At 35.7% G+C, this 144,179-nt stretch overlaps 1 protein-coding gene across 1 annotated transcript; it reads right to left on the bottom strand.

The window, feature by feature from the left end:
- Positions 1 to 60,935: 60,935 nt before the first annotated feature.
- Positions 60,936 to 129,259, bottom strand: LOC131067004 (uncharacterized). The gene is made up of 5 exons (XM_058001916.2): positions 129,087 to 129,259; positions 128,832 to 128,903; positions 128,046 to 128,340; positions 126,645 to 127,953; positions 60,936 to 61,361 (listed from the first exon to the last, which is right to left on the bottom strand). The coding sequence occupies exons 3-4, from the start codon at positions 128,219 to 128,221 to the stop codon at positions 126,687 to 126,689; spliced, it is 1,443 nt and encodes a 480-aa protein (XP_057857899.2). The 5' UTR covers positions 128,222 to 128,340; positions 128,832 to 128,903; positions 129,087 to 129,259; the 3' UTR covers positions 60,936 to 61,361; positions 126,645 to 126,686.
- Between the last annotated feature and the right edge of the window lie 14,920 nt (positions 129,260 to 144,179).

Genomic DNA, 144,179 nt, shown 5'->3' with positions numbered 1-144,179 from the left:
ATTTTAACCGGCACCCACTTTCATTTTCTACCATCTTCCTGGAAATCTTGAATCTCTCAATTGCTTGTGACTTATCATGTAGGAAGGTTACCCAAGTAATTCTTGAGTAATCATCTATGAGCAACATGAAATACCTTTCACCGGCTAATGCTCTTATCCTTGTTGGCCCACATAAGTCTATATGTATCAACTCCAAAGGTCTTGAGGTGTTATATTCCTTTGTTTTAAAGATGGCCTTTGCTTGCTTACCTCTAACACATTCATCACAAAATGTGCTTGCCGGTTTTATGATTTGAGGTATGTTTCTCACACAGCGGTTCTTGCTTATCTTAACCAGATTATCAAAGTTCACATGGCGTAATCTTCGGTGCCACAACTAGCTTTCATAAACTTGTCCCATCATGCATTGGGACACATAGCATTCCTTCAGATTGTAGACATTACCATATGTTCTCTTTCCCTCTGCTACAACCTGACCGATACTCTGCTTGCTTATCTGACAACTGGTAGAGTCGGATATGAACATATATCCTTTGTCACACATCTAACTTACACTTAGAAGATTATTATTTAGTCCTTCCACATAGTACACATCATGACCCTTAAGCTTTCCATCAATACTCAATGTACCATGACCCTTAATCTTGATAGAGGAGTTGTCACCAAACCAGACTGAACCACCATTCCAATCACCAAGATTGATGAAATTTTTCTTGTCTCTGGTCATGTGATTTGAGAAACCACTATCAACTACCCACAGATTCCTCCTTTCAACATGTAGAGCAGTCTGCACAATCAGACTGGACTCTATCTTGTTTTTCTCTTTCTCTACCCAAACTTGTTTCTCTTCTTTCTTAACCTCTTCTGTCACTTTGTGTTCCGGTTTTTTTTCTAACTTCTCATTCGGTATTATTTTCTTCTTCTTGTCAGTTCTCATCTTACAATACATTTCTATGTGACCAAAATTTAGACACTTATAACATTTCACATTAGCACTGTAAGATGTAGTCAAGGCATCCTTGTAGGACATTTGCATATTACTCCTACATTCATAACTCTTGTGACCAAACTCATTGCAATTATAACATGTGACATTTGTACTTTGTAATTCAACAAATGCATTTCTACTCTCAAAACTAGGGTTTAGATTCATCTTCCTATAATCTTCCATTTTATGACCAAATTTATTACATCGGTGACAATAACCATGGAAATTTGGAACATACCGGTTATGTTGTCTTGATCCTGAAAATGACTACCTCACTGGGGGTCTTTCTTTCATGCTGCTAAGTCTGGTGAATCCCTCATGATCAACTCTTACATTTCTCCTTGGATATGTATGTTGGTGCATTGAGGATAACCTCTGGTTCATTGATTGTGTATATCGGTTTGTGTGGCGATTCTTAATAGCATCTGCATATGTCTTCTTACTGGTAGCCTTCCTTATCGTGAATGTCTTCTTCTCTTAACCTTCATTTGAAGAGGTGAATTGTTTTTCCTTCTCGGATGGGACTTTTCTATTTGAACTATGTCCTTCTTGAAAACCTAAGCCACTGGTATCTTTAAATTGCTTCTGTTTGCTCAGCATCTTGTCTAGGGCTTTAGTGCTACCTTCATATTTGCTTCTCAACTTTATTTCTTCCTGACTTTTCTCTAATTCCTTCTAGAGATTCACTATTTTTGCTTCTACATTCTGATGCTCCTCCTTTTCACTCAGACCGGTGCTTGTGGATTCACAAATCCTTTTGGCCTCTTCAAGTTGGAGTTTTATATTTGCGATAGTTTTCTTGGACTCTTCAAGAGATTGCTCCAACAACTCTTGTTCTTCAGTGGCAACCCTTTTTACCTTCTTCAAATCTCTTCTTGTTTTCTTTAGCTCATCCAAGGCACTAATGAGCTCTGCTTCAAGATCTACTTCTCCTTCTTGCTCTTCTTCTTCTCCTTCTTCAAGTATCAGAACCTCTTGAGCCATGAAAAGGCTTGCTCTGACTTCATATTCACTGCAATAGTCATCTGAGGCACTTTCCTCATCTGTGGTATCATTTTCATGTGTGTAGAGACTGCTCTGCTTCCGGTAGCCTCTTCTACTATGCCGGTAGACATTCTTCTTCCTGTCCTTATCGTATGATCTGCTACCACTTGATTGATCATCTTCATTCTTATCACCATAGGGACATTTAATAGCTTCTTTCTTCATGGCCTCAATACCAGCAATTCTCATCTCATAAGCAATTAGGGAACCATACAACTCATCTATTATAAAGACTTTCAGGTCTTTTGCTTCTTCTATTGTTGATACCTTTGCATCATACTTAGATGTAAGATATCTAAGTACTTTCTTCACTACCACCTCATCTTTTATTTCTTCTCCAAGCCCTCTAATGGTGTTTGTTATTTCATCAATCCTTTGGAGATAGTCAGAAATCTTCTCTTCATCTCTCATCTTCAAACCCTCAAGCTATGCTCTCAAATTCTGTAACTTGGCTTCCTTGACTTTAGCATCTCCTTCAAATATCTTTTGCAACTTATCACAAGTTTCTTTGTCTGACGAGAAGTGCATGACTTTAACAAACTCATTATTAGATAACCCATTGAGAATGACATTTTTAGCTTCACCATTATTCTCATATTCCTTCTTAACATCTACGTCAGTAGGTGGATTATTAGGGACTGTATACCCATTCACCACCGACATCCATACATCACAACCTAGAGAGAAAAAATAGGTTTCCATTATTCTACTCCAAAAGGCATAGTTGACACCATCAAACATAGAGGCTTTTGAGGAGATGGATTCATTTCTTTCCATTGTGAACACTTGATAGGATCTATCCAAGCAAGAGAACACTTTTGACAAAACAGGGTACATAGTCTCTAATACCAATTGTTGGACACAATGGATCACTAAGAGGGGGGTGAATCAGTGATATAAACAATTTTTCTTCAATAGAGATATACTGGTAATATATAAAACAAACTGAGTACTAACCGATAGCTCAAGTTAGTATTAACCGATGACTGAGAGGGGGGTGAATCAGTCAAAATAGTTTATACACAATTCAAACATTCAATCTGACCGGTCTGCAACTATCCTTCCAAATCTACTTAAACATTGCATAAATCATGAAAGCAGAAAACATTAAATAAAAGATATTTGCATGCACAAATAAGCGTCACATAACACTAGAAATTATATGTCGAAACCCTCGGTTAGAGGGAGAAAACCATGGTGGGGATAACCCACAATCTCTTTTACTCCAATGAAAAAGAGATCCCTGTTACGAGCTTACAACCAATTCTTTCTGAGAAAATCACCCTATTAGAAGTGACTGATATTCGGTTAAGAATACCTTAGAACCTGTTAAAGTTCACCTTGCTAGAGGGTTTTACAACGTCATATCTGAAGTGACTCGGTTAAGAGATTTTACATAAAGAACCGGTTAAGGTTTACGCTGTTAAGGGATTTACAATGTTGCAATTGTTAGAAGGCAACAAAGATGATTGATCTGTCTGATGACACTACCTCTGTCTCATAGATCCACTTTGCATTCTTTGTTCTTCTAATCAGTGTCGGCTTCACCATTTCATACCCCTATCTACTACACTCTATTCTACTCCCCTTGTTTTCATTCACACAGATCTCTTTCACATTTTACAACAACAACTATCAGAATGAATGATGTGAATATATTAACCTTTTGTTCTGGTGCCAACTTTCCCTCAAAAAATCAGATTCAAATTTTGTTATCACACCTCAAAGTACTCTCCAAAAATCATTGAAGGAATATCGGTCAAGACAGTCATTCATGTCGATAACCCCACCCGTTGAAAAGAGAAGACTGTCGATTCAACTAGATGTTATCTAGGTCTATCGGTTGAGACTCCTGTATTGTTGGTTTTCGCCTATGTACCGGTCCAATTCTTCTTAACCGGTTACCTCCTATATACCTTTCTACTCACTGTTTAGCCGGTTACCTTCTGTATACCAATCTACTCACTGCTTAGCCGGTTAACCTTTGTATACCGGTCTAGTCACTACTTAGCCGGTTAACCCGTGTATACCGGTCTACTCACTGTCAATAGGAATAAGGACTCTTGTTCTTCACCGGTTACCCTTTACTCCTTTACCGACGGATTGTGGAGACCTAGAAGATGATGTTGCCAACAGTGACAACCATTTCACCGGTCATACAAAATGCATCATAATGCCAACAAACTCCCCCTTTGGCATTAGTGGAAAACACTGCAAAGTAGTCATGTATGTGCTGGTTCTAAACCCTATTTCATCTATCTCATGTACATATACAAACTCCCCCTTTTGACATCAATGGCAAAGAATATACAAAATGATTCATGAAAGTAAAGCAAAAATGTCTTTCAAATTTTCTTTAGCAGATTGCAAAGAGGATTGCCATGAAGACTTCACCTATTTCATGGTGTTGAAGTGTCCATGTAAAATTGTAACAAAGTCCTCTATTTCATCTACTGACTTACAATCAGGTGCACTTATCAGGCATTTTGCTTCTTTGACATTCCTTTGCATGAAATAAATGATCGGTGCAAGGTAGCACTGTATCTCTAGTAGACTAAGAGCTCATTTATCCTCTTCCTCTTTTAACTCTTTGATTTCATGACTTAGTTGTTTGACCTTTCAACTAAAGGTTGTTGCAGAGCTTGTTAGAGGATCAAAAGAACCTATCAGATCTTGGATTTCCCTTTGAGTCTGAGCTCTTGTATCTTCAAGATCTTTGATTAAATCAGTGAAGCTTGATGACTTGACCAATAACTGGCCAACATCCTTTAGAATGGATTTGACCTCTTCAGTGCTAGTGGAGAGAGCAACTTTGCCAACTGATATGTGTTTCATTAATTTTTCACCTCTCTTTGTTTCATACTGTCTAACTGCAACCTTCTCCAGATTGGTTACCTCTGAGCCGATTGCCTTGACAAGAGTTCCCAATTGATCAATGATGGGTGCATTGTCTTCAAAAACAATGTTAGGAATGAGATTAGACAAAATGGTTTTTGCAGTATTAAGAATTTTGGTCTTCTTTTTCTTTGCTCTAAGTTTTTCCTTTTCAGCTTGAAGTTTCAATTTTCCAGAAACTTTCATTAATTGTTTTGGGGTCATCTACTTTATGTCGATTACAGAGTCTTCCTCTTCTTCCTCCCATGTTTATTCATCCTTTTCTTCATCCTTAACCTTAGATTTGGCTAGGGTGATGAATTTAACTTTCTTCTTTTCACTCTCCTTTTCTAAATCTAACTTCCACTTTACCGGAGGAGTGTCCACCACTGTTTTCTTAGTCTCCTATGTTTTTGTCATCTCTTCTTGCTTCTTTTCTACTTTCTTCTATTTTTCTTCCTTCTCCTTTGTTTCCTTTTTCTCTGATAAAAAGGGTTCATTGTAAGAAGGATTTATTTTTACTCAAGTTCTGTGAGGTGTATCTTCATAAGGTATATCTTCAACTATAACTCCATCTACACCAGGATGCTTGGTTTGAGTCATTCCCTTTACTAGTGAAACACCAATATCAATAGCTTCAATGGTTGATTTTTGTTCAACCGGATGCTCTACATCCTTAGTCAAATTAGGAATATCTGACACAACATTACCGATGATATCATCAACTGAGAAAACATCAAAACCTTTAGTAGAGTCTTTGTCTTTACCTTTCCCTTTGTCAAGGATAGCTACACCTTGGTCCTCTTTTGTCCCCTTTGCTATTTCTTCTTCAACTTCCTTTTGTTGGCTCGAGATTGTTTTCCATAAGGCAACACCCTCATCATGAACACCTTCAAAATATCCTATGGCCACTCTCCCTGTCCTGTTCCTTATTTTAAATTGTTGAATACATGCTTCTACTAGTATAGATGCTTAATTATAATCAAGCTCACGTTGCACTTGATAGTTCTGATACTAAATGATTAGTACAGATGTCAAGCTAATAAGATGAGAGGGGGGGGTGAATCATATAAACTTAATCTTCATAAAATCAATAGATTCAACCTCGGTAACCTTATCAGAAAAGCTATAAAGCATGCAAACTCATAAACAGATAAGATCGCAAAACATATAACACCAGATTTAACGTGGAAACCCAAATAGGGAAAAACCACTGTGGGATTTTGGACCCACTAAGAAATATACTTTTCTAGAGTATGCTCGGTTAAAAGAAAATCCTATTAAAGATTACAAACACATTGCTAGATGTGACCCGGTTAAGGGATTTCCCTCAAATCGGTTAGGATCTTCACCTTGTTAGAAGTGACCTTGTTAAAGGATTTCAAACACTCAATCAGAATGTCACCTTGCTAGAGGGTTTTACAAATAAGATTGTTAAGTCCACTCAGTTAAGAGATTTTCTGTCACTTTACAAAATAACAGTAATAAAAATCTATCTGCAACTTCACATCTAAAATGCTAAAACAGATTCTTATTTGCTCAATACAATCTATTCATAGGACTTATCTTGTCCATCTGCTGGGCTCTATACTCTGTTATTTAAACAGGTCTTCAAGCTTCTATGCTCGGTAATCACTATGTAGCATCCATGTGCTTACACTTTCCCGCATACATTGTTTATCAACAGTTCCTTATTTATAAATAATTTGTCAACCGCTTAATCTCCTTGATCACATATCCCATAATCAATTATAGCCATCAGATCTTCAAACTTGGCCAGGTTCAATGTATCCTTCAATCTGAAAACATTTTACCCTGCCTTGGAACTTGCATACATTTCTTGGAACTTGTGCTAGGGTATTGCGGTTCAATCTAAGTTGTAGATCTTCCTACCGATCTTTCATTGCCATAGATCCTTAACAACCTTTATACATGTTGTAACAATCATTTAATCATAACCAGCTCATCAGCTTCCTTCATTAAATAATGCTTTTATTCATTCAATGCATTATGTTATTACTCGGTTGCAACTCGGTACATACTAAACTTCACTCAGTAGACATTCTGCCTTCATTAACCGATAGCGATAACCTTAGGGTTTACTGACTAGGTTCTTTGCTCGGTAACATAGTATAGTATTAACCTTACAATCAACAACATATGTAGGATATCAAAACAGTCTAAACATCATGATCTCATCATTGGCTAACTCAGTAATAGTTGCCCATTGAATAACTTATTCCTCCCCTTATTCATCATTCTGTGTCTTTTACCGACATCTTTATACTCACCAAATCATACTTCTTAAGATATGGCAACATCATACTGAATTAGAAAATCAATTTCTTGACATCGATGACAAAATAATAATATTAAGACAGTAAACATCCTTAATCAATTATATCCATAATCATCAACAACCTTCTCAATATCCTAATTGAAATGCCAACAATCTCTCATTCTAATTGGAATGCCAACAATCTCCCTTTGTCTATTATAATGCCAACAATCTCCCCCTTTGGCATTGATGGCAAAACCAATTGATTTGACCTAAATGATTCGGATTGCTATGAGATTCTACAATGCTCCCCCCTGTCATCAGACTTCTGCCCCATACATTAGTCTTCTCCCCCTTTGACAACAATGCCAAAAAGAAAACTAATACATAATTACTTCTGCTGAGAAGTGAATTCCTTGCTGTTATGTGTCAACTTAGTCTCAGTCAAAGCAATATGTCATCAATTCCTCCTCCCTATTATTGTTTCCTGCACACCTTTAGAAAACCTCCTAAAGTGTGTAAATCAGCATCAACTCCTAAAAGATATTCTATAGAGTCATCGAATTGATGCTTTCACCGAACTCGGTCAGTGAATGGAAGATAGGGGTAGGACCCCTAACTAACTTCTGAGATACTCAAAAGTGTCCCTTGGCAGTGGCTTGGTGAAGATATCTGCTATTTGTTCCTTTGTGCTAACATACTCCAACACCACTTTCTTCTCTTGAACTTCTTCTCTAAGATAATGATACTTGATAGAGATGTGCTTTGTCTTAGAGTGCATAACAGGATTCTTTGAAATGTTTATGGCACTAGTATTGTCACAGAATATAGTTACTGGCTTGGTAACTTGCCCATTTATGCCTTCCAATAGTTGTTTGATCCATGTTATATTGGTACAATTCAATGCTGCAGTAACATATTCAGCTTCTACTATTGACTGTGAAACACATCCTTGTTTCTTGCTAAGCCAACTTACTAGTCTTTCTCCTAAAAAGAAAGCTCCTCCACTTGTGCTTTTCCTGTCATCAATGTTGCTTGCCCAATCAGCATCAGTATAAACTTTTAAATCAAAAACATTTCCTTTCTGATATACTAATCCATAATCTTTAGTGCCTTTTAGGTATCTAAAAATTCTCTTGATTGATGTCATGTGTGTTTCCTTGGGATCTACAAAGAATCTTGCAACTATATCTACTGCATGTGCAATATCTGGCCTACTGTGAACAACATATTGCAGCTTTCCAATCACGGATCGGTAAAGTGTCTCATCAACAAATGTAGATTCATCATTCTTTGATAGTTTATAGTTGGTAGTCATAGGAGTACTCACTGGTTTTGAATCCTCCATTCCAAATTTCTTCAAGATTTCCTTTATGTACTTGGATTGAGTAATGAAAATCTCATCTTTCATTTGCAGAATCTGTAAACCTATAAAATACTTTATCTCGCCGATTAATGACATCTCAAATTCTTTGCTCATTTCATTTCCAAAGTTCTTGCATAGAGAGTCATTTCCACAAAAGATAATATCATCAACAAATATGGTTGAGATCAGTATTTCATTTTCATCGTTCTTCATGTACATGTTACTGTTTTCACTAGTTCTTATACTTGATTAAATAAGAGTGCAATCTTTCATACCATGCTCTAGGTGCTTGTTTCAAGCCATATAAAGCTTTTTTCAATTTGCATACCTGATCATTATTCTTTCCTTCAACAAATCCTTCAGGTTGTTCAATAAAAACTTCTTCTAATATACCATTCAGAAATGCAGATTTGACATCCATTTGATATACCTGGAAATTCTTGTAAGTAGCATATGCCAACAATGTTCTCACTCCTTCAAATCTTTCCACAGGTGCAAAAGTCTCACCATAATCAATTCCTTCTTCTTGGGCATAACCTTTGCAAACTATTCTTGCTTTATTTCTAATGACCTCACCTTTTTCATTCATCTTGTTTCTGAAAATCCACTTTCTACCGATTACATTTTTGTCCTTTGGTCTTGGGACCAGTGTCCATGTGTCATTCTTCTTGATTTGATCAATCTCTTCTGTCATAGAATTTATCCAATCTTCACTGTTAAATTCCTCTTTCACTATCCTCGGTTCAAATTCAGATATCAGACATGTGTTCTGTCTCAGTTTGTTCCTTGTCATCACTGGATCATTCTTATCTCCTATAATCTGACTTGATGCATGATTCCTTCTGACATACTTGGCTAATACAGGCTTGGTAGGCTCTGTATGATCTTCTTCATCACTCCGTAACTGGATATTCTCTTCATTTCCTTCAACAGTTCTCTCGGTAAGACTTGTCAGTTGAACATAGACAAATTCATCATAATCTTCTGGTTCCTTGGAATTTCCTTCATCATTTCTTTCTACAAATTCATCAGTTTTCACATTTGCACTTTCTACTATTTTGTTAGATGATTTGATTAGACATTTAAATGCTTTGCTTCTAGAAGAATAACCTAGAAATGTTCCTTCTTCACTTTTTTGATCAAACTTACCATTGCTGTCATCTTTGTGAACATAGCATCTCCTTCCAAAGATTTTAAAATAGCTTACATTAGGTTTCTTGTCATACCAGATTGCATATGGTGTCTTCAAATTTCCTTTCTTTAGTTGTACTTGGTTCAGGGTGTAAACTGTTGTGCTTATTGCTTCTCTCCAAAATGTTTGTGACACTTTCTTTTCAATCATCAAGGTTCTAGCACAATCCACAATAGATCTGTTTCTTCTCTTGGCAATTCCATTTTGTTGTGGAGTTCTTGGTGCAGAGACTTGTCTTTTTATACCATGATCATTGTAGAATAAGTTGAACTCATCAAATGTGAACTCTCCTCCTCTGTCTAATCTAAGACATTTCAGTTGTCTTCCTGTTTCATTTTCAACTCTTGCCTTGTACCATTTAAACATTTGAAAAGCTTCTGATTTTATCACCATAATAACTCTGAACTTTCATAGGACCACAAAGATCAGTATGCACAAGATCTAAAATTCCCTTAGAAGTGTAGGACTTACTTGTAAAGCTTGATCTTGTCATCCTACCCATCTAGCATTCTCAGCACATATCATTCTCAGGTTTTTCAAGACTCGGTAGACCTCTTACTCGGTGCTTCTTGCTTATTTTGATCAGATTATCAAAATTTACATGACAAAACCTTTTATGCCATTACTAGGTATCATCTATCTTTGCATATAGACACTTATTCTGAGTTGAGTCAAGGTGAAATGTGTTACCTTTTTTTTATGTCCCGGTAGCATCTAACTTTCCATGCTTGTCATGAACTTTGACAATTCCTTTCTGAAATTCTATTTGGTAACTTGTGTTGTCTAGTTGTGCTACACTCAACAAATTGTATTTCAAACCTTCAACCCAATAAACATCATTGCATTTTGCATTGTCAAGAAGTGTTATAGGTCCTTTACCTCTTACTGGACATGGTGCATCATTACCAAATCTTACATAGCCTCCATCATAATCTTCTAATATAACAAACTTGTGTTTATCACTAGTCATGTGATGTGAGCATCCACTATCTATGATCCACAAATCATTAGTATTTATGTGAGATATTAGGGATTTTTCTTCATACCTTTCTTCATCTGATCCATCTTTGATAGCCACATAAACTACTTCCTCTGTATCAACTTCATCTGATTTATCATCATTGGATTCCTCAACGGCTATTAAGCATGACTTTCTATCTCTTCTTCTGAAGTCTCGGTGTCCTTTGTATTGATTATTTTTTTGTATGTCATCTCGGTAATCTCTCTTTTCAGTAGAATCTTTGTCAGGACAGTTAGAAGCCATATGTCCTATCTTATCACAATTGAAACATTTCAAAGGTAGTTTTCCTTTATACTTGCCTTTGCCTCTCAGTAACCTTTTGGTTAATAGTTCTTCAAACTCTTCTTGCTTTCTGATTTCCTCATACAGTTTGTGTACTTCTTCCATGTTCTTATGAAATCTTTCACTTGCTCCACTGTGATTCCCTTCAAAATACTTATACTTTTTATCATTGTAATCATCAAATTCATCAAGATGAAAAGAACTAAATGCAGATTCAACTTTATTTACCAAAGACCCACTATTATCAAAATTACTTAATTCAAATGCATGTAGCTTACCAATAGTAGCATCCAAAGAAACTGGCATATTGGGTATAGACCTCAATTCATTGATTACAGAGACTCGGATTGCATAAGCTGGTAGAAGGGTTCTTAACAACTTACTTGTTATATCCTTTTCTTCAATAGTTCCACCTGCTCCTTTGATTCGATTGACAATATCCTTTAATCTTGTATTGTACTGGGTTATGTTCTCACCTTCATTCATCCTCATAGATTCAAGTTGTCATCTTAGACTATCCACTTTTGCTCTTTGAACATGTTCATCACCGCCATACACAAATATGAGCTTGTCCCACATTGCCTTTGCATCATTGCAGCCTTCTAGATCATTAAACTCTGAGTCGATCAATGCAGATGTTATTTTAATCATTACTTGGATATGTTCTTGCTTTGCCTTTATCGCTTCCATTGTCAATGGATAGGTGCTAGGTGTAATGAAATCATTCTCCAGATAATATACAACATATTCTCCAACTCCTGATAGGTGCAGCTTCATCCTTTTCTGTCATGTAGAGAAACTTGACTTGTTCAGCTTTGGTGCATCCCTCTTGAACATCTTTGGGTCTTTGCCTCAAGTACCTTTAAACTTTTTCTTCCAGAGTCCAAAGCTTTGATACCAATTCATAGTTCTGATACTAAATGTTTAGTATAGATGTCAAGCTAATAAGATGAGAGGGGGGGGGGAGGGGGTGAATCATATAAACTTAATCTTCATAAAATCAATAGATTCAACCTCGGTAACCTTATCAGAAAAATTGTAAAGCATGCAAACTCATAAACAAATAAGATCACAAAACATATAACACCAGATTTAACGTGGAAACCCAAATAGGGAAAAACTACTGTGGGATTTCGGACCCACTAAGAAATATACTCTTCTAGAGTATGCTCGGTTAAAAGCAAATCCTGTTAAAGATTACAAACACATAGTTAGATGTGACCCGGTTAAAAGATTTCCCTCAGATCTGTTAGGATCTTCACCTTGTTAGAAGTGACCTTGTTAAAGGATTTCAAACACCCAATCAAAATGTCACCTTTCTAGAGGGTTTTACAAATAAGATTGTTAAGTCCACTCGGTTAAGAGATTTTCTGTCACTTTACAAAATAACATTAATAAAAATCTATCTGCAACTTCACATCTAAAATGATAAAGCAGATTCTTATTCGCTCAATACAATCTAGTCATAGGACTTATCATGTCCATCTGTTGGGCTCTATACTCTGTTATTCAAATAGGTCTTCAAGCTTATGTGCTCGGTAATCAATATGTAGCATCCCTGTGCTTACACTTGCCCGCATACATTGTTTATCAACAGTTCCTTATTTATAAATAATTTGCCAACCGCTTAATCTCCTTGATCACATATCCCGTGATCAATCATAGCCATCAGATCTTCAAACTTGACCAAGTTCAATGTATCCTTCGATCTGAAAATGTTTTACCCCACCTTGGAACTTGCATACATTTCTTGGAACTTGTGCTAGGGTATTGCGATTCAATCTGAACTGTAGATCTTCCTGTCGATCTTTCATTGTCATAGATCCTTAACAACCTTTATACACGTTGTAATAATCATTTAATCATAACCAGCTCATCTGCTTCCTTCATTAAATAATGCTTTTATTCATTCAATGCATTCTGTTATTACTTGGTTGCAACTTAGTAAATACTAAACTTCACTCGATAGACATTCTGCCTTCATTAACCGATAGCAATAACCTTAGGGTTTACCGACTAGGTTCTTTGCTCAGTAACATAGTATAGTATTAACCTTACAATCAACAACATATGTAGGATATCAAAACAATCTAAACATCATGATCTCATCATTGTCTAACTCAGTAATAGTTACCCATTGAATAACTTATTCCTCTCATTATTCATCATTCTGTGTCTTTTACTAACATCTTTATACTCACCAAATCATACTTCTTAAGATATGGCAACATCATACTGAATTAGAAAATCAATGTCTTGACATCAATGACAAAATAATAATATTAAGATAGTAAACATTCTTAATCAGTTATATCCATAATCATCAACAACCTTCTCAATATCCTAATTGAAATGCCAACAATCTCTCATTCTAATTGGAATGCCAACAATCTCCCTTTGTCTGTTATAATGCCAATAGGACTTCCATGAGTGCTTTTATCCTATGCTCTTTCTCAATAGCTAAAGTTGTTTTCCATCTCCCTTCAATTTGTTTTTGCAAGTCTGATGGAACTATTCCATATAGTTCACTTGGAGTTCTACAAAACTTATGCATGTTCCACATAAGTGCGTCTTCAATTTTTCTTTTGTCCTCCTTGTTGTAGAGGGGATATTTTCTCCCAACACCAGATACACCTCCAAACTATTTGATCCCATAGACCAATTCATCAACAGTTGGAAGTAAATTTCTACCACTTCTTTTGACTTCTTTTAGTTCCACATCAGATTGGGTATTAGTGTTATCACCCTCCTTTTCATCTTTCTTTGGCTTCTTATTAGCCTTTGTGTCAACTGTCCCTTCATGATTTTTCTTCCTTGCATATGTTACTCCTACCGGTCTATCTATACTTGGTGAAGATGCAAGATTATATGTTTCCTTTTCTTTTGTGTATGATGTCGGCTTCCTGGTTGCAATACCCTTGGGTTTTGCCCTTGACATTTTCTTATTTTCCCTTGTTTGTTCTTTAACTTTGGTTGATTTGGCCCTTGTTTATTCACTAGTACCGGTGGAAGAAGTGGCACCGGATGCTTCATCTCCATACTTTTTTTCTAGTGTATCAATCATTTTCCTTACCTTCCTTTGTATGATTGGCCATTTGAGTTCTTGTTTTATTTTGGAGCTTACCTCCTCATAAGTTCCAAATTTCTTTGCTTTTCTGTCAATCGGTTTAGACAGTAACATGTTTGCATACACCTTAGTAATGTCTCCTCCAACCTCATAACACATAGCAGGTATCCAAACGGTTCTAGGTTGAACCGCTTGAATGATGCAACAATCAATGTCAACCAGAAAACAAATGTTGTCCTTATACTTTTGAACTATACCAGTTGGGATTCTCTCTCTTTTGTGCGTTCTGGTTTGCAATCCTTTAAAATATCCCCACATTGTTTCCCCAAACTTATCACCTAAATCCCTAATCATTTCACCTATCCGAACCATGATGGATTTATCCTCACAACACACAACATTGCCCTTACTGGGAAAGAAATTTTGCACATAGAAAAATATACATACTAGTAATGAGCCATACTTGAATGATTGCTTCTTAATCTTCTTAATTCGCTCTATGTTTACTAGAAATTGGCTCCTAATCATCTCACAAATATCATATGTTGCATCCTCCTTGATGATTCGAAAGGTTGCATGTATAGCACCACTCGGCACACTGTTCATGTGGCTTGGTTGATAGACCCTATAACCTAGCACTACGGAAGTAAACCTCACTTCTACATCCTCAATATGAGGGATTGTCATTGCTCTCCTGTCACATCAAGATTGAGTCAACCGAGTAACTTCAGTAGATGATATTGTTCTTAGGGTTAGTGCTCCATTGGTTATGCTAAACCATGTTACTCTCTGAATTACATCCTTTGTAATCTTAATTGGTGCTTTAGCTTCCAGCCATAGAAATTGATCATGCACTCTACTTAATACATACCTAACCCAATCGGCATGAAATTGATCGAGAAAATCAATAGCATTTGACAAACTATTGGTCTTCAGATGCAAATATTCTACCTTCAATAGATCATGATTACAGAACCCTTTAAATTCACTTCGAATAAATTTGTCTCCAAGTTCTTCAAGCTTTCAATGGATGAAGGAGTGAATATGTTCAACCAGTAACAAACCAAAGGGCACAGATGATAGGGCATTGGTCATGTCGATCTCTCCAACCTTCATAGGATATAGTTTGAACTTGGGTTGTGGTTCTTTAAGTGCTTCAACAAATACAGGAGTCGATACAAAAGCTGCCATGATGAACTTCAAACAAATTATTCAAAACAGGGTTTGAATACCTAGAATACCTTATCTTCTAGGGTTGCCAGACACCACTATAATGCTGCTTGATCACTTCGCACGAATAACACTCGCAACATTTTGATCACCTTAGGTCATATGAGAGCTCAAGAATGTTCACAAGAAAGCAAGGTAAATGAAATGTACTGACATTTCTTTATTTATTCATTAAGATTTATTGGTGCTTCAATGCAATGCCTAGTTAGTGTAATTTTGGCCATTTACAACTTAAGGTACACCGATTTACTTTTTACCGGTTGCTTGTTGTTGGCATTTTTTTATGATGATGTTGTGATTGTCATCGATGGACACACACTTGCTTTGAGATCACTTTTTGTATGTATGAGTTATGCTCAACCGGTATTATGTATTATAGTCTTTAGACTATCGGTGTTTTGCAGAAAGTGTTTACCGATCTCAAGCGGTATGAAGACTCTATTGGCATATGTGCAAAGTATGTTCACATGATGATATTGTGTTGTCATTGATGTCAATATGCTGAAGAGAAAACTGGTAATATGTTGAAGAGTGAACCGGTTTATTGAACTTAAGCAACTAGCAAAGTGAACCGGTATAATGTTGTGAACTGGTATATGTGCAAAAGGTGAAGCGGTAAGTTTGTCCAAGTGAACCGGTATATGGAATGTTTTCTATCAATGTTTAATATGGTATGACTACTAGTTGGTATTCCTAGCCTTAGGGTTTCCGGTTGAAGTGTTTCGAGCCTATGTGATTCAACTGATGGCATTGTGTAATGAGTTAGCATTGTAATGGAGATCAGATCGTGTTGCCACATCAGCCTCGTGCACGTGAAGGATCTTGCATGAAGGGGATTGATCCTATCTACCTCGGGAATGTGTGAAGTCCCTACAAATGGTGAAGAACGTGTGATGGGTTATCACCTCCAAGAAGCGATGAAGAACAAACGATGGAGAATGTCTTGAGATCTGTTCAAGACCGTTGTATTCAAATGCAAGTGTTCAATGGTTAGGATTGAACCAATTGAATTGCTCAACCTAAATGTTTAGGGATTAGGGTTTATGCTACCGACCTATTTGTTTCCTATAAGGTTGATGTTGTGTTTCTTGTTGAAGTTGTTGGAAAATGTTGTGTGTGTATCTAAGTGCAAAGATACGTGATTCTTGCCAGACCAGATATGAGAATAGATACCTACAGATTGTGAGTGCAAAAGAAAGGAACTGAAGCGGATCTACATTCGCATTGAGTGTTGTTACCAAATCATTGTAATACCTGTTGATCTCTAATCACTTCAACAGTTGGAAAATCCCTGAACAATGTAGCTTTAACCAGCTTGTTGTAAATCCTTTAATAGGGTGACTCAAAACCATTGAGTTCATAAAATCCTCTAACAAGGTAACCTTTAACAGGGTTTAACCCTTAATCGGGTATTCTAGCCATCCCTTAACCAGGTGATCCCTAACAAGATCGGTTCCTAATAGAACCTGTTGTAACAGTATTTAACCGGACTAGGCTTCTAACAGAACGAACTTCTAAAGAGTTCAAAAACAGCTTGTGGGTATTCATCCCCACCATGGTTTTTCTCAGTTGGGTTTCTACATGAAAAATATGTGTCATGTGTGATGCCTCTTTCATGTGATGTTTTGTTATTTCTTGTTTAGTGGTGAATCATGTTGTTCTAGTAAATTATTGTATCTCTAATGATAGATTATCTGTTTATGCATAAGGATGAAGTAGATTGTATGGAAAGCTAAGTGTTGCAGGTTTATGTCTTTCACAGTCTCATTATGTTTAACTAGTAGTAATCTGGTTTAGACCAATATTAGTGTTTGTCTGTCAAGTGCACTATTTGCAGTCAAACCAGTTCAGGAAAAGTTTTTGTCTCTACTAATTCACCCCCCCTCTCACTACCGGTTTGGTACTCACTATTCATCATTGAGTTATCAATTGGTATTAGAGCGTCCTCCAAGTCCTCTGTGTTGTAAGCTTAACCGCTTGAGAGAAAGATCCTATTGTAATGATGAAGAGGGAAGGTCCAAAGTTCAACAAAGATAACTTTAAAATATGGAAGGACAGAATGAAGATATACATCAGAAGCATGGGTGCTCAACATTGGAGCTATGTTGAGAATGTTTATGTTATCCCTACTGGTACTCTCACTGATGACCAAAAGAGAGAGATTCAAAAGAATGGGCAAGTCATGGAAGCCCTAATTAGTAGTTTATTTGACATTGAGTTTATTGATGTTCAAGATAAAGAGAATACCAAAGAAGTATGGGATGCCCTTGAGTATATCTATGGCAGTGATGAGCATGTGAAACAAGCTAAGGAAGAAATCCTTAGGGGAAAGTTTGAAGACATGTGGATGGTTGAAGGAGAGACCATTAAACAATATGGAATAAGAATCAAAACTATTGTTGGAGATATCAACAGTGCAAGTGGTAAAATGGAAGATTCCACTGTTGTTAGCAAAGTTTTGAGATCCTTATTACCGGTCTCTGCAATAAGTGTTGCAACTATTCAGGAGTTGAGGTCTGTAGACAAGACAAAGGCATCCCTGGACTCCATCATTGCAAAGCTAACAGCTTATGAGCTAAATAATTATGATGTTAGTATTCAAAAGATTGAATCATCCTTCAGAGCATCTGTTGCACCATCCAGAAAAGGCAAAGAAGCTAGTACTAGTGGTGAACCAAGACAGAACAGAGAAATGGATGATGAGGAGATCCTGATGGAATTCTAAGCTCTTCTTGCCATGAGACTTCCTAAGGGAGCCGGTAAATACAGAGGTAAGCTCCCTTTGAAATGTTTTTCTTCTAACTGGATAGGACACATTGCTATAAACTATCCTAATGGTGATAGCAAGGACAAACCGGAAAATTTCAACAAGAAGTTCAAAGGAGGAAACCGGAGAAACTATTTTGTAGCAATTGATGAAGATGTCACTGATGAGGAATCAAAAGATGAAGAAAATGAAGATATTGTGTTTGTAGTAGTCAAGGAAGATGTGTCAGACAAGAAGGCTCTTGTCTCCCGCTTTCATAATTCTAATGAGTGGATTATTGACAGTGGATGTTCTCACCATATGACTAGTGACCGAAGTAAGTTTCTATCTCTGGAAGAGTATGATGGTGGTGTGGTTCATTTTGGTAATGATGCACCATGTATGGTAAAAGGCAGAGGGTCCATCTCTCTGAATGGAAGAAGCAGTGCTGACAATGTGTATTGGGTAGAAGGTCTAAGGCACAACCTTTTGAGTGTTGCTCAACTGAATAATAATGGACTCACTCTGGAATTCAAAAATGGAGTGTGCAAAATCAAAGGAAAGAGTAGTGAACTGATGGCTACCGGTATGTAGACCAAAGGTAACCTATTTTAGCTAAATGCTAATGTCAGTACATGTCTTATGGCTAAGTTTGAGGACAGTTGGATATGGTACAGGAGACTTTGCCATGTAAACTTTGACAATATTGTGAAGGCTAGTAAGATCAAGGTAGTTAGAGGATTGCCTATGTTGAGCAAACCGGAAAATCTTTTGTGCAAAGAGTGTCAACTAGGGAAAATGTCTTCCTCAACCTTCAAAGGTAAACCTTTCACTGCTGACAATTTACATGATCTTGCGCATACTGATTTGTGTGGTCCTATGAAAACTAGGAGTGTGCAGGGAGATAGGTATTTTATGATTCTTACTGATGATTGCTCAAGAATGATGTGGGTCACATTCTTGAAGGACAAATCTAAATCTTTTGGAAAGTTCAAAGCCTTCAGAGCACTTGTAGAAAAAGAAAGCGGTAAGAGGATTAAGTGCTTAAGAACTGATCAAGGAGGAGAATTCACTTCCAGTGAATTCAACAAATACTGTGAAGAGAATGGCATCAAGAGGCAACTGTCAATCCCTCCGACTCCACAGCAAAATGGCCTATCAGAAAGAAACAACCGAATTGTGGTTGAAGCGGCTAGAACTATGTTGATCCAAGGAAAGGTTGCTCACACCTTTTGGAGAGAAGCAGTGAGCACTCTAGTCTACATGATGAACCGGGTACTCATCAAAAAGGGTAAGGACAAAACACCTTATGAGTATTGGACTGGTAAGACACCAGTGGTAAGCTACTTCAGAGTGTTTGGTATTAGATGTTATATCAATAGGAGTGAACATCAAAGCAAGTTTTATGCTAAATGTGATGAGAGAATATTCCTAGGGTATTCCACAAAGAGCAAAGCTCTCGAATGTTTCAACAATAGGACTCAAAGAATTGTTGAAAGAATCAATGTTAAAGTTGATGAAACCTCTGAGAAATTTGAGGAAGCTAGTAGTGAGCAAGTAAGAGATAAACTGGTAGTAACCTTCTGGGAACCGGTTGCAAATCATCCCAGCACCAGTAATAGTGCTCCTACACTGGTGGATGCTGATGCTTGATGAAGATAAGGATGAAGAAGAAAAGAAAGAAGAAACAACTAAGATCATTCCTAGGTATGTAAAGCTGAATCATAATCCAAAGTAGATCATAGGAGACAAGGATGCAGGAATTCTTACAAGAAGAAAGATCAGAGAAAACTCTTGCATGATCTTTGAATTTGAGCCTAAAACATTCAGAGAGGCACATAAAGATGAAGACTCGATCAAGGAAATGGAAGAGGAACTTGATCAGATAGAAAAGAATGGTACATGGTCTTTGGTACCCAGACTGGAGCATAAAAATGTCATTGGAACCAAATGGGTCTTTAGAAATAAACTGAATGAGGATGGCACAGTGGTAAGGAATAAAGCTAGACTAGTATGTAAAGGATATGCCCAAGAAGAAGGAGAAGACTATGGAGAAACCTTTGCTCCAGTTGCAAGATTGGAAGGATTTTGTATGCTTCTTGCATATGCAGCTTTTAAAGGATTCAAGGTATACCAAATGGATGTAAAATCTGCATTTCTAAATGGAATACTTGAAGAGGAGGTGTATATAGAGCATGCACCTAGAGCATCGTATGAATGCTTGCATTCCCATCTTGTGAAGATTGGATTTGAAAGAACAAGTGAAGATAGCAATATCTACTTGAAATCAGAAGGGGATCAGATTTTGATATGTGAAGTATTTGTTGATGACATAATCTTTGGTGGAGATGACAAGATGAGTCATGACTTTGTAGATGAGATGAAGAAGGAATTTGAGATGTCACTCATAGGGGAGATTAAGTTCTTCATTGGACTGCAGATTCAGCAAATGAAAGATGGAATCTTTATTACTCAGTCCAAGTATGTCAAAGAGGTGTTGAAGACCTTTGGCATGGAAGACAGCAAACCGGTTGGTACACCAATGATGACCGGTTGTAAACTATCAAAAGAGGATGACTCAACATTGGTAAATGAGAAGGAATATCGATCAATGATTGGTAAGTTGCATTATGTAGTGCATAGTAGACTGGACATTGCACATGCAGTGGGAATTACCGCTCAGTTTTAGAAAAGCCCAAGAGAATCCCACTTGGTAGCAGTCAAGCGGATTCTTAGATATCTGAAGGGAACTATTGACTATGGATTATGGTATCCATACAATGATGATTTCAACCTGAAAGTGTTCATAGATGCTGATTGGGATGGTAATGTGGATGACTGGAAGAGCACAAATGGTGGTGCATTCTTTCTCGGTGGTAGATTGGTCTCATGGATGAGTAAAAAGCAGAGTTGTATCTCTTAATCTATAGCAAAAGTGGAGTATGTTGCAGCTTTTATGAACTGTGCCCAGACTATTTGGATGAAGCATGTATTGAATGGCTTCAAAGTTCCTGTATCTAAACCGGTAAGTATATTTTGTGACAATAAAAGTGAAATTAACATCTCCAAGAATCTGGTTGTACATGCTAGAACCAAGCACTTTGAACTCAAGTATCATTTCTTGAGGGAAAAGGTTCAAAACAAAGAGGTGGTATTGGAACATGTTTCCAGTAAGGAGTAGTTAGCAGACATATTCACCAAGCCTCTACCGAAGGCTACTTTTACCTATCTAAGAGGTGAATTAGGGGTGCTACCCCTTCAAGAGGTAAACTAAAGGATTATGCTCCACATCAGTCAGATCTTACTTTGCTATATCTTTTCAGGATTGATCTGTTGAAGGATGCTACTCCTCAAGGGGAGAAACACAGTGGAACAGGGAAGCTCGTGCCTCCACTTTGGCATTGTTGTCAAAGGGGGAGAAGATGTGAAGCAGAGAAGATATCTGCAATATTAAGGAGAAAATGTGATGTAGAAAGAGAGATATCTTTGTATATTGCCATCAATACCAAAGGGGGAGAATGTTGGCATATGTGCAGAGTATGTTGACATGATGATATTGTGTTGTCATTGATGTCAATATGCTGAAGAGAGAACCAGTAATATGTTGAAGAGTGAACTGGTTTATTGAAGTTAAGCAACTAGCAAAGTGAATCGATATAATGTTGTGAACCGGTATATGTGCAAAAGGTGAAGTGGTACGTTTGTCCAAGTGAACCAGTATATGGAATGTTTTATATCAAGGTTTAATATTGTATGACTACTGGTTAGTAGTCCCAGCCTCAGGGTTTCCAGTTGAAGTGTTTCGAGCCTGTGTGATTCAACCGATGGAATTGTGTGATGAGTTAGCATTATAATGGAGATCAGATCATGTTGCCACGTCAGCCTCATGCGCATGAAGGATCTTGCATGAAGGGGATTGATCCTATCTACCTCAAGAATGTGCGAAGTCCCTGCAAATGGTGAAGAATGCCTGATGGGTTATCGCCTCCAAGAAGTGGTGATGAACGAACGATGGAGAATGTCTTGAGATCTGTTCAAGACCATTGTATTCAAATGCAAAGTGTTCAATGGTCAAGATTGAACTGACTAAATTTCTCAACCTAAATGTTTAGGGTTTAGGGTTTATGCTACCGACCTATCTATTTCCTATAAGGTCGATGTTGTGTTTCTTGTTGAAGTTGTTGGCAAATGTTGTGTGTGTATCTAAGTGCAAAGATACATGATTCTTGCCAGACCAGATATGAGAATAGATACCTGCAAATTGTGAGTGCAGAAGGAAGGAACTGAAGTGGATCTACATTCGCATTGAGTGTTGTTACCAGATCATTGTAATACCTGTTGATCTCTATTCACTTCAACAGTTGGAAAATCCCTTAACAAGGTAGCTTTAACCAGCTTGTTTTAAATCCTTTAACAGGGTGACTCAAAGCCATTGAGTTCATAAAATCCTCTAACAAGGTAACCTTTAACAGGGTTTAACACTTAACCGAGTATTCTAGCCATCCCTTAATCGGGTGATCCCTAACAGGATCGGTTCTTAACAGAACCTGTTGTAACAGTCTTTAACTGGACTAGGCTCCTAACAGAGCGAACTTCTAAAGAGTTCAAAAATAGCTTGTGGGTATTCATCCCCACCGTGGTTTTTCCTAGTTGGGTTTCCATATGAAAAATATGTGTGTCATGTGTGATGCCTCTTTCATGTGATGTTTTGTTATTTCCTATTTAGTGGTGAATCATGTTGTTCTAGTAAATTATTGTATTTCTGACGATAGATTATCTATTTATGCATAAGGAAGAAGTGGAAATGAGGGAGTAGATTGTATGGAAAGCTAAGTGTTGTAGGTTTATGTCTTTCACAGTCTCATTATGTTTAACCGGTAGTAATCTGGATTAGACCGGTATTAGTGTTTGTCTGTCAAGTGCACTGTTTGCAGTCAAACTGGTTCAGGAAAAGTTTTTGTGTCTATACTGATTCACCCCCCCTCTCAGTACTGGCTTGGTACTCACTGTTCATCATTAAGTTATTAGACTCAAGCGGTTCGAAGATCCCAAAGTGGTACAAAGGAACAAAGCAGTTGTTATCATTTTTCCCAATCTTCATTTTGACAAACTGGTAATTGGTAAAATATGTGAACCGGTAATCGGTAAATGTATGAACCGGTATTACTCTGTGATGAGTTACCAACCGATATTTTTGTGATGAGTTATCATCCAATGACACTTTGGCAGTGATTCTATGTCGTGTTACCAAATGTGTCCAGGTGCACTGAACCTAGGAACTTGCAATGTAATCCTATTGGACCGACATGAAATCAGATTCCTTTATAAGGACATCATGTCTAGGGTTTTAGTTGTTGTTAGGGTTTTAGGTGGTTGATGAGGTTTTTGTATGTGCGATCACAAAAGAAAATTAGGTCTGTGTGAAGAAACAAGGTGTGGAGATTTTCAAGACTGAAGTAATGCTAAAATGCATTAACAATGAGCTATCAAGGATCTAACCAAGCATATTGTGCTAGTATTTAGATCACTACTTGTTGATTGCTAGTATTTAGATCACTCACTTGTTGATTACTCACATCTTTGACAAGTTTGAAACCCTTAACCGGGTAGGCCTAGAAAAGCATTTGTAAATCCTCTAACAAGGTGGTTCACAACTGTGGATCTGAAATCCTCTCACAAGGTAGTCTTTAATTGGACTTATCTCCTAACAGGATTTGTTCTGGTGAAGAACATTGTATGACCTTAACCAATCTGGCTAATATTCTACAGATAGTTACTTGTGAGTTTCATCTCACCATGGTTTTTCCCATTTGGGTTTCCACATCAAAATCTCGTGTTATGGTGATTGTGCTCCTATGGGTGAATGCCTTATTTGCTGTTTGGTTTGCATTTGTCTTAACCAGTTTGTTAGTAAAACTATTATATCGGTTTACTGCTAAACTGTTTAAGTGTTTGAGTTCAATATTTTTGTATACTAATTCACCCCCCCCCCCTCTTAGTATTCAGCAATTGGTATCAGTCCAACCTTTCTATAAGTTTAACCACTTGGAAGGAGATATGGGGGAATACATTGTGAGGGATCTTACTCATCGTCTCACTCAGACAGAGAAAGCCTTTAATGAACTCAAAGTCAAATATAAAGCCTCTCTAGCAAAGAGAAGAGAGCATGCTGAGAAACTAATGGAGCTTACTAAAAATAGTTCTTCTGATGAAGTAGACATGGAAGCCCTAGTTGAAGAAGTTGAAAAACTGAATGAATCTAATGCTAACCTAAGAAGGGAACTGGAAGGACTGACTATCAGAATGTGTCAAGAGCTTGAGAACCGGAGGAAAGCTGAAGATCTGGTAAAAGACAAAGATCATGAGATCTCCAAGCTGAAGCAAGAAATCAGTGTACTTACCACTCATCTCCAAGAGAGTAAAGTGGAAAAAGAAGAAATGCAAGGTGAACTAAACAGGATATTTCTGAGAATGCAACCTTGAAGGAATCCAATGTTGCTATTTCCAAAGAGCTCATTGAGTCAAAGGAAATACTTGCCAAATTCAATAAGAGTACTATTAAGCTAGAACAAAAGCTTGAATCAACAAAACCAATAAAGAATACCACTGGACTTGGTTTTTCAGGTTATGAGGAAGGTGAGACCTCTGGAACAAAAGATGGAGCATCAAAGAAGCAACCGACACTAAAGGATAAAGGTAAGTAAAAGTTCAAACCTATTTGCTTTAATTACCTCAAGGAAGGACACACTGCCAATGTATGTAGAAGTAAGTCTTACAATAATTTTCCCTACTTTCTAAACAATAAGCCTAGATCCAATAGATTCAATGGTAAATCTTATGCATGCAACAAGTTTGGGTTTAAAGCATTTGAATGCAAGTCTGTTATACACAACACTGGAAGATATACTCAAAGGAGTCAAGAAGTTTTTCCTGAATCCTCTGTGAACTGGAATCCAAACCGGTATAGTGCAAGTTTGGGCATAGAGCATTTGAATGCAGGTCTGTTATACACAACACTGGAAGATATACTCAAAGGAGTCAAGGAGTTTTTCCTGAATCCTCTATGAACCGAAATCCAAACCGGTATAGTGCCTATGACCATTAGTCAGGTGCTGGTGGCTATCAAGCGGCAACCAGTTGGAGAGCAACCTGTTTGATTTGCCATGGTAGCAGTCACACTACTGCAACATGCAGGAGGATGAATGGTAGAATGAGAAATGGACCATGGAGAACACTTGGAGTGGTATGCTATTATTGCAACAAACCGGGACACCCTGCCAGAACCTACAGAATGAGAAAAAACATATCAGATGATATATCGGTCACTCTGGAAGGAAAGATTGATGTTGAAACTGTTCAAGCAGATATGAAGACAACATGGAAGAAGAAACCTGAAGAAGTGTCACAAGAAGAACCGGTTTCTGCACCTAGTGTGGAAGTCGCTGAACTGGTAAACTAAGCTTCAGAAAAGCTTAGGGGGAACAAATCGGTGAAATGTTTCTAACCCCTGGTTTATATCAGTAAAAAACCTTAACCGGTATGTGATACCTGTCAATTGGCAGAAGACCGAAAATGGTAAAAGGAAAATTAGGGTTTATGCCCTAATGGTGGAGCATTTATTATGGTAGGTGAAGAGTTTGTTTAAATGGGATTTTCAAGTCATTTTCACTTAACAGTTTGTAAGCAAAGAAATTTTCAAGTGCAGAGCGACAAAAGGTGATTTGTCTAGCTATTTAGAGAGATTTCAAAACTTTGAAGAAGAATCCAGAGATAATATCAATCAGTCAAGTGAAGAACACAAAGCAGTAATCCAACAACCGAAGTAGTGTGTGGTGAAGCTGAAGTTGCAAACCCTAAATTGCGGATTTTTGAAGGTATTTATCGAAATTATTGTTTATCCCTTTATCATGGCTTCTGCATCGCACTCTAGTTCTAGTGCACCTATTGATTCAGTAGATTTTATCCAACGGAAGGAGAAATACAATGCCCTATCCCAGATACTAGCTGGTGTTATAGTTGAGGAAGGTATTTTAGATTATATTGATTGCAAAATAGAAGACCTAGGATCTCTAGTGATCCATTCTCAGGTAAGTTTATTCTGCGGGAATGACAAGAAGATAAAACTGGAATACAACATCCTGGAAAGAAAGAAACTTCACAATGCGGTCTATTTTATTGAAGAATTTACAGAAGCTCGCATCCGCATCATTCTAAGTAGATTGCATAGTGACAAAATGTATCTTGAGCAGACAAATGACATCACACCAGAAGTGATTCATGTCATCACCGATTTCTGTAACATTGGAGAAGTGCCAGCCCTAAGGAAAGTCATTAAGACAGAAATGACCAAGCTCACCAGTTCTGTGAGCAACTAACGGGGAATGATCATCAACACCATCAAGGATGATCTAGTCAAGTATGCTTGTATGGTGATAGGTTACCGAACGTTCTATGCTAGCAGAATTAACTATGTCTCTACTGCAGCAGTAAATGCCGCCTACAGGATGATCATGGAAGATGCCTCGTTTGATTTATGCACTTGTATGCAAAGGCAACTTCTAGTGAACCTGAAGTCTATTAAACAAGACAATGCCTTAAGATTTAAATTTGGACAACTATTAGTAGGTTTGTTTTTCTATTTTCAAGGCTATTTTCTCGAAGTCGGTGATATACAATGGACTACTGACCAACCGGTTACCAAGCAAATCAGAGAAAGTCTTCAAGTGGTAGGAACCCGTTATCCTGAAGTCTTGAACAAATACTTTGATGAATTCTAACGCAAGATGAGCCAAAGGATGAGAATATCTGGCGATATTGTCAAGAAGTATGAAGAGAACATCTGCTTTATCATCAAAGTAGATGAGTGCATAATGGAGGCAGTTGAGCCCAAAAAGGAAGAAGTGGAGCCCATGGGATATGAGGTGATGTATGACATGCTAGATGGGTATGCCTCTACCCTACTTGCCTCGCCTCTTGATCCAAAGAAGAAGAGAATCGACACCTACTTGGAGAGGGTAACACCGGTTGAAGAACCTTCAGTGAAGAAAGGAAAGGCAGTGCCATCGGTATCGGCACCGGTTACTTCAGCAAGTCCTAAAGTGACCAAGCAGTCACCGGCCAAGAAGAAATCGGAAGTTGCACCTGCCAAGGTCTTTGAAAGAAAGAGGAAAACTAAGAACACCTCACCAGATTATGAGGATACAGAACCTGAGGTACAACCTAAAAAGACTAGGAAAATGAGGAAGAAGACAAAGACAACCAATAACGAACCGGCATCATCAGCACCAGTAAATATAGACATTTCCTCTTACAAACCATTGACACATTGTCAAAGAACTATCAAGAATATTAGGAGAAAAGTGCTAAGTGATTTAATAGATCATTTTGATGATTTTAATTACAATGAAAAGGAGGAAGTTATTCAATATTTATGTATTAATGACCGGTCGCCATCAGAAATTAGATCTGTGACACCGAATTATTTATATAATTCTTTAGATAACAAATGGCACATTGCCATAGAAAAGGAACAAGAAATAAGAGAAGAAATTTTTGCACAATATTTTCCTAATGTGTCAAATTCAGAGCTATATGAAGTTATGGATAAATACAAAGGCCTCTTCTTCATGAGAAGAAGAAGACTCCTGTTACTGGAAAGGAAAGTTCCTAAAGTGGTAAAAGATACACACTCACATGCCAAAGCCACTCTGAGGTTGCACCAAGTGTCTGAAGCCAACAAGAAGGTTGAGCAAGAATTGGAAACTAGAAAACCAGATGAGGTGTATGATACTGAAGGAGAATTGGTCACTGAACAGATGGAGACAATTGATGTTGATGCTTTGGATGGTGAAAATGTCACTCCGAATGCAGAAAAGGAAAAGGCTGATAAAGAGAGAGTGGACAAAGAAAAGGTTGATAAAGTACAAGTGGAGAAAGAGAAAAAGAATCAAGAGGAAGAGAAGAGGAAACAAGCAGAAGAGGAGAAAAAGAAACAGGAAGAGGAGAAGAAGAAAAAGGAAGAGGAATAGGAGAAAAAGAAATAGGAAGAGGAGGAGAAGAGAAAAGAAGAGAAAAAGAAACAGGAAGAGGAGAAGAAGAAAAAGGAAGAGGAGAAGAAGAAAAAAGCAGAGGAGAAAAAGAAACAGGAAGAGGAGGAGAAGAGAAAAGAAGAAGAGAAAAGGAAATAGGAAGAGGAGAAGAGGAAATAGGAAGAGGAGAAGAAGAAAAAGGAAGAGGAGAAGAGGAAACAGGAAGAGGAGAAGAAGAAAGAAGAAGAGAAGCAGAAGGAAGAAGAAAGGAAGAAGGATGAAGAGAAGAAAAAGAAAGAAGCAGAGGAACAAAAGAATGTAGAAGAGGAAAAGCAAAAAGTCGAAGCAAAGAAGGAAGCAGAAAAGAGCACACATGTAGAGACACCAAAGGCAACTGATAGTCAAGCCAAACCGACTGACATTACCAGTCCCATTGACCTCCAATCTGCAAATGAAATGGAGCTGCTCCAAAGCATTAAGCTTGCACAAGAGCGACTGGAAGCTTTAAGGAGGAAAAAGGAGCAAGACATTATTCAAACTACGGTGGATACACTTACTAGTTTGATTCCCGATACCAACCTCCCTAGTACCGATTCCTCTTTGGCCCAGCTAAAACTTCTATGCACAGTTGTGGAGGACTAGGTACAAAGCCTGGAAGAGGTTGTTGAAGCTAATGCATAGAAGAAGAATCAAAAGGCACTAAACACTGCCTTAGTGAAGAAATTAAACGAGCTCCAATCTGAACTTCAGAAAGCACAGAAGGACATAAGAGATGCTCTGGATGAGGGGAAACTACTGCTCAGTAAGATATGCCAACCCCATCTATTTTGTGATGATGTGCTTGCACAGAAGGAAAACCTGCAATCTGACTTGAAGGCATATATAAGCTCCTTCAAGATGCCCTATGATTCCTTCACCACATATGGGAAACCATTCATCGGTTTCAACTCCAAACTGCCAGAATAGAGTTGAAGATCAGCAACTGGACCCGAGATTTGCAGGAACTTCAATTGGTTTTACTACCTCGACTGCAAATACTTCAGAAGTGCTATCTCAATCTGGATGCCTTAACGGTCACTCAAGAGATGAGTACCTTGGACGCCATGGAGGAACAGGTATCCCAGATGCAAATGGAAAGTGAGGTTGCTACCTCATTGCTTGAGTCATGGTCTCTATCCATGAAGACCTTTATGCAGGATTTTAAATCAGTGTTTGATAAGTTTCACTCATTATTGTCATAAACATTTATTATATTATTGATAATGAGAAACAGGGGTTATTCTACAATACTTTGTCATTGTTGGCAAAGGGGGAGTAGTATTTTTGTATTTACAATTTTAGTGAATGCTATGTATACTTTCATGTTATCTCTTTAAGGGAGTAGTATACATTGTATTTTCTACAGAAGGGATAGTGTATATGCTTAGGGGGAGTAATTTTGATTATGGCATATTTTTTTTGTAAAACACTTAGATGTCAAAAAGTTTCCTAAGTGTTGCCATCAATGCCAAAGGGGGAGATTGTTGGCATTTTTTATGATGATGTTGTGTTTGTCATTGATGGACACACACTTGCTTTGAGATTACTTTTTGTAGGTATGAGTTATGCTCAACTGGTATTTGTTCTAACCGGTATTATGTATTATAGTCTTTAGACTATCGGTGTTTTGTAGAAAGTGTTTACCAATCTCAAGCGCTATGAAGACTCAAGCGGTTTGAGGATCCCAAAGTGGTACGAAGGAACAAAGTGGTTGTTATCATTTTTCCCAGTCTTCATTTTGACAAACCAGTGATTGGTAAAATGTGTGAACTGGTAATTGGTAAATGTATGAACAGGTATTACTCTGTGATGAGTTACCAATCGATATTTTTGTGATGAGTTATCATCCACCGACATTTTGGCGGTGATTCTGTGTCGTGTTACCAAATGTGTCTAGATGTACTGAACCTAGGAACTTGCAATGTAATCCTATTGGACCGACATGAAATCAGATTCCTTTATAAGGACATCATGTCTAGGTTTTTAGTTGTTGTTAGGGTTCTAGGTGGTTGATGAGGTTTTTGTATGTGCGATCACAGAAGAAGATTAGGTCTGTGTGAAGAAATAGAGTGTGGAGATTTTGAAGACTGAACTAATGCTGAAATGCATTAACAATGAGCTATCAAGGATCTAACCAAGCATACTATGCTAGTATTTAGATCACTCGCTTGTTGATTACTCACATCTTCGACAAGTCTGAAACCCTTAACCGGGTAGGCCTGGAAAAGCATTTGTAAATCCTCTAATAAGGTGGTTCAAAACTGTGGATCTGAAATCCTCTCACAAGGTAGTCTTTAATCAGACTTATCGCCTAACAGAGATTGAGATTCCTAACAGAATCTGTTCTGGTGAAGAACATTGTATGACCTTAACCGGTCTGGTTACTATTCTGCAGATAGTTACTTCTGAGTTTCATCTCATCGTGGTTTTTCCCATTTGGTTTTCCACGTCAAAATCTCTTGTGTTATGGTGATTGTGCTCCTGTGGGTGAATGCCTTATTTGTTGTTTGGTTTGCATTTGTCTTAACCAGTTTGTTAGTAAAACTATTATACCATTTTACTACTAAACTGTTTAAGTATTTGAGTTCAATATTTTTTTGTATACTAATTCACCCCCCCTCTTAGTATTCATCACTTGTTATTGATACCAGTACACAAACAACATTTACACTAACCCTCAAAACATTTACCAAATAAGAGATTTAAACAAACTTTTATGCATCTAAACTATGCAGATAGACATAACCACATATCGATCAAGGGGATTCAATAATGATCTTACCATATTTTCTCCCCCTAAGCATCAGTATGCTTAGTTTGTAGAGGAAATATCATCACCGATGGATGATGACTTAGTTTCAGAATGACATTCTCCTTCTTTTCTTTCTTCCTTCTTTATCCATGTCTTTTTCATTTCATTCCTCACTTCTTCAATTGTCTTCTTTCCTTTCAGGTCATTTTGCCCTTTCTTATTGCCAAATTGGTTCCTGTCTTCAATCCAGTTATAAGATTGGTTCCTACATTCTCTGGCTAAGTCACCAATCTTATGGCAATTGAAACATGCCATACCAATTGTCCTTCATGGTCCTGCATTATTTTGCTGACCCATTCTCATTCTGCAATTTTTTGCACCATGACCAAAATTACCACAAGTGGAACAGGTGGCATTGAACTGATTACTCCTTTTACTAGGGCTAACTAGTTTGAATGATGATCTTGATACATTTGACTTGAACATGCACTCTTCAAATTTGTGTCCATATTTATTGCATGTAAAGGAATATCCATTAAAGCTTCTTCTATTCGACATGCTGCTAGATCAAGGTCTACACTCATAAGAAGTGTGACCATACTTGTGATAATTATGGCAATAACCATCAAAGGTGAAAGACTTATTTTGACTAACCGGTTGATTTCGACAGACATCATACTTATGACCCCGTTTACCACAATGATTGCAAGAAAATTTAGAAAACTTCATACCTTTTATTCCTGAATTGTTCCTTTTATCATCCTTCATCCTTTTGGATTTAGATGATTCTCCAGTTTCCATAGGACTTGTCCTAAAGTAACCAAGATCAATTGTCTCCTTTGTTCTCCTCTAAGTTGTTAATTGTTCATCTATCTTCTCAGAGCTTTCTTGAAATTTCCTCAGCTTTTCATTTCTCTCATTTGCAGCTTTCAACTCATTTTTGAGTTGTTCAATCTCTTTCATCATCTTTTCCTTTTCCTATGTGTTGTCATGCAGATGCTCATGTATGTATTCATTCTCCTAAGTGAGAATTCAGATTTCTTCATCTTTTTCAATGATGACTGCATCATTTTCTCTTAGGACTTCTTCAGCAAGCCTTTTGGCTTTTTCAGCTTTTGACAAAGCTTCTTCTGCATCTCTTTTTCTTTCATCTACATTTATGTTGGCTTCTAGTATTTCAATCATTCTCAGGGCCTGACTTTCATGTTCTCTTTTTAGATATGTTATTTCTTTAGTCAACTTCTTGTTCTTTTCTATGCTTAAAGAGTTGATCTATGATATCCTGAATCTCATTTAGTTGTAGAGCTAGTTCCTTTCTTTTAGCAAGAGATTTTCTCAGTCTCTCTTTTAGCTAGCAATAATTTCATTAGCTTCATCAATCTGCTTCTGATACCGGTATTTCTCCATGATCTTTACCTCAAGCTGTCAAGCTTTTCTTCAGAGGACAAAACCTCTGATACCAATTGTTAGTATTAACCGGTGACTAAGAGGGGAGGTGAATCAATCAAAATAGATTATACACAATTCAAACATTCAAACTGACCGGTCTGCAACTATCCTTCCAAATCTACTTAAACATTGCATAAATCATGAAAGCAGAAAACATCAAATAAAAGATATTTGCATGCACAAATAAGCATCATATAACAATAGAAATTATACGTGGAAACCCTTGGTTAGAGGGAGAAAACCATGGTGGTGATAACCCACAATCTCTTTTACTCTAGTGAAAAAGAGATCCCTATTAAGAGCTTACAACCAAATCTTTTTGATAACATCACCCTATTAGAAGTGACTGATATCTGGTTAAGAATACCTTAGAACCTGTTAAAGTTCACCTTGCTAGAGGGTTTTAAAACTTCATATCTGAAGTGACTCGGTTAAGAGATTTTACATAAAGAACCGGTTAAGGTTCACCCTATTTAGGGATTTACAATGCTGCAATTGTTAGAAGGCAACAAAGATGATTGATCTATCTGATGACACTACCTTTGTCTCATAGATCCACTTTGCATTCTTTGTTCTTCTAATCAGTGTCGGCTTCACCGATTCATACCTCTATCTACTACACTCTATTGTGTTGCCCCTGTTTTCATTCACACAAATCTCTTTCACATTTTACAACAACAACTATCAGAATGAATGATGTGAATATATTAGCCTTTTGTTCTGGTGCCAACTTTCCCTCAAAAAATTAGATTCAAATTTTGTTATCACACCTCAAAGTACTCTCCAAAAATCATTCTAGGAATATCGGTCAAGACAGTCATTCATGCCAATAAGCCCGCCTGTTGAAAAGAGAAGACTGTCGATTCAACTAGATGTTATCTAGGTCTGTCGGTTGAGACTCCTGTATTGTTGGTTTTCGCCTATGTACCGGTCCAATTCTTCTTAAATAGTTACCTCTTGTATACCAGTCTACTCACTGTTTAGCTGGTTACCTTATGTATACCGATCTACTCACTGCTTAGCCAGTTAACCTTTGTATACTGGTCTAGTCACTACTTAGCCGATTAACCCCTGTATACTGGTCTATTCACTGGTGATAGGAATAAGGACCCTTGTTCTTCACCGGTTACCCTTTACTCCTTTACCGATGGATTGTGGAGACTTAGAAGATGATGTTGCCAACAATGACAACCATTTCACCGGTCATACAAAATGCATCATAATGCCAATAACTCAAACAGTGAAAACTAAGTGTGTGAAAATATTTTATATAATATCAACACAACTCATATACAAGAATGTATCACACAACACCAGATATATGAGGAAAACCCAATGTGTGAAAAACCTCGGTGAGAATAGCTGTTGGAGATTTCTGCTCCAATCCAACCTCGCAATGTAAAAGATCTAATTACAATTTTAGGGAACCAACCCAAGGAGCACCAATCTCTGATTTATGAGCACCAACTCAAAGGAGCACCAACCCCTACACAATTTATAGGCTACAACTTAAAGGAGATACAACCCCTGCACAAAGCACCAACTCAATGAAAACAATATTAAATTCAGTTATACAAATGAGATCCTTGTTGCAAATGAAGTTTTGCAACCCTTCAAATTGCACTATTGGTTTCTAACTCACCGGTTTGTATCAGCTCAATACACACTACAACTTAGCCTTTTTGTTGATTCTAACTCTTCTAAATCTTCTCTCCCTCTGTTCTACTGAAAATCCAATCACACTCGATTACTCTCTATCAGATGTTGTTTCCATCAGATTTTCACCTCTGCATTTTATGCTCACTCTATCTGTTTGTTCCTTACACCAGTTTACCCTGCTTCTCCTTACCGGTACAATCTTCACTCATAAACACTTCAAGTGTTTATCTCTTCGGCTCTCAAAACACAATTTTACACTCTATTGGAATTTGCATGAAGATTGCCATTAATGATATGTTATGTTGTCGTTGATATCAATTGAACCGGTAATAATATTGTTGATATTGTTATTGTTGTTGATATTGTCTTGTAACGAATAGGAAGAGCTTTTTAAAGGTTATTGTAAACCGGTATGTAAGTTTGTGAGTTGAACCGGTAATCAGAGTAAAAGGTTAAACCCTTTCTATGTTATGTAGCCGGTAAACCCTACCAGCTATTTTTGCTAAAACCTAACCGATTAAGGTTGTTGAATTGGTTATGTTGGTTTATGATCTGATGGTGATATGTAAGGTCATTGTATGAAGACAAGTTCAAATTGTTTTGGCACGATTGTTTATCTAGGGAAGGAGCAAAGTGTATTGCATCTAATTCTAAGTGCATGATGAGTTACTAAGCTCGATGAAGCGGTAACCAAGGAGCGGTTGAGGTTTTCTTGATGGATGTGATGAGATTGCTATGAAATCCAATGGTCATGCTTGTACCGACTTGTTTGTAATCTCGATGATGAGAGGATTATATTTTGTTCTGTTACTGACCTAATTGATTTGTATTTAAGGTCAATGAAGTTGTTTTGTTTGGTGTTGGCAAGAGTTGGCAGAAACAGTTGAGTGTGTGGTTTCCTAACTAGAGAATGAGTTTATAGTTTGAGTAAAGTTAGATAGAATCTTAAATGGATCTGATCAAGCAAATGTAGTTCTATTCAGACAGATCAAGAAACTCCTGTTGTTTTCTGACAATTACAGCAGAATTGAAATCCACTAACTGGGTAAGCTCTAACAAGCTTGGTTACTTATTAAATCCTCTAACAAGGTTGTCCATTGGATTGGACTCTCAAATCCTCTACCGAGGTTACTCCTTACAGGTTATTTTCTTCTAACAAGGCATTTGTAGTCAATCCCTTAACTGGGTGATTCCTAAAAAGATCAGTTCTTAACAGGACTTTTGTAAAAGCTTTAACAGATTAGGCTCCTAATAGAGCGAAATTCAGAAGAGTTCAAATATTTTCTTGTGAGTCCCATCTCACCATGGTTTTTACCTATTTGGGTTTTCCACGTATAAATACTTGTGTTGTGTGGTGATTTTTTTTGTGGTTATGATCTTATTGTTGATTTGATTAACTACTTAACTATTTCTGATAAGGCATGATAACTGGAAGCATTGATAAATGAAGCATTTGAATGTTTACAAGTTGAATGTTGTTTACTATTAAGTTGCTATAATAGTCAACTGGTATTCTTACGAGTATTGATCTTGACAGTGGTATTTCTTTGATAAGTTTACTTTGTGTGATTGAGTTTGAGTTTTGGAAAGTTTGTATTAGTTTTTCTATTTACAGATTCACCCCCCCCCTCTCAGTATTATACTGGATACTTATTCTATCATCATACCATCACACTTTCCTTCACTCTTCAGCAATAACTCTATCTATCTTAAGTCGCTATATTTAAAAACAGACTTTCTCGCCAAAAGTCAATTCAAATTTAGGCGGTTAGGGTTTCTTCCACCAATCAAATCTTCATCAGATCCGATCCAATCTACCTTGGATCGATCACCTGCATTGGATGAATGCATTTGTACATGTTTTCCATCATCCAATGCATATTTTCTAAAGATAGCAATCCCGACCATGATTTTTGGCCTTGAAATTTGTCGACTCATTTATGACCCAATTGTTTCCTTCTCCAGGTCCTCTTGCAATCTAATTGCTTTTCTTCGATCGAGGCGCCAACAACTCCCTGATCTTTCTCTATCATTCATTCTTTCTCGAGTCACATCAATTTGTTATTGAACCGTGATTTGTGGTTGTTTTTATTAATGTCGACTAACTACTCCAACAACCACGTCAATGGAAACTTCACTGACCTTTGCAAGCTTGCCACCTCAGCTCCACATGGCATCACATAGGAATACACCCATCTCACCAACACAAGGTCGGTTTAAACTTTGAACATTCAACAAACTCATACTAGCACAAGCCCTTACCGGTGAGACCTTCTCCTACTGCTAACCGGTAGTGCACACTACACTGGTAGCACATCTTCACCTCCAGTGGTTTGTGATCTCTTTGTCACTCTGCCTCTTTATCACAAACATTATCACAAGAAAAACAACCAACCTTTCTACTGGATACAACTTGTCATGCCAGAACACAACTTCATATCACCTCTTACTGGTGATTTTACTGATAGTATCAATACCTACGTGTCTTCCACCATACCGGTTGACAAGCCTTCATGTTAATCTTCCTTATGTTGGTTCAATCTTCTTCATGCTAGGTGACATACCTCTACCGATAGCCTACAATACCGATTGACATCAATAAAAACTCAATGCCAACAACCAGTATGCCTTGCTCCTTGTAGAATAACCTAGGAATATGCCTTCATCTACTCTGCTGTCAAATTTTCCAAGATTGTCTTCATCTCTTTGAATATAACATTTACTTCCAAATACCTTAAAATATTTCACTGTCGAAGGTCTACCATGCCATAGTTCATATGATGTCTTTCCATGTTTCTTCCAATACAGAATTTTGTTAAGAGTGTAGACTATTTTGTGAATTATTTCTCTCTAGTAGACTTCTGAGAGTTTTTCCCCTTTGATCATTGTTCTAGCTGCCTCTTGTATAGTTCAATTCATCCTTTCCACTAAAGCATTTTGTTGTGGTGCTCTCGAGGTAGATAACTATCCTGTAATACCATGTTTCTCACAAAAATTGCTAAACTCATCCGAACTAAATTATCCCTCTCTGTCAAACCTCAAATACTTAATCCTTTTATCAACTTCATTTTCAACTCTAGCCTTGAATATCTTCAATTTTTCTAATACTTATAACTTCTCTATTAAAAATGCAACCCATGAAATTATATAATAATTATCAATCAACAACATAAAATACTTCTCACCTTGAATTCTTCTTGTTCTGGTAGGACTGCATAAGTTTGTGTTCACTAAATCAAATAATCTGATGGATGATTTCTCCTTTCCTATGTATGTTTCTTTTGTCTACTTTCCAACTTAACATTATTTGCAAATATTGTTATCCGGTTTAGTCAATCTTGGTAAGTCTCAAACTAAACTTAATAAACTAATTTTTACCAAATTATCAAAGTTGATATGGCACATCCTTCGGTGCAAAAGCTAGCTATCATTGATTTATGATAACAAACAATGTTTTATAGCTCCTTCTAGCAAATAGATGTTTCTACTAATCCTTTTCCTTTTCGCAATAACAATTCTGGATCCCTTCCAGATCTCACAACCATCATCCTTAAAAACAACATTGTATAACTGTTTTTGCTAGTTTTCCCAACACTCGAGAGATTATGATGCAAACCCTTCACATAGTAAACATTGTCAGTATTTTGTTTTCCATCAAAATAAATAGAGCCAAAAAAATTTATATTTGATCATCTCTAAACCTAACAGATCCACCATCATACTTTTCAAGTTTTACAAATTTACTTTTATCACCAATATTATAATTTGAGCATTCACTATCAATCAATCATTCATTTCTATCTCTCCTAGCATGTAAGGTAGTAGCAACAGTCTTGGGAATATCAATCTTAGGTACATCTTTTTCTACCAAAAAAAAATAGTCACCATCTTCATAATTTGATTCATCATCTAAAATACCAACATCATCTTTAACATCGTAAGCTCTCTTATTAAACTTCCCTTTACCTTCTCTCACGAGGTCTTCACTGGCTAGGCAATATTATATCATGTCCATTCATATTGGTGGGTTTAGTATCCCAAACAATGAGCTCAATATATTGCCTATCTGGTGAAAATAGATGTTTTTTTAATTCGGGCTATGAAAAAAAACAATATTTGGTGAAAATAGGGCAGTTTTTAATTCAGGATGTGTATTTGGAGGGGGTGACAAAAAAGGAGTTTAGGACAATAGTATGCCATGAGCACACATGATATAACCCAGGTTCACTAATTGAAGGCCTCGTGCCTTCACTAAAATTTTGTCTTGGTCCTTTTTTCGGACATCTAGTAGCTATGTGACCAATCTTTTCACATCTAAAGAATTTAAGGGGTAACATATCTTTATATTTGCCAGTTCCTTTCTTTAGTTTCCTTACAAAGTTTTCTTCCAACTCATCTGATCTTTCATTATTCCAAATCTTCCTTAGAGGCTTTAAAGGAAAACTCAAATTTAGCTTTATCTTTTCCAAACTTTCTTATCTCAAATGCAGACAAATTGCCATACAGTTGTTCCCTAGTAAACTTATTTAGATCATAATTCCCTTCAATAGTAGAGATCTTAGCATTGTATCTTTTTGATACATCAGAATCTTCTCAATTATGTCTTCATCTATCAATGTGTCACTGAGTTCTCTGATTTCATATACTGCAATGTCAACCTTCTAGAAATATCTGGTTAGATCTTCTCCTTCTTCCATTTTCAAGTTCTCATATCTGTGCTTAGCTATTAGCTTCTTTGATAATTTAACTCTATTATTTCCTTCATATATATCTCTCAACTTTTCCCAAACCTCATAAGCAGTATTCAATGAAATAACCTTCATGAATTCAATCTTTGATAGAACACTAAAGATAGTATACCTCTCCTTTTCATTCTCTTTATAAGATTGAATATCATCTGGAGTGGTAAGACCATTTTTCAGTTGTACATACTTATTTTCCACAACTTTCCAAGTATTGTAGCCCAAGGAGATCAGGTAACCTCTTGGTGCAGGAGCACCCTAGGAGCTCATGTATGGTCAACTTGGCTAAACTTGAGTTTTTTTATTTTTTTGTGTTCTTTTATGTAAATAAGTCCATTTGGGTCCATTGAGATGTATTTGGACCTAATTGTGCAAGTTTGAGGTGCATTGGGCAAAAATTGCAAAAGTTGTCATTATTGTCATATTGAGGATTTGGGAATGACTGATATTAAGAGCATGTACATGAATGAGATAATGGGAGATTTTGGAAAGATTAAGCCTGAATACCAACATATTGTAGATTTAGGGTTTACCGACACTCTGGATATTCCAGAATTTGAAGTGAGATTGTTAGGTATGTTTTAAGCAGAGTGCATGGAGAGTTTATCTGGTTGGATAGACCGTATAAGATTACAAAGGAGGCCATCAAGGTAATCACCAGTTTACCGTAGGTTGGACAACGTCCAGAGAAGAAATTTTCAAATGATCAGGTCAACAAGATTACCGGTGCAACATCAAACAAGCGATCAATGAGGATTAGTACTATCACCGACACAGATATCAGATTCGGAAGCATGGTCATCGGTTACAAGGTAACACAATCAAACCAACCAAATTCTATTTCTAGCTCCTGCATTTATGCAGCTCATAAAATGATAAGGGAGAATGAGAAGTTAGATCTATGTGGTTGGATGTTGGATGATTGTTGATTAACCTAGGAAAGATTAAAGGAGAAAAGAAGGAACATTTTGATATGGTAACCTAATTGTCTGTTTAATGTTATTTTTCATCAAAGAGACTCTCAATTTTGGAAAGAGAAAATGGGCATTCGATATCCCGATAGGGAGGCAACTCAAACAGTCAATTGCTACATTGGGTAGTCAGAGAGATGACAAAGTGTGGGGTTACTTTAAAGCATTTCAAAAGGATATGAATTCTAGGATGAGGGTTCCCAAGAACATTGTTGAGAAGTACTCAGCTAAGATATGATTCATGGTTAAGAAAGATGAAACTTTGATGGAAGTTGTAAGACCCTGAAATATTTGGATTGAGGAAATGGGTTATGAAGTTGATGCATAGATTATTGATGCTTATGCACAAATGCTAATTGATGCACTGGTAGATGAAACTGTAAAAACCTTTGGCACTGCTAAGCAGAAGAAGCAAGACGTTGAAATTGAGTTGAACCAGAAGAAGAGAGAGAAGGAGGAAGGCAAGGCAAGTAAATTTGTTGAAAATATTTCACAGGACATCAAAGCATTGATTGATGTTGTCCTAGAGAAAGAAAAGAGGAGGAAAGAGCCACAAATATTCATTGAGCCTATTGCAATTGATTCTAGATCCGAAGATGACACACCCTTGGCATTCAAAAGGGTATTCAGGAAGAAAACTGAAGAGACCAAGGTAGAAGCTAAGAAGCAACCGGTTAGGAAAGCTACTATCAGGGTACCAACACAGAGAAGAGCATTAAAAGAAACACCTTAAGCCCCATCTAGTACTAGAAGGAGAAAGAAGAAGGATGACATTGATATTGAATCTGGTAATGTAACTATCATTCCACCAAACAATTATGCAGAGTTAGTTGATGAAATTACTAAAGATGGTATGTTAAAGAATGTACAGTTTTATTATGAACATTTAGATAATGATGAACAAAGAGAAGTAGAGGAATCAATTTTGTTGTATTTGGATATATATAAGAAATCCTTGTTAGAAATTGAAGACCAAATACCGGCACAATTGTATGACATGTTAGATGCTAGAAGACTATCAGCAATGCAAGAGGACAAGCATATAAAGATTCAAGAGTTGTTATATGTTTGTTGTTCTATTGCTCCAGGGCAGATGGACAAGACACTTGAGGTTGCAGATAGGAAAATCTTTAACATCAAGCATATAATAATCAGTCTTATGTTAAGTAGGGTCAATGAGATAATCAAGGAGACATGCAAGGCATGGGTTAATTTCTTTGAAGAGAACCGTGGTTTTTATACTTCACTAGAACCAAAGACATATACTGCAGATATCTCGATTGAAGGGAAAGGTAAAGGTATTATGGGTACTTCACCCTCAATTTTGAAAAACATTAAGATAGTAGATATTGAGCCCCGATAGATACAAATGTACAGGAAAATATTGAGATACCGATAGATACAAAGAGTGTAAAGGTTGATAATGTACAGGTTACTAATGTTGAGGATAACAGTCCACCAGATACAAATGTACAGGATGAGGTTATAGTTCCTAGGGAGGAACCGACAGTTACTGAGACTACACCAAGTGGTGAAGCCACTGGTGCAAGTGAGGAAGCTATAAAGGTTAAAAAATCAAAGGAGAAGAAAGGGGAATCGGGCAGGGAACCAGTAGGAAGTCCATCATTGTTGTCAATTGAAACCTTCCAAGTTGAAAAGAAAAGCATAACCGAGATGATTTCTACTGAACTCATGATGATGGTAGCACTGAAAATGTTGAAGGAGGGATCTATAGATAAAGGGGTTATTGACCAGTCTATCACTATTTTGCATAGACTTGTCTCGGAGTGCAAGTCTGACAGAGAAGGGAGCCCATTCGAAAAGCTTAAGACAATCACAGAGAACAGTTCAAAGCATTTTCAATCCTTGTTGTAGATATCAAACTAAAAAGCACTGAAGAGGTTCACATAGGAAAAGAGAGATACATTTGATCAAGTGATTGAGTCTGAGAGGAAGGAGATTAATGAAAAGTTTAAATTGATAGATAATGCATTGAGGTAGTGTATTAATATCTATAGAGTATTCTGCAATACAGGTTTACTCACAGCTGAGAAAGATAAAAAGATTAAGGATATTCAGGAGGAGGTTGCAGGTATAGCCAATTCTTTTGATGGATTGAATTCTCTTAACTACATTTATAGATGGTCAGATTTTGGTTTTGGAAGCCCCAGGTTTTTTCTATTGAGAAAGAAAAAGATAAAATCATAAGGAAAGCCAGAAGTCTTAGAGGATTGGTGAGTCCCCTATTGGATTCATTAAGTGTACATAAGAAAGAGTGTATAGATCTGGTTGGTAAGCCCACACCAGAAGAGCTTAATGAGAAAGAGTCATTTACCTATATGCTAAATGGACTTGTATCTATTTTTGGCACTTTCAAATCTGGTTGGGATACCTATCTAGAGCTTTTGGAGAAGGCCTATCTGGATATTTTCAAATACATCCAGCTTCGGTAAGGTATTTTGGGACATATTCAATGTACAGTCTTTCATTCTTTGTCTCAGTTTTTGGTACTTTTTGGTATTTTTGATGGCATTGATGTCAAAGGGGGAGTGATATTGATGTGAAAAAGAAAAAGGAAGTTGTATACATTTGGGGGAGTATAGGTGAAAAATATGGAGCTATGGAGTATTTTGTATTGATAGATATTCAGCTCAAGGGGAGCAGGTTTAGGATGAAACCGACAGATGGAAACCATGATCATTTTTCACATGAGTGCTGCCATCAATTCCAAAGGGGGTGATTGTTGGCAATTGACACTCAATTGGCTGGTTTCAATATGTTGTCATTGATGGCAACATAGAAACATGTTCCAGCTTCATATTTTGGTTTAGTTGTGTACCGATAGGCACTTCACAGACACTTCACCGACACCGGCACTGGCACCGGCACCGACACCAGCAGGTTCGAAGGATTTCTTTGGTTACCAATAATGCAGGCCGACATGGTTTAGAATCAGGTTATTGATACTGGAGGTTGATATCTTTTGGATCCGACATCGGCAATTTATTTTGATATTCATGTATTTATGTTATTGAGCCGACATGTCTATTCATATTGTAATTATCTTTGTAAGCCGACATAAGGCATGTTGAATTGTAAAGGGTATATAGATCAGTTGGTTAGATCATTTTGAAAAATGCATTGATAGTAGAATATGATAATGTTATGTAATGCGAAATATATGAGAGAGATCATGTATGTGAGGATATTTATGTAAGGGTTATTTCGGTAAAGGGTTTAGGGTTTCAGATCAGAATAGACATAGCTTAAATCAGAATTGTATTCAGGCATAGAAGATGCTATCTTTTTAGTTCAATCATTTCTTCGAATTGTAGTCTGGATTTGTATGTAGTCAGTGAAGCTCCTTTTGTGATTGAGCAGTGTGCTCTAGGTTGTAAGTCTTCCTGCAAGTGCAAGCCCCTATATTTTGTAATATCTCTTCATATGGCCAGAGGATTGATATGTGGGTGACAAATCCTACCATGGTTTTTCCTCTTTAAGGTTTTCCACGTATAATTCTATGTGTTATGGTATTCATTTATGTGATTGGCTTATTGGTTACTTTACTTCTTTCAATTCTATATGTACCGGTATATCGGTCGGTGTATGCATATTTTAATAAGGTTAAAATTGATCATTCTGGTAGAACACTGATTCACCCCCCCCCCCCTTCTCAGTGTTCTTGGATTCCAACAATTTCATCAAAATCCATTGAGATTTGACTAACATACAATCATTTTTATTAAAATTCTCATAAACCCTGGTTAGGGTATCTAGTCACAAAAACAAATGTATAACTCTTCTTCCCATAGGTGAAGAATTACCCCAGTAGGTGAGAAAGTGTATTGTAATGTTCTCTTTCATCCTTCCATGGCTTCAGGCCTCCAAAATCAAATGGCATACACAAATGAGAACTGAATGGTTTGATTTTTTGAGCATATCAAACCTAGTAAGATAGTGAGGTTGAAGAGTTTGTTGGAAAGACCAAGTGAGTGGTTATTTAAAGTGTTTGATATCAAAGAAGGGTGTATGGACCCTATGCATCCTTGGAAGGAGGTTTGAAGTCACAATAAAAAGAAATACTTCATGTGGAGAGGACTTTCCTAATGCTTTGACTATCACAGTCATAAGATCATCAATGCTAGTGTTCTTCAAATAAGGTGTTGATTGGAATCCCAAGATAGAAATAGACAATAATGGTATGACAGACCTTGAAGGAAGTCTCACACATTAGATAACATAGAGGTTGGGTTCCCAAGTAATGTTGGTGTGGCCTATGGCGAATGGAATTGACTGTCATCATTTCGACGGTGTCTTAGTCCCAATTTACCAGTCATCCATATGCTGCAAAAGAAACACAAATGGAGTCTTTCACTATTGTCAATCCCATGTGGGATGCTTAATTGTTGTGTAGAGTGCACTTAAATAGGTTGTTAGGATTACCAATAGAAGATACTTGGGTTGGACCTTGTAGGTTACCTATATGACAACCCTAATTGTTAAGGTATACATTGTGACAATAGAGGTGAGTATGGAGATGTCTCAAACCCTAAAGTTGCATTTTTTGTAATGGTTCAAGTCCCAAGAATAGTATGCATACACTATCTTTTGTGTTGAACAATGTCCTCATGAAAGTGCAAGCCTATGTGTAGAGGCTTAAGTCTTGTAGAGACTAATGTTGAGGCACAATCAAAGAAAATCTTCAACATCCTGAAATCCATCTAGAAGCCGCACCAACACCACTTATGCATCCTGTCAAGATTTCTCAGTGAAAGCTCTGTTGGTTAAACCTTAAACCCATGTCGGTACGGGTTTACAAGAGTGTATGATAGCATCTGATTAGCAAGTCAATACCAATTGACCAAAACATGCTCCAGAATCATGTAACACATAAAATAAAACATACTTCATTGATCCAAACATGTCGGAAGTGTCCAACAGATAGTCTCTTCTGCCAGTAACACTAGATCTTCTACTGGTAACCAAAACCTGTCTGTCGGTAACCAAAATGTGTCTTCCGGTAACCAAAACATTTTTGTCAGTAACCAAAACTTGTCTGTTGGTAACCAACCATAATAGATAGTGTTGACATCAATGGTAAAACATCAATGCAACACATAATCAATTCATCCATAATGCCAACAAACTCCCCCTTTGGCATTGATGGCAACACTAGATGTGAAAAACATCTAAGTACCAAGAAATGCCAAACAAGTCTCCCCCTATGGAAGACAACCAATAATCTCCTGAATATCAATAACTCTCCCCCTGTGAATGATATCTCTAAATTTATTTTTCACATCACTATTTCTCCCCCTTTGACATCAATGCCAGAAATCTGACAAAAATATCAAAACAAGAATGTAAACCTCTGAATCTCAAAGCTGACTACTCCCCTTGAGTAGTAGCACCACTCATCAATGCCGGAATGAATGATATATTTGATAATGCATGTCAGACTGACGAAATACCGCATCAATCAAGTCTTTGTCGGAGGGGCAGAAACCCCTAACGTGTCTCTCAAATACTCAAATGATTCCTTAGACAATGGTTTAGTGAATATATCTGCAATCTGCTCTTTAGTGTTCACATAAACCAATTTGACTTCCTTTCCTTCTATCTTGTCCTTCAGAAAGTTATATTTTATTGATATATGCTTAGTCTTAGAGTGAAATAACGGATTCTTAGACATGTCAATAGCTGCAGAGTTATCATAGTAGATAACTACCGGTTCACTATAATTTACCTTCATATCCTTCAACATTTGCTTCATCCACAAGACTTGAGTGCAATTAGTTGTTGCTGAAACATACTCAGCCTCTGTAGTAGATAAAGAAATACATGACTATTTTTTGTTGATCCATGAAACCTGTTTCTTTCCAAGAAAGAAAGCACAACCAGAAGTGTTCTTCCTGTCATCAGTATCTCCTGCCCAATCTGAATGTGTATATGCACATAAAGTGAAATCATCATCTCTAGAATACCATAAGTCATATTCCATTGTTCCTTGCAAATACCGGAATATCCTCTTTATTGCACATTCATGATTTTCTTTAGGACTACTTCGATATCTTGAAACAATACTTACTCCATTCATAATATCGGGTCTAGTCTGAGTTAGATATAACTAGCCACCAATCATAGACTCATACCTTATCGAATTTACCAATGCAAATGTATCCTTGATAGATAATTTCTCACTTGTCACCATAGGAGTACTTACTGGTTTGGAATTATCCATACCAAACTTCTTCAACCCTTAGATACTTAATTTGATAGATAAAAATGTCTTTGTCAGTTTGAGTAATCTGCAAACCTAAGAAAAATCTCATCTCACCAACCATGGACATTTCAAATTCATCCTTCATATTATTAGAAAATTCCATGCACAATTTATCTTCTCCTCCAAAAATGATATCATCGACAAATACTTTAATAATCAAAATATCATCATCAGTGATCTTATAATATAAATTACTATTAGCACTACCTTTAGTAAAACCAAGCTTCAAAAGATATTTATCCAACCTTGCATACCAAGCTCTAGGAGCTTGTTTCAATCCATATAAAGCTTTCTTTAATTTGCAAACCATATCTTTATCATCTGTCACTGAAAATCCATCAGGCTTCTCAATGTATACTTCTTCCTCAAGTTCGCCATTCAAAAATGCACATTTAACATCCATTTGATAAACCTTATAGTTCTTATAAGCTGCATAGGCAAGAAATAGTCTTTAGAACAACTTCAATTATTGCTACAAGTGCAAATGTCTCACCATAATCAATTCCTTCCATTTGAGAATATCCTTTACAAACCAATCTAGCCTTGTTTCTTACAACTTGACCATCCTCATTCAATTTATTCCTGAAAACCCATTTAGTTCCAATATCATTCTTATTTTTAGGTCGGGGAACTAAAGTCCAAGCCTTATTCTTCTCTATCTGATCTAATTCATCTTCCATAGCCTTTAACAAAAGTTTATCTTTACAAGCTTCAATAACAGATGTTGGTTCAATTTGAGAGATAAGACATACCTCCTCATTTGCCAGTCTTCTTCTCATCATAACTCCCTTGTTCCTATCTCCAATGATTTGATCTTCAGAATGATTTAATCTTACATGCCTTGGTGTCTTCTGAGCTTCAGGTTCACTGCTCTGATTATCAGTCACATTTGAATTTTATGATTGTACTGGTATAACTGTCTCAGTTTCCTGTACCGGTTGAGGCATTAGCGCTCTCCACAATTTTCTGCAATCTTTTGTTATAACATCTATATGATTTGCTTTGAATTGAATAACCAAGAAATATCTCTTCATCACATCTAGGATCAAACTTCCCAATTGAATCATCCCTTTTGATATAACATTTACTTCCAGAAATTCTGAAATATTTAACAATAGGTGTATGTCCATACCATAATTCATAAGGGGCCTTACTAGTTTCACCTTTGATGTGAACTATGTTGAATGTGTACACTGTTGTACTCACTACTTCTCTCCAGTAGATGTGAGGCAATTTGGCTTCCATCATTAGAGATCTTCTTGCATCCAAGATGGTTTTGTTCTTTCTTTCCATGACTCCATTCTGATGAGGAGTCCTAGGTGCAGATAATTGTCTCCTAATTCCATTTGTCTCACAATAACTGTTAAATTCATGAGAAGTGAACTCATCGCCTTGATCTGATCTTAGACATTTGATTTTTAATCCAATTTCTTTTTCAACCTTTGCTTTAAAGATCTTCAATTTCTCAAAGGCTTCAAACTTCTCCCTAAGAAAAGTCACCCACATCATTCTAGAATAATCATCAATAATCAACATGAAATGCCTATCACCTTGAAAGCTTCTAGTCCTTGTTGGACCACATAAGTCAGTGTGAATCAAATCAAGCACATCATTAGATTTATCATGTATTCTCTTAAAAGAATTTCTAACTTCCTTTCCCAATTGACATTCCTTACATACCGGATTATGAGCCTTTATAATCTTAGGTATATCTCTAACTGTCTTTATTGAACTAATCTTAACAATACAATCAAAATTAACATGACACAACCTCTTGTGCCATAACCAACTCTCATCAATATGAGAAATCAAACGTGTCTTATTACCAGTGTTCAAGTGAAAGATATTACCTCCAGTCTGAGTACCGGTTGCAATCTCCAAACCAGTTCTGTTAATGATTTTGCATTTTCTATCTTTGAACTGAAGTTGGAATCCCTTATCCACCAATTGACTAAAACTTAAAAGATTATGCTTTAAACCTTCTACATAATAGATATTAGTAGTATTATGCTTGCCATCCAGAGAAATAATACCTCTACCTTTGATCATACATGCTTTGTCATCCCCAAATCTGACTTCAACGCCGTTATATTCTTCCAAGGACGGAAATTTTCTTTTATCTCCAATCATATGATGTGAGCATCCACTATCAATTACCCATTCATCCTTATCTTCAACTTTTTCTACCAAGGCATTTTCTTCATTCTTGATATCCGGTTCCGATTCATCTTCCTTTAAAGCATAGAACACCCATTCTTTTCCATTACCGGATCCACTAGCAGAGTCTCCTGTCGGTTCATCCTCTGAGTCATCACTTACTCCTTCCTCATCTGCTATGTAGCATAGCTTTTTTTTCTTGAATCTATATTTTTTCTAATTAGGCTTAAATAATTTCTTAACTCTTTCTTCAAATCTTGCATTCCTTTCAGGACATCTAGATGCAAAATGACCAATCTTATTACATGCAAATCATTTAAAAGGTGCTTTTCCTTCATGCTTACTTCCTACCAGTCCTTTAGGTACTCTTTTAGCAAATAAGGCTTCAAGTTGCTCAAATTCTTCATCCTCTTTCCTCATATCTTCCAATTCTTTTGCATATAGGACTTTCCAATCACTTTTGCCAGTAGATGATGATGCATGAAAAGCAGGTTTAGACTTTGCAGCTCTACAAGGTCCAAATTCTTCAAGCTCAAAAGCAAATAATTTCCATGAATGTAGCAATTCTTTCATTATCTTCCATCTTCAAGTTCTCATATCTTACCTGATAACCATCAAGTTTAGCAATTTTGATAGTAGGGTCACCTTCATTTAGAGTTTGCAATTTATCCCACATAACCTTTGTAGATGATTTATCAGTCAATCCCATGATTTGCTGATCAATGAGTGCACACAAGAGGGCTTCTCTTGCTTTGCAATCATTTTCAATATTTTTATCCAAGTTTGTAGGAGCAGGATTGCCTGATGCCAGATCATAAGGTGTATATCCTTTCTCATTAATCTCCCAAATATCCTTTCTCATTGATCTCCCAAATATCCACAAATCTGTACCGGACAGAAAAGAACATCAAACATGCGAAATTTCAGGAAACTTCAAATATATTGTATTGCTCCAAACTCCAAAACATTACCAGTTTCTACAACTTCAACACCAACACTAACAACATCCCTAGAATCAATCCAAGTGGGCATAATATAGCCTCCCTAATGGTTTCCAACCACTTTTTAAACTTTGGAACCGTTGGAGGATTAGTTACCCCTTTTTACAATATTTTGCAATGACAACAAAAGTTGTCAACTTGCACTTTTCAAATTTGGCGACTCCAAGGTGTATTCGGCCTATTCCAAGGATTGGTCTAATGTTTCTAAGACCAATATTTATTTTCCTGACTCATGCCTATACTCCTACTGACCCACATGGTCATTTGTCCATGGTGGCTTATAAAATACAACCATGACAATGCCTTACATCAATTGAGTCTTATTGACTCAAAAACCTATCAACCTACTACATATGATCATTTTCACCTCATGGGTAATATTAGACTCTTTTAGGCTTCATTTGTGTCTTTGAGTGCTCCTGCACCATACTCCCTGGGTGGTTGAATCTCAAGTCCACTTGAGATGAGTTCTTGCAATGTAGTCTCATGTTTCTTCATCTGGTCTTCATCAATTCACACTGCATCTGCCTCATGGAGTTCTTGCCACTTGACAAGGTAATGTTTGTAGACCTTATTCATAGTTTTCTTCACAATCTTGGTGTCCAATATCCTTTCAAGTTTGGGTGGCCCTTGACTAGGAAAGTCCTTCAATATGTCTGCAGCATCTTCCATCGGGAATGTACCATCTTCCTGCACTATACCTTTGAATGGTGTCCGATCTGCAACATTAAATATTGGGGATTGTAGTTTCATTAAATTGTGAACCATGCAATTTTAACCATATTTTGGGTCCTCACCTTGGCGACAACATCTCCTTCCCTTACCGAGACCTATTTCTACATTTCCAACCCTTCACTTTTTCTCCTTCATGTCTTGTATCTTCTTTAGACCCTCTCTGGGCCCCAAATAGGGAAGGATAGGGGCGTGGTGCCCCTATTCTCACCCATAAGGGTGGCCCTATGTTCAGTCTGCCTGATCTCCTATTCATTTCTTGTCTTTGGGGTTTGTAATTCCTCTATGTCGACCTTCGGTAGTTGAAAATTAATCCTTGAGGCATGTATAAAAAGGAATTCAATACCCTCATTCAAGGACGAATGAACACATGATAGGAGATAATAAGCATAAGGAGAACATACAATATTTATGTTAGAATAACCAGTGGAAAACTGAGAGGGGGGGTGAATCAGTTGTCAATAGATTATATTAATCAAACCACTTTATAACCTTTAACCAAAGCATATAAATATTGAATACTGGAATAGCAGAAATAGATATCAGTAAGCAATAAAACTTAAGAATGAAACAGAAAATTAACACAATGAAACCATACCACATAACACCATCATTTGTACGTGAAAAACCCGATAAAGGGAAAAACCACGATGGCAAGCCTACCCACAGTCAGGTGATACTTCTGTAGAAAGTAAGTGATACAATAAGGGGCCTGCACATGCAGGAATGCACACTACCTCGAGTGTACTGCTCATTACAAAGGAGTCTCACTGACTACAGAGAGGTTATAACCACCTCAATATAATTGGACAACAATCCAGAAGAATGAACTACCAGTGATAGCATCTACCATGCCTGATTACAGTCCCGGTTAGGCTCAATACCAGAGGCCTTTGACCTCTTACATAAACTTAATTCGATCACCTATGATCGACCAAATCTCTTTCGCATATGATATTTCATTTCACGACCATGACCATGATCTACAATGAGATCTTACATCAATTTATACATACCCTAAGGCCTAAACCAATTAGGTCGGCCACCTAAAAGATATTACAATAAGATCATTACATACATCCATATTACAATGATATGCCATGTCAGCTTTAGACCAAAACAACATTAACCAATTCACAAATCATCCTGGTAACGTGTAGAGAACACGTTAACATGATACCAGTCCATAACCTAGATAGGTATTGGACCTAATTTGGGTCCACCACACCAAAGCGATGTCTCCAATCAGTTGAGGCACGAACAAAGATCACCTTCTACATCATGAATTCCATCTAGAAGTCGCACCAACACCACTTATGCATCCTGTCAAAGATTCTCAGTAAAAGATTTATCGATAAAACCTTAAACCCTTACCGGTATAGGCTTACTATAGTGTATGATAGCATCTGATCATCAAGTCAATACCAACTGACCAAAACATACTCCAGAAACATCAAACCAAACATATTCCATTGATCCAAACATGTCGATAGTATCCAACTGATAGTCCCTTCTCTCAGTAACACTAGTTCTTCTACCGGTAACCAAAACCTGTCTGTCGGTAACCAATCATAACAACTAGTGTTGACATCAATGACAAAACATCAATACAACACATAATCAATTCCTTCATATTGCGAACAATTTCAAGGTCATCATCAAGCATTCAAGCATTCAAGTCTTCTTCATTCATCCATGGGAGAAACATTACAACATTCATTTGCAAGCATGTGTGTGTGTTAGGCTTTTTTCATGTTACATGTCATTTCATACAACATTTGTGGTTACATTCAAGAAGAAAAACAATCATCAACAACAAGTTGCAGATCTACAAGGTATACATCTTCATTATTTACATTCAAGCATTTGCAATTACTTTCTTTCTAGGTTGATTCCTCAACCGAGGTTTGACTGAGGCAAACTATTATCCACAACCCCCCTTTCTTCTCTTTTCGGTGTGTAGGTTGTAGGTGTGCAGCTGTAATTGCAGGTTTTGGGCTTCATTTGCAGAGACGGAAGAACACTTTTCGTTTCACGGATTTTGTGGCAAACCATGTACATTCCTGCCACGGTCACAATGACTTTTCTCCAATTTTGTAGGGCGGATCCATGTCAGTTTAATTAGCTCAGATCCGAAGTTATAGCACGATCCTGAACTGGTAGCACCTCATTTCACTCATTTTCTCTCTTTTTTCCACATAGTGAACAAGTCAACTTTCTCAATTACAAAAGAGGGTAAATCACACTTTAAACACTTGCAATACACTAATAATTCACATCCTTGTTTCCCTCGAATTTGGATCTAGCAGATTCAATCCCTCTTTTGAATGTAAAGTTCTCCCAAGTGAAAATCATCCTAGTGGCTTCCTTTCTCTCTCCTAGGTGGGGAGTCTGTAGGATCCAATTTTCCACTTAACATTTTGGTGAACCCGATGTCTTACATATTGATTCTGATTTCTCATTCTTAGATTTGATTAGTTGCAATTTGAATTTCAAATTTTCATTTTCAAGTTTATTCTATTTGCAAATTTTAGAGGTTAATTGCATAAAAACCCTAATTTTTCATTTTGAGAAAATTAAGCTTGTGAGATGTAAAATTTTGATTTCTTGTTACAGATCTGATTTCTATTTTAAAATTGCGATTCAAATCTGTCTCTTTATTCTGAAAATTCAGTGGTTAAATCATAAAACCCTAATTTTTAAGATCTCTTCATTTTTGACCTTTGAGTGCAATTTTGACCGATCGAGACATCTCCAAATCGGTTGTGTTTTTGGATTCTGCGTTAAAATCATAATCTCTACCATCCTTGAAAAATTTTCAAAAAAGTTGGTTGGACCGTGTACGTTCCCGCCACAATCCTCGGCTTTTTTCCTGAAATTTTGGGAGACGGAATTGATTGTATTTTTCTGCTCATATCCAAAAAATTAGCGCTTTATCAGTTTTAACACTCTCTAAGGTCAAACACAAATTCAAATTTCATCTAATTCACATCTTAAAATTAATTTTCATTCAAAGGTCCTAATTTTAGATCTGCTTTTCCAGCAAATTCAGATTTCATTTAAGAGACTTTTAATGGGAATTAATAAATTGGATTTATTTTCTCTTTCACATGTGATTACATTAATTTTTTCATATATTTATCATGTGTCGAATAAGAGTTTCTTCCATTTCCTGTTGCTTCTCTTTCTTCATAGCACTTGGTCAAATTGTGTTGTTAGGATTTCAAAATTATTAGATCTCAAAGCTTTCATGTATCATTTATGTTACATTATGGTGATGTTGTTAACAACATGCATTTCCTATGTTAATCACCTTAAAGCTTTTGTAGATCCTAAACCAAAAGATCCTAACCTTTGTACCTCTGTTAGGTATCTTGTGCAGATGAAATGAGATCTAATGCTTTACCCAATGATCTTTCTACAAGAGAGAAAGCATTGGAAAGTAATATCTGGGCAATTAAGAAGGGGAGGTGAACTAGTTGACAACTTAAAAATATTCTTCAATACATTCACACATCTAGAATAACCAATAGAATTAATTAAAGCAAATATAACATGAAAGAACATATAGATAACAGATCGCACAATGAACATTAGATATGACGTGGAAAACCCAAGAATGTAAAAACCACAAAGAATGTTAGTTCTCAATATATAACACTAGTTAAGGTGACACCAATTAAGGTGATTTTTATAAATGGTGGTTCACTGCCATAATGCTCACTATAGGAGGGCTCGCAACCCAGAAAAAGGCTCATTGTCAAAGGAAGAAGATAAAAAAAGAGAATCCACCACTATTACACAACCTGCAATATCAAAACTACTTTCCATGCCTTCTCAGCAACAACACACTTCACCCATCATCAGCATTTGGATTTTTCTTTTTCATTCTTCCACATCTTCCATATCTTCATTATTTAATTCATCTTCTTATTTATATTGTCTCTGGGAAACATAAACTTTTAAGTCGGCTAAGACAAAGATTTGAAATAGGTCAACACTAAACATTCTAATGGTGGGAAGGAATGAGAAGTAGACCATACCACAACACACATCATTGGTTAGATCAACACATTACATTCACAAATTCTAGACCCAAAACATGACTCACATGCTACACAAATGTCAATACTCATCCTTGAATCCCGGACATAGCCTTGACCCAAAATAGCACTACCTAACTTAGAAAAATAAGAATGAAACCAAGATACAAATGATCAACACCATATCCAAATCTGGATCACCATCAACTACACTAAATATTAACTGAAACACATCTTCTGAAGCACCAAATATTCTGGAAACACTTCTTCTAGATCACCAATCGCAAAACCATATGTTGACATCAATGACAACCACAAACATCACATTTGCAACAAGTATTAGATATATGGATGATCATGTTTATACATCTCAATGAAAGAGTATGTACCCCTCTTATTGATGATGCTATGTATATAAAATATGATGTGTTGTGATATGATCATGCTCATTAGCTTTGTTCTATTGAAAAAAATGAATTGTTTCCCTACGTTTAATAAAATGTAGTGTTGGCATGCCTAAGGATATGTAAGAGTACTATGTTGCATGTATCGTGATTTTTATAGGATGGACTTGATTTGTATAAATATTGCTTGATTGGAAGCTCTCTCACTCTCTCTCTTTCTCTCTCCCTCTTCTCACTATCTAAGTATATGAATTAATAAAGATACTACTTCGTTGTATAGTTTATATCAATTAGAATCTTTGAGTGTTTGCTTATGAATATGATTTGATATGTATAAAAGAAATGTGTGGTTTTAGTAGGTTTTGGGTTGAGAACCTAATTTCCTTATTCCATTATTGACCCTATGAAATGAGTAAATTAGAGGAATGTCTTTTGTATGATAATGTTAGAAAATATTTTGGGAGGTTGGAATAGTAAGCTAGGTATATGATAAATGTTGTTTGTAGAGTAAGGAAGATGCATTGCAAATTAAGAATTGTGCTTATAAAAGAGGAAATCATTCTTTTATGACTTTGTTGTTCTCAAAAGATGGATACTATAACCTTGTAAGAGATCTACATTCTTTTTAAGAGATATGAATGTCTTCAACTATGTAAGGTATCTTCATTCTTTGGGTGAAATATGAATGTTGTGTTTTACCAAGGAAATGAATAGGAAATGATGTTGTACTACCTTCTCGTAATTGGAACTTGGAAAATTATTCTTATTTAATAAATTTTAGTAATGTGTTAATAATTAATTTCCTTACAAGTTGATGAATTTATGATGTTGTTGTATATTAATGTGATGTATTGAAAAAGAGATATAATGCGACATGGATATGTTACCTTGTATGTTGTCATTATGAAATAGTGTGATGTCTCCTTTTCGGTGTTTAGTTTCATATTATGTTAAAGTAAAGTGAATTGTTAGAAATATTATTTTGGAAAGAAAATTATCATGGATGCTAGGAATATTTGGATTTGGAAAAGTGTTATTAATTTTGTTATTCAAGTAATGAAGTTTCTATCCTAGCAATGATATTTTGGTGGTATCTAGTATTCCCTATAAATGTGAATATCTAGTACCAATGCTTTGTTGGGTCTTGTGAATTACTAGTACTTGCTCTATGTACCATGAGATGGTGAACTATGTAATCATCCATGGATTTTTTTCCTTTGCTTATGGGTATGGGAATACCCTACTATCTATATGTTTCTTGCTTAATTGTTATCCCTTGAGTATCAACCCATGGGTTGTTGTCAGGTCACCATATGAAGGGATAGTAGTGGTAAAAAAATCCTCGGGTTGCATAGAGTGATGTACGAGTAATGACAACACAAAGTGACCTTAGCTTCCACATACTGAGGAAAGTACTCATTACTTCCCTTTATGTCAGACCCCTTGGTGTGATTCATATGTTCTTAACCCTTTTTCCCATAGTTTGAGTGTGGAATGAGAAGATCTTTGATTTTGAGGATTCATGTGTATACTTATATGTCTTATTGTCCTTCTCGTCAAAGAGCAAAAATTTGAGACGTTGTTCCCTCCTTCCTCATTTGGTGGCTAATTTTAGTCACACGGTGATGTAATGTGTAATTGATGATGATTTTTTTTTATTTGTTTGACTAAACCAATAACTTCATTATCCTTTATCCATGATTGTTTATCCACAGTGTGTGATTCTTTTGCATGTAGTTTTATGCCTACGTTTGATTTAGTGTTGTCAATTTCATGCACTTTTTCTTTCTTTATTGTTGAAACTCATAATCTATTTTCTTTCATTTATGAACTTTGGTGGCTAGACTAGTTTATCTTTACTATTTTCAAAAGTTGTTTTGGTATTGTAATGTGATTCCTCTACAAGGACATATGAGGTATACTTGGTTGAGTGTATACAAGGAAGTAGATGTAGGGAACCTTGAGGATGGGGGTATGTGAGGTTGTTGTGCAAATAGTATTCACTACCAACCCATGTGTGGTGACTATATCTTGGAGGCTAACCATCTTACATAACTAAAGGGTAGGCATCGTGGTCTTGTATGGATGGTTGCACCATATATGTGTGTGGCCTAACACCATCAAGCCACTAAGTGAGAGTTATGGATTATGGATCTCGAACTTTAGGTGATCGTTTTGGATGCTCTTTGTGATCTAGCATGGGTTTGTGTCTAGAGAGCTATGTCCGCTTTTGTAGCCTTGTGATGGGTACTTCCTAGCGATGTGGATGAGTATGTATATGTATATTGTTTGTATGAAATTATTATCTATTCATTTAATTGTTCTATATAGATGTTCCGAATGTATTATCTTGCTAGAAAGGTGTAAGTTTATTGTGTTTATTATGTCTCATCGATGCCTATGTTGTTATGAATTTCTATAATAAGGAGTTTAATCATTCCATTTGTTTATTACAAGTGATGGTATATTGAATGAAATTGAGTGAATTGGAGTGTTACTATATTTGAATGGGTAAAGGAGAATGTATCTTATTGTTTTATACAAGTAATGTATAGTTTTTTAATACTTAATGAGTGGAAGAATTCTTTCTTTTCTACCTTGCTTGCAGTTGAAAGGCTAGGAAATGAATGGATTTGGATACTTGTACATGTTGGCTAACCATTTTTATTAGTAACTTAGCTATGTTGTTGTATAAATCCAATTAAAGGACGTATATATTTGAATTTGTTAAAAATGTTTTAGGACTAATGTGTGTTATGTTTTTTTCTTAACTTTTTGCATACCTCTCTAACCCTCACAGGATAAGGCAAGTATTATGATACTAAACCTACTCTTAATGCATATAAAGCAAGTGATGAAATCAGAATCAATGCGGATTATATCAAAGGGGTGATATCACATCATTGGAGAATGCATGTGATGTTAAAATCCCCTTCCCATGAATTTAATATTTGGTTCCTTATATGTATATGAGTGTGCTTAACCTTAATGTGTAAATATCCTGAATGTGCTAATTAGGAGATGGCCCATTATGATACTCTTTTAGTATTATAATGAGTAGCTGACAAGTGGATTTTCTAATCATGTTTTCATTGTGATCTCTTTTGGGAAATGAACTATGTTCTAGGGTAATAGGTTCTATGTTCATTATTGACTATGGTCTTTTGGACTTATGTTTACTTTAGTTGCATATTGTCTATCAGGGGTAGGCATGCTCAATTGATTTATAGAAATGTTGTGTATTTATAATCGATTTATATTTTTTAGGACCGATTGGTGATATTAGGGTTTATGGTTATAATTATGATTTCCTAGTTCTTTTTATATGTTGAGGGTATAACAATGAAATATTAGGGTATAATGTGTATGCTCACCTGATGATTAGATGTGATATGAAGTATTATGGTTATGATGTTTTATGTTTGAATGAGGACTTATGATGATGTTAGAGTTTCATGCTATAATCCTCGATGGCTATATGTTAGATTTTGTTTTATGTTTATGATGGTTTATGATGTACTAACCTATGCTCAAATGATTGTATTTAATAAATATTAATGGTTAGTGATCCTATTTCCCAAATGTATGCATGGATGTGTATGTGTGCAAGGTGTTTTATGTTTTGTTTGATGTAGGTACCAGACATCAACTCCACTTGGCTACACAGTTCTGAGGGTGCCTAACAATACCCGATGGTAGTAATGGTGATAGTATTTAGGCCCCAAGTTTACTTAACCCTAACCATTTTCCTTTACTAAGACATCACCTATGGACTTGAGTTTACCTATTCGATTTGTTGTAAAGGCAATATTCGAATCCTTGTGTCAGTTGTCTTGTTTATGTGATGGATGGTGTCTTTCTTTGGTTATGTATTATGCTTTATTCTGTGATATTTTAATTATATTTTGAGTTGATAATATTATATAAATGTGAGAACTTATCATTATTAGTATTGTTATTAAAATAATCATATAACTATATGTTATAAATTCACTTATGTTATAATTAAATATGAGATTGGATTGTTATGTGAGTTTTATATGATGGTGGTATAAATATATATTATTTTAATTATGATTTTACTTTGGTATGGAGATGGTATTTATATCATGGTTATCTTATTTATTACTTCATTATTTGGCACGATTTAGTTATTCATTTAATGAGTAACCGTGGAGTAACCTTTGATTTTAAGTTATTTTATTAAGTCTATCTTTGTGAGTTGGTTGCCTTTTCATTTGATGGCTTTTGAGAGGAAAGTATATTGGTTCTTTTTGAGTTTTTATAGATTGAAGGTTGTTCTTTTTCAAGTGTTCTTTCTAGAGTTTTTGCTAGAAATTTTGGGCCCAATTGAATTTCATCTGTGTGAGGAGGCTTTTGGGGGAGAATTCTTGAAGAATTGTTGATTGTTTTTACAAATTGGAAGGAGATTGTTTTATAAATTTCTTGAGATGTTTTGATTGAAGATATTTATGGGCTTTGGTTGCTTTTTATGCTTTGATTTATTATTGGAAGAGCTTCTAGTTGTGGAGGATAGCTTTTGTGCTTCGGTCTTCTTCTTTCCCCTTCTTTTCTTACTGTTTTCAGAGGAACTGAGGTAGGGTTTGATACCCATTATTGTTAAATGATTTGTCTTCATTTTTTAAAAAGAAAAGAAATATTTTTAGTGATTTTAAATATAGGTTGATATTTTTTAGTTGTTGGTTACATTTGTGTTGATATAGACTTTGAATTATTTTCTTCTTTAAGGGTTTCTATGAAATATTTAGATTTTATGTGCAAATGAGTGTACCATGTTTGAATTGATTTTGGTAAGATATAAATGATGTAATTAGTGCATTTTGGACATTATCATTGTATATTGGATACTCCTTATGGAGACAGTTGTAATATTAATTAATGTAATTGAAATGTTATGTGATCTTTCAAAGATGTTTAAGTAGTGCAATATTGGTATCAGCTACTCTTTCTCACATGGCTGAATGCTTAATGATGTTCAGTGATATTTAGGTTATCAAAGGAAAATTTGGTTTGTTATTTTAAAATAAACCTTCTATTAGATGTGAATTCTTTTACTTTGCATAATTTTATCATTAGTGCATTATGGTTTAATATTTTTAGATATTGGTGAGAGTGTTACATAGGTAGTGACGTTAGGAAATCCACATGAGCACTTAGTTTAGGTAAATGATTATCTTCCATATTTTCCATTGCGATAATTAATTTACTAATAAGTTATTAATATAATGTAGTGTGTTTAAATTTTTTTATTATTGATATGTTTCTTTAGTTAGTTGTTGTTCTCCTCTGGAGTTCCTCAGTAGGGAATTACTTGATCAACTAGTATAATGTGGCTTGTTAAGTATGATCATTTTGTTGTACTACAAGGATCAACCAACATAAAACAATGTATTGGGTAGTCGGATCCATGCGATATATGAATCAACCAACATTAAAAACTTTTGGCTAATGGAACCCATGTCATATACATGAATCACCCAACATACCACAAATTTTTGGACAATTTAGTTCATGTATCTTGGAATGTCAATGAACCCATAGCATAACACGGCTTACTAGTTTGCGGACCATGGAACCTTATTTTAATGGTTTATTCTCTTTTCTCTTTCTAGAAATTTTCTTGTGTTCGCAATAACATTATGGAGATGCTACTTAGTGATAGATATAACTTTCATATCAACGTTTCTTCACCTAGTTGACTTGGACCATTTGTTTAGTCTACTATTATTGTATTTGTGTCTTTTCATGTATGGTATGTTTTTTTCATGTCTTGTGTGTTTTCTTCCTATCTTGTGTGTTTGTTGAGTGTCTTGTGTGTTTTCACCTTGTTTGTTTCATGGATACTTTATACTTTATATGCCTTATGTTACTCTTTATGTGTGCATCTTACTTTGATCGTTCTTGCATGGGTTAATGGGATATTGATATTGGGGGCATGCATGTTCCATCAACTTAGTGTCACCCTATGTAATTTACTCTCACCTATTATTTTCTTTACCACAAGTATGAGATCATAAGTTCATACCCCCACTAAAGTGAGGGCTAAATGTAGTATCTTAAATCATTTACTCTAATCATTTCATGATCTATTTGGAACCTACTTTAGTGTTGTTTCCACTAGTTCATTTTAATACCATTTATGCTATATGGTAACCTAAACTTTATTGACAAGCGTGCAACTTGATCATTGTCAAACATGAGATCCAAGACTATGTCCTATGTTAAGGGCCTTGATACTGAGCTCTCCCTTTTGGAGACCCCTTTTTTGGAGAACCCAAGTGCTAAAAACCTTGGTCCCTCCAAAAGTGATCCAAATTTGGGGTATTGTAAGTTTCAGTCCTTACGTCTCATGATTTGATCTCAATCTTGGCATTTTCTCATTATTTATTAGTCTATACTTGAAATAACCTTGTCAATCTAGAGTAGTCATGCAAGGAATGAGCTATGAATCTATAGAGTAGTAGACTACCTATGTACTCTACAATCAAGTATGCATTCATGCTTTTCATTTATGTTATTATCATGTTATTGCATTGACACTTTTTTTTTTTTTGGCAAGGTGGCAATGCCACTTGATATATTTTATTAATAATATATAATTTTTACAATATATTTAAAAACTGGTTCAAACTGAGCTCCCAGAGAAAAGAACCAGCAAGAAAAACTCTGGTCATTGCTCATCAACATGACTATAGAAGAGAAGTAGTGAACAATCCTCTAGCCAAAGCTAGTTATAAAATAGAGATCAGCATCGGAGCATGCAGGCTCATTTACAAATAGGAGCATGCAAGCTCATTTTACAGAATAGGGGCATGCAAGCTTATTTACAAAATAAGGATATGAAAAAGAAATAACATAGGATGCCCAGTGAATGAAGAAGAGAGCTCCAAAACGCAAGAGGACTAAACCAACATTGAAGGACAGATCCATCTTCATCAGATATCTTGAAGGCCCTACAACAAAGAACTCCTGCAACCAAAATTGACATACCCCTGCACCAAAAAACACATACAACCAAAATATATATATACTACAGAACACAGATAATTTACAAGAAAATTGACACTTGCAAGGTTTCCAAAAGAGAATTGCATTGCCACCTTTATGTCAAACTCCTTGAGAGGGTTTCATACCTAAGATAATCTTGTCATTTTAATATTTATCATTTACTTAGCCTGACTCTATGGAGATAAGCTCTCTTTTTATCTTCATACCTATTATGGAGGTGGGAACACCAACACAGAGTTTGAATTATGTAATCCCCTATAAAATATAATCCTTTGTCCCTATTTTATTTATGTGTAGATGCAGATTTGGTAGAGAGAAAGTTACAGATAAATAGAGAAGAAAGTGACACATAATGTCAAACTTCAAACGGATGACAACCCTTAAACTATAGAAACCATATCCTACTAATTTGATTCATATTTTCAAGAGACAGGTGTGTCAAGCCTTCTAATTCAATTTTCAACTGGCTCCCAATTTTTTTGTCACCTCCAAACTAGGGTGTCCAACACTTTTATCCAGCATAGTTAGCTCCAAATTTTAGTGTTGGATCCATCTCTATGTCCTCATCCTATATCTTCTTCACTTTTCTTATTTCTCGTTCCATATCTGCTACATCTTATTTGATTTAGTCATTTTCCCATTACTAGCCTAATTCACTCACAAAATTTTCACTATTTCAATCTTTTCGCAATAATGTAACAACACCTAAGTACCCATCTCTTCCTCGAGGACAACTATGAAAGTGTTCAAATGTTATAAAAATAATTAAGATATTTAGATTTAATTGATTACTCTAGAGAACCACTTCCCCTTCATTTCACTAGGTAATGTTAGACCCAACCCTATTCAACCTCACACCCTCCACTCTTGTATTGAACCTATTGTTATTACAAGATATTTAAAATTAATGCATCAATTGGAGTTAATTTATTTAAATTATTGAGAAATGTGTTATTTGTTTTACTATATTAATATTCATATTTTAGATGTAAATGTATATTGAATAGATGTTGAATTTAATGTGCTAAATCCATAAATCATCTAATTTTGATTAAAAAGGTATTTTTGTGTATTTTTTTCTAATTCTACATATAATTTACTATATCCAACAAAACTTGGAGCCATACTCAATTAACCCTAATATACTAAATATTTTCAATTTAATGCATTTGAGAAAAATAGTGCCACATCAATGTCAATATTTTGGGTTATAGTCCCTCTTTTTCTTCTTAAACTTATTCTTCTTTTACTTGTAATATCACTCCAATTTCTCGAAAACTCCCTTCAATAAGGCTAATAGATCATTCAAACTTATCCAAACTTGACAACAAACAAAATGTTAATCATGTTGATGATTCTTGCACCTCTATAAATATGCTCTCATTGAATCCACAATGGTTGTTGATGTTCAAAGACCCAATTGACCCCTCAAACAAATTCTTGACTCAAATTTTTTCCACCCTTGATCCTAAAAGACCTATAGATGTGTTTGTTTCTATTTAGTGATGTTATGACGATTCCACCTTTTATCAATGCCTTGTGACAATGACCATGATACTTAAAAGTCTGTTATCCTTCCAACACAAGATCCAAGTCTTTATAGACAGTAAAATGATATGTGGTTAATGTATTAATGATAAAGGCATTAAATTTTTATCTCCTCCTAACCAAAACCCATTTATCTATAAAAAAGGATTCTCATGTACATTAATATGTCCATTATCATTTAATCAATCTTTTATTGTTGAAGCAAGTTATTCTTTCCATTCTCTCTTGTGGAAGTTATTTTGGTCTTGCATGGATCCCAAGGGTGTTGTGCAGTTGCTTATTTACTCCAAAAATATGAACATTTTTTATATAAATAATTTCATCATCAAATTCAAAATGCTTGAAATTCAAATTTGAGAGGTACTTGCAAAGTTTTTTGTACCTTACTTATGGAGCTTGTTTTAAACTATACACTGTTTTTTTAAGCTTGTGTACCTAGCATCTTGACCATTGACTACATATTTTGTTTGTTTAGTCATATACATTATTCATTTAATAATATAATTTTGACACCCATTTTTGCTAAGGGAGCCAACAAAGCATGAGTGATAGTCCACCTTATTGTAGGTGCAAAAGGTTTATCATATTATATGCCCTTTTTATGAACATACCCCTTTTGCAATAAGTAATGCTTTATGTTTGTGAAGTGATTGATTTACTTTATACTTGTTTTAAAAGAAATACTTGCAAATAATAGGTTGACAACATAGTGGGGGATCAACAAAATGACAAATTTCATTTCTTAAAAGAGCATCATAGTTATTATCCATAGATTTCCTCTATGTTACAATATTTTTTCACTTCTTTTGAAATAGTTGGTTCTAAGTCCATTTTTATATTGATTTCATCAATAGAGTCCAAGTTGTCTTCATTATTAGATTGAGCATGTTACCTTGCTTTGTAGGAGCTTCTTGTTCATATCTTTATAAGTTAGATGGATTTTCTTTCCCCATTTTTCTAAAACAATTATTTGGATCCCTGGTGCTTCAACTTCTTGATTAAAATCTCCATTTTTGTCTAGCTATTACTATATCCCATCTTCATCTTCATTTGAAGGTTGAAATTCTTGTTAGAGTGGGATTTTGCTTGGAAATTATAACCTTGGGCATCTGGAGTTAGAGATTCCAAATGCGGATCCAAAAAAAGTGGTTCCAAATGAATTATCCATAGTACCCTTCCCCACTATACCACCCCCACCCTCTCAAAAGTGACGAATCTCACAAGAATGATCTTTCCAAGGAACAAAATTGGCAAATATTTCAAATAGTTGTAACTTGTAAAAAAATGATAATATTTTTTTAAGGATTCACAAAATATAACATAACATACTTGATAAGAAACTTCTCATTTACCTCATCATAGAACCTATATTCTTTTAATATTTACAATAACCTACAAAATTAAATTTATAATTTCATTAATACAGCTTACCTATTTACTCCTTAAGAATCAAGGCATAGCAAGTGGAGCCAAAAATAAAAACATAAACAAAAATTTATGTGGAGTCATCTAGTGAAGAGAAGATGAAGGAGATCTATTGCAAGCACAAGCTATTTTCTTGCTACTTCTACCCAAAAAATGTAAAAATAGTCCTTTCACATATACAACATTGCTCAAACTATACTCATGGTAGGTTTGTTCATTCTTTCATTGTTATCATTTTGTTAAGGAGTACATAGAATAGTAAGATGATATTGAATTCTATTTTGATAGAGATAATCGTGAAAAATTTGGAAGTAAACTCTACAACACTATCTATTAAAAGAGTACCAATTTGAGATTGATCTTAATTTTTAATCATAATGCGAAATTCCTTTAAATTTTCAAAAGCTTCAAATTTCTACTACACAAAATAAATCAAGTCATACAACTATGATAATCAATTCAACGACATAAAATACTCACATTATCCAACATAAGTTATTGGTAATGAGCTAGACAAATCAAAATGAACGAGTTATAATTTTCAATGCACTCAAAAAGTTAAACATGGTAAAGGGTCTCTATATTGTTTTGCTTACTTACAAGCTTTACATTTTAGAATTGTCTTAGGTAAAGTGGCCAAAACTACAACATAATTATTTTGCAAGTTTTAAATTTTGCCATAATTAACATGCCAAAGTCTTGTATGTCATAGAAAACTAGTAGAAAGATTACCTTCTTCAATAAGATATAAAAAAGTCCTAGAATGGATGAATTTCTATTGAGATTTATTAACTTTCCATCTTCCCAATTATTAAATGCAACTTGATTATTTGTTTTTTTCTTGTAAAACCACTTGTCCATCTTTTGATAAAGTGGAGTGGCCTTGTTTTAAGTAAACACTATGTTGGACATTGCTACTACTAGAATATGTTGTTGTCATTGATGTCAACATATTCTTGCTCTAGTGATTGCAGATTGGTTTATTGGGATTATGGTTTGATGTATCGAGTATTTATACTATCATTATATTCTTCTATATAGGTTTTGGTGATCCGGGTAGCCTAATTGATCATATCCTATCATCCAATTTTGCAGTTTGTTTTTCTGATCAGTGCTTTATAGAGCTCAGTATTTTCTCAGGTGTATTCCGGTGTGATTAGATCTTGTGCTGAGATTTTAGGATATTGTTTGTGATGGTCTTGTGTATCTTCATTTTATATGGATCATGATTTGGTGCTTTGCAAGTTATCTTTCTTCGTGACACTTGTTGTTGTTTGAGTGTTTCTAATTTTCCAACATTGACATATGAAGATTTGATAAGTAGTGTTGGTGCTACTGTCCCTAATAATTCTAACGTGCTTGCTGGTGTTTCCTAATTGTTTCTATTTGTTTTGATGATCAACATTAATCATTGTGTGAATTCTTGGTGATTTTGATGAACCAGTGATGTTCTTCGTGTTATGCGGTTTTCCTGGCAGTGTAACGTGTTGCGATTGATCTTGGTATGATTTCCAGTGGTGTTGCATGTTTGGGAATTTGAATTAGGTCCATGTTATATCATGTAAATTATTATATTGGTTCGGTGGTCGATCTTTGTATCATATGATGTAATATTGTAATTGTGAGTTGAGGGTTTAGTCGACCTTGTTATCAAGGTTGATGAATTGTATAAATAGGTGATATTGTTATGTAATTTACATATTGAGGCTGTGTCTGCATTATCAAAGAGTGGTGTATTTGTTAACAAGGATTCATCTTTTGGTGTGGTGCATTCAACAGAGCTTCGTGTTACAAAGCAAATAATTGTGCTTAACTAGAACTGCCATCAAGCATTTGCAGATGCTATTATTGCAGTTCATTCCTTCTGGATTGTAATTTGAATCTTGTTGCAAGTCAGTGAGACTTCCCTAAGGGTTGTAGCCTTCCGGGTCATTGTCTTTTGAGTAGTGAGCTCTAGGGAGTGTGCCTGAATGCATTTACATTCCCCATTGTAATATTTTCACATACTATTGCAGAGTATCATCTCGTTGTGGGTAGGTTCCCAACACGGTTTTTACCTTGACCGGGTCTTATCTTTTTTATTGCTGCAATTTATCAGATCTATTTTTGTGGTTAAGTTTGTAGATCCAGTGAAAACCGATTCACCCTGCCCCCCCTCTCAGTTTTCCTCCATTGTTTCTGCTAACAATTGGTATCAGAGCTAGATCCTCTGGAAGAAGCTCAACCGCTTGAGGAGATCTGGGATGGCAACTGGAACTGAAGGTGTTATCTTTAAGAGGGAGAGTCTAAGATTTGATGGAAGTAACTTTGCTATATGGAAGATTCCAGATTGCAAGTGCACTTGAGATGTCTTGGAGAAGATTACTGAAAGATCACAAAGAATGCCTATTGTGCTCCTCTAAATGGACTAGTTACTTCTAATGAGATCAAGGAAGGTGAACATAACATTAGAGCAAACGAAGCATTGTTGAGTGCCCTGACTTATTCAGAGATGACAAATGTAATGGGACTTCAAACCACACATTAGATCTGGGACAAGCTTGAGACCTTGTATGAAGGAGATAAATAAGTGAAAGTTGCAGAGTTGTAGAGTTTGAAAGGAAAATATGAAATGTTGAAGATGGGAGAAGATGAGAACATAAACACCTTTATGGCTAAGGTGAATGATCTTGTCCTACATATCAGATGTGTCAGTGGAACCCTTGAAGAAGATGAAATTTTCGCTAAGGTGTTGAGATCTTTGCCTCCTTACAAACATAAGGTAGCTACCATTGATGAGATCCGAAGTGTGACTACAATGACAAGAGATATGCTAGTTGGAAAGATTGTTGCTTTTGAGCTAAGCGAATTTGGTGAATCACATGGAAAGTCTGAGACAATATTTAGAGCATCTATATCTGGTAAGAAGAAGTATGATCTTGAAAAATGTAGAATATCCAGATATGAAAGAGAAAGGGGAGAGATGAAAGAGCAAGAAAGAGAACTAGATGAGCTTGAAGCATTGATTGCTTAAAGATTGCCTAAGGGAGCTGGTAAGTATGATGGGAAATTTCCTTTTAAATGTTTCTCTTGTAATAAGATAGGACATTTTTCTTCAAGATGCCTGGGAGAATGGCTAAGTATGACAGGCAGGACAAATTTGATAAGCATAACAAAAATGATAGATATGAGAAGCATGAGAAGTATGATAAGACTTATGTACAAGTCTAACCAGAAGTATAGGAATCAAAAGAACTGTTATTATGTTGTTGATGAAGGTGTTACAGATGAATAATCAGAAGGAGACGACATTAGTGTTTCTTGTCATTGCAGAAGATGGACCGTTACCTGTTGATTCCACTAGTTGCACTATTGAGGAGAAAGCTTTAGCTGCTAAACTTGAGGAAAGAGATGAATGGGTAATTGGCAGTGGTTGTTCACATCATATGACCAGTGATAAAAGCAAATTTGTGAGTATGGAAAGGTATGATGGTGGAATAGTGAGATTTGGATATGACAAAGCCTGTGTGATCTATGGTAGAGGTACTATTTCCTTTGATGGTAAGCATAACACTTATGATGTCTTGTATGTTGAAAGTTTGTAGCATAATCTTTTGAGTGTTGAACAAATGGTTGGCAAAGGTTATGATTTGCAATTCAAGAATGGTAAATGTAAGATCCTAAATGCCTCTGTTATAGAGATTACATTTGGAACTAGGACAAAAGGTAACATTTGTCATTTGAATGCTGGTGAGAAAAGTTGTTTGATTTCTCATATTGATGAAAGTTGGTTGTGGCATAGGAGAATGTGTCATGTTAATTTTGATTCAATGATTAAGATCAGTTCTATTCAATTTGTTAGGAAATCTGTCTAAAATTATTAATCCTGCTAATCCAGTATGTAAAGAATGTCAATTGGGTAAGCAAACAAGAATCTCTTTCAAGAGCAAGTAGTATACATCTGATGGATTGATAGATCTTGTGCATACTAACGTATGTGAGCCTACAATTTTTTTTATTTTTTTTGGCAAAAGTGGCAAGCCACTAATATATTAATTTATAAATAAGAGTACAAAAACTGGATCATAGGGCAACCCGAGAGGAAAGAGCCAGTAAGAAAACCTCTTGTTAAAGGCCCAAAATACACCATATTAACCTAACTAAAACAGAGAAGGAAATATTACATGGTTGATGCACTTTGTTTTGCAAGACTAAACTAAAAAGGGGGGCAAGAGATTTATATAGATATCTCCAATAGCCCTCTAACATGAAACATATTACATAGCCAACATTGACCTCATTATTGAGAACAGGGTAGCCATCGTCGAATTGTGAGTTTACCGACTTGCACACGTATATGATTTGTCCTTTGATCTCTGTATTGATTGGATCGACCAACTACCTCATTCATCATCCTAGCATATCTTTTTTATCACTTGGGGTACACGTGCCTTCATATTAGTCATCCAGGTTACTCGGTCAAGACACATCAACTGCCATGTGCACAATCGGGTTGCTCAGATCAATTGATCTCCATGCCATGACTAACCTTCATGTTATGCAGACATGCTGCACCTATCGGGTTTACAGTTAAACACTTATGTCAAACAACTCTGTCAATTGGATTTTTCTACCCTCATGTTCATCGCCATAGTTATCCCAAAGTCACACATTGTCCCTTCATCAACATAACAATCACTATTGGGCAAACCTCTCACATCTATATTGTCTTCACAACCTATCTCAATGACCTTGTGATACATTTAGTTCCTTTTGTCGACATGAGTTACTCTGATGAGAAATTCACCTTTGATTTCTCTTGTCGCCATAGGCTATCCTGAATCACAATCACCATGTTGTCAGACCTTGTCGGATTATGTTATCCCGAACTGAAAAGCTTCAAGCTAAACGACTACTCATCAAAATAGCCATAACTATCAACATAGAAAAATCATGCTAGATTGACCGAACAATTTATCATGAAGCCACACTATCAACTCATCTTTATCGACATAGGTATTCCAAAGTTCAAGCTCCATGGTGACAAAATTCATCGGCATAGATTACTCCAATGAGAACTTCCATCAGAACAACCAACACTATCAGATTAGCTTATGGACACTAACCTGTCAATACAAACCTGTTCCGATCACCCAACCAGAACCTCCATCGGCATACTTACTCTAAAATTGCATACCCACAATCCTTCAACATATCGGTATATGTTATTCTGATGGACTTACCAAAGAGACTTCTCTTCATACTCCTCTGTCATAATATTTTACACTATCAGTATAGCAAGAATGTGTCAATCCGCCTACAATAGCTACTCTAATAGGTATCCTCGGTCTCCTGGTCGACATGGCTATTCGGATATAGTGATATCAGAGTAGTTTGTTCTATCGGTTTTGCATAAAATTGCTACTCCACCTATGTTTAGCTATCTCGATAAGTGACTCTATCTTGACATTCAACATTTCTATGCCCATTGACATAGGTTACTCTGATGAGAACTTCCATTGGAATAGCCAACACTATCAGATTAGCTTCTGGGCACTAACCCATTAATACAAACCTATTCCGATGACACAACCTGAACCTCCATCAGCATAGTTACTCCAAAATTGCATACCCACATTCCTTCAACATATCAGCATATGTTATTATGATGAACTTACCAAGGGGACTTCTCTTCATACTCCTCTGTCAAAATGATTTACACTATTAGCATAGACAGAATGTGTTAACCCGCTTTCAATAGCTAATCTGATAGGTATCCTTGGTTTCCTGGTCGGCATAGCTATTCCAATATAGTGATATCAGAGTAGTTTGTTCTATCAGTTTTACATAAAATATCTACTCCGCCTATGTTCAGCTATCCCGATAAGTGACTCTGTCTTGGCATTCGACATTGCTATCCCCATCGACATAGGTTACTCCAATGAGAACTTCCAACAAAACAACCAACACTATCGGATTAGCTTCTAGCTGCTAGCCCGTTAATATAAATCTATTCTGATGACCCAACCTAAACCTCCATTGGCATAGTTACTATGAAATTGCATACCCACAGTCTTTCAACATATCGGCATATGTTATTTCGATGAACTTACTAAGGGGACTTCTCTTCACACTCCTCTGTCGGAATAGTTTACACTATCAACATAGTATGAATATGTCAATCCACTTTCAATAGATACTCTGATAGGTATCCTCGGTCTCCTAGTCGACATAGCTATTCTGATATACTGATATCCAAGAAGTTTGTTCTATCGGTTTTACATAAATCGCTACTCCGCCTATGTTCAGCTATCCTGATAAGTGACTCTGCCATTGACATTCAACATTGCTATCTCGATCCAACAAAACACAACAGAAACTCGACACAATTCACATTGACCTGACTTGTGCCAATAGCAATTTCCTCTACATAACTCAGCATCAGCCTAGCTATTATGATATGACCACTTGAGAAGTTATCACCTGCACAACACTTGATTAGTATAAGTTATCCCAATATGATCACTAAAACAACACAAAACTTTATTGGTATAGCTATCTCGATCTGATCACTTGTGCATCCTGCTCAGTTATGCCAACATGAACTAATCTACTCTTCATCAACATCTTAGCAAGACCACTTCTGTCAAACTAAAACAAACTCTAACCAAACTGATCTCACATCTAGGGACACTCATAATTTGCTGCAACTTCTCAGCCTCAAAAGTGTGGTGTCGCTATTTCCCTGTTTAACTTTTGAATGTCATTAGTAACAATTTCCTTTATATGGGAAAAAGAATATAAGTCTACAACCCCAATGCTTGAGTCAATTTCATAATTGTGACAGCCCATATTAGCCAATTTGTCTGCCAATTTGTTGCCTTCTCTAAACGTGTGGGAGAGAATAAAACCTTTGAAGGAGTCTAGTAGAGCCCAAGCTTGAGATAGAAGATAGCTTATATTCCAATTGTAAGACATTCTGGTTTTACACGCATTGATAATCAAAGTGGAATCTCCTTCAACATGGATTTTCTTAAAACCAAATTTCTTGGCCAACGATAAGCCAAGCAATAGAGCTTGGGCTTCTGCAATATTATTAGTACCCTGTGACAATGACGAAGATTTAAAAGCTACTAGTTCGCCCAAGTGATTTCTAATGCAAGCTCCCGCGCCAGAGATACTTGGGTTACCTCGAGATGAGCCATCAAAATTGAGTTTGACATAATCTTGAACCGGAGGAAGCCAAATAGTGAATGATCTATCACTTTTAGGATTGTAAGGGTGAGGGGGCATGTTACCAATGGGAGGAATACAAATATATTTCCACTCTTTGAGAAAAGACCTTTCCCAAGACATGAAGGGGGAGTTGCATTTATGATGACTTTGCACAGAGACATTAACCAATTCAGAGATTGATTTTTCAATTTCCATACAAATATTCTCTGCAGAGGAAGAGACTTTTCTAAAAATTCTCTTGTTGCATTCCCACCAGATAGACCATAAAACTGAGGGTGGGATGATTTTCCAAATGCATGAAAAAAGGGAGGACTTAAAGAGAATAGGCTAGGCTTGAAAGAAATCCCATATTGTGTTTGACAGAGGCATTTGTAAATGCAATTTATTCATAACAAACTTCCAACATTGTTGTGCAAAGGGGCATTTAATAAGTAAGTGATCAACAATTTTAGATTCTTGATCACATAAGACACAATTGAACTGTTGGGATATTTGGAGTTTTACTAATTTATCACTAGTTAAGATTCTATTTCTCAAAGCTAACCAAGAGAAGGTACCTGCTTTTGGCATCACTGCATTGTTCCAACAAAAAAGGAAGGCTTGTTGCTCCTATTGCTGATTTTCCATAAGTTGTAAAGCTGTGTAATCATTTTTTACTGAGAAATTTTCATCTTTGGAGGGATCCCATATGATTTTGTCCTCTTTATTTGTCAGAAAAACCATTCTCTGTGAAAGGAGTTGTTGAATATGTCTAGAGGTTGCATCTTCAATCCCATCAATAGAAAAATCCTTCCATATGACTAACCCTGAGTATAAGTTGATTCCACTCACATAGTTTACTAGCTTTGAACCCCATTTAAGTGTGAAAATTGGTATTGTTGACTGTAATTGATGGGTTTGGGCTAATGGTGGAAAACCATTTCATGAATCAAGCCAAAATTTGATAGACTCCTCATTATGCACTTGCAAAGAAATGTACTGAGTTACCACATTTCTGGTGGACATCATGAAGTTCCACATAACTGAGCCTTTCAGTGAATTAGAAATATTAAAAATCCTAGTATGGTCACTTGAATCAAGGTGCTTGGCCAGCATTATTTGATTCCATTTTGAATCTGATTTTGAATACATTTTCCAAACAATTTTTCCTCCAAAAGCTATATTGCACTTGTTCAGATCAGGGAAGTTTGCTCCTCCCATTCTCTTCCCGCTTGACATCAAACTCAATGAGACTAAAGGGATCTTTTTCTCTTCTGATAAGTTGTCTTTCGACAAGAAAGTCCTAATAATTTTATCTATTTGAAGTATAACAGACTTGGGAGCTTTGAGCACTGAAATATAGTAATTAGGGATAGCAACTAGGACAGATTTGTTGAGGAGAATATGACCAGACAAAGACAACCATCTAACTCTCCATGTTGATATCATATTCTTGAATGTGTCAATAACATTTTCCCAAATATAGATCTTGTTTAGACCCATGTAAAGTGGAATAACCAAGTGTGCACTTGAAAGGTCATCTACTTGAAAACCCAAAGTTTTAATGATTATTTTCTTGATGACAGCCTTAGTGTTGAAACTAAAAATTTTGGATTTGAGTGGGTTGATATGTTGGCCTGAAACTAAAGTGTATAATGCCAACACTTTCTTAATTTGAATGGCCTCTTGATATGATGATTTGTCATATAACAATGTGTCATCTACAAAACAAGAGTGTGTAACAGAAATAAGAGTGTTAGGGATGTGAATGCCTTGCCAGACACCTCTATCATGATTAAGGTTGATCAACCTACTGAAAGCTTCTACCATGATAATAAATAGAAAAGTAGATAGAGGATCTCCTTGCCGGACTCCTTGAGTATCAGCAAAAAACCCGATTGGAGACCCATTTATAATTATTGAAAAATGAGCTTTTGATATACATGCCTTGATCCATCTGCACCATTTATCTGAAAAGCCAACTCTATGAAGGAATTTGAGTAAGAAACTCTAGTTTACTTTATCATAAGCCCTCATCATATCAAGTTTAACAATGAAGGAAGGAAAGAGGGAGGTATGCACTGAATGAAGTACCTCATGAGCAATTAAATAACCTTCCCTAGTTTCTCTACATGGAACAAAACCCCCTTGCTCCGGAGAGATAATTTATGATATCAAGTATTGCAGTCTCAGATAAATAGCCTTAGTAAGAATCTTATAAAAAGTATTACATAACGATATGGGTCGAAAGCCTACAAAGGTTTTTGGATCTTCAACTTTTGGCAGAATTGCAATGTTGGTGGTATTAAAGTTTTTTAGAACTGAAGAACTCTTTTTGGACTCCTCAAGTGCTGCCAATAAGTCAAAACTTACAACATCCCAACATTTTTGAAAGAATAGGGATGTAAAACTATTAGGTCCTGGTGCTTTGTCTACTACAAGTGAAAATACCACTCTTTTAATTTCATCAATGGTAAATGGTTTCATTAAGGCCTTTATCTTGCTAAGTAATGATATGTGGAATATTATTCCGAACATCTTGCTCATCTTGAATTGGAATTTGATTCAAATCAATATCAAGAGCTAGCAGATTTTTTAAATACCTAACCCCTTCTTCTTGAATCGGAATGACATTTGTAAGCTTATTTCTTGTGTTTGCTTCAATAATGGAGATAGATGATGTTGCTCGCTTAGCTTTGGTAGTAGCATGAAAAAAAACTATATTTTTATCTCCTTCTTTTAACCATAACTCCCTAGACTTGTAACGCCAATAAACTTCTTCTCTTTTGCACAAATCTTCCCATGTCTCTTTCAACTGTTTTTCCTATTCATGTGTACCTGGATCCAAATGATGAAGAATTATGTGATCCTGAATGTCTCCTAGTTGCTTAGCTACTGTGTCTTTCTCTAAAAAAATGTTTTTAAAGACTTTAACATTCCATTCTTTGATCTAGGTCTTGATATGTTGTATTTTCCTGTCAAACAGGAACATATTGGTGACATGATGAAAAGGAGCACTACCCCACCATTGGTGCAAGAGGGGGAAAAAATATGGATGCCTAAACCACATTTTTTTAAATTTGAAGGAGGATCGGTGTACTAAGAATTTATTGGCACTAGTAATGTTCATTGAAATAGCAAAGTGGTCTGAGAAAATGAGGGGTAAAATGTCAGATTCCAAATTATAATTATGCAAAGACCGGTTTTAAGAGATGAGAAATCTATCTAACCTTTCTGCAAATTGGGAGAAATTCTTTATTTTGTTTGTCCAAGTAAACTGCCCCTTCTTGGGAATTACATCTTTCAAATCATTATCAGAAATAAAGAAAACATAATCCTCAATGGTTTTAGAGGGAGGGCACATACCACCCCTTTTTTCATGATTAGATGTAACTGCATTAAAATCCCCTCCTAGGATAACATTCTGTTCTGGGAACTATTGAATGATGTTTGTTAAGCTATCCCATAATCTCTTTTTCTCATGAGTAGTTTTTGGCCCATAAATGTTTAAGAGCATAAATGAGAGACCAAAACATTGAACACTAAGAAGTTGCCAATTGTTACCTTCATTGACAATCACTGCAACTAAAGACTTTGGATTCCAAAGAGTAATTAAGCCTCCTGATGCACCTAATGTTGGAACATGAGAAAACTTCCAATTAGACCACTTGTGAACTGTTGCCTGAAAAGTATCTTGAGCCATTTTGGTTTCTTGTAACATAATTATATCTGCCCCTAAAGAATCAAGTTGCTTCTTGAGCTTGTTTCTTTTATCAAAGGCATTAATGCCTCTAACATTAGAAGAGATGATTTTCATAATTGTCGAGGAAAGCAGCATGCCCTCCTCAGTCTTTTAGTTGCAGAAAATTTACCATCAAGAATTGTTTGAATGCCTGCCTCAATTTCTTCCTTAGTTTTTGCTTTGTTTGATTTCTTGCCTCTCAGCTTCTTTAAAATATGGTTTTGGATTTGTGCAGGAGATTGAGTAATTGAGAGAGACTGAGAGAAGTCAAAAAATGGTTCAAACTGGGTATTTGCATCGTGTTCAATGTTTTCTATAACAAATTCCTTAGGGGGGAAACGATCGGATGCTAGTTCAAAATCCCTAGATTGGAAATCATCCATCTCAACTTCCATTAACAACAAAGGAGGTAACTGATGGGACTGGGGGATGTTGGCTATAAGAGGGATGTTGAAAGGCATAAATCCTGCATCCTCCACCATAGTGTTGAAGACACTCAGACAAGGATGCAATAAAATGTTATTTTCAATCATCTTCACCGAATGGAACTCCTGTAGAGTATTTGGATTATTGACCCGAATAGGTAAGAGGACATCTTTAATGAGTGATCTTGAGGCTTTGGAAATATTATCATCTTCCTTTAGAATTTGTTCAGCAATTTCATCAAATAATTGGGATCCCGTTGAGGTCAACAGATTCGAAGCTAGCTGTTCAATATTAACTGAATATATTTTAAAACCTTGTTCTCTATTTGGATTGCCCATGATATTGATAAAGTGTTTATCAATAATTAGATTTTGCTTAGAATCACCTAGATTTGGAGTAGCATAATAGTGAGGGGGGTCAACTATAGGAGAACAGGAGTATTTTGACACTAAAATAGAGAGCTTGGGCAATGGAAGATGAACATAGACATAATTAAAATTCTGGACAAAATGGTAAAAAATCTACGAAGTACCTATGAGATGGTGAAAAAAGTGGAATGAAAATTCAGGTTTGTCATTAGCAAGAGCACACAAAGAACTTTGGGATTCAAAGGGAGCTACCAATAAATCTGTATTTTTGTGCAAGTGATGCAGGAGCATCAGTGTAGTTCTTACCGGTTGAGCAGTTTTTAGTGGAATTGCTTGAGAGCGTGGCATTTCTTCATGTTTCAGTGTTTAGCATTATGGTTTTGGGTTTATTCCCTTGTGTTCATGGTCTTTACCATGTTCGAGTTTCATAGCATTTGGATTTGTTTCCGATGAGATGTGGATTCCGATATTGTCCTGGTTGATATGTTCTTACCGGTTAGCCTAGTTGTATGTTGAGCTAAGATGATTTCGGGTTACGGTTGATCTCCGTGACTTGCAGATCATTAGAGGTGTTGCTTGGGGTCTTGGCCAGTAATCTCGGAGGTCTACGCATCGTTTTATGATTTGGATTTGTTCTTAGTAATTTGAGCTGACATGTTACCATTGCACATTTCATGAACCAATTGGTCTTTGGGCCGACTTGATTGAGTTGTAATTATTTGCAAATGGTATAAATGGAATCATGTGAATCATTTGAAGAGAGGAAGTTAGAAGATTGAAGACAAAGCTTTGAAGATTGAGCGAAGATGTAGAACCGGCTAGATTCTGATCCGATAGGGCTGAGGTCAGAAGGTTGAGGTCCAGATTAGGATAGAACTGAAAGACTATTACCGGAGGCTGACTTGATATGTAAATGATCTGCGGATCTTGTAATTGCATTGTAAGCATTGTTTGTATCCTAGACTACGATCCAACATGTGGCATGTATAATTCTCCAAATTGTAATAAGATTCATTCACATTGTTTATCAGTTATGTGTTTTGTGTTGTTACCGGTTGCTCTTTCTGTTGTTTCTGGCACCTTGTTACCGGTATGCTTTGCATGGTTTATGTTTTAAGCTGCAAGGATGAGTTGTCCTTCATTGGATCTCCCTACCTTGACTGTGTCAAATGGTATCAAAGATAGTTCGTTAACCTATTGTTGGACAGAGTTGTTTATGCATCGGTCGGTCCGAGAGAAGATTGAGGCAACTTGTGGACTTGTTCAGATTGTCAAACGTGAGGAAAAGCAAGGTTTGCAGGTAGACTGTCGATCCTAGAGCTTGAGCTTGAGGCAGTTAGTGGGTGGAGACTTGAACAAATCATTGATTGAGGCAGGCTGCAGTTTGGACCGGTAGATCGTTGTGGAGAGGCAAATGGAAGTTGTGGTTAGATCTCCGAACCCTCGAGGTAGTTGCAAGTACCTACTGACCGATCGCCGAACCATACCAAGTGATGGGACTCACTTCTCAATTAACCCTGAGAGTCTGATGCGGGAGCATTGGTCTAGTTCTTACCAATTGAGCAGTTTTTAGTGGAATTGCTCGAGAGCGTGGCATTTCTTCCTCTTTAAATTTTTAGCATTGTGGTTTTGGGTTTATTCCCTTGTGTTCATGGTCTTTACCGTGTTCAAGTTTCATAGCATTTGGCTTTGTTTTCGATGAGATGTGGATTTTGGTATTGTCTCAGTTGATATGTTCTTACCGGTTAGCCTGGTTGTATGTTGAGCTAAGATGATTTCGGGTTGGGGTTGATCTTCGTGAGTTACAGATCGTCAGAGATGTTGCTTTGGGTCTTGGCCAGTATTCCCGTGGGTCTGTGCATCATTTTATGATTTGGATTTGTTCTTAGTGATTTGAGCCAACATGTTACCATTGCATCTTTCATGAACCAGTTGGTCTTTGGGCCGACTTGATTGAGTTGTAATTATTTGCAGATGGTATAAATGGAAGCTTGTGAATCATTTGAAGAGAGGAAGTTAGAATGTTGAAGAAAAAGCTTTAAAGATTGAGCGAAGATGTAGAACCGGTGAGATTTTGATCCAGTAGAACTCAAGCTGGAAGGCTGAGGTCCGGATTAGGATAGAACCGACATACTGTTACCGGAGGCCAACTTGATGTGTAGATGATCTACGGATCTTGTAATTGCATTGTAAGCATTATTTGTATCCTGGACTGCGATCCAACATGTGGCATGTATAATTCTCCAAATTGTAATAAGATTCATTCACATTATTTATCGGTTATGTGTTCTGTGTTGTTACCGGTTGTTCTTTTTGTTGTGTCGTGCATCTTGTTACCAATTATTGGTATGCTTTGCATGGTTTATGTTTTAAGCTGCAAGGTTGGGTTGTCCTTCATTGGATCTCCCTGCCTTTACTGCATCGGCAAGTTAAACATTTCTTCTTGATACCCCTTAGTGGCATTAGGGAATGAGGAAAGAGGCTCAGATTGATAAGTACAACACCTAGGATCAGAGGAATGGTCCTCACAAACTTGAGTCGTTGATAATTCCATCCCTTGATATTGGAAGCTAAAATGACCCAAAGCTTCAAAATGACAATTCACTACTTCAGGATTTTGAATACAAATTTATTGTTTTCAAGTACCGAATTTTGAAAGAATAGAGATTTCTGAAGGGAATGGCTTAGAGACATCTAGCAGCTTACAAACTCAAGCCCTAAGATGTGTAAGTTTGAAAGGGATAAGGTCATGTTTGATAAATATGCCTATCATGTTTGCAAGCATTTCAATCAAATCGAGATCCCTGTATTCAAGAGGCAACGCAGGAAAAACCACCCAAAAAGGGCCATATTTTTTAAATCTCAACATCGGTTTTAAAATTTGGAACCCATGGAATAGTAAAGAGACCATAGCCCATACAGAACCAGCCCTTACTTCTATGAACCGAATCTTTGTATTCTTGCGAATGGAAAGTAGCAATAAGGAACCCAGACCCATTATCAGTGTAAAAAAAATCCTTTATCCCTTTCGATTTTTTTTCCGCCCATGATGATAAAATTGAGAAAGACGGGATAAAGTTCCAAAACTTACCAATGATTGTGATTTCCCGAAGCTGCGAGACTTGTGGTAGAAGTAAGTGGTCTAGTAGCGTAACTTTATGATGGCAGCCAATTTTCTCTGAAAGTGTTGTATATGTTCTATCTTTGTTAGAAGCCGAGTCTTGAGCTTTCTTTCTCAAAACCAACAAATTGCCCTACCCATTTTCCTTGGAAAAGGTGTTTGGCTTGAAGGTTGCTCTGTGCTCATTATGCAGAGGAATATTATTGGGATTTGATAGAAAGCTTTCTTTATTTAGAGGAATCGTGTTTGGCCATGACACATTTGAAGGAGGCCAGATATCATCTTGTCCAATATTAGTATTCTTAGGTTTTAGATTTACAGGGAGCATATTTGACCATGAGACAAAGGATGGGAGCCCTTTATCATGTTGTCCATAATTTATGCTTGTGGACTTTAAATCAGCCTCTGAGTCTCCAAATCTTTTATCAAGAAACCCTTTGTTTTGCTTCGGAGTAGGAAAATACTTAGGCATAGAGTCATCACAAATGTCGAAGATTTCTTGTTGATGTTTGTTCAGACGTTTAAAAGGCAATTTAGGATACAAGTATGGGAATGCCTGATTGTTCGACGATTGCCTTCCATAGAAACTATTCAGTCATTTTTCTGACTAAGCCCCGAACTGAACCAATTTTGCCTCTGGACTGACCACTAGACTGACCTCTAAGTTGTGCTCTTGCCATGGCTGTGAGCCTGAAATTTTTTTCCCACCCATAGCCCTCCTTCGTAGTTGTTCGAAGGTTGCCTTCCATAGAAACTGTTAAGTTTGTTTTTCTGACTAAGCCCAGAACTAAACCAATTTTTCCTTTGGACTGAACGCTAAACTGACCTCTAAACTGTGCTCCAACCATGGCTAGGAGTTTGAAAAAAAATTCCCGCCCACGGCCCTCCTCTGTAGGCCATCTCTGATGTGATTTATTGCTCTGGTGGTTGTAGATTCGTGGGCCTAAAAATGTTAGAAGTGTGTAGGGAGACAAATAATTTTTGTTGCTAATTGATAATTATTCTAGGATGATGTGGATTGTCTTTTTGAAGGAGAAATCTGAAGCATTGGATAAATTCAAGATATTCAAAGAAAAAGTTGAAACTGAGTTAGGATTGAAGGTGAAATGTTTGAGATCTGACAGAGGTGGAGAATTTTGTTCCAGTGAGTTTGATTCATTCTATGAGAAGCATGAGATAAGAAGACAATTATTTGCTCCTAGAACCCCATAGTAGAATGGAGTTGTTGAAAGGAAGACCATGATTGTTTTGGATGCTGCAAGGACTATGTTGATTGAAGGGAATGTTCCAAAGATATATTGGAGAGAACCTATTAGCATTGTTGTTTACACATTCAACCGAGTTCATATTAAAGGTGAAATCGGTAAAACTCCTTATGAGCTATGGTTTGGTCATGTTCCTACAGTGAGATATTTCAGAGTATTTGGTAGCAAATGTTATATCAAGAGAGATGACGACATAAGAAAGTTGGATGCAAGAAGTGATGAAGGAATTTTCTTGGGATATTCAATAAAGAGCAAAGCCTACCAATGCTATAATAAGAGACTGAGAAAGATAGTGGAAAGTGCAAATGTGAAGGTGGATGAGAACCTTGGAAAAGAGATCAAAGCTTATAGATATGATGATGGTCAACATGTTACAAACCCTATTCTGCCTGAAGAATTGAAGTGGACTAATCCGATGGAAGCTGTTAATCTAGATGTTGTCGGTGGTGAGGTGCAGGAACCTGAAAAATCAAAATAATCAAAAGACTCCAAGGTATGTAAGATTAAATCATTTTGAAAATCAAATTATTGGTGATAAAAATAAAGGTGTGATGACTAGAAGAAGGCTAGCTGCTAAAGAGGTATGTTTGATTTCTAAAGTTGAACTTAAAGATGATGTTGAAGCTTGCAAAGATGAAAATTGGATGAGAGCTATGGAAGAAGAATTAGATCATATTGAAAAGAATAACACATGGGAGCTTGTGCCTAGCCCAAAGGATAAAAATGTGATTGGTACTAAATAGGTATTCAGGAATAAATTGAATGAACTAGTGAAGTTGTCAGGAATAAAACAAGATTGGTATGCAAAGGATATTCATAGAAAGAAGGGTTGATTATGAGGAGACTTTTGCTCCGGTGGCCAAATTTGAAGCTATTAGACTGTTTCTTGCATATGTTGGTTATAAAGATTTCAAAGTGTATCAAATGAATGTCAAATCCGTATTTTTGAATGGTGATCTTGAGGAAGAAGTCTACATTGAGAAACCTCATGGATTTTTCATTATCTGATGATGGGGACATGGTAAGTAAATTGAAGAAAGCTCTTTATGGATTGAAACAAGCCCCTAGAGCTTAGTATGCTAGATTGGATAAGTATTTGTTGAAATTAGGCTTTAATAAAGGGACTGTTGATAGTAATATGTACTTTAAGATTGAGAATGATAACATCTTTATTGTTGAAGCCTTTGTTAGTGATATTATCTTTGGAGGTGATGATGACTTGAGTATGAAGTTTGTTGGTGATATGCAGAAGGAATTTGAAATTGTTGAAGTCTTTGTTGATGATATTATCTTTGGAGGTGATGGTGACTTGACCATGAAGTTTGTCGGTGATATGCAGAAAGAATTTGAGGTGTCTATGATAGATGAGATAAAAAAATTCTTAGGTTTGCAAATTTCATAGATCGGAAAAGGTATTTTTATATCTCAAACTAAATATGTGAAGGAATTGTTGAAGAAGTTTGGATTAGATGACTCCAAACCGATTGGAACTCCTATGGTGACTGGTTGCAAATTGTCTAAGAATGATGAATCTCCAAAAGGTAATCAAAGTTTATACAGGTCTATGGTTGGTGGACTGTTATATCTTACTCAGACTAGGCCAAACATTATGCATGTTGTGCATGGCTACTCGATATCAAGCTAATCCAAAAGAGAGTCATGTCACTGTTGTGAAGAGAATATTCAGAACTTGAAGGGAACTGTGGATTATGGTTTGTGTTATCTGAAGAATGATAATTTCATGTTATGTGCTTACACTGATGTTGATTGAGATGGTGATGTTGATGACCAGAAGAGTACCTCTGGTGGTGCTTTCTTTTTGGGTAAGAAATTGGTTTCATGGGCTAGTAAGAAACAAAATTAAGTGTCCTTACCTACTGCTAAAGCTAAGTACATTACTGTTGCTAGTAGTTGCACTCAGGTAGTTTGGATGAAGCGAATGTTGAAGGATATTAGAGTTATATATGATGAGTCTATTGCCATATACCGTGATAATTCTAGTGCTATTAATATGTCAAAGAACCTGGTGCAACATTAAAAAACTAGACATGTGTCAATCAAATATCATTACTTAAGAGAAAAAGTCAGTGAAGAGGAAGTGAAGTTGAAATATGTATCTACAAAGGAACATATCGCTGATATTTTCACTAAGCCTTTGCATGTAGATACATTTTTCTATTTGAAAGACAAGTTAGGGGTATCTACCCCTCTTGATTAGAACTAGATGCATTGAGTTGCATCAATCTGATGGACTTCACAATCTTATTCCTTTTATTTGGATTGATGAGTTGGTGCTACTCCTCTGATGGAGTAGTTTGGTTATGTGTTTAAGGGGGTGAGAATCGTGATTTGCTTATCTATGAGGGAGAGTTTGGTTTTCTATTTTGAGATCTTTGGCATTGTTGTCAAAGGGGGAGAGAAGCATGTGAAAAACTGTTTTACCTGCTTGATCTTAGGGGGAGTCTGTTGGACATGTTTTCTTTCTTTGCATTGATTGTTCTCACATTCATATGTTGCCATCAATGCCAAAGGGGGAGATTGTTGGATATTACTGCTGCTAGGATATGTTGTTGTCATTAATGACAACATATTCCTACTCAGATGATTGTAGATTGGTTTATTGGGATTATGGTTTGGTGTATGGAGTATTTCTAGTATCATTATATTCTTCTATATTGATTTTGGTGATCCGAGAAGCCTAATTGATCATATCATATGATTCGGTTTTGCAATTTGTTTCTCTAATCAGTGCTTTGCAGAGCTCAGTATTTTCTCCAATATATTCTGGAGTGATCAGATCTTGTGCTGAGATTTTAGGATATTGTTTGGGATGGTGATCTTCCTTTCAGATGGATCATGATTTGGTGCTCTGCAAGTTATCTTTCTTTGTGACAGTTGTTGTTGTTTGAGTGTTTCTGAGTTTCAAACGTTGCCAGATAAAGATTTGATAAGTGGTGTTGGTGCAGCTGTCTCTGATGATTCTAACATTCTTGCTGGTGTTTCCTAATTGTGTCCTATTTGTTTTGATGATCCACTTTGATCATTGTGCGAGTTCTTGGTGATTTTGCTGAACCGGTGATGTTCTTCATGTTATGCAGTTTTCCTGGTGGTGTAGCGTGTTGCAATTGATCTTGGCATGATTTCCAGTGGTGTTGCATGTTTCGGAATTTGAATTAGGTCCATGTTATGTCATGTAAATTATTATATTGGTCTGGTGGTCGATCTTTATATCATGTGATGTAATTTTGTAATTGTGAGTTGAGGGTTTAGTCGACCTTGTTATCAAGGTTGATGAATTGTATAAATAGGTGATATTTTTATATAATTTAAGTATTGAGGTTGTGTCTGCATTATCAAATAGTGGTGTATGTGTGAACAAGGATTCTTTTGGTGTGGTGCATTGAGCAAAGATTGGTGTTGCAAAGCAGACAATTATGCTTAACCGGAACTGTCATCACACATATGCAGATGCTATTAGTGCAGTTCATTCCTTCCAGATTGTAGTCTGAATCTTGTTGTAAGTTAGTGAGACTTGCTTGAGGGTTGTAGCCTTTCGGGTCATTATCTTTTGAGGAGTGAGCTCTAGGCAGTGTGCCTGAATGCATGTGCATTCCCCATTGTAATATTTTCACATACTACTACAAAGTAACATCTTATTGTGGGTAGGTTCCCACCATGGTTTCTCCATTGGCCGGGTTTTCCACGTCAAAATCTTGGTGTTGTGCGTTGTGTTATCAATTTTCTTATCTTTGATATTGTTGCAGTTTATCTAATCTATTTTTATGGTTAAGTTTGTAGATCCGATGAAAACTGATTCACCCCCCACCCTTTCAGTTTTCCTCCATTATTGTTGCTAACACACTAGTGACAAGAAGTTACACTGAAATTGAAGAAGATAAAAGATACCATGTAGTACAAGATCTAAGGTGAGACAACTTGAGCTAAATGGTTCATTTTCCAACAAGGTTAAGACATAATTTAACTGCCAAATAGATAGGACCACAAATAATCTCATAAAATTCTTGAAAAAGTCAATGCTAAAATCAAATACATTGTGTGACTCTAGTATCTAATAACCAATAATTATACCATGATGCATTCATACAAGTATAAGAGGTTGAACTAATACAAAAAACACATATTCATCATAATTATTTGCACATGTAAATTGGGTTGCTCCTAATGTGTTATCATCATACTGCATTTAATCTTTTTGTTTGAAAGAATTTTTGTCTTATCTTATGAGAATTTGAATTCATGGGCTTGAAGATTATCTTGTCAACCACATCACTTTGTAATGCAAGCAATGTCTATCATTTTAGTTGCTAAGTTGCAAAACCTTCTCTGTAATGTGTGTCTTGTCTTCCTCTACTCTTTCGTTGACCTCTACCACTTCTACAATCACTACAACTACCTCTTGATGAGTTCTTATTAAGAGGCTTGTCTTTTGGTTGAGCAAGAGAAATATTCTCCCCAATATTATTTTTTCTCCCAAAATTCCTTCTCACATTTGACCTACTTTTCAACGAATTGATCGAAAGTGGTGGTTTTGAATTGATTACTTGCCTAAAGAGATTCCAAATAAGTTGAATGTGTTGAAAGAAGTTCCTTTATAAAAGGTTGCAAGATAAATATCAACTTTTCCACCAATGCTTTGTTTGCAGGGCTTCTTACCAATCAAGGGTTTAGGGATGTCTTTCAAAACACTTTGGATTTCTTTGTGCTATTTGGGTTTGTTTTATGTTTTTGTGAACGGTCCTCCAAACACAAGATTGCGAGAAGCCTCTCAAAACCCACTATTCGTTTTCTGGTTCCTTGGTTGTTTTGTTTCCAATACAAGGGTTTTTGTTTGGATAATGGTTCGAGGTTCTTACCTAAACCCCTTTGTTCCTAATTAGGTAGTATTTGTAGATTCGAGACCTTTGTTCCTGCCAGTCCGTTGCTCCAGTCAAAAGCTCCATCTAAAAGGGTTAACCAGTTTGATTTTGGTCATAGCCTCTTTTCAAAAAAGGTTCTGCCTTTTTTGGTTTTGTATTCTTAGTGGTCTCATTGCTTGTGAGTCCCCTATTTTGTGCGCCTTTGTGGCAGTTTTGTAATGTTTGGACCTCTCCCAATTTTATCTAATCGGAGTTTTTCCACCAACAACATTAACATCTTTTTTTGACTCAAATTTCAAAACTCAAACTTATGATATCTCCCTTCTTTAATTCAAGATATTAACTTCACTTCCAACTAAATAAACTCGAGTTTTAATCGAGCATCATATAAATCTTAAAAAATTAAAGAGTAACCCAAACAAATTTAGACCAAATATTTGTGTTGAAACACGTCTTTATTTAGAAGCCCTCACCAAAGCCGAGGCTTTCAAGTTTTTATTACCCTCATACTTGTTTTTCTTAAAGAGTCTACAATTGATGCTGCAAATTGGCTATCCCCATCACGAACATTACACCACAGATCATTCAAAAACAGGATGTTTTCAACTTTTCTATACCACTTCTCTCTTCTTATCCAAGTTTCACCAACTATTATACAATAAATTAGATTGTTCTTTTAAAAAAAATAGATACTATTCTGTAAATTCAAATATTTAAAAAAAACTTTTTCCTTCGACTGAAAAAGAAAGAGAGGTAAAGATAAGCAAAACACCTCAGCGACTGTTCATTTTGTGGCAAGAAGAAATTTAAAAAACAAAAAAGATATAATAGCAGCAATATACAATTTTGGAATCCTATATGACTCTGCAACTTTCATACCTCAAATTGGCGTGATGGTGTGGATGCAAAAGGACCTCTACAAAATCTAGAGAGTTGTGTTTGGATGGCAAGAAGAAATTTAAAAAACAAAAATGATATAGTAGCAGCAATATACAATTTGGAATCCGATATGACTCTGCAACTTTCAAACCTCAAATTGGCGTGACGGTGTGGATGCAAAAGGACCTCTACAAAATCTAGAGAGTTGTGTTGGATGCTGAGCGTTTGGGTATGACTAAAAACACAAATACCTCTTTTTAGCAGAAAAAAAATGTCTGCGCATTTTCTTCCCTTGATTTAGAATCATTCGGGTTCGTCTTCTGTCTTCAAATGAATTCGTGCAGATTGCCTTACGCCTCTGTCCAATATTTCAAAACTCTTTTGTTCTGGTTATGACGCAAAGCCAAATTGCAGAACCCCATCCGCATAGAAATTTTCTGTGTTAAAAAACTCGTTAATCACGGGCGGTTGACGAAGAACTATTAGCACGACAGACGACAGAACTGAAAGTGTTAATAAATCTATAGCATTCTCTACTTGTCTTCTTCCAAGCGGTTTTCAGTGGCCCTAAGTAGTGGAAAATGAGTCTTTTGGCAGCGTGTGCCATTCCAATATAAATTATTCTTCTCCTTTTGGCTACCTTCCTTTCCTCCTTGCAGCAGTATTCTTCTTTGTTGATTTATAAACAGAACCAGAAGAGGAAAAAGAAAATTGAATGATCTGTGCTTTGATACCACTGTCAGGTCAGGATTGATAAGCAGAATAGAATGGTGTACTGAAGATTACATTCTATTTTACAGTAAGTAAAGGGAAAATTACCCGGAAAACTGAATTACAAAACTAAAATATGTAAACCGAGTAGATCAACACTTCAACAGCTACAATGGGTTGGACTTTTGGGAATCTTTTATCCAGTGTTGCACGGTGGATGAATATGGTCTGCAAATGTCAAGCATTCGTGAAGCAGAGTGAATTGAGAAAGAGATAGTTGTGTTGGTTGATAGGGTGGTATCATGGACCGGATTTTAGTCCTACACACGAGCTAACCATATAGATAGATTAATGTCCCCGGTTGATTTCAGTCTCCATTATAATTCAATAGTAGGGTTAAGCTTAGTACTTTATCAAACAATTTCATTGAGTTACAATCCCAAAATTTTGTGACATCAGTGCATCATTCTTAATGAGCCTCCCTAGAATCGCTATCTCTATGGATGTTTGAGAAAGTAGGGGATAATTGGTTTTGAACCTCTATTTTAGTAGATAGAAGGATTGTAGAAATTTTCAATAATATTAAGCAATTTTTCATTATAATTGTTTACAGACCTATACTAATATCAAGAGGAGTATTCAGAAGATACAAGCATCTAAAATTGCGTAAGAGTGAAACTTTGGATAGAACTAGAAGTTAAACTTGGATTTCCCGCAACATCAAGATAACAGAATTGGAGATATAACAGACAGGTTTTAAAAATTTCATCCAAGCAGACTTAGCAGGCTCTAATAGCCGATGATACAAAAATAAAATCTCAGAATAAAGCTTATAAAGCATATTATCATGGGAAAGTCATGGGAAAGTGAAGTGAACAGCAGAATAAAGTCAAAATAGCTCATGCACGTTAGAGTAGCCCACATCCAGAGAAGCTCCTTGTTACGATGCTAAAAATCCTTTTTATCTGTACCTCAACGAACCAGTAGCTTTGAAACTTGAGAAGATTAATTACATCCATAACACAAAAGACATCAAAAAACCATTGCAGGATAATCAATTAGTAGCCAACCTCTGACCTTTGAATGAGGCATTTTGTTTCTCCATTACCATGGTCACCTTGATTTATCTGTCTTCTCCAAAACATAGTTGCTTCCAACGGATATCGCTTGTGTTGCGCCACCTTATAAAATTTAACTGTAAATTAGCTTGGTCCTTGCTCTCCATATCCGTGTGTAGTTGCACTTCTAAATTTTTCTCTCATTTCTCTGCACTCTGCAGTTGTTTCAGCAAATGGTAAGGTATAGTGTCTAGGCAAGGATTGCTTTCCATTCCTATTTTGAGGAGAGGGTTTTAGTATGTGCTTTGGCCCTCCACTCAATTTTACGGGTTCACCCCTTTTGTTGGACGATTTGTAGTAGAGCACTCGGCATCGAAGATGTTATTTTGTGATATTTCTCTGCTAATCGGACAGCCAGACAAGAGGCCCAGGATGCTCATCGAACAGGACATTGATTTAATCACATTGGAATAAATTGGAGTACATGGAGTACTGATGCATGTCCAACGATTACACTCTGGTTTTCGCAACGTGTACTGCCCTAAACATGAGTTTTGGAGTTGACTGCAAGTTTGTCTCTGTAGGAGGCAGTCTTGATTAGTTGGATGAGAATCATTATATGTCATTTCCTAACCATTTGAATATGATTTGCTTAAATATCTGACAGGAGAAATAAGCACGTTACCAATTGTAGCAGAGAATGGCAAACTGGACAATTCTTGATGACCAGAGCAGCATTGACCTTTTAGAGAATATCCATGAAGTACATCATTTGTGAACAGCCTCTCCTCTACCATTTTAAGAGCATTGTAATTATATGTCTTCTCTTTATGGTTTGCAAAATTTTCAATAAGATTCATCTCCTGATTATTTCCTCTTTTGAAGTCCTGTTGAATACCTTTTGATATATTTGCTTTTCCTCTAAAATTTTGGCACAAAGCATTACCTCTAGGCTCTGCAATATAAAACTTATATTTATTGCATTCTATACAATGATTCATGTCAGCTTTTACCCTTTGCAAAGTGGAAGAGACACACATCGTGGCTTCCCAGGTGCATTTAGTGTTGTTGGTGCTGCACTGCTGAGGATCCTTAAGGGTACGTGTGCTCACATTTTCACTCCCAGTTGTAAAATTTGCTCCCATTAACCTCATGACTGGTTTTGTGGTAGATTGCTTCCATTTTGTGATATCTACTTCAGGATTAATCTTCTCCAACACTGACGATTTTGGCCTCTGATTCTAATTGTGTTCAGACTAAACAATTTCTGCATAGAAAACTTTGAGAATGTATCTGGTGTCTCAAGTGATGAACCAGCTAATCTAATATGTGAACTTTCACATTGCAATTCATCCCTTTGATTCTGATCAAACAAGGAACTATGCTCTGAACTTCTTTTATCACGATTTAATTTATCAGTATTATATACCAAGTAATCTTGCTAATTGTCAGACTTCTGCTGTTGTGGGCATTTAAAATTGCAAACTTGGACAGCCTGATTAACTGATGTAACATCATAACAAGCTTTAGTGCTTTCAACCAAATTAAATTCTTGAAGCCACTTCGTATCTTGACAGACTTGAGGCTCATTCACAACCGCACAATTTGGAATCCTATATGGCTGATTAAATCTTGGTCCGGTACTAGGATTGTGCTTGACAAGGTCACCTTGTGTTTGCAACGGCTGACCTATGCTACCACAATCATAGCACTTTCCATAAATGCTTAGTGTGACAAGGCCTGCTGCATTATCAGATGGATGAGGTTCCACATAGTTATTTGCCTTCTTCATCTCACCAGTCTTTAGTGAGCTCTTGGGTGGCTTCTTTGATTTGCATTTTGTTGCGCTTGAGGATAAAGGATATCATCTTCAGAACTCACATTCATACTCTGAAAACCAAGGAAACATCCTTTAGAATTTTTAGGAATAACACGTGCCTTCTTGTTCAGATCCAATCGGGTATTTCCGATGTGACCCCTCTTTGTTTCCAATTTTGTTCCCCAAGTTCACCATTTGCCTTGCGGAGAATGAAGGGCTTTAGAGTTTTTATTTTCCCATTCAAAATCCTGTATACCTGAACTATTGCTGGCATCAATCAAATTGTTCTTTGCATTACCTTGTGAATCATTCTTGCCTTCTGCTTCACCAACAAATTGATGCCCAGATCTAACTGTTCCATGATATTGGTCAGAAAGACCTGGCTGTACTAAAGGCTGTTCCTCCTCAAAGGAATTCATGACACAGTGTCCCCCTGTTTTTCTAGAATTGTGGGATGTAATTTTTACATGTAAAGGATTCTCGCCCAGAGATTGTAGCAAATTTTGATATCGTCGTTTGGATGTTTCTTCTACCTGCAATCTGGAACTGCCATAGCTGCGTGCCTTGTGATGTCTGCGTTCCTTCTCACCCAAAAAACCGGACTTTTCATAGTTGAATCAGATTTATCACTACTTGGAACCACAGTGTCTCTCATCCTATGTATGTCGGAAATATCACAATTAGCATTTGGAGTTGTGTGGATATGGAGAAGGCCTTCCAGATTCTCTTCAACTAGCATTCCACTTTCTTCTACTTGTGTGATATTATTACAAGTGACGACTTCCTTTGCTCTATTCTCTTTAGGCAACGTATTTCAATCATCTTTATTTGACACTCACATTTTTACTCACACAAAGAACATCTGTGTACAAAACAATTTCATCGAGACACTTATAATGGTTCCACTTGTCCTACCCATGGTTCCATTACTCTTCCTATTGAGTTTGGTAAAAAGTGCTTAGATGTTATCTTTGTTGTTATCTGAACCTCTGACCAATTCCAAGTAATACTAGGACTTCCTCAGCGTACTTCCATGAAATCTATTGCTTCCCCTATCCATAAGTATTTGAATTTCCCTCATAATGAAGAATTATCATGATCATTAATAGTCTCTATAAGCCTTTAGCAAGTCATGAAAACTTTGACATTGACTTCTTTTGGCCTCAAAAACCTCAACCATTACAACCTCATCAAGTCATTTTATTCTTATCTTACCATAAATACAAACATGAAATGATTTCCAATTTGAGCAAGCCTAAGGATGTCCCACCTCCTCATCCTGACCTAGACTCCTTCCTACACCTTCCATCCCTCGTATTTATGCTTTAGTTCTACCTCCTATTTCATATAAACGACTAACATTGATGTAGTCACCGGTAAGGAAAAACCTCAAAGAGATCAGTCTGAACCGGTCAGCAAGAGTAAACACAATGGAAACACAAAGATATGATGGAAGCAATGCAGAATAGATGGAATTGTAACATGATCATTGATTACAACCAACCGGTAATAAGCGGATTACAGAAAAACCGGCTCACAGGCCTGCTAGAACATACTCAAGTATAGAATAGGTCACAACCGGGACCTCAAATCTCAAGATCTTTCATCTATGCTTAGTCTAGCTACTTCCTTACATTCTAATGCGCAATTACAATGATATATACAATCCAAGGGGATTTGGTCAGCCCAAAAGCGTTCAAAACCCGAAGAACAAGACCTAACGTGTAAAATCAACAAGGTTAACCTCCACCAAAGAAATCCTTCTAGAAAATACAAAGGATGAAGTGTAAATCATGGGAAAAGGTTGGCCACACGCCAAAGAACATCGGAACCAATGCTCAAGGCTCCGCAAGCTACAAAAGAGATCCGATAGATCACAAATGCAAATAGGTCCAGGCAACTGGTAACTAGAAATTGTCATAGAAACCGGTAGCGATAACTTGCCGGAAAATGATTCAAATGCGATGCGGTTTGGGAATAAGGTAGATGGTCCAGTCTTCAAGCAAAATCCAACTCCATAGGATCCCGTGTGCCAAAACCGATACACACAGAAAGAAATACTAAAACTGCAAATAGAAAGCAAAACAGAAAGGAAAATATTTTTGGTTGATGCAAGAATGCCATGAACCGGGATTGCTCCTGCATCAGACATCTGAGGTTGTTGAAAAAATGTGAGTCTCTCAATTTGCTGGTGTCAGAGGAAAACCAATGCAGTCTACCTCTGCCTGAGAAATCCAAGATGAATCTTCAACTAATCTACCCTTCCACTTCACCAAGTACTCCTTACACTGACTGCTACGAGTACTATGCCCAATCCTACTATCCAAAATATCTTCAATCTAATCTGGTTCCTTCCGGGGCAACTGTTTCTCAAAGTTTTCTATACTGTCTTCACTGAATTATGGTTCATGTTATTCATGAAGGTTTGTAATATTGAATATAGGTGATATGTTCAAGTCATCAAGTAACTCCACTTCATATGCATTTCTGGTACTGAATTTCCTCAAGATCTTACAGGGTCCAAACTTCTTCATCTGCAACTTGTTATAGGTTCCAATAGGGAATCTCTCTTTTCTCAGATACACCATCACTTCATCACCAACTTCAAATTCCTTATGTCTTCTCTTCTCGTCTTCTTTCTCCTTATACTTGTTGTTCATGTCCTCCAAATGTTTCTTAACCTAAATATGCAAGGATGCCATGTGATCTGCAAAGTCTTCTACTTCGGAACTTCTCCGGTCTTCACTGCTAATATCCCTTAATCCTAATATACCTCTAGGATGCATTCCGCTAACTATCTCAAAATGTGTTTTTCCGGTATTCTATTCACTGAATTATTGTAAGCAAACTTTGCTTGTGCTAAAATCAAATCTCAACTTTCGGTTTTATCTCCAACTAAACATCTCAGTAAATTCCCCAAGCTCCGATTTACTACCTTTGTCTGTCCATCAGTCTGTGGGTAAAAAGTAGAACTAAACTTCAAACCTGTCTTCATCTTCTTCCAAAGTGTCCTTCAAAAGTAACCAACAAACTTAGTGTCTCTGTTTGAAACTATGCTCTTAGGTAACCCATGCAATCTCACTATTGCCTTGAAAAATAGGTCTGCTACATGCACTGCATCTAATGTCTTCCTACAAGGTATGAAATGAGTCATCTTAGAGAATCTATCCACCACCACAATTATAGAATCATTCCCTCTTTGTGTTTTAGGCAATCCTAGTATGAAATCCATGTTTATATCCTCCCAAGGTCTTACCGGTACTATCAAAGGTTTATACAATCCCACATTCTGACTATTCCCTTTTGCAACTTGACAAACTCTACAACTTTGCACATATTTCTTAACATCCTTATGAATCTATGGTTAAAAGTATTGCTCACTCACCAAGGATATTGTTTTGTCAACACCAAAGTGTCCAGCTAATCCTCCACTATGTTTCTCCTTAATCAGATTCTCCCTCATAAAACTCTTAGGTATGCACAACTGAACTCCTCTGAATAGCATCTCATCCTAAATGAAATAATCCAACCACTTACTCCTATCTTCCATAATTGGCTCTTTACATGCTTTCCATTGTTCTCCAAAATCCAGGTCATCATCATACAAGGTCTTCAATTCTTTAAATCCTAATACTGTCACTCTCATCTCTGTCAGCAGATTCCTTCTCCTACTCAATGCATCAGCAACTTTGTTAAATTTCCCACTTCGGTTCTTCAATGCAAAGGTATAACTCTGCATAAATTATACCCATCTCATATGTCCCTGATTCAACTTACTCTAACTATTCAAATACTGCAAGACTTTATGATCTGTATACAACACAAACTCCTTAAAAAATAAGTAATGTCTCCACTTCTTCAAGGCTTGAACTATGGCATAGAATTCCTGATCATACACTGAATATCTCCTCAGGTAGCATCATTCAATTTCTCACTGAAATAAGCTATTGCTCTCCCTTCTTGACTCAACACGGCTCCTATTGATGTTCCACTTGCATCACAATCAACTTGAAATACTTTATTGAAATTCAGTAAAGCTAACATAGGCTACTTAGTCACTTTCTGCTACAATAACTCAAAACTTTTGTTTACTCCAGTGGTCCACTTGAATTCCTTCTTATCTCCTCTCATGGTATCAGTCATAGGGCTACAAACTGAATTGAAATTTCTGATAAACTTCTGGTAGAAACTATCCAATACATGAAATGATCTTACCTCTCCAATGCTTTCCGGTGTAGGCCATTCAACAATTGCTTTCACTTTCTCAGGGTCCATCTTCAAACCATCACCAAATATCACAAATCCCAAATATACTAACTCCTCCTTCATGAAAGTACACTTCTTAAGATTTATTAGCAACTTCTCTTCTCTCAACCTCTGCAAAACTTATCTCAAATGTAGCAAATGCTCCTCCTTTGTCTTACTGAAAATCGGAATGTCATCCAAATAAAAAATAACAAACTTACCCAAGAATTTCTTCAATACCTCATTCATCAACATCATGAAAGTACTCGGTGCATTAGTTTGTTGGCAAATTGGAGGAATTGATTATGTGTTGCATTGATGTTTGTCATTGATGTCAACACTAGCTGTTTTGTTGTCTACCGGCTTCCGACAGAGTGGTTGGATTATGATGTTGATCATGAGATTTGTCTCCAATTTGGTCCGGCTTGTGGAATTGGATTGGATTGGTTATTCATGTGTTCCTGATGCGTATCATATCCAGTTGGCTAGATTTGATGATCTGGATGCTATCATTTGTTCTAGTAAGCCTTTTGGTCACCGGTAAAGGTTTTACTGGCAGCGCTTTGATGAAGATCTTTTGATGAATTCGATAACTGGTGTTGGTGTGGCTTCTAGAAGGTTATCACAATGTTGATGGTTATCATGTTTGTATTCCAGTTGATCGTGGTGTTTCATTTGTCTTATGGCGACCTATTTTGGGTCCATTATTATTCTGTTAGGTTATGGACCTGTTTATGTAACGTATTGGTTGATGCTCCTAATGCATCACCGGTTGGATTTATTGTTTGGTTTATGTTGTTTTGGTCTTAGGCCGACTTGGTTTATCATTGGTTTGCGGGATTATGTAATGAATCTATTGTATTATCTTTTAGGTGGCCAACCTAATTGTTTAGGTCCTAGGTTGGTATAAATATGATGTAAGATCTCTTTGTAGATCATATGTATGGTCATGAGTTATGGGATTATCTGTGTGCGAATAAAGTTGTAATCATATGCAGAGGTTTTGGTCGGTTATAGGTCATCAAATTGGGCTTGTGAAAGAGGTTAAAGACCTCCGGTATTGAGCTTAACCAAAACTGTACTTAGGCATAGGAGATGCTATTCTTGTGATTCACTTATCTTTCTGGATTGTAGTCTGGATTTCTTTGTAGTTAGTGAGGCTCCTTTTGTGATGAGCAGTGCGCTCTAGGTAGTGTGCCTTCCTGCATGTACAAACCCCTCTTATTGTATTCACATATTTGTTGCAGAAGTATTATCTGACTATGGGTAGGCTTCCCACCGTGGTTTTTCCCTTTACTGGGTTTTCCACGTACAAATCTTGGTGTTATGTATTGTGGATGGATGGTAACTATTCTGTGATTTATGTTTGTGCTTAATTGTTATATCTTCTATTTCGGTATTTGGTTTATGCATTCCGGTAAAATAATTTGTGTTCTTAAAGTTATATAATCTGTTGATAACTAATTCACCCCCCCCCCCCTCTCATTTGTCCACCGGTTATCCTAACAATTGGTATCAAAGCTTGGTCCTCTATGCAAAATCTTAACCGCTTGAGGAAGATCCTATGGAAACTAATAATTCAACTACATCTGTTTTCTAGAGAGAAACCCCTAAGCTTGATTCCATAAATTATAGAGTATGGAAGATTGGGATGGAGACTCATTTGAGATGTATTAAGAAAGAGATTTGGGAGATCATGAAGAAAGGCTATACTCCTCATAATCCGGCATCTGACAATCCTCCTCCGAAAAACTTGGATAAGGACATTGAAAATGATTGTAGAGCAAGAGAAGAGCTCTTGAGCACACTTTCTGATCAGCAAATAATGGGATTAACTAACCACTCAACTACAAAGGCTATATGGGATAAGTTGGAGGTTCTGAATGAAGGTGACCCTACTATTAAAATTGCTAAACTTGATGGTTACCGGGTGAGGTATGAGAACCTAAAGATGGAAGAAAATGAAAGGATTAATGCTTTCATGGAAAGAGTTAATGAAATTGTTATGGGAATTCAGTGCTATGGTGGATCTCTGAGCAAAGATGAGATTGATTCTAAAGTATTGAGATTTTTGCCACCAGCTTACAAGATGAAGGCTACTACAATTAATGAGTTGATAACAATGGCTAACACTTCTGTTAACAAAGATACTTTGGTTGGAAAATTATTTGCTTTCGAGCTTGAAGAATTTGGTCCTCAAGGAGTTGCAAAGACTGTATCTGCTTTTCATGCACCTACAGCATCAACCAGCAAGAGTGATTGGAAATCTTTATATGCTAAGCAACTAGATGAAATGAAGAAAGAAAATGAAGAGTGACAGCAACTGAAGCCCTATTTTCTAGAAGAGTACCTAAAGGTCCAGCAGAAAGTAAGTATGAAGGAAAATCACCTTTTAAATGTTTTGCATGTAATAAGATAGGTCATTCTGCATCTAGATGTCCTGAGAGGAATTCCAGATTTGAAGAGAAATCTAGAAAATATTTTAGGCCTAGCCATGATTATCAGAACAAGCATAAGTACAAAAGAAACAAAGACAAATCATGTTACTATGCGGATAAGGAAGGTGCGACTGATTATGATGATGAACCAGCACAAGATTCGGCTAGTGGATCCAATAGTGGAAAGGAATGGGTATTTTTGGCTATTAAGGAAGATGCTTCGGCACCTGTCATTCAAAATGAGGAAAAGGCCCTTGCTGCTAGAATTGAAGACAAGGATGAATGGGTGATAGGCATTGGATGTTCACATCATATGACGAGATAAAAGGAAGTTTCTATCTTTGCAAAAATTTGATGGTGGTCTAGTTAGATTTGGAGATGAAAAGGCATACATGATCAGAGGAAGAGGAACCATATCATTGGATGGTAAGCATAACATTGATAATGTTTATCATATTGAAGTTTTAAGGCATAATCTTTTGAGTGTAGGACAGTTGGTTGATAGGGGATTTCAATTACAGTTCAAGGATGGAAAATGCAAAATCATTAACAGATCTGGATTGAAGATTGCAACCGGTAGACAGACTAAAGATAACATCTTTCATTTGAACTCCGGGGAGAAAACATGTTTGATTGCACAAATTGATGAGAGTTGGCTATGGCATAAGAGGTTGTGTCATGTGAATTTTGATTCCATTGTAAAGATCAGTTCAACTAAGGTTGTTAGAGATATACCTAAGATTGTGAAGCCCTATAATCCGGTATGTAAGGAATGTCAAATGGGAAAACAGGTAAGAACTTCTTTTAAGAGTATACAAGACGAATCTAATGATGTTCTTGATCTTATTCATATTGATTTATGTGGTCCTGCTAGAATAAAAAAAATTCACGATGATAGATATTTTATGCTAATCATTGATGACTACTCTAGAATGATGCGGGTTACTTTTCTAAGGGAGAAATCTGAAGCTTTTGAAAATTTTAAGATCTTTAAAGCTAAAGTTGAGACAAAGACAACGTTGAAGAGTAAATGTTTAAGGTCAAATCAGGGTGGTGAACTCACATCCGGTGAATTTAACAGTTATTGTGAGAAGCATGGGATAAGGAGACAGTTGTCTGCACCCCTGACACCTCAGCAGAATGGTGTTGTGGAAAGAAAGAACAAAACTATCTTGGATGCAGCTAGAACTATGATGATGGAAGATAATTTGTCTCATATCTACTGGAGAGAAGTTGTGAGCACGATGGTATACACATTCAACGGAGTTCATATCAAAGGAGACACCAGTAAGACACCTTATGAGTTATGGTTTGGTCATACACCTTTAGTTAAGTATTTCAGAATCTTTGGTAGTAAATGCTATATTAAATGAGATGATTCCATTGGAAAGTTTGATCCTAGATGTGATGAAGGGATATTTTTTGGTTATTTTACTGAAAGCAAAGCATATAGATGTTATAACAAAAGATTATAGAGAATTGTGGAGAGTGTTAATGTCAAGGTGGATGAGTTGTACAAAGGTTAAATCAGAACTTATGAGAGAGAACCAGAAGTGGAGATGATCATAACTAAACTGGTAGCACCTTCACCAAAACATAATGTTGAACTAGTTACTCCAACAGTATCAGAAAATTCAACAGTAACTGAAGATCAGAGCAGGGAAACAAAAAGTCAGAAGACTCCTCGGTATGTAAGTTTAAATCATTCAGAAGATTAGATCATTGGAGAAAAGAATAAAGGAGTAATGACAAGAAGAAGGTTGGCAGCTGATGAGGTATGTTTAATTTCTCAAGTTGAACCGACATGAGTTATTGAAGCTTGTAAAGATGAATGCTGGATGAGAGCTATGGAAGAGGAATTAGATCAGATAGAAAAGAACAACACATGGACTTTAGTTCCCCGACCTAAAAATAAGAATGTCATTAGAACTAAATGGGTTTTTAAGAATAAATTTAATGAGGATGGACAAGTTGTAAGTAATAAGGCTAGAATGGTATGTAAAGGATATTCTCAGAAGGAAGGAATTGATTATGATGAGACTTTTGCTCTGGCAGTTAGGATTAAAGCTGTGAGATTATTTCTTGCTTATGCTGCCCATAAGAAATACAAGGTTTATCAGATGGATGTTAAGTGTGCATTTTTGAATGGAGATCTTGAAGAGGAACTTTATATTTAGCAACCTGATGGTTTTTCACTATCAGATGACAAAAACATGGTTTGCAGGATAAGGAAAGCATTATATGGATTGAAACAAACCCCTAGAGCTCGGTATGCTAGATTGGACAAATATCTTTTGAAGCTTGGTTTCAGTAAAGGTAATGCTGATAGTAACTTATATTATAAGATCACTGATGACGACATACTAATTGTTGAAGCTTTATTGATGATATCATTTTTGGAGGTGAGGATAAATTATGCATGGAATTCTCTGAAAATATGAAGAATGAATTTGAGATGTCTATGATTGGGGAGATGAATTTTTTCTTACGTTTGTAGATTACTCAGAATGATAAAGGTATTTTCATCTGTCAAACCAAGTATAATAGAGAGTTGTTCAAGAAATTTGGTATGGAAAATTCTAAACTGGTTGGTACTTCTATGGTTACAAGTGAGAAATTGACAAAGAAAGATGTATCAACTCCGATAAATCCTATAAGATATAAATCTATGATTGGATGTTTGTTATATCTGACTCAGACTAGACTGGATATAATGAAAGAAGTTTATATTGTATCAAGATATCAGAGTGATCCTAGAGAGAATCATGAGAGTGTGGTGAAAAGGAATTTTGGGTATTTGCAAGGAACAACTAAGTATGGTTTGTGGTACATCCTAAAAATGATGACTTTACACTATGTGCATATACAGATGTTGACTGGGTTGGAAATGTTGATGACTAGAAGAGCACATCCGGTGGAGCTTTCTTTCTTGGAAAGAAACTTGTTTCATGGATCAGCAAGGAATAGTCATGTACTTCTTTATCTACTGCTAAAGATGAGTATGTTGCTATTGCTACTAACTGTACACAAGTTTTATGGATGAAGCAAATGTTGAAGAATATAAGGGTTGATTGCAATAAACCGGTAGTTATTCACTATGATAACTCTACTTCTATTGATATATCAAAGAATTTGGTATTTCATTCTAAGACTAAGCACATTTCTCTCAAGTATAATTTTTTGAAGGAGAAGGTGAAAGAAAATGAAGTCAAACTAGTTTATGTGAACACTAAAGAGCAAATTGCAGATATCTTCACAAAACCTTTGCCTAAGGAATCATTTGAGTACTTGAGAGACAGATTGGGGGTCTCTGCCCCTCTAGTAGAGACTTGAGTGATGCTGATTGGCATCAGTCTGGTATGCATTTATCAGTGCTATCATTCATTCTGGATTGATATGTTGATGCTACTACTCAAGGGGAGTAGTCATTGATGTTACTACTAAAGGGGAGTAGTCATATGTGCGGTTCAAAGGTTTAATTATTTTGTGATGTTTATGTCATATTTTTGGCATTGATATCAAAGGGGGAGAGATATATGTGAAAAATGGAGCTTAACAGAGATATCATTCACAAGGGGAATTTGGTGTGTTGGTTCAGAACTTCATTGTCATATCATCTTGGACAGTTTGTTGGATGTCTTCCATTGAAGGAGACTTGTTTGGAATTTCTTGGAACTTGGATGTTTTTCACATCTAGTGTTTCCATCAATGCCAAATGGGTAGATTGTTGGCAATTGGAGGAATTGATTATGTGTTGCATTGATGTTTGTCATTGATGTCAACACTAGTTGTTCTGTTGTCTACCAACTTCCGGTAGAGTGGTTGGATTATGATGTTGATCACGAGATTTGTCTCCGGTTTGGTCTGACTTGTGGAATTGGTTTGGATTGGTTATTCATATGTTCCTGATGCATATCAAATTTAGTTGGTTTGGGATTTGATGATCCGGATGCTATCATTTGTTCTAGCAAGCCTTTTGGTCACCGGTAAGGGTTTTACCAGTAGTGCTTTGATGAAGATCTTTTGATGAATCTGATAAGTGGTGTTGATGCGGCTTGTAGAAGGTTATCAGGATGCTAATGGTTATCATGTATATTTTCCAGTTGATCGTGGTGTTTCATTTGGATTATGACGACCTATTTTGGGTCTAGTGTTATTCTGCTAGCTTATGGACCGGTTTATGTAACGTATTGGTTAATGCTCCTGATGCGTCACCAGTTGGATTTATTGTTTGGTTTATGTTGTTTCGGTATTAGGCTGACTTGGTTTATCATTGGTTTGTGGGATTATGTAACGGATCTATTGTATTATCTTTTAGGTGGCCGACCTAATTGTTTAGGTCTTGAGTTGGTATAAATATGATGTAAGATCTCTTTGTAGATCATGTGTATGGTTGTGGGTTAGGAGATGCTATTCTTGCAGTTCACTCATCTTTCCGGATTGTAGTCTGGATTTCTTTGTAGTTAGTGAGGCTCCATTTATGATGAGCAATGCGCTCTAGGCAGTGTGTCTTCCTACATGTAAAGGCCCCTCTTATTGTATTCACATATTTGCTATAGAAGTATTATCTGATTGTGGGTAGGCTTCCCACCGTGGTTTTTCTCTTTACCGGGTTTTCCACGTACAAATCTTGGTGTTATGTGTTGTGGATGGATGGTAACTGTTCTATGATTTATGTTTGTGCTTAATTGTTATATCTGTTATTCCGGTATTTGTTTTATGCATTCCGATAAAAGGGTTTGTATGCTTAAATTTTTATAATCCGTTGACAACAGATTCACCCCCCCTCTCAGTTGTCCACCAGTTATCCTAACATAGTTAACCCAAAAGGCATCACCAACCATTCATGCAGTCCTTCATTTGTCTTGAATGTTGTCTTCCACTCATCTCCTTCTTTGATCCTAATCTGATGATATCCACTCTTCAAATCTATCTTTGTAAAGTATCTTGCTTCACTCAAAGAGTCCATTATGTCATCCATCATAGGCAAAGGAAACCGGTATTTCACTGTGATCTTGTTTATTGCTCTGGAACCGATACACATCCTCCATTCTCCATTCTTCTTAGGTGCTAACACTATTGGTACTATACAAGGGCTCAAACTTTCTCTAATCAAACCTTTCTTCAACAGTTCCTACACTTGTCTATTTAACTCCTCATTCTCTGTCGGTGTCATTCGGTGTGCAACTTTGTTAGGCAAACTAGCTCCGGAGATTAAATCAATGCAATGACTGATACTTCTTACCGGTGGTAATCCATCAGGCACATTATCTAAAATGATGTCTTCATGCTCTATCAACAATTCTTTTACCTCCTCTAGTTGTTCTTCTTCCGGTTCTAGTTTATCAGTCTTCTTAGGAACCAAGGCAAAACAAAGATTCTCATGTCTCATTTCATCTTGGAACTTCCTTCCATCTACCAAACAGATCCTAGCATTCGTACAAACTTCACTCTCCAAAGGCTCCTCCAAAGATAACAAGGTTTTCTTCATTCCATTTGCCACAAAATAGGTAACAAGGTTCTCTTTTTTGTGTGGAGGAATGGGTGACAAAGCTACAAAAAAGACACAAAAAAGAGGTGTGGAATCATCAAATGGGGATCTAAACTCTACAATTCGTTGGGGCCAAAAATAACTAGAGTGGGGCAACCGGGGCTACTCAATCCCAGGAGAGGGGCGAGCTGGGCAACTAAGTCCCTACACTTTTGCCTAAATTTTGGACTACAAGTTAGTTACAGTCTGCACTTCCACATAATTTCTTAGAATTGGGTTATTAGGTTGTTGCATCCCTATACACACTCAAAAATGTGTCAATTCTTCATCCTAATTCGCATTTCTTCAATTTGCATAGTCACATTTCCACTCAACAGCAAAGGATTATTGAATTCGCCTTATGCCCAAGGATCTTAAACCAAGTGGATCATCTTCCTTCCAATGTAAGAGTGGAATAGGCCTAGGATTCTTAGTTTGCATGCAAAAACTAGTGAACCCTATTTCACCACATTATAGATGTGTCAAATAACAAAAGGAGGAAATCAAAATATAATTCTATAAATGCCCTTACATGTTCCAAGTGAACTAGATAGACTTATATTTCAATGGATTTTGTCTTGGTGTTGCCTTCAACCCAGAGAGGTCATGATCCAATGTTTGTTGTGGTAGATTTATTTTTTTGATTATCTCATTTTATACTTTTTTAAGAAGACAAATGATGCAAGTCAAGTTGCATATTTTCTAGCTTTAGGAAAATTATGAGGTTATATGGTATCTCAAAAACAATAACTAGTGATATTGAACACCAAATTCTTACGCCACTTTTGGAGAGTCCTGAGGAAAATGTTAAATAGTAGGTTGCAGTTCGATACAAGATACCACCTTAAAATTGATGGTTATTTCTGATGCATAAGCTCCCAATTAGAAACCCGATGGTGACGTTTCTATCTGTTCTTATTTCAAGATGCCTGAAACTGTCAAGCACATTTTTTTTGACTGTTTATTTCCCAAGTCTGGAATATCTTCAATATTTCCATTGGTTCTAATATTTTAATTTTTGAGGTGGTTACTCGTTGTGTTCAAAGCCTTAAAAATGCTGCAAATTTGTTCTGGTCTATTTTTTCTTGAAGGTTAATGGCTTATTTGGATATTTAGGAATGATAATCTTTTTAATGGCAGAGTTAGATGCCTTACTAAGTCTATGAGGAGACTCATTATGTATAAAATTGGCATGCAGGATACAGAGACTATGAGATTAGCCTGGAGAAAGTTTGAAAGGTTCCTGCAAGATGGCCACACCAAAATCTTCACATGGGAGGTAGCACATGGGTTCTCATGGACCAGGGCTACTAAGGAGAAATCTCCATTCGCGGAAGGATTGACAAACTTCATGAGAGACTTGCAGGTGCAAAAAAAAATTGGACAAGGAAAAATGCCAAACATACCAGTGGCAGTCCCGATGATGCACCCTTATGTTGACTCTATCCTTTGGGGTAGAGAGTTGAGATGGAATGAAGGTCCACAATGATGGACAGTGTGGGTGGAGACTATGTGAGACACTAGTTCCCTGCTTGGAGAAATCATTTTATTATATAATGTACATGATATATATGCTTAGTTTGGGGAGCTTCTCTTTTTGTATATCTTTGTATTTTGTATACACTGATTTAGAAGATGTTGTATATCCTCTACAGTGGGTTTTGATACAGATTATGTTCTAGTTGTTAGCTCCAGTGGGCTCTAGAGAATACTTTGGCTATGTTGTCCTTATGTAATGGTTCCATCTTATAATTAATAGGGGAAAAAAAAAATAGTAGACACCTCAATACTTGTTGTAGTGCAAGAAAGTAGCATGCCTTTAATGATCACAAAGTGTACACACATTGAATTTTTGTACAAAAACATGTGCGATTCTTTCCGCACGGACTAGAGAATTTGCTTTCTTTCTTTGGGATAGAATCTTATTGTTTCAAGTAGAGAACGCAAATATCTGGTTTATAATTGATGATTTTGTTAAATTAAAGAGGTTTTGTATGTAGGAACAGTAAGAAAATCAGTATTCCTATAATAAGAGTTTGACATTTGTACATGACTCTCGTAAAGAAAAATATCTTACACAATTATTTTTTGGTGTTTATTCAAAGATTAATTTTTTATTTATATTTTCACTATTCCTCTACAGTGTATATTTTGACAAATATGAATAACAAGTGCTAACCCTATGCTTGAATTTGACAAAAATTCAATTACAAAATTACCAAAATATGCATTTTTTTGGTAATTCCATCAAATATTACTAGTCAATCATCATGATCAAAAAATAGCATTACATTAAATAAAAAGTAAATATGTATTTAAGGTGAAAAATTACATGTTATTTCGATCTTTCAATATTCTTTTGCATAATTAGAAATAAATATCTAAAACTTTTGTTATTCATGCATTCTATTTTATAGAGCATTGTAATGAAAAAATCTAAAACTAAATTATTTTAAACATACAAACTGAAAGTTCCATGTCAAGAAAAGTGAATAAATATATATCATGCATCACATAGAAGAGAACTATGTGCATACAAACTATATTATTGAGAATGCAATTCTTCAATCACCCCCTACATGATCAATGGGGTTGAGTCCTAACTATTATTTCAAAGCTATAAAAAAATCTTTGGGAAGGGATTTCGTGAACATATAATGACTTTCTTAGATGTAGTACAAAACTACAATTCCACTTAACAATCCTCCACCAAATCTTGAATGTAATGATGTTGAAGATCAATATATTTTTATATAAGATTAAATACATTTTTTTCATCATTGAAATGGTACATTATTGTTATTGTTCTAAATAGTATGTCTATATATTTTTATAATAATCGTATATCTTCCAATATCCTTTTAAATTATATAGCTAGTGACAACTTTTTAATGTAGTTAAAATATATTCTACTTCAATCAAAGAGAGAGCCACGATTGCCTAATTTTTACTACTTCAAGATGTAATTCCATATTCAAATAAGAAAACATAATTAGATGCTGATTTTATATCATCTAATGAATTAATTTAATCAAAAATTGTGAATCTCAATAGTTCACCTTTTTAATGGAAAAATAATAGATGCTATAATTATGTGTACCATTGATATACCTTAATACTCTTTAGGTAAATTGTCAGCGAGACTTATTTCTACATAAATAGAGATACAAAACCCATGGCATACATAAAATAAATTCTAGTTACATATTTAAGGTACATGAGGCCCCCAACTAGAGTTCCTTTCAAAGTATTGTTCACATTGAAGTTTGCTTCTTCCTTGGTCATTTTTGGTGAAATCAAATTTATTTATGCCCTGGTTTTTTCACCTTGGGGTATTTTCTTCTTCAATTAGGATCTTCAAATCTAAATTTCTATGTGAGTTTGTTTCATGCAATATTTCTAAATTTCTATTGCAGTCTACCCTTGCCTATATTTTTTTTGTGTTGTATTATCTTCAAGGAAAAATTCCTCACCATCATATGTGCCAAAAATCAGTTTTTATGAGGACTCGTGATGTAGCATGAATGTGAATCTATTAACCAAGAGTCGTCAAAATCATATTAGCAAAAATAATAAACAAATCAATAGCTTCATCATCAGAGGATTTATCCATAGAGGAATCATCCTTTTTCTTCTTATTATTCTTTAATTATTTTTTTTAGATTCCCTCATTTGCAATGATTCAAACACCTCAATCTACTCTTACCAATTGTTTTAGACCTTTCTTTGAACATAGACCAGTTTTAAACTTGTCCTTATCAACTTTCTTATTGTCCTTACCTTTTTCCTTAGAACTACCTTGTGCATGCAATGCACCCTTAGACCCCTCTGAAGTCCTCATTTCTTCTAATAATAATGTGAAAATGGTGGAATCCAGCTTTAAATTATTTGTAAAAGAGCCATTGATTAGATTGATAAGATTATCCCAAGATTCTAGTATTAGACATTCCAATAAAATAGATTTATCTTCTGCATCTATCTATTCACCAACTAAATGTAACTAACTTTATATTAGATTTTAAAAAATCAAATGTTCTAAAACCAAGTCCCCATCCATATCTTCTTTTGTGACATCTATTCTTATGTTAAAATATCGGGGTTTAATTATGGTTCAAATATTAACATATAATTTAAATATTTTAATAAATTATATTTTAAATATATTTATGGTTCAAATATAATTTCAGATCAAGGTTCTAATATTTCTATTATTATTATCAATTGATATTATTATTAATAAGTATTAATGTATTATCATCATGTATTACATTTCAAAATATTATCATTATTAATTTCATATAATATTATTTATTTTACTTTTACTATATTTTTAATATTCTTTATTATAAATTGTAATGAATTTTTGAACTAATATTATAAAAAATATCTTGTAAAAAAAATATTCTATTAAATTATTGCATTTCAATTATATTTTATCTTTACAAAATATTGGCATCTTCTTTGTTGAATTAAATGCAAGCTGGACTAGGCTATCTATATGTCCTTGTAGTTGTACTATGTGGAAATGATTGCTCCAGATCTGTAGCACATAGGTATAGGGGTCTGATAGAAGCATTCTTCTGGCTGCATAGCCATTGCCATCTTCACGAGCTCTCGTCACATGACGCATTGTTTTTTCAATTGTAACATCTTTGATGACAACAAACAATGCAAAAAAAAACAAATTTATGACATTCATTGTAAACAAAACCATTGATATGCTGGGCTGGGATTTGATGGTGGACCTTGCCGGTCAAGCAATTTTATTGTGATGGTTGCCCCTCATTTATTTGAAAACACTTTTAATCTCAACAAATATTTATTTAAAAATTATTAGATATATATTTTAATTAAAATAAGTGGATAAAGGTTCTAATTTGATATAGATCCAGCATAAATCATCTAAACTCAAAAGGGGAAGAAATCAACAAAACATGGCAACTAGTCAAATAACAAAACTAGAGCCAAACAGATAAATATCTATTTTAAAACAAATATGTAGCATCTTCAGAACAACATTGTGTTAGGATTTCCAAAGATACTGAGAGGGGGGGGTGAATCAGTATCTGACCGGTTAGATAATTTTCTTAACTTATAACATGAAAAACATATTAAAACTGTGTACCGGTAAACCAGAAATAATGCAGCAAATAAGAACAACAACCACAACATGAAAAGCACAACATAACACAATATTTTAACGAGGAAACCCAGTGTGGGAAAAACCTTGGTGAGATTTGTGACCCACAATATTCGCTTACTGGCCAATAAGGGAATATTACTATTTACAATAGGGGCCTACACATGCAGGAAGGCCAAGTGCCTAGAGCTCACTACTCAGTTACAAAAGAAGTCACACTGACTTACAAAATCGGATTATACAAATCCAATGTCTTCTACTGCTTCAGATCAGCATCTGCTATGCTAGATTTAGTACTAGTTTAAGCTCTACAATATACATAAACCCTTATCCTACTAATTCGCAGCTGCTATTTTTCTTTTATACTTCGCTTTTGTCTTCTCTTAAATGATCTACAATGATCTCATACATTTATGAGTCATATTACAATCCGCCATGTCGGCTTACAAAATATTTTACAATTAAATACAAAATATTTTTATACAAAATTCCTGTCGACCATGGTGTCGGTAATCTTCTTTTTGGTGCCGATGATCTGTATGTCGGTGTAGAGTCTGCCGGTGTCAATGCCTGTGTAAGCCTGCCGGTATCACATGATTGTAAGGTTGCCATCAATGACAATACCTTCAATCACCTACAATTTCTCATTGGAGTGTGTATTTTCCAATAATCTCCCCCTTTGGCATTGATGGCAACACTCATGAGAAAAATCAAAAAGTGTCCAAAATGATGTCCAAAAAGAATCTACCAAAATTGTCTTACCAAAACTGTGTGCCCAAAAATGTATGCTCCCCCTGAGTTGATGATGTCTTGTTCTGATCATTTTTCTCATCACACTACTCCCCCTTTGACATCAATGACAAAGGTTGTCATTTGTTGTCAGTGGAGTGTGATTCCTACCTAGATTTTTGTAACCTGTGGGTTACAATCTGGAAAATATCTGCCAAAATCAAATTTAAACTACCGCTGAGTCTTTTGCTATCCTGTAATGCCTCTTGTGTTCTATGAACTGTACTGATGAGTATGTGCATTTTCTCTTCCGATGTCTTGAGTCCAGGAACCAGAGCCTCAGAATTTTTTTTTCTCAAATAAATGAGGTAATCTAGTTTAGGACCAAGTTTACATTTTAAGCTCTTTGCCTTATCCTTTATTCTCTCTTTATCCTTTTCTAACTTCTCAATTTTCTCTTCAAGATCTGCAATTTTCTTTGACTATTTCCAAAACGAATCTGATGTGCCTATTAGATCGTCAGAAATATTGTTAATCTCAGTTTGTGTTTTGTTGATCTCCAAATCTATGTCCTGTGTCAAGATGTCGGTTTTGCAAGTATCCCTGTACAGTTTCTTGAAATCCAAAATTGTTTCTCCTAGTGCCGATAATAAGGTTTTTGTTTGTTCCTTATTCTTCTTCACTATTTCCTCAAAGAATTTCTCTTTCTCCTTATTCATCCTTTCTTTGAATGTCTCTTCATTTATTTGATCGACTGTCAAAATGTTGCCGGTGATGAATTTAGACAATGTGTCTAGTTGATCTAAAGAATCTTTATTATCCACAATGCAATTGGGTGCTACCAATTTGAGAATAGGAATTATGTCATCGATAGCCTTATAGGCTTGTGCATTACACTCTATGATTTTCTTTATTGAGTCCAGTAAGACCTCTATCACATTTGTAGGCCGAAATTCTGCTATTGAAGTACCAGATGCCTGCCCAACTGTTTTCACAATATCCATGTTGTCTGTTGTAGTGATAACCTTGCTTGTTTCGACCTCTGGTAGGTCAGTTTGTGTTTGCATTTCTATTAGCAAAGTTTTAGGCTTTTCAGTTTTAGCCGGTGGCACTGTCTCGGTCTCAACCTGTGTCTCAACCTATTTCTGTTCCGGTTTCTCCATTTGTGTCTCAGAAGGTTTCTCTAAGCTCTCAACTGTCGGTTTCTCAGATGTAGTCTCTGTATGCACTTCCAGTTTCTTAGTTTGTACCTCTGCACTGTCCATTGCCGGTTCTCCTGATTATTTTTCAATTTTATCTGTTGGTTCTTCTAATGTTTTACCAGTGGTGTCTTCTATCGGTTGCTCTGTTAGAGTAGGTTTTTCTGTACTTATGTTTACAGTATCATTGACCTCAACCTCAACATCTGGAGTCTGTGGCTCAGTAGCCACATCTTTCTTCTTATCCTCAGCAGTTTCTCTGTCAACCACAACATTTACTTCTTGTGTGTCTGTATTCATAGTGTACAAAATTTTGGACTCAGGATTTGTATCCTCTTGAGGAGTCTCCATACTCACTGTAGCCGGTTGATTGTCTGTAGTTTCTACCGGTGGAGTATCCGAAGGAGGTGGGGTTAAGTTATCAGTTATCTTTAGGCTTGGAGGTCCACCTACCTTACCTTTCCCCTTATCCTTGTCCTTTTGGTATACCCTGATGGTCTTAGGTCTTAGTATCTCTTCTTGTTTCTCTTTTTCAACAAAGAATATGTCCCATTGGTCTGCAGTTTCTTCTGTTATCTCATTCACTCTCCTTGCCATCAGTGCTACATGTCGATGAGCAGTTGAAAATACTGTCCAGTTGGCCTCACTGATTAATTTGTCTATCTCATCAGGTGAGTTTACTGGATGCGCTGCAAGTAATTTTTCAATTTTTATCTTCTTGTCCAGTTCAACAATGGCTACTCTTCTAGCTTCTAGTCTTCTATACAAATCATTGGGTATTTCATCAACAATTTCCATCAAAAATTTCTTTTATATATCCAAGTGTAAAATTACACTATTTTCTATGCTTTCTTTGTCATCAGTGGGAAGTGTGTTGTACAGTTTGCTAATGTTTTTCAACTTTCCATCTTCTGTTATTTCACTAAGGAGTTTATCCAGTGGAGCATTATCTTGTTTTACCTTCTTCTTCTTAGGAGTTAACTTCTTAACTGGAGGCCTCACTGCTTGTTGCTTTTGTCTTGTTTTTCTAGGAGTGGGTGAGGGTACCGGTGAGGGTTCTATTTTCCTTTCTACCCTTTTGAATACCGTCGGTATATCACTCTCAGAGGAAGTTGCAATCGGTGAAAGATGAGTTTCCAGTTGAAGTCCTTCCAATTCACTTTCTTTGATACCAGTTTGCTTCAATACATCTTCCTTAAGTGCTTTTGCTTGTCTAGTGCCTTTCCTTACTGTTTGTTCAACTTTCTTGACTCTTTTCCTAGACTGAATACCACTTTCTATTGTTTCAGCACTGCTAATTTCTTTTGTCTTCTTTTTCTAGGAGTGGGTGAGGGTACCGGTGAGGGTTTTATTTTCCTTTCTACCCTTTTGAACACCGTCGGTATATCACTCTCAGAGGAAGTTGCAATCAGTGAAAGATGAGATTCCGGCTGAAGTCCTTCCAATTCACTTTCTTTGATACTAGTTTGCTTCAATACATCTTCCTTAAGTGCTTTTGCTTGTCTAGTGCCTTTCCTTACTGTTTGTTCAACTTTCTTGACTCTTTTCCTAGACTGAATACCACTTTCTATTGTTTGAGCACTGCCAAAGACTTTCTCAGAGGGTTCTTTTGGTGCTTCAAGGAGGGCTTTTGCATAAGTTTCAATAATGTTATCATCTGTTTCATATCCCATTTCAGTTACCCAGATAGTCCTAGGGGCAACTGCCTCCATCCAGATTTCATCCTTTTTAATTACAAAGCATATTTCCTTCTGATATTTATCTACAATTTCCTGTGACAGTCTTATTATTGTCTTCATTCGAGCCTTTAGTGCTTGAAAATGTTCATTTATGTTTTTCTCTCTGTTTTCTCCCATGTTGTTTAATAGATCCAATAGTTGCTTTCCTACCGGTATATCAAAGCCAAAATCTTTTCTACTAGTACCAGGTACTTGCTTAGTAATGTACAACATTAAACATACAAGCAAATTTCCAAATCTAAAGGTTCCTTTCTTATCTCCTTTGATCTTTTTCAAATTGTCTATCAATTCATCTTTGAGACATTCACACACACCTATTCTAGCATTATCATTAACCATGTCATATGCACTTTTAATACATAGGCTAGATACTGAGTTCAACCTATTTGCATGTGTAGCTTTGTAGCCTAAAATCATACTGATAAATCTGGCATTGATGTCCTTTACATCATTTACCCTTAGAGACCTTTTGTCAAATGTTGCGCCGGTTAGATCCATCACTGTGTCATTTGAGACCCTTTTAGTTATGTCAGGTCTGCTACCGGTGGAAGGTAACCCTGTTACTGCTTTAACGGCTTCTTTGGTGATCTTATGAATTGAATCCAACCAAAAGAATTCACCATGGACTCTGCTTAGGACTATTATTATCACATCTTCAGGAAAATCAGGAATGCTAAGAATATCAAAACCTAGGGTTTCTACTACCTTGTGTTCCGATTTGATATTGCCATTTTCATCACAAATCACAGTTCTATACATTTTCTTGATTTCATCATCTCCTAATTCCTCTATATGACAGTGTATGTATATTCTAGGATCTTCAGCATATACTACTCCTTTAGGAATTTGAGAGAATGCACCTATGTTATCATCTTTCTTAGCTATTTCGGGAACAAGCTTGAATACGGGTCTAGGGCGCTTGATAACCTCAATTACAGTAGGGTTTGCTATAAATTCAGGAACAGGGGAGGATGCCATGTTTATAAATACCTCAATCTGCCTTAGGGATGAGTGCTTGGATGAACTACTTCTCTTTTTTGCTAAGGATGCCTTCACTCGGGAATTTTCGAGCTCTCGAAGATTTGAATGCTCGGTGAATGAAAAAGGAGCCAAAACACTTGCTTTATAGTGTTAATTTCTCCAACTACCACATTTAATGCCCGTCGGTTAAGTCACAACTTAACTTATCTGCCGGTAAAGAAGTAATTCAACTTCTCACCATCAACCGAGGGTATAATAGCATGTTTTTCAGTTAGTTGCCAAACCCTCAAGGGATTTTCCTTCAGTTAGATGGAGAGTCTCCTGTCGGTGGAGGAGTATTCCCATCAACATTCTGATCTGACTTTCTAATCCATTGCATTGAGAATTCTCGCTTTACCTCTTCAACCTTTTCTTTACCTTTCAAACTAGGACCTTTGTTATTTGTCAGTGAAGTCTTGCTTCTACAAAATCTTGTAATATGTCCAATTTTGTTACAAGCATAACAAGTCACATTATTTTTCTGAATAGCTTTCCCATATCCTATGCCGGTATATGTTCTGCATTGATTAGATAGTTGTCCAAATCTTCCCCAAACATAACATCTTACATTCATTCTGCAATTTTATGCATTATGACCAACTTTGTTGCATTTAGAACATTGACCGGTGGGTGTATTAGTGTTCTGATAATTTCTAGATCTACACTGATTTGCTCTATGACCATACTTGTTACAGTTAAAGCATTTCCCATTAAATTTGTAAGCAGTAGGTTGTCTTACCGGTTTGCTATGATCATGTTTGTTTGCAGTACCGAAGCTTTCACCAACTTCAAAGCCAAGGCCATTTGTAGCACCATTAGGTTTTTGATTCTTCAGCATGTCAACAAGTTCTTCTGAACTTTTCTTGAATTTCTCCTTGTGTTGATTTGCAGCAGTCAGATCATTCTCCAAGATTCCTTTTTGTCTCATGAGTTCAGTTCTATCATTTTGTGTGTGCATCAAATCTGTCTTCAACATATCATTTTCATGACTGAGTCTTGTGTTTTCATTTCCAGCATCATTTAGTCTTCTAACCAAATCATCTTCATTCCTCTTTATATCTTCAATTCTTTACAAAATCTCATAGTCATATCTTGCATCTCATTCTTCATTGTATTGTTCTATTGTCTCAATTTGTTTACCAAATCATTAAGAGTTTCTTTTTCATCTTCACCATTTTGCATCTTTTCATAAAGTTCTCTTCTTTTATTCCTTGCTATAGTGAAATTTTCTTGAAGTCCTCGAATAATATCTTGTGCAGCCTTCAGATCATCCTCAAGTTTGATATTATTTACTTTTTCTGCATCATAGTCTGAAAGAGTTGTTTCCAATCGCTTTCTCAAATTTTCCATCTCTATCAGTGTCAAGATCTTCCTCAAGTTGTTAGGCTTTTGAAAATAGAGGACCAAGCTCTAATACCAATTGTTAGGATTTCGAAAGATACTGAGAGGGGGGAGGGGGGGTGAATCAATATCTGACCGGTTAGATAATTTTCTTAACTTATAACATGAAAAATATATTAAAACTATGTACCGGTAAACCATAAATAATGCAATAAAAAAGAACAACAACCACAACATGAAAAGCACACCATAACACAATATTTTAACGAGGAAACCCGGTGTGGGAAAAACCTTGATGGGATTTGTGACCCACAATATTCAGTTACTGGCCAATAAGGGAATATTATTGTTTACAATAGGGGCCTGCACATGCAGGAAGGCCAAGTGCCTAGAGCTCACTGCTCAGTTACAAAAGAAGTCACACTGACTTACAAAATTGGATTATACAAATCCAATGTCTTGCACTGCTTCAGATCAGCATCTGATATGCTAGATTCAGTACCAGTTTAAGCTCTGCAATATACATAAACCCTTGTCCTAATAATTCGCACATTAGGTCTGCTATTTTTCTTTCATACTTCGCTTCTGTCTTCTCTTAAATGATCTACAATGATCTCATACATATATGAGTCATATTACAATCCGCCATGTCAGCTTACAAAAGATTTTACAATTAATTATAAAATATATTTATACAAAATTCCTGTCGACCATCGTGCCAGTAATCTTCTTTTTGGTGCTGGTGATCTGTATGCTGGTGTAGAGTCCGTCGGTGTCGATTCCTATGTTAGCCTACCGGTATCACATGATTGTAAGGTTGCCATCAATAACAATACCTTCAATCACCTACAATTTCTCATTGGAGTGTGCATTTGCCAACACATTGCCTCCAAAAGGATCTTGAGTAGGGAACTTCTTAATGAGTTGTAGGAACATTATATTAGAACAACTAACATGGGATATGGCAAATGGTAAGAAAGCTCTATTCTGGAATGATTCAAGGGGAGGTTACCCAATTATATCTCAAATGATGGAAATAACTAGAATCAAAGAAGAGTTAGAAAGGGTATGGGGCAAGTTTGTCAGGGATTATGTGGAATTTAATAATTTAGACTCAACGAGAGGATGGAAATATAAATATTTTAAAAATATTAACTTTCTTATTGAAGACATCAAACAACTACAAAATATCCTCAAAGATAGAACAATAATTTTCAGAAATTCAAAAGATAAATTAGTTTGGACAAGGGCTTCCTCGAGTACGTACAATTTAAAGGGAGGATATCGAGATATAATTAAAAAGTATAATTAGATCAAATTTGACCTATCATTTCATCGTTGATGGAATAAATGGACTCTCCCTAAAGAAGGTATGTTTACATGGACCATGCTTCAAAAGAAAATCCTAACAATAGAATGGTTTAGGAGAATAGGCCTTCAAGGACCATCAAGGTGTTCTTTATGTGAAAGGATGAAGAAACAATAGATCACATGTTTATTATTTTCCCTTTTGCAAAAGAATGTTGGCAATGGTTATGTGCCAAATAGGGTTGGATAAGAGCACTTCCAAATCATATAACCACACTATTCAAAATTTGGCCAATTCTTAATAAGGAAGGAATCTATAAGAGATTATGGATAGCAGCACCCTCAATAGTAATTTGGAAAAATTGGAAAAAAAAAAGGAATAGAAGAATCTTCAAGCAAAAAAGGATAGAAATGAAATCTATCCACAACGGGATAAAAGTAGCAATTGTGGAAGTTGTCAATAGTAGATTAGCAAGTCATCCATGCAGCAATGCGAAATTCATATTTTGGGATAATGGAATAAGGAAATTATGGAATGGCCTCAAAATCCCTACATATGTTGGCCTAGGAGGGCATTCCAACAAAGAAGAAAAGAAAAAATGTGTTTGGGTTCCTCCAAAACATGGTTGGTTTAAGATCAATTTTGATTGAGCTTCAAGGGAAAACCCAAGCATATCAGGAGCTAGATGTGTCATCCATAAGTGGGATAGAATAATTGTGGCAAGGGCACCTAAACCTTTGGAATAGGACACCAATAATATTGCAGAATTTAAATCTCTAATCATGTGGATCCAAAGTAACAAAGCGCTAGGAATCAAGATGTTGGAGATAGAAGGAGAATTAGCTTTAGTAGTAAACACCATAAGAAAGGAAGAAAATCCAACTAGGAGGATTGAAGCGTTACTACTCAAAGTGTTAGAAGAAATGAAAGCCTTTGAAGAATTTAATATTAATCATACATACAGAGAAGAAAATGTGATAGCTGATGAGTTGGCGAATAAGGGTACGGATGGTGAGATTATTAAAGAATTAAATCAAGAATTACTGCTCTAATCAAATAAGTATTTATATTTGATAGATATTTGATGTTTATTTTTTGCCTCAAAAAAGGCATTAGATAGATATTTTGATATTTGAAATCATATATGTATTTAAAATCAAACTTTGTAGGGGGTTGATCTGGGTTGGTAATGGTGTAAGGGTTGCAGTATTTTATAATATTTTAAGACATGATGATGTATTCTATTTACTTATAATTAAATACAATTTACGCCCTAGCCCTTTATTGAGCAAAAGAAAGAAAAAAGCAATCTATTTTAAAATAGTTCATTAAACAATTTAAGGGTAATAATATTTTACCCTTATTCATATTTCACAATATTTATAGTATCTCTTCATGAATCTTAAACCATATTTCTTAAATCTATACTCTAATCATCATGCAATGCTTACACTAATCATAAATTTTAGCCTTCATGGAGGCCAACTCAATAAAAAATCCACGAGTGTTGCATTACATGATCTTATCCTACACTCCTCAACCTTATCAGTCTTTATTTGTGGCTTTTATTGAATCCACTTTAGTTTGAACTCCATTACTTCCTCCCATTAGATTTAATGTGATAAAATAGGTTTTGTATAAAATATATTTTTTGAAGATATGTTTTCACTAGGGTCATTGATTTCTCCTCACATGTTCCTTTTAGATCTAGAGATGATTCTCAAGTGGAGATAGTAGCTAAATTAAAGGAATACACTTTAATACCTTCTTTGTTAGATATAGAAAAATGTATAATTTCTATTTAATTTCTACCATACTTGATTTGTTGTAGCTCACATGTATAATAAAGCATGAAAAAATGTAGAGTAAATAATGTTCACCACTAAGCACTTTTCCTTCTCACTTTGTACATGCTTTAGAGCCCATATTTGTAAGAATAACTATTGAGCCATTTCATCCCTTAGAGTGTGGATCATTCCTAAAATATGTATAAGTATCATAACACAACTCATTCCATAGTGAATACCTCTCACCCACTCATTTTCAACATCTTTGCCATCCATGATGTCACTATATTAGACTTTTATCTTTCAAATAATGCCCATGCACTAATGTCCCCCAAAATTTAAAAAATACCTCTTCCCACCTAAACACATACCTTTTCACACCCCAAGAACACCTAATTCTACTCCAATATTAAAATAAGGACAATTTTCTTATAGGAGAGGAACTAAAGAAAAGAATATAGAAACAACTTAAAAACAAAAAAATACTCATTGTCAAGAGAACATAGAGGAAACATCTAATATCATTCATATAATACATTCAAGTAGAAATCACATACTACCAATTACTTCATTAACTACCCTTAATTGTTGTAGCACACACACCTTATTTAACATCTAGGTTTCACACACTTTGATCATTTCCCAATATCAATATTATGTCATCTTAGGGATCTAAGTGTGGTAGATCCTATAATGTGTTGCATATACCCACTTTTTCATAGATAGTAGGTTGCAAGTTTGATTGCAGTTACAAAGGATGTTGCACCAAACTAGGATACTAGTGCATCAATTTGACTAGAACATGGTTGTATGGGACATCAACACACATAAGGCCCATACAACTTTGACCATATAAGAGAGTGTGCAAGACATTACATCAGTTCTTGTACTACTACCTCTAATGCCTTAGAGGTACAATGTAGAAATCAGAGTTTGAGTTCAACAATAAAATACATAACCTATGACTATAACTCTTCATTAATCAATCAATACAAAATTATTGCTTTCTTTTCCTTCTCTTCTAAATGTGTTTTTATCTTTGATATACTTTCAAACTTAAATTTGTTTATATTTACGATAAATTATTAGTTTAAATGTAAAAATAAAAAATATACATTAATTTAAAAATAGATTTAAATTATCTATTTTTTTTATATGAAACTTTCATTTATAAATTATAATTATATACTATAGCTTTCTTTTTAATGACATATGGCTTGAGATTTTGTAATCTCGCATCCACTAATTATCACAATTATTTTGTGATAAATGAATTGAATAAAATTATGAAACAATAACAAAAGACTTTTCAATAACTTTTTATTTTAATACTATTCCATACTTTAAGACTCCTCTTTTAACTTAGAAACAAGATTCTTTTGATAAGAAAAAATAATTACATTGGTTTTATATTAAAATTTGTTTATAATTAATTTTTTTAAATGTTAGATTATGCATTTGCATATGTTGTAATATTAACATTTTTAAATTTAAATAATTAAAAATAATAATATTATTTCATAATTTTATTTTTTTTAAATTCAAATATTTAAAAAAATCATATGTATATACAATATATATATATATAGTCTCATTAAAATGTTTTATATAAGCTTTCCAAACTTGAAAAACATTGCATAAGATTAATATAATTCTTTTATTTTATAAGAAGTACAATCAAATAAAAGAATGATTTGTATTTTTTTATTAAAATAACATTTATAGAACAACATATACAACATAAAAAAGTCAGTACACAGTAAAACACTCCACATCTATTAAACCCCTATTTAAGATTATAGCTTCAACGAGACTTAGAGAAAAGAAAGCTAGGTAGCGAGCCATTCACACCTGTACTATGAACTTCAAAAGCTAAATTCGCTAGATTAGAAGAATCCCAATTATCTTCAGTTCTTTTGAAATATCATTCACTAGCAAGCTTACTCTGACATTGTTAGCTCTCATCACGCTTTCTCTATGTTTACTAATATCAAGTAATCCGGCACTAATCATACAGTAAAAGTAGCTCTGTTCTCACAATTTAATGGCAGGTGTATAGGCTGTAATGGATTTCTCCTCGGTGGACGCACCTCTTCGCTCATATAATCAGAAAATAACTGATCAGTTGGCGAGTAAGGGTGCAGGCGAGAGATTATTAAAGAATTAAATCAAGAATTACAGCTCTAATCATATAAGTATTGATATTTGATAGATATTTGATGTTTATTTTCACTTCAAAAAGAGTTTTGAAGGGTATTAGATAGATATTTTGATATTTGAAATCATATATGTATTTAAAATCAGAATTTGTAGGGGTTGATCTGCACTGATAATAGTGAAAGCAGCGTTGCAATATTTTAGAATATTTTAGAACATGATGTTGTATTTTCCTTATTTATAATTAAATACAATTTACAACTTAAATCTTTTTTGAAAAAAAAAAAAATCTATTTTAAAACATTATCATTAAAAATGCTTATTTAACATTATGAGTAGACTTATTAATGAGTACTTCTTACAATGAACAACTGTCCAAGTCGATTTATTATTACAATCAGAACGGCTCACCTCTGACCCACAGAAAAAGGTGGGTCAGCAACAATAGAGACAACAAAATTATCACTAGAAATAACAGTAGCAATACCTAATATTAATAGAAAGAATAACAGTATCAGCTGGAATTATCAGATATATATATATATTATAACTACATTCTTTTATTAGTTTTAAAAATTCAGTTTGGACCCCACAAGACAACTACGGGCTTCTAGATAAAACCGTTCCACAATAATATTGACAGTGTGACAAAATATTCGATTAGGCCCATTTAAATTTTGTTTGGTGGGTGAGTGGTCCCGCCAGGACGGCCAAGCGCCGAAGACCATTCAAGATATAATTACGTGGGCCACAAGCACTTTTATTATCCAATAAAATATTATTTACTACGTAGTGCGTGCGTGATGTGCCCCTTCAAAAGGTTTTTCTTGTGCGACAGACCAGCACTCATTAGGGCACATTAGATGCCGTTTGCATCACGTTCGTGAAAGAAACAAGGCACTCTCTCAACTTGAGAATAAAGTGTACCGCAGGGAATTCGACGAATAGACACGAAAGGACGATAGTGGATTATTGAACCGGGTACAAGAGCTTTTTATCACCTTCTTCAAAGATAAACATACGGCTGGCAAAACCTTTACAGATGGGCAAAACTACTAACAATAAATTTACATATTCAGTTGTGGTAGTTTTCACCAGACCGTCAACGTACAATTCAATCTCTGACGCCTGATTTTATTATGATTCGTCAAATGTAATTTCGCTTGTCGCCCGTTTCTAACCTCGTAATTGAAAAATGGTAGTACCATTTTCAACGCTGGCATAAATGAAAACCCTTCAACTAAGAACAATCGTACTATCGAGTTAATCCTTTTTTACAGGAGTACTCTCTTTTCTTGTGAATTTATATAGACCCAAAGTATTTGGGGTTTCGGAGATACTAAGAAAGAAATACACCTAGTCTTGTTCAATAAGGTTGCATAGGTACGTCAAGAAAAGTGATTGAGCCATTAATAAAGCTGCTAAGGCCACTCTACTGAGAATATATTCAGATCAACTCTTTGGGAACACTTGGTCTACTTTAATGATTGGCTTGGAATGTGTTGGCAAAATTCATAGCAGTAAGATGACAAGTGCCTTATTGAACTATTTTCGTACACTATTTATCCAAGTAGAATTTGCTGGATGCATAATTCTTTCACACATCATCCTTGAATGCATGATTGAATTCTGTAAAGTCTGTAGAAAGTATACAGTTTAAAAGATCAATAAAAATTCGAATATGTGAGCATTACAGATCAGACCTCATGAAGTTTTTGATGGTTTATAAACTGTATTTTATAATTTTCAAATTTGTTCAGTTTTATAATCTTCTTAAAAAAGAAAAATTATGTTATTGTGTATATAATGTTTTGAATAATGTGTAATATATAGATGTAGTATGTTCAAGTATTTGTCTTCGATCTTCCCATGTTTCCAAGGCATTTGAATTACCTATACTAAAGAAATTTTGAACTATATGACACAAACCACTGAAATAACTAGCATGATTCTGGTTCACCTAAGTTCTTTGATTATCATCCAAGTTGGTGCCAATATTAGTGTAAGAAACTTTTGGAAGGTTTTCTTTGAAGCATTCAATTTTTCAAAAGTCGCTCTTCTTTTTCCCTTCAAACTACAGGAAGTAGATGTCAAGTGAGCATTCACATTAGCTAGAGGAGTTGAACAAGAAGGTCTACTATCTATAATAATGTAGAAGTCATCACTAATTCCATCACCTCTCAACTCAACAAGAAAGGACACGTCACATATTCAACCCAGGAAGAGGAAAATAATGTGAAGCAACTTCCACATGAGCAATAAACATATACCAAAGGATGACAAAATAAATAAGAAATATCATATTAATATAAAAAATGAAAGATCCAAGGTACTTGTATGTGTATAACAAATCTAGAAATAGTTTTTCGAGTTGATCATGAAGATAGGTCAATCCAAGATAAATACCACCTTTGTATATTATATATAACAAAGGAAGAAAAAAAATTAACTCAAGGAATGAATCTGAATTATCTTATTTATAAAACTTGTCAATTATTCATTTTAACAAAAAAAAAAAATCTTGAAAAATTATTTAATGCTAAAAAGAAATAGAGTAAAGTAAAAGTAAAGCTTATCTTGAAGTAACTAGCCAAACAAAACCAAGATGAATTTAAAAAACAATATTTTCAAATTGAATTGAATTTTGATGGCTCTAAGAGTTGATAACCATTAAAATAAAAAAGAATGGATGTAAAAAAGGAAAATATCCAAACTTATAAAATCACTAAAATATTAAAAAATTCAATTAGCCAATTCATGAAAACATACACTTTGCATGTCAAAAGATAAATGAATAAACTAGTCATCAAAAAAATAATGTTTGTCAAAATAACTTTTGGAAGTTCTATAAAAGTGAAACATTCCAAGAGAAAGTTTTCATTACAAAAATAATTTAATATTTAACTTACCTAAAACTAGCTAGCAATCGCATCCTTATTATCTTCACAATAAATATCGACTAGAATTTAAAATATTTGAACTTGCTCAAAATAGACTCTTCTTCTAATCCCAGATTACTTAAGCACCAAAGTAAAACACCATTTTTTTTTTAAATTATTAAAAGATTAGAATCTCGTTCATTTTAAATATTTCAAACACATAATTTAACTTCTAATTTTAAACCAATAATTAGATAAGCTCCAATTCTAATAAATTATTAATATTGAAACTCAAAAAGTGAGTTTCAATGCTAATAACTGTGCAACACTTATATGATTCTAAAGAAGAGGAACACTCTAGATAATCTAGGATTATTTTAAGAAACTCTGTAAAAGTCGATTTTGATCCAACCTTTTAGAAAATAGGACTAAAGTTCAATATTTTGATTTCTATTTTATTTTTGGGTAAGGCTTGTTCAAAAAGTCAACGAACTTCTCACAAATTTTTGAGAATTTCTCTCTAATCTAGATTCGCCTCTTTGTTTATTTCTTTAAATTATACATTATTTTAAAGCATCAACATGAATAAGTCTTTCAATCTAGAGGTTTTTAGTTGTTTTTTTCTCACCTTTAAAAATATATTAATCTACTCTAAACATAACTTCAAGACAATCATACAAAGAGAAATCAACTATAAATCCTACAAGTATTAAATATTTATAAAAGGAAGTAATGTAGCTAATTTCTCTTCAAAAGAAGTGTGCACCCAACCCATATTAAAATACCTAAAGAAATATTTTTAGTGTAATCACATGAAAAAGGACGATGAATACTATTTTCTTCTTGATTCAAGAAGATTAGGAATGTACTACGATCAATAATTCCTTTCTTTTGGATTTGATACCAATTCAAATTAAACTAATGGCATACCAAATAGATAAAAATATTAGATTTAGGGCATGATTTATCTTCCTATATCTTGTCCCAAGGCGAAGAGGCAATCTAAGATAAAGCCTAGATAACATTAATTTTCCATAAACATCCCTAAATTATAAATTCCATATTTTGTAAGATTTCAACCATAAAAAATAGTATAGACTTGTAAATTAAATTTGAAAAATTCAAAAGAGATTTATCTCTCATCTTAATAATTTCCAAAATCTTGTTGTACCTTAGCATTCAATATTTTCTTTTCAATAGTGAATATTATTCTTACAATGAGGAATAAAGAAAGAATGATCCTTACCATGACAAATATTGTCTTAGGGGGTTCATTCAATCAACAATCTTCCCAAAAAAAGAAAAAAAGTCATCCCATATATTCTAAAATATGTACTTTATCTATTAGTATTTTAGTAAATTTCATCCTTCCTCAAATATGTACTTTCTCTATTGATATTTTAGTATATTTCATCCTTTTCTAAATATGTACTTTCTTTATTGGTATTTTAGTATATTTCAGCCCTTCCAAAATAGTAGAGATCTTAGGTGAATCCAAAAATTTGAGCATTGAAGAGAAACCTATTTAAAATATTTATTCTTTAGAATCTACATCAAAGAGGAGTGTGGAGAAGTAAAAAAGCTCGAAATCAATTTTTCCAAAAGAGCTTCATTCAAGAGTCTCACATTTTTATAACCAAGCCCCCTTCCTTCTCACTTCAAAATTCTTTTATTAAAATGTAAAGGGGAGATTCCATAAGTGGTCCTTAAAATATCTCTAAAGAAAATGGCTCATAAGTAAGGCATTTTTCAATGATACTCCTTGGAGTAGGTATTAAAGAGAAGAAATAGATTAGAATGGTAACTTCAAAAGAACCAAACTTCTTGTGAAAATGACCACCAATCTTTTAACCCATTAAAAAACTCTCTGCGTCCATCTAAAAATGATTTCCATAAAAATTCAATATTCCTACCAAAGAAAATATGAAAACTAATGTAGGAATCATAGAAAGAGCATCTACTAAAAAATAGTCATCTACATAGAAGATATTTTTCAAGAGTGTTTAAAGAAGCAGGAAAGTCACTAGGCCCATGAGCTTGATAATTTTCTATATAAAAACTAAAAAGTGCATGTATAACTTCTTATATTGGTATCACTACCATAAACATTTTATTATCAATGGAATTTTAATCTTAATTGGAAAGGAATTAATGAACAAAGATCATCTCTTTTCCCATCCATATGAACTTTAATTAGTATCTTATTACAAAAAGAAACAAGAGAGCCATTTATGGTCTTAAAATTTTCAATAATTTTGTCCCTTTGGAGTTCAAGTTCAAAAATAAATCCGTCCATCTTTTGATTTAGAAAAAATGGTATTAGGGTTGACTTATTTTAGCCATTTAATTCTGGTATTTTTCTTCCAAAATGTTTGTCTCATATAGAAATTTCCTCAATTTGAGAAGAAACCTTTGTTTCTTCCTCATTTAGAGATTGAGGCATTAAACCAACTTGATTTTTAGATTAGATTTGAACCATTCTATTTTTTAAATGATTCTCTTTTACAAAAAAACAAATTTAAAATTGATTTATTTTAATCTTTTTAGAAAAAGTTTAAATTCTAATTCAAAAAGCAATAAAGATATTTCTACAAATTAGAGACAAGCCTAACCAAGTCCTTTGGCTCTCGCCATAATGTCAAAATGAACTCATCCTAAGAGTCTATCCTTATTAAAAATCAAAGAGATGAACCAATGATTAAAACTCGCCTCGAACATAACTTTAGAGTTCAAGAGAATCCTATTTTATAACCATAAATTAAAATCTGAAAATCTATCGATTTTAGCATGGATATTATCTCCCCTTGCCAAAATTTGACTAAAAACATAATTCATTCTATACAAGGTTTACCATCCCAAAAGTTAGAATCTTTTAAAAGGTTGTGAATTTTTATTTGTTTTCCTAATCTTAAGACCCCTCTTTCTTCGTAGAGGAATCAATTCTAGCACTAAAATCACTAGTCATAATTCACTTATCCTTTAGATTAATTGTCATAACAAAATTTATTTGAGACCAATATTATGAATTTTTCTAAATAAATTAAGGGTCATAAAAACTAACTTGAACCACCAACTTGAGTTAAAAGGAAGCATCTCACTAATGGAGATCTCCATATAGTTCCAAATGATAACTAGCCCACTTATTGTTCCTTTTATATTAGCCACAATATCTATTTCTTCAAAGATCCACAAACAAATTTGAAGCTATCCATATTGGCTAACTTATTTTCATGTAAGAGAACGCCTTGAAGATTATATTTCTCCAAGAGTCTCCAAAGTCTTAGAAATTCTAGGGGAGACCTTTCATTGGCCAATCTTATATATCTTGATGTCTAATAATATAATTTCCAAAAGGTGGAGTGTTCCCCACTACAATAATATCTACCATGGTAGTATTTTGTGGAATAGAATACTTGTTAGATATCCCTACCTTATTGTTCCTAAATCTTCCCTTTGTCTTAACTAGAGATCATGGAGAAATTAATTTTATTAAACTTTCTTGCCCAAGTGTTCTTCAGAACTTCTCAATTCTTTTGCATAGAAAAAGTAAACTAGGATAACTTATATTCTTTCCATTTGATCTTAGGTGTCTAAGCTTTGATGATGTCCTCATACTCTTCTAAATATAGTTCTTTAGAATTTCTTCATTATTTGCCTCCTCATTCAAGTAAATTTGAGATTCTTTTGAAATTACCTCTTCATTAAAATTAGAGGAAAGGCCCACATTCTCAATATTGTTTGGAGATTCTAGAATTTTCTTTTAATTATTGCAGATTGTTTGATATGGTAAATCTTTGAATATCCTTTTGTTTTTTCTTCTTATTTTTCAATTCTAGAAATTCTTTTAGTATTAGACAAATGAAAAATGATACACATCTAAAAGAAACATTTTCATAATTTATAGCTTGAGACCGCTCAAAATTACCTGCATACTAAAATGAATACTCTTTGGAAGAGGAGAATAGAGACCTAATCAAACATAAATCCTAGAAAATACTAATGAACTTGTCCCATGATAGGTCCGAGAAATATCAATGGAAACTCTTAAGTAGCTAATAACCACTTCAAAGATAAAGTGATGAAAACTCCTAGGGAAGAGCACATATATACCCAAGCTGATTTTGTCATAAGAATTAATTCTAAAGAGTTAGAAACCACATGCTAATGCTTCATGAAAATTCTTAAAATTTTAAATAAATATAAGCCTCATCCAAATAATTTATTTCTATTTGTATCACTTCAAAATATTACTCTGAAATACCCCTTATCACAAGATTAAAGAATATATTTTCCTCAAGTCTTCCAATTTTTCTTAGTCCAAGAAACCAACTTATTCATAGAACATTGGAGATTCAAAAATTTGCATATAAAACTTCTATTTTAAAATGTACCTTTTTTTTTCCTAAAATTGTTCAATATTAAGACTAGGAATTGGGGAATCCTCTAAAGTAAGCATCAACTCTAAGGATCTTTTTGAAAAAAAATCATTTCCTTCTAGCTATTGCCATAGCCAAATCAACTTCTATCTCACAAATCAAGGATCTAGATCTAGAAACAAAAATTATAATTGTAAAAGAACATGGTGGTGTATGACCTTCCTCTACTACGAACCATTAACAGAAAAGCCAAATAACATGAGAAAAAATCAAAAGAAATAACCCAAAAGCTAAGAATGATAGAGAATCGCTAGGTCCTATTGATCTCTTTTACTTTGACCATGTTGATGAATCTCAATTGTAACTTGTAAATAATGAAATTAATTTTAATTTATTCTTTACAATTAGGCGACCAACTTCTCATGAGACCTCTCCCTTGGAAGGACTGAACCAATAAAAGAAAAGTACGGTGAGAGATGGTGAAATATTTTCGTTGTATGTAAAGATTAGGAATAATGTAGAGCAAAGAACCAAATAAACACTAAGAAAACAGTGTGCTGTATTCAATTTTTTTTTTTTTTAAGAGTGCACAATTCGCATTCAGACTGTAATAATAGAGTAGAAATTGATAGCGCCTCCTCTTCTATTTTAGGAAGGCAAAATGTTCAGTGAATTGATCGCTAAATTAAATTTTAGTTAGTATTCAACTATAGAATCAGTGTAAATATTTTGGACTGGTTGTCAATTTTGTTTGGATTTTCAGTAACTGATGCAATTCAATGATTGAAAGCTTCCAGTTTTTGTTGTGAAATTTTTTTATTTCTTTTAAAAGAAGATTTCACTACTGTAAATTAATGATAAGATCCATAGAACAGTAACTGACACTCGCATATTTCAATTTCAATAAACAAAACGAGAGGCATATGAGAAAGATATGCGACATACCTCAACTCCTCCCGAGCATGAAACACTGGGTGTCCTACCAAGCTACCGCCGGCGTTTTCTTCCCATTTGTCTATTTCCAGCTTTCCCATTTTCAATAATTGGATGTGATTGAGCTGCCCTCTTTCTTTTGCAATTCAAGTTCCGTAAACCTTCACAAATTTCATTTCCAAAATTTGACTGTATCAGTGCCACTGATTTCATTAGGTTGCAGTTAGCTGTAGGCGAACCCGCTGATTCATCAATCCCAAAAAAATTCTGGCGACCTGAATGATTCTGAACTCGCGGGGAAGCAGCACAAATATCAATTATCGACCGCTTCTTTTGCGTCCTTGATCTGCGTTTATGGGCTTGACCTGGTTTCTTCTGTGTGTCAGATGTTTGGGCAAGACAATCGTCTATATGCGCATTCACAGTTGTTACAGTGGCCGAAGTAAATGTTGTGCAAACTGGGCAAACTTTGACCCCAGTAGCATGATCACCATTGTTAATGTCAAGCGTCTCAGATCTAGTTCCCTGAGGCCTTTGATTTTTAATTTTGTTTTTGTCAGATTGAATAGACATTGGCTTTGCTGTTATCTGAAATCGTGCTACTTTTTTAGCCCTCTTCGCCTTTTCCGTTTTCTCGCTGTTTTCTAATTTCTTAAAAATTCGGCATTCCCTTTCCATCAAATCAAATGATAATTTCGGTAACTGTCTTCTATTTATGGAAGCTTTGAGTGAAGTAGTACCCAGGTTCTGGCCGTTCCCGTTTTGGTTAGCTCTATGCACGTTTGCATCAGGCTTTCCATTTTTGCGCGGTCGCACAGGGTCAGACTGTGAAGCACATTCCAGTGTCCAGTTATTGAAGCCGGGATTCGCTGAAATTGGCGACATTACAGAATTCTGGCAGCGCTCATAAACATCTTGTTTTCCATCGTTGTTTGCAATTCTAATTATACCCTTTTCGTTCTTTCCGGTATTGTCATCCTGTCCGGAATTTTGGATCGGGTTTTGTTTTCGGATTTGTTCTTCTAAGTCACCAAAACTACACATATCTAAGTTTGAAAATGGTTCTATAGAGAACATTATTTCCCGGTCTATTATTACGTCTATCTTGCTACCATTATTTTCAGGCTTAGCTCCATGAAATAACACTGTATGACTTCTCGTTCCACAGTGCTTATGTCCTTCATGGCAATATTGACATGCCCACCATCTGTAAATAGGCCTATTAAGAGGCGGAAGCAGGTGCTGGTTTCCCTCTACCAGACTCTCCGGTAAAGGCCATGATTCCCTGATGCTCATACTTCTAACTTTGCTTACATATTCACTGCAAATCAAATGATCCTTTATTATCATCATCTACAGATTGATATTTTATAAAACCTGATCTAAAATTATAAACCTGCACAATTATCTTACCGAATGGAGAAACCTTGGCATAAAACGCATTTATCATCACTAAACCGGGGCAGGCGATTAGTTAGAGTATCACAATTTCTGAGTGTCTGTGAAGCTTGATCTAATTTGAGGCGGCCGTTTAAAACTTCTGAGGCATTTTCAGCTGCAAATGCATGCGAATTAGGTAGACCGTCCATGTGTCCTCACTTTAAAACGGTCTGGCCGTTTCTAATCGCAAGGTCTAGTGCATTCCTCAACCCCTTTATTCTATTTCAGAAGCTTACGAACGTTTCTGTTCCAAACGCCACAGCACTACCTAATATGCAGTAACCGTTCAGCAGTCAAAATACTAAATAAATAAATATTACTCTTACACGCACAACTTTTTCCATTTCTGTGTTTCTGAATGTAGAAACGCAGATACAGTTCTTCACACTCCACTCTATATTCTCATAACAAAAATTCCTAAGGGAATTATTTTGCAATACATTTGCCTGGTGAATAAATATTTGCCGATGGCTATATTAAAGTTAAATCTAAGCGACTGAACAATATTTACAAAGATCTGTACATTCGCTATGAAAGTATTACATCCAATTAAAAATATTAGCTCCAGTCCAGATTTCTCTCATAATTCTTACTGATTATATAGCACACTCCGTCCCCAAATTTTCATTGTTTCTAACAAAACCTTAAAAAATTAAAATTGCGCATAGGAAGAAACTACAAGAAATAATCTTCGAGGTTTATATTTTACAATTCTGGTCTGGAACACAATAAATTTTGGATCACAAGTTATATACTCACCGGTTCAAACGAAAGTTCAGCGAGTTAGTTCTGTGCACAAAGATTCTTGGCTCTCGCCAGAAATACAACAGCCTACGATTTTAAAAAATTTCCAGACCAGATCAGGTATGTCTGTGCTCAATATAAACCATTTTCAGACGAAAATTCCTCAAATAAAAAGAAAATACGGAGTTCGAAATTTTATTTTTTTTAAATAATGAACAGGCTCTCCCTCGATCGATGAAGCAAGGACCGAGTTTATTGAATACACCTCACCTCATTCCGAAGCGCAGGATACAGGTCGCCTCCTTCTCCATCTCCGTCGCCCCCATGGAGGGAAACATACAATGGCGGTGAGATCGATAAGAAATGAAAACATGTCATGCTGTAAATGGACAGGTATGTGAAAAGTATTAATGACGAAACGTCATGATGTTTGTCTGTAAATATGTCAAGTCCATCACATCCACATACAATGCCCTACTACATGACAATGTGGCAAATTACATGTGACCGGGGGCCCTATTTATTCATATGGTACAGTATACACCATGTTATACGCGCAAGGGCCCAACGGTTTTCAAGATCTTCGTACATTTGTATCGCTAAAAGTAGGACAGATTCTTCAGTATACCTAAATTTGTTGGTCGAATGCCCATGTTTGGCCTAAAAATCTGGAATTAGAGTATGTATGAATTACTAGGGGAAGAGCACCAATAGATAACATAATTCCAATAACCGTCATTTTATTGTCATGTTGACCTCCAATAGACTTCATAGGAAAAACACCATTAATAAATTTGTTTTGTACCAATAGCCAAACATTTTTTGTAATTAATTGGCCCATTTGTGCACAACTATTGGAACATTTGTCCCATTTGTGTACCACTATTGGAATATTTGTGCACCACTATTAGGACATTTGTCAATAAGTACTAGCGATTTTGAGTTGACGGTTACTGGAACATCTTTAGTTAGGTATCAAGCGACACTTTGAAATGTGTACTTTTTGACCTTTGTGCGCATAACTGATTCCATAGCATGCATCGTTACTAACCAGAAGCCAGATTAATAGCTATAAGCAGTTAAGTCTCATATGAAGACAACTAAAAAAAAAATCAAAATCCAATGTACCGTTTAGGATCTGTGGGTGCGCGAAGTTAGCTATGATGGCTACTAGTGCTCTTCCCCTATAGCAAATTATTTCATTTAAAAAATAATTTCTTATGGAAAATTGAGATTTAAAGGTGGAAATCATTAATGAGCTTAACAGATAGACTCTACAATATTTAGTTATTACCATTAATTTAAAATCGTCTAATAGTCCTCTTTGTATTTTGTGAGATAAAATGTATCAACAATTTCTAATACTCATTAGGCCCGAAATTGCTTTTAAACCATTGATTTTCATTCGGGTCAACAATTTAAAAGCAATTGCAACCCCCATTAGCATTACAAATTGGAGGTACAGTTTACCTCATGGAATACAATGATGGCCATTAAATTATATTTTAAATCAATGGTGATAACTAAAGATTGGTGGTATAACCCTAAAGTAACTAATGATTATGATATATTATTGGCAAATTAATTTAAATTTCTACAATAAATTATAAATTTTTGGCAATGATGGATCGAATATTGTGGCAAATTTTTGAGTTAAAAAATTTAATAAAATAAATTATTTGATAACTTAAATAAGACTAAAATAAAATTTTATAAAAATGTGGCGAGTTAGATCACCTTAAAACTTGAACTATTAGTCAAATTTTGATTCACAAATTTTTAGAAATAGTTGATTGAGCCACTAAAAATATCTTTGAATTACTAGCTCTCCATTAAAACACAATTTGAGCTACAACTTTGAAAAGAGTTTGTGCAATCTCCAACCAAGCAAAATTAGCAATTTGAAATAAAAAAAATTGATAAAGTTGATAAAATTTACAACTTCCTTAAACCTTTGAAATAAAAAAATTAGCAATTTGACTACACAAGACTTGATAAAGACAATATACACAAAAAACTTAAAAACTTGTGATAAAAGTGGGTATGTGCAGGACCATGAGGGGCCAAAAAATGGCCATGTGAAAAAAATTGCCTTCTCCACTCGCCCAAAACTGCGAGAAATCCGTGTTGACTTTTTGCTTGGCTTAGATGTCATTACATTTAGTCATGGCATAATCCAAAGGATATCGAATATCCGATATTATTAAAATATACAAGTATCAGATATCGAAAAAAGGTACAGGTATCAGATATCGAAAAAGGTAGAGGTATCAGATATCTGATACGAATTGAATATCCGATTCGGATTAGATATCAAAATCCTATGGGTATTTTATATACCCAATTATGGTAGCTCGTGGGTCATTTTTACCCATGGGTTTTGCGATTTTAGGCGATCCGATATTGAATTTGAATCAGACATTCAATTCTTGGAGCATTTTTTCATCAAATCTTGCCATCAGGTATGAATTTTTTTCGATTTCCTTGTCTTTTTATCATTTATTCATTTTATTTTTTTATTTTTTTATTTTTTTTGATATAAATTAGGTTTTCTATTTCAAATACACTTTTTTTTTAATTTGTTAATTAAATCTAAATTTTCAACTTCAATCAAGTAAAATAGGTGATAACAATGAGAATCCACAACTGCCACAGCCACCAAACCCTTTGTTACTAAAGCCCCCCTCAATTCAAGATTTAATTAGTCAAAATTTGAACCAATTGAGGTGCATTGCTAATATTTATAGTTGAATCTCTCGTCTATCCGAGATGTTAACTACATTAAATGCTATAATAGCCAATGTAGAAATTGTCACCACTGAACATAATGCCATTCTTTTGTGGCGAGAGGTCATGAGGGATAAATATGTGGATGGCTTGTCCTATGAAGAGGTGAAGAACCCCGAGATATCTAAAGTCGATATTGCCACTGTTTATTAATTTTCGCACCATACAGCTCACAAATGTGAAAAAACAACTTTCCATTAAATGGTGTCAAAATGAAGATATTGTAAAACACTTTTGGGATCATTGATGGATGTTTTTTGATAGACCACCCAACAAAAATCTTAATGTGCCATTCTACTTCATCAAAAAATCGTATGCCGAGTTTGTTTTGGGCAAGCATGTCAACTACTTTGACACCAAGCCTTTATAGGGCGTGGGGGGAGGTATGCCTGAGGATAGACCTGGGGCAGTTCGAATATTACATGGCCCATATGTTCCCCCTCTCGTTGATCATCCACTTCCAGTACAACATCCAAATATGATTTCTAAGGCAATGTCACGAACTATATCTTCTATTCACTCTTTCAGTGGCCTTTTGGTTTCTAACGTTGGGGCATTAGCTCAGCCTTTTGAGTTAGGACCTCAAATAATAACATCCCTCACCTTAAGAGAGATGCAAATCCTACTAGCCAAGATCCTCGCAAGCTCCTAATGATCCTATATAATACCACCCAAAGGCCACTCCTAAGAGTCTTTCCAACAAGTCACCTCTATTTGACCCATAATCTTAGCAATTTTAAAATCATCCACCTTAACCCAACAAGCTTTAGACAAAAAATGTCACAAAGGATCTAAAGATGAGGGAATGTGGAAAGAATAGGGTGGTAACCATCCCAAGAGTCAAGATAGAAGAGAGTGTCAAAACCCTTATTACAAATTCATAAAAGGCCTACCTTGATAATATTAGCTCCTCTTTTGAGAGTGTCCCAAATCATAGATCCTCTCCCCACAAGGCTATGTTGAGGCATACCAAAGCTACCCACACCTCCAAGATACTTATGAGTAAGAATTTTAGCACAATCTTGATCCTAACATGCCTAATAGAATATTATATTTAATATTTTAAAGAAAATTCTATTTTTTTATAAGGATATCTTTATCCATAACATTCTTATGCCTTTAAATATAACATAGTTTTTTAATTTAGAGGTTGTTGTCAACTTGACGGTTGGTAATCATTTTTTTTGCCTTGTCGATAGCCAAATCAAATCAAATCTGATCAATCTCAACTCAACCACTCTCAGGACCTCCGCCATTACTCCAAACATGACCCTACAAGTTAATTCCAAATGCCACCATGGTCATTTATTGTGTTATGAAGACTTTTGCTCTTGCACACACCATCCAGATGTATCAATAGCAAGGATTTTGCTTCTTCACAATAAAGTAAGATATTTGTAGATATTTTTATGCATGCCATCAAATCAGTCAATCTGATCTTCCTCTTTTCTCAATTTTGTAACCTAACCCTAGTAGGGTTAAGGTTTCTAATTGTAGTTCAATCTGAGTTATGCTTGAACTACAAAGGCAATTTTGTAACCTGTTTTCAGGATCTTCTTCCTTTTTCTTTTATAGAAACTCATATTTTTTTACAATTGTAAAAAATTATCTTTCATTTGCATTGATAAAATTAGCTATCTTGCCTTCTTTCAGTTATCATAATCTGTGTATATCTTTTACCTTATTATCTGAATGCATCCTCTTTTGTTTTCCTTAGTTTAAGTGATCATGTTTATGCCTCTATGGATGTTGTCTAAGAATTAGCTTCAATTCCTCTCTTCATCCTATAGAATTTAAATATTCACTCACACTTAGGGAGATAATTAGGATTGAAATTTGTGCATGCTTTGAATACTCTTATTGATATTTTGTGCAGTTACAACCAGGGAAGATCATACTTCAAAATAGGTGCAAACCTTATTTCCCTTTCAAGCATTCCTTCTCCCTTTTCCCCTCTCAGATCATTATATTAGGTCTTATATGTGTTAGGTTGGTCCAACATATGCATTTGGATTTATAAGGAAGCCAACCTTCTCCAGAGATTCAACCTCACATGCACAAGGTCCCACACTTGGAGGTTGTTTCCATGTTTCACAAGGTTGTTGAGCATGAGTGTTCAACAAGGGTTCAAACTTTTGTGATAACAGTTTCTGGCATGCTCAGTGGGACCAAACAAACTATTTCTAGTTCAATCTCTCTTCTCTTATTGTTGATAGTTGGTGTATATGTCGGCAAGCTCTACCTTTGGAGGCAACATTTTACATACCTGGCAATGCTAAGAAGAAATCTATTGATTAAGCCCAAACCAACTAAAGATTTGGTGTGTTCTTCAGTTCATCAAGCCTTTGGAGGCAACATCTTTCAAGCACCTGGTGACTATGCAATCTTTAGGTTAATCTATGGTATGTTATCTGTCTTTGGCTGAATAGATCCATTTTCCCTTTTTTGCATTTTATTTAACAAGCTTCATCTCTTTCAAATTCTTTAAAATGAGTTCATACCATGGGTGTAATCTCTATTCACCCCCATTTTGTAAGAATGCAAGCTATTCTTCCCCTACTTACCAACTAGACCAAACTAGGTGTGCTTCTGGTTTCAACCCAAATGTAACTTTTTTACAACAACGGGTGGGTATTTTCCTATTGCTTACCACCCACCCACCTCTGCTTAACCTTCTTAGCAGCCTAATCAGCCTTAAGAAAATGAAAAGATGGTTATTACTGAGGCATGATGCTCGGTTTCAGAAAGAAGCTAGATGAGATCAAGGAGGAGATGTCCTATCAGGCTCAACTTGAATAGAAACATGAGTGGGATTTGCAGCAGGAGGGGATGGCCTATTAGTAACAACAACAACAACAACAACAATAGATGGAGGTCCAAAGACAAAAACATGAAGACTTCCTTGCAGAGCAGCTTGTTTCTACTAGGAAGGAAGAATAAGGCAGTTGGCAGCTCGAGAGATGCAGATCATGAAAGAGGAAGGTTCTACTCCTATAGCCCCTAAGTTCAAAATCCCAAGCTTCAAGCAGGGGAGACCTTCCAAACCTGTAGAGGAGCCTATTTAAAAGAGACCCAAATTCAAAATCCTAAGTTTCAAGGGAGCTCCAGCTATTGTTATATGAGAAACCACTATCCAGGCCCCTCAATGCTCTTTGGAAGTTTCTCCACCACCTAGGCCTTTCCGGATACTATCTGCCTTTTTAAGGGTGGACCTGTTGTATGGAGGGAAAATGGTAATCATCCTCATCTTAAGCATAATATGCAGCTCGTTGCTAGTGAGGATAACATGGTAAAATCAAAGATGTTGTGGGAGGACACTAGGAATAATCAGTTGCAATAGGCCATCAAGCATGAGTATGAAGCTAATAAGAAACAAGATTCAGCCCTCTCATTTGTCAATCTTCCCTTCCTTATGGATCATGAGGAGATAGATATGTCTGCACTGAGTTGCAGCAGGGTAATGTTGAAGAAGTCGTAGGGGATGATATTTTTCTAGCAGATGGCATGGTGGATGGATTAGGCCATGAACCTGAGGTTATTGTGGTATGTTGCCAAGAGAAAGAAACATAAATAGAGAGACAAACTGAAGATTTTAGATCTTCCTATGAAGTGTCTCATAAACCTGAGTTTTGTGTTGATGAGCTAGGTACCAACACATCTGATTATGGTTCTCCCCTATCCCTTAATGTGATGATGTTAAATATGAGGTCTTCATTTAGTGTGAAGATGTTTCCTTTTGGCATTAGGGATAATGTTTTTGAGCTTGACTGCTTCACTTGGACCAACATACCAAGTATTGATGTTGAGAAGCAACGTGTTGATCATGCAAACAGTCTTTTGGTTGCTCAACTTGATAGTATACTCGAGCTTCAAAGTTTCCACTTTGATGTGCCTTAGGAACACCCTTATGTAGATCAAGACAAGGATATGGTATACTTGTCATACTCATGTGATTTTGAGGCATTTTCCTTTGGTTTCAACTCATATCAGGAGCAAGGCAACTGATAGCAGTGACTCTCCCTTGTGTGAAGAGGTTTCTTTCTTTTCTATAAGGGATAAATTTGATACTAGCCTACCCCTGGTGTATTTTCCCTTTGCTATTGAAACTACATTTTATGCGCCTCCATGTGTTTCAGAGGCTTATTTTATATGGATTCCTTGTAGTGGAAAAGTGAATGGAGAAGTGTTCTTTCACCACATGAGCAGTATGTGTGATATGATGCTTGCATACAAGAGACGTCAGTTGTTACAGCCAGGTGGTGATTGCAACTATGGTATGAGGGAGATTAGTTCCTTCATAAGATTTATCTCTGAAAGAGGCAAAGACATCTATTGCCTCTTAATTGTAATAATGTAAATATTAGTTACGTTTCTTGTTTTCCAAGAAGTGTATGAGCACAAGCCATTCCCCCCCAAAGTGGCAAATTTTTCATCTTTTGTAGGTTGCAGGGGCAGAATTCTTTTTCATGCTTCAGTATTGACTCTGCGCCCAATGGATTTCCTAGGCTACTAATCATTGTGCCAAGCAGGCTTGCCATCTCCTTTGAGTCACCAAAAATATTGACAATTTTTGTGTCAACCTTAGTCATATAGATAACCGACCTGAGAAATCACCATGGCTAAAATTGTATCATGTTCATCCCATAGTGAAAGTAGAGAAGTAGAGAAGATGATTGTGTGGGATGGTGGGGAAGAAATAAAATTAGTTCTTTCGACACCCGCAAGGAAAATCAAGCAAGCAAACAAGCAGCACGGGATGGCGGGGAAGAAAGAAAGTTAGCTCTTTCTTCACCCCATGCAAGCTGGAAATAAAGAAATATGGGTCCATGAGATAGCAAGGGGATGGAATCTCTCTCTTCCCTTCTATCCCACAAGGTAACAAATAAAGGAAAGAATTTGTCATGATATAGGAAGGGAAAGGATATTCTCCACTTCCCCACTATCTCGCAAGGAAAGTTAGGGTGCACAGATGATGGTGTGGGATAGTGAAACAAAAAGTGAAGTCTCTCCCCACCATCTCATGAGGAAAAAGAAAAGAATCAAAGGTACACGCGTGATAGCAAGATAAAAAGTAAAGGCTCTCCCCCCATCCTGCAAGGAAATTCAAAGACCAAGAAGTGCAATGTTGGTCAGCATGGTAGGGAAGGTGCGTTCTTCCCCACTACCCCACAAGATTCTTGGCAAGAGACACTGCTTTGATGATCAAATATTTTCATTGATGGCAACTTGAGTCAAATATCCAATCCGCAGTTCATGGTTCATTCATTCTGGAAGATTGATTGAGGTCTAGTGTGGTCCGGCAAGAAGAACAATGTATCCGACAGAGTGTACAGTTTGGTGGTCAACGGATTATTTTGGTTGAGTATTTTTCCTTGTGAATCTGGGAGACATATTGTGGACATGAAATTTACCTTATTCTAGGTTTGTGGCCTCTAGTGTTAAGTTTGGTGTTGGTTGGAAGATCCGGTAGACGATTTTTCTAGTAGAATAGTGATTTGGTGCAGTAGCATGTGAAGATTCATTGTGTGGATCGTGTGGAGTAATTTTGATGGTTGTTAGTGTGTTTGAGGTTGACAAGCCAACATATGGGAAGCATGTGGACATTTTTTTTGGTCCGCTTAGTTTTTTTTGGATCAGACTGAGACGACTTGGGTAACACATTTCCTGTTGCGTATTGTATGGTTTTTGGGCTGACATGGTTTTGATATAATTTGATGGTGCAGATATATTAGTCTGATTGATATGATCATTTGGTATGTTAATGGTGATGTAATAAGCATATATGAGTGATTATGCACAGTTTCATTTGCGTGATTGAGAGATTTGTGCTCTGGTATAATGCAGAATATCAGAACATAGCAGAGTTGCAGAGCAGAGTAAGAATATGAATCTTGAGCTTAATCAGAACTATATCCAGGCATTTGTTGATGTTATTAAATAGTTCAAACTCTCTTGTATCTCTTACAAACAGTTATAAGGCAGTGAGCCTTCTGGGTTGTAGCCCTTATTTATAATTGAGCAATGAGCTCTAGATAGTGTGCCTGAATGCATGTGCATTCCCCTTATGCAATATTTTTATACTTCTAATAGAGTATATTAATATTGTGGGTTTGAATCCCACCGTTGTTTTTCCCTTAAATGGGTTTCCATGTAAAAATCTTGGTGTTATGGTGTTGTTGATCTTGGATTTGTGTTTCTGCTTTTACTTTTCTTCATTTGCATAAAGTGGTTGTAAGATCAGGCTATTAAAGTTAAATTTGTTGAACATTAATTCACCCCACCCCCCCTCTCAGCGTGCCCTTTATGCCATCAATTGGTATTAGAGCTCAGTTCCTCAGAAGGAGCCTAAAAACTTGAGGGAGATCCGGGAAGGTGTCTTAATGGATTTCATTGGTCTTAGACAACATCTACTTGTTTCACTTGATGATCTTGATTATTCCAAAGCCAAAGTCCGAGAATTGAAAACAAATCTCAAGGATGCTGAAATATTCATTCAAACATTAAAGGAGCAATTGAGTAAATCCAAGGAAAAGAGAAAGGAGCTTGTTGATCAGCTTCAGGAGAAAGAAAGTCAAAGCATTGATGAAGAAGCCCTGAAAGAAAAGACAGAAGAATGTGTCAGAATTTCTAGAGTTAATGCACTTCAAAGGAATGAGATGGAAGCCATTGTGATGAAATTGACAAAGGAGATTGAAGAAAGGAACAAGAAAGAGGAAAGCTTGACTCAGTCACTAAAGGATAGATCTAATGAATGTTGCAGACTAAATCATGAAAATGATCTGCTAAAGCTTGAATTGATACAATCCAAAAATAATGAGCAAGAGCTTGAAGGCATATCATAATTCTAAGAGATGAACTTACCACTGCTAATGAGTACAAACAAAAATTCAATGCTATCTCAGCTAAGTTGATGAAATGCTACAAAGTCAGAAGAATAAAGGTGATATGGGAGGACTTGGATTTGAGAAAGGAGAAAGCTTTGGATCTGGTCAAAGCAATCAGTAGAAGAACAATTCAAGAAGGCCTCCGGTAAGGCAACCTAATGCTCATAAAATCAATGGTAATTGTTTTGTTTGCAATAAATTTGGTCATATGGCTAGTCAGTGCAGAAATAGGATGAAATTTTTACCGGTCAATGTTTCAGATGAAATAAGTATGGTCATAAGGCAAATGTATGCAGAAGTATGATGAATAACTTTCAGAAATGGAGAAATATCAGTTGTTATGCATGTGGTATATTTGGACATTTTGCTAACCAGTGCAGATCAAGAACAAACCAGATGAACTTTAGACCTATGCTAGGAAATGTTATTTTCTATGCTTGCAACAAATTTGATCACATTGCTAAATTATGTAGAAGCAAGAATGTGAACAAGAATGCTCTGACAGACAAGAACAAATCAGATGATAAGGGCAAAGCAAAGGTTGAAGAAATCAGAGAGCAGTACAAGAAGAAATGGGTCAAGAAGAGTGATTTTGACACACGAAAAGGGTCCACACCTGATTTTGGTACTGGAACCTCATCCGACAACTAAGCTAAGGCATCTGGCCTTGAGGGAAGCTTTCATGAAAATATTTCAAACCTCCTGTCTGAGATCTGTGCTTGATTCTAGCAGGTTACAGAGGTATATATGATGATTGTAGATATTTATAATGGATTTCCAAAAGAATCTAAAGGTCTACAAAAGATCATTGTGAAATGAAGAGTATCCAGAAGTATTACGGTTAAGTGCATTTATTATAGTGAAAAGTTAGGTATGCAAAGGATAAAAGGCGAATTAGCCATTCATTTATCACCTTGCATTCAAAGCAGAAAAGAAGAAGAGAACAGTAAAGGAGAATTTGCAGAGATTCCTAAGTGATATCGAGATTTGGTGTGCGATCTTGCGTTCGGTTGAAAGGTATTTAACGATGAAACCCCTTTTCGGTTGAAGTTTGAAATTTGAATTTGATAAGATGGCTATGTCTAGTACTGCAACTCCTTTGGTTGTTGAAATCACTAAGCGTGTGCGTCCGAGATTCAAGAATCATCCATTCATTTCAATAGAAGATGATCCTCAGAGAGCATTTTCATTGGTACCCTACAGAGTACTGTATATTGAAGATATTAGGGTATATACGCACTTCCCCATTGAGGAACTAGATAGCTCACAAATGTCGAATCTATATAACAATCAGCTAGCAGACAAGAGTTCATTATTCAAACCAAAATTTCCAAAATTGGAGAACAAGGGTTTTACGTAGTTCGTCAAATTTCTGATGTCATATGAACCAGAATGGATTTGGTTCATCTTGATTCGAGTTCATGATGAATTTGTCTAGTTGTATAAGCCCCGCAAAATCACCAAGACAGTCATTCAAGTCATAATAGGATTATGTGCTATCGGAGAACTGACATCCCTAAAAGCTGTGAAGAATGACATTGTGACCAATGTGACAGGATCAAAATTTGACAAATAAGTGATGACAATTAACCATATTTTGGAACACGATATCAGGTTTGCATCAATGGTCATTGGGTACAAAATCTATTTTTCTAGCAGAGAAAATTCTGTTTCCGATACTGCCATTTATGTCGCATATGAGATGATGAGAGAGAACAAGAAATATGATCTTTGTGAATTGCTTTGGAGTGAGCTTATCAAGAATATTAAGAAGATCAAAGAAAATAAGAAACATCCTTTCAAATTTAGAACACTGCTTCTATGTCTATTTTTCTACTTTATGAAAGAGGGTCCGGGTGTCGGTCCAATGCAATGGGCATTTGATAGACCTGTAGGAGTTCAAATTTGGTAATACCTGTACAATTATGGTGACTCCAAGGTCCAAAGCAAGAATCTATGGGGTTATTTCAAGAACTTCCAGAAGGAAATGCATGATAGGGAAAGGATACCTAAGTCTATTGTAGAGAAATATCAAGACGCCATTTTCTTCATGGTAGATACTAATAAGTGTTTGATGGAAGTTGTAGAGCCCCTGACCGTATGGATCATGCCTATGGGCTACGAGGTCGAAAAACAAATTTTGGAACTATATGCACAACATATGTTGAGCAAATCGGTGGACCCCAATGAGGAAAGATTCAAAACATACAAGGAGAAAATTTTAAAACTTCATCAGTAGTTTAAGAAACCGATGATTCAGAAGAAGATTCGAAAAGAAGTAGAGGCTTTTGCAGAAAGTATGGAGATGACAAAGGAAGTTGTCCGAAAAGCTAGAGAAGAAAATATATTCTCTGAGAAGAAATCTATGAAGAAGGAAGCAAATCGGAAGTGCCTAAGCCTAAGCCAAGGTAAGTCAGAAGCGCAACTCCCTCCTCTTGTCCTGCAAAGCTAGCGAGAATACCTAAATCTTCAATCAAGCCATCTGGTGGTGTAAAGAAGAGGAAGACAGTTATATTTGTAACTGTGGATGAAGAAGAGATTGAATTTGATGAAGTCGTGAAGGAAGTGAAGGCCCAAACTGTAAAAGTCACCAGGATCACAAAGGAGATGTCATCTAGTAGAACAAGATTTGGTAAGAAATCTAAGGAATCTGAGTTTGATGAAGCTTTGAAACAAGGAAAAACTACTATTGTTCCTCCTATAACACTAGAACAAATTGTTGATGAAGTTGTTAAGAATGGTAACTTGAAACCACTATCTGAGTGTTGTGAAAATTTTGATGAATCTGGTAAGAGAACATTAGAAGAGGCTACTGTAGAATACCTAAATGTGTATAGTAAAGCATTGATTGAACTAATGATAGTCATACCCAAGATCTTGTATGTCATTTTTGATGCTAGAAGACAAATAGCTAATAAGGAAGATGAGAAACTGAAGGACTATGTGTAGGAGTTGTTGGATATGGTTATTCATTACTGCTGATAGGATATGTTGTTGTCATTGATGCCAACATATTCCTGTGATTTATTTTGGTGAGTTTGGGAAGATCTTTTGATCCGGTTTTGTAGTTTGGTTTTGTCGATCATTGTTTTACAGAATCGGGTATTTCGTCCGGTATATTCTAGTGTGAACAGATCTTGTGATGAGGTTTTGGGATATTGTTTGGGAAGATCTTGTGTATTTTAATTCCATATGGTTCATGATTTGGTGCCCCGCAAGTTATCTTTATTCATGGCAGTTGTTGATTGGTTGTGTTCTTGAGCTTTCTGATGTTGATCGATGAAGATTTGATAACTAGTGTTGGTGTTGTTATTGGTGTTGATTCTATCATGCTTGCTGGTGTTTCATAGTCATTTCCTATTTGTCTTGTGATGATTTTTGTATTATGCAGTATTTCCGGTGGTGTAGCATGTTGCAGTTGATCTTGGTGTGATTTCCGATGGATGTAATCATTTGGAAATTTTAATTAGGTCCATGCTATGTAATCCAAATCATTATATTGGTCTGGTGGTTGATCTTTGTATTGTGTAAAGTAATTTTTGTAATTATGAGTTGAGGGTTGAGGGTTTAGCCGACCTTGTTATCAAGGTTGATGAATTGTATATACAGGTGAGTTATTCACTTAGTTTGGTGTCGCTATTGTGTCTGCATTATCAGAGAGAGTTGAATGTGCGAACAAGAAATTTATCTTTCAGTGAAGTGTTGAGGAGAGATTGGCGTTGTAGAGAAGACAAGTGTGCTTAATTGGAACTATCATCAGGAATTTGTAGATACTATCATTGCAGTTCATTTCTTTCAGATTGTAGTCTAAATCATATTGTAAGTTAGTGAGACTTCCCTGAGGGTTGTAGCCTTTTAGGCGAATATCTTTTGACCAGTGAGCTCTAGGCATTGTGCCTGAATGCATGTGCATTCCCCATTCTAATATTTTCACATACTATTGCAAAGTATCATCTTATTGTGGGTAGGTTCCCACCGTGGTTTTTCATGTCAAAAAACTTGGTGTTGTGTGTTGTGTTGTTAATTTGCTTATATGTTTATTGTTATAGTTAATCATTTTATGTTTAAGAGTTTAATTTTTGTGATCCGGTGGAGATTGATTCACCCCCACCCTCTTAGTCTTCCTTCTTGATTGCTACTAACAATTGGTATTAGAGCTCGATCCTCCAGTAGAAGCTTAATCGCTTGAGGAGATCTGAGATGTCAGCTCAAGGTATTCTTTTCAAGAAGGATAGTCTGAGGTTTGATGGAAGTAACTATACTATATGGAAGATCTAGATGGAGGAGAACTTGAAATGTCTTGGAGAGGAATACTGGAAGATTACTAAGAATGTCTATGTTATTCCTCAAAATGAACCATCTACTGCTGATGAGGTTAAGGAAGCAGAATATAACATCAAAGCGAAGGAAGCATTGCTTAGTGCCCTAACTGATTCTAAAATGACAAATGTTATGGGACTTCTAATCACACATGAGATCTGGGAGAAACTTGAGATCTTGTATGACGGTGATAATCAAGTGAAAGTTTCTAAGTTGCAAAGCTTGAAAGGAAAGTATGAGACATTGAAGATGGGAGATGATGAGAACATACATTCATACATGGCTAAGGTGAATGAACTTGTCCTTGGTATCAAATTTGCCGGTGGAAAGATTGAAGAAGATGAGATTGTTTCCAAGGTGTTGAGATCTTGTCTCCTGCTTATAAACATAAGGTTGTTGCTATCGATGAGATCCAGAGTGTGACTATAGTAACAAGAGATATGTTGGTTGGAAAAATTGTTGCATTTGAGCTGAGTGAAGTTGGAGAATCACATGGAAAGTCTAAGACTGGATTTAGACCATCAACATCTATATCTGGTAAGCAGAGATATGATCCCAATGAGTGCAAGATATCCAGTTATGAAATTGAAAGAAGAAAAATTGCAGAGCAAGAAAGCGAGCTTGATGAGCTTGATGCATTGATTGCCCAGAGATTGCCTAAAGGTGCCAGTAAGTATGATGGAAAGTTGCCCTTGAAATATTTTTCTTGTAATAAGATAGGACATTTTTCTTCTAGATGCTCGTAGAAAATGGCTAAGTATGACAAACATGATAAGTTTGATAAGCATGATAGGAATGATAGATATTAGAAGCATGAGAAGCATGAGAAGTATGATAAGCCTTACAAGTCTAACCAGAAGTTTAGGAACCAGAAGAATTCTTATTATGTTGCAGATGAAGGTGTTACAGATGATGAGTCAGAAGGAGACGAAGTTGTGTTTATTGTCGTTAAAGAAGATAGACTTGTACCTATTGATTCCACTAGTTGTTCTATTGAGGAGAAAGATTTGGTTGCTAAGGTAGAAGAAAAGGGTGAAAGGGTGATTGATAGCAGTTGCTCACATCATATGATCGATGATAAAAGAAAATTTGTGAGTATGAAAAGGTATGATGGTAGAATAGTCAAATTTGGAGATGACAAAGCCTTTGTAATCCATCAGAGAGGTTCTATTTCTTTTAATGGTAAGTAGAACACTGATGATGTCTTGTATGTTGAAGGTTTGAAGCATAATCTTTTGAGTGTTGGACAGATGGTTGATAAGGGTTATGATCTACAATTCAAATATGGTAAATGCAAGATCTTAAATTCCTCCAGTATAGAGATTTCATCTGGAACTAAGACTGAAGGTAACATTTTTCATTTGAATGTTGG

Source organism: Cryptomeria japonica, chromosome 3, assembly GCF_030272615.1.
Source record: "Cryptomeria japonica chromosome 3, Sugi_1.0, whole genome shotgun sequence".
Classification (NCBI taxonomy): domain Eukaryota; kingdom Viridiplantae; phylum Streptophyta; class Pinopsida; order Cupressales; family Cupressaceae; genus Cryptomeria; species Cryptomeria japonica.
The sequence above is the reverse complement of the archived record's forward strand: the minus strand, read 5'-3'. Positions and strand labels throughout refer to the sequence as shown.

Bases quoted from the DNA above. Each gene is read 5' to 3' on its own strand.
- LOC131067004 (XM_058001916.2), bottom strand. From the start codon at position 128,221: ATGGACGGTCTACCTAATTCGCATGCATTTGCAGCTGAAAATGCCTCA. The intron at 127,954-128,045 runs GTAAGATAATTG...TTTGATTTGCAG, and splicing joins TGCCAAGGTTTCTCCATTCG to TGAATATGTAAGCAAAGTTA.